Source organism: Salmo salar, chromosome 03 (assembly GCF_965601325.2).
Source record: "Salmo salar chromosome 03, fSalSal1, whole genome shotgun sequence".
In the NCBI taxonomy this organism is placed as follows: Eukaryota; Metazoa; Chordata; class Actinopteri; order Salmoniformes; family Salmonidae; genus Salmo; species Salmo salar.
This window is the reverse complement of record NC_138293.1, coordinates 79,448,914-79,593,092: the sequence shown is the minus strand read 5'-3', so window position 1 is coordinate 79,593,092 and position 144,179 is coordinate 79,448,914. Positions and strand designations below refer to the sequence as shown.

The following is a 144,179-nucleotide window of genomic DNA, read 5'->3' as shown; positions in this document are numbered from 1 at the left end:
CAAAGCCTGTCAACCTGACACTGGCGGGGTGTGTGTGAGAGAGGGTGAGTGTGTGTGGTGTGTACAGTATGGGTGTCACACCTCTGACATGCATCTATCTTGCAACCCCTTCTGAAGGACACACAGGTAACTGCCCAAATAAAGGAAACAATAACATAAATGTATTAATTAATAGAGCGTTGAACCACTCCGAGCTGCCAGAACAGCTTCAATGCGCCTTGGAATAGATTCTACAAGTGTCTGGAACTAAATTGGAGGGATGGAACACCATTCTTCCATGAGAAATTCCATATTTTGGTGTTTTGTTGATGGTGGTGGAAAACACTTGCCTGACTCAAACTGAATTCTTCCTCTGCTCTCGTTCACTACATACTTCAGTCTGAGACTGCCATCAAAACAGCTCTGCATTTTTATACGTGACCCTAAGCATGATGTGACGTTAATAGCTTAATTAACTCAGGAACCACACCTGTGTGGAAGCACCTGCTTTAAATATACTTTGTATCCCTAATTTACTCAAGTGTTTCCTTTATTCTGGCAGTTACCTGTACTTTCCTCAGCAGTAGCAGTAACAATGAATAGATCCTCTGATGGCTATGTCTTAGGAAATAATAAAACGCATGGATTGATATGAATAGATATGATGCGTTCTGTCCCAGCACATAGACCACTACTCCAGGACCAAATCTATCTCTGACCAGATGGTCCTAACAGCCAATGGACGCTCACTCAAAGGTAAGAGACACCCTAGAAATAGAATGAAGATATACCGTATTAGATGTATTATTATAATTCTGTGTCTATGGCAGAGACACTGTGACTTTGTCTGGCATGATCTTGAGGTGATAGGATGGGGGTTACTTACAGCATCAAGACACTGATGATATCCTCAAATGGAAATGGTGAGTTCAGGTCATTGACATTGTCTTATGATTCTCAGTGTGTATGAATGGATGCTGTATGTATCCACAGCCTGTGTGTGTGTGTGTGTGTGTGTGTGTGTGTGTGTGTGTGTGTGTGTGTGTGTGTGTGTGTGTGTGTGTGTGGCGCACGTGTGCTTGTGTGTATTTGTGAGTGAGTGAGGTTGGCATGGAAACCAAGCTATCCATGTGTGCAACCTAATCCAACTGGACCTGCTGACACCAGTTCAATTTAGAGCTGGAAAGCACAATGCCACTTGAGACTGGAGAGCAGTGTTCACCCGACACCGTTTTGTCTCAAGCAACACACACACAGGGATGTACTTACACACACAGAGACACACAGTTAGTAGCAGTAGTACCAGACATGCAGTACAGACTCTCGTCACAGGCAGATGTCACGTACATACTTACTGTAAAACTGACAGTCAGAATCACAGGAGACATTGATACACACACACAATGTATTCATCATTAACATAAACCCCTGTACAGTTTGTCTCTCTCAAAGGTGTGTAGGAATTCACGTACTGCATTAGTGTGATTCCAGTGAGAGCTTGGTTAAATAGGTGTGATGCCTTCAGCCCCTCCTTGGGGGAAACCTAACCCCCTATCAATGACCACTTATTTCTATATTGAACTAAGCTAGGAGCATGGCGTTATGTCATTATATACTCTACTGGACCATTCATGCATTTATTAAGACGGGATGTAGAGGAAATATATTAACACTGGAAGATGAGTTCAGGTTGAAGCAAAGGTTAGCATATTATACAGTGAGGGAAAAAAGTATTTGATCCCCTGCTGATTTTGTACATTTGCCCACTGTCAAAGAAATGATCAGTCTATAATTTTAATGGTAGGTTTATTTGAACAGTGAGAGACAGAATCACAACAACAAAAAATCCTGAAAAACGCATGTCAAAAATGTTATAAATTGATTTTAATTTTAATGAGGGAAATAAGTATTTGACCCCCTCTCAATCAGAAAGATTTCTGGCTCCCAGGTGTCTTTTATACAGGTAACGAGCTTAGATTAGGAGCAGACTCTTAAAGGGAGTTCTCCTAATCTCAGTTTGTTACCTGTATAAAAGACACCTGTCCACAGAAGCAATCAATCAATCAGATTCCAAACTCTCCACCATGGCCAAGACCAAAGAGCTCTCCAAGGATGTCAGGGACAAGATTGTAGACCTACACAAGGCTGGAATGGGCTACAAGACCATCGCCAAGCAGCTTGGTTAGAAGGTGACAACAGTTGGTGCTCATTATTCACAAATAGAAGAAACACAAAAGAACTTTCAATCTCCCTCGGCCTGGGGCTCCATGCAAGATCTCACCTCGTGGAGTTGCAATGATCATGAGAACGGTGAGGAATCAGCCCAGAACTACACGGGAGGATCTTGTCAATGATCTCAAGGCAGCTGGGACCATAGTCACCAAGAAAACAATTGGTAACACACTACGCCGTGAAGGACTGAAATCCTGCAGCGCCCGCAAGGTCCCCCTGCTCAAGAAAGCACATATACGTGCCCGTATGAAGTTTGCCAATGAACATCTGAATGATTCAGAGGACAACTGGGTGAAAGTGTTGTGGTCAGATGAGACCAAAATGGAGCTCTTTGGCATCAACTCAACTCGCCGTGTTTGGAGGAGGAGGAATGCTGCCTATGACCCCAAGAACACCATTCCCACCGTCAAACATGGAGGTGGAAACATTATGCTTTGGGGGTGTTTTTCTGCTATGGGGACAGGACAACTTCACCGCATCAAAGGGACGATGGACGGGGCCATGTACCGTCAAATCTTGGGTGAGAACCTCCTTACCTCAGCCAGGGCATTGAAAATGGGTGGTGGATGGGTATTCCAGCATGACAATGACCCAAAACACACGGCCAAGGCAACAAAGGAGTGGCTCAAGAAGAAGCACATTAAGGTCCTGGAGTGGCCTAGCCAGTCTTCAGACCTTAATCCCATAGAAAATCTGTGGAGTGAGCTGAAGGTTCAAGTTGCAAAACGTCAGCCTCGAAACCTTAATGACTTGGAGAAGATCTGCAAAGAGGAGTGGGACACAATCCCTCCTGAGATGTGTGCAAACCTGGTGGCCAACTACAAGAAACGTCTGACCTCTGTGATTGCCAACAAGGGTTTTGCCACCAAGTACTAAGTCATGTTTTGCAGAGGGGTCAAATACTTATTTCCCTCATTAAAATGCAAATCAATTTATAACATTTTTGACATGCGTTTTTCTGGATGTTTTTGTTGTTATTCTGTCTCTCACTGTTCAAATAAACCTACCATTAAAATTATAGACTGATCATTTCGTACATTTCTGGACTCAGTTACAAGTAATTACACGGTGGAGTAACTCATTTGTAACAGACTTTCACTGTTGCCAGATTTAGTTCATTATTCAATGAAATTCTCTTCTGTAAAGGTGGGGGTCTGTTGCGGACCTGTGTCCTGAGACCCTCAGGCATCTATGGGCCAGAAGAGAGACGACACCTACACAGGGTTATGGTGCGTGTCCGCACACCTACCTACCACATAGAATCACAATGAAAAGAACTGACACATCTCTACATTCCATCTGATTTGTCACTTTCCATCCAAGACGGCAGCACCATAGGGATAAATGTCTGTGTACGATTTAATTGTGTGGGTGGCACAATAAAATGACAGCCCATTCTCATTGCCCTTCTATCAGGTATAGAGGTTCTCTTAGGGTTTAGATCCTTGGCTGGCAGAATGTGTACCTGGTGAGGATATATTATTAATGGACCCTCTTAAGGTATCCTGTTTCACCCCTCTCTCTCTCTCCCCTGGGGAGAATGAAGGGAAGGAATACTCTATGCTGGGCTGGGTAGAACAGGGCTGGGATGCTGCAGTTCCCAGTTCACTATGGGGAAAGATGCTTAGAGGCTTTTTAATCTTTCTTCCCCTAATACAGTTTACCTCTCCCCTCACTCAATGTCAGACCATTGTACACACACGAACCCATGCATGCCTTGACACATGTACACAACCCCAAACACACTCACATGAGAACAGACATACTCTCAGCACAACAATACAGTCTAACCTGAATTCAGTTGAATTATCAACCCGCTCTCTCTCTCACTCTCTCCACTTCTCCTTCTCTCTCTCTCTCTCTCTCTCCCCAGGTGAATGTGGAGCGCCGGTTGTTCAGTTTTAGCTTTGGAAACCGCCAGGCCAAGATGAACTGGGTCCATGTGGACAACCTGGTGTTGGCCCACGTCCTGGCTGCTGAAAGCCTCACACCCAAGAGGAACTGTGTGGCTGTGAGTTTACTACTACTCACCATCTCCATGGATACCAATGATCGTTTCAGCACTTGTTTGTTCTACCTTCAAGTGGCATTTGTACACATTGTACATATTTATGCCTGTGTGTGTTTGGGATGGGGGTGTATACATAGTAATATCAACCTTTCTCCCTCAGAGTGGACAGGCCTACTTCATCAACGACGGGGAATCTGTCAACCTGTTTGAATGGTTAACACCACTGGTGACTAACTCTATATATTCTTTGGGTGATTAACACATATAGTTTATCTTGTCTTGGTCTTTGATATCCTCTCTGTCTTTCCCCTCCTCTCTAGTTTGAGAAGCTGGGGTACAGCCGACCGTTGATACACTTGCCTGTCTCACTGGTCTATTCAGCAGGTAGGAGACACAAACGGACATGCATTCACACACACACACACACATACACGCACACACACAAATACCCACACTGCTGTAACAGGACGCTGATCATGCCCAACACCAGCCGCAATCTGTCAGGATACACACTAGATTCATACTTGCCAAACTGTTGTAATAGTACGTTGCTCGTAGCTCAGACCTGCCACGCTGCTGTCTTCCTTCCTCATCTGAGGTGTGTATTTCACAGCCATTCTGATGGAATGTTTACACCTGGCTCTGAGGCCAATAGTGGAGATCCCTCTGCTCTTCACCAGAAATGAGGTAACCATACAGCTATGTATCTACAGTACCTATCTACTACTTACCTACCTATCTATATGTACCTACCTACCTACCTACCTACCTACCTACCTACCTACCTACCTACCTACCTACCTACCTGCCTACCTACCTACCTACCTACCTACCTACCTACCTACCTACCTACCTTCATAGTGCTTTCTACACCTAACCCCTCTTCTCACTTCCCATTTTTACTCTGCCTTTTTACCCATTCTTCTTCTTTCCTCCTTTCTCCCTTCTCAGTTTTACATTGCAGCCAAGCACTGATGTGAGGACCAACCTTCCTCACCACACTTGCAAGAAAACGTTGTTGAGAAATATGCCATGTTTTCCAGTGTTACATATTCAGTGTATTAATTAAGTGTAACAGTCTCTTTCCTGTCACATACTCGATACAAAGAGCAAACACACGGAAGGGAGAACATTTAGAATTTACTTAGACCTTTCACTCTGTTTGAGTTCTGTTTGAGTGACGTTATTGCATTCTGGGTCATGGTGACATGTTTCAGTCAGTGTAGAACCCTGCTGGGCCACGGTGGCAGGGTCGTTCCACAAAATGAGTCCCTTTGATATTTTAAGTAGAAATTGTGAACAAATTTGAAAGCCATGAAGTGCCCTTCAATATAGACCACGTGGAATATTCAATAAATCAGATTTCTGTTTTTGAATAAAGACTTACTAAAGTGCTACAATTCTGCACTTGGACATGTCCCTCTTTGCATCCTCTGTGACTTCTAGGAATATTTTAACACACTTAATCCCAACATTTATCCAAGTTTTCACCATCATTGTAAAGCCGTAGTTATTTTGTTGGTTTGACAAAGTCATTTCTGAAGATTATTATTTATTCATTTGATTATTGATACATTTTAAGGTAAAAAAAAATCCTGTCCCTAATTTTAAGGTCAACCCTGTTACGTGAACTGAACTCTCGTTTTAATATGATGAAACAATTCATTTTTAAAAAACTTTTTCAAAAGAAACATTGAACACCTAATAGTCAAATCATAGTGTAAAATCGGGTAAGCTGGTTCTACCCTTTTTATGACGACTCAGGATATGACCCAGATGCAGACACGGGGGGCGGATAGTACAGTTCTCAGATTATTTATTAGGAGCATGGGGCAGGCAAAGGGCAGGTCGAGGGCAGGCTGAGGTTCGTGATCAGGTCAGAGTCAGGCTGGTACAGGACGGCAGGCAGACTCCGGGTCAGGGCAGGCAGAATGGTCAGAACTGGGAAAAACTTGAAAATATAACTAGAGAAACAGGAAGGCTGGTAAGACCTGACAAGACAAGACGAACTGGCAACAGACAGACAAACCGATAACACAGGTATAAATACACAGGGGATAATGGAAGATGGGCAACATCTACACAGCAGTGGTAGGCCTGATCGCCGACAACGATGAGACGGCCTATAGGGAGGAGGTCAGAGACCTGACCTTGTGGTGCAAGGACAACAACCTCTCCCTCAATGTGATCAAGACAAAGAAGATGATTGTGGACTACAGGAAAAGGAGGACCGAGTACGCCCCCATTCTCATCGACGGGGCTGTAGTGGAGCAGGTTGAGAGCTTCAATTTCCTTGGTGTCCACATCATCAACAAACAAACATGGTCCAAGCACATCAAGACAGTCGTGAAGAGAGCATTACAAAACCTATTCCCCCTCAGGAGACTGAAGAAATTTGGCATGGGTCCTCAGATCCTTAAAAGGTTTTACAGCTGCACCATCGAGAGCATCCTGATGGGTTGCATCACTGGTATGGCAACTGCTCGGCCTCTGACCGCAAGGCACTACAGAGGGTAGTGCATACGGCCCAGTACATCACCAGGCCCAAGCTTTCTGCCATCCAGGACCTCTATACAAGGCGGTGTCAGAGAAAGGCCCTAAAAATTGTTAAAGACTCCAGCCACCCTAGTCATAGACTGTTCTCTCTGCTACCGCACGGCAAGTGGTACCGGAGCGCCAAGTCTAGGTACAAGAGACTTCTAAACAGCTTCTACCCCCAAGCCATAAGACTCCTGAACAGCTAATCAAATGGCTACCCAGACTCTTTGCATTGCCCCCCCCCTTATACGCTGCTGCTACTCTTTGTTATTATCTATGCATAGTCACTTTAATAACTCTACCTACATGTACAGATTACCTTAACACCGGTGCCCCCGCACATTGACTCTGTACCTGGTACCCCCTGTATATAGCCTCCACATTGACTCTGTACCGGTACCCCCTGTATATAACCTCCACATTGACTCTGTACCGGTACCCCTTGTATATAGCCTCCACATTGACTCTGTACCGGTACCCCCTGTATATAACCTCCACATTGACTCTGTACCGGTACCCCCTGTATATAGCCTCCACATTGACTCTGTACCGGTACCCCCTGTATATAGTCTCCACATTGACTCTGTACCGGCACCCCCTGTATATAGCCTCCACATTGACTCTGTACCGGTACCCCCTGTATATAACCTCCACATTGACTCTGTACCGGTACCCCCTGTATATAACCTCCACATTGACTCTGTACCGGTACCCCCTGTATATAGCCCCGCTATTGTTATTTACTGCTGCTCTTAGCTCTTACTTTTGGGGGGGGGGGGGATTTTCTTAAAACTGCATTGTTGGTTAAGGGCTTATAAGAAAGCATTTCACTGTTGTATTCTGCGCATGTGACTAATACAATTTGATTTGATCTGGAGGGGGGTGGAGACAAGCACAAAGACGGATGAAACAGATCAAGGTGTGATACTTTTTGGCCATTTTCTGGTGTTTTGTGGTGGAATACTGAGCGGGTTGAGCATTAATACGTCAACCTTGTTACCCATAGATAGACAGGCTAGAAATGTTTTAACAATAAATAAAAAATGGTGAAACTTGCATTCAATTGCCCCTCCCTGTTGCACACAACAAGTTTCCATTTCCCTTGTCACAAGTCGTCAACCCTGTTACTTTATTTAGCGCTTAATAGGCACTTACTATAGTCATTTTTTTATTGAACCTCTTGAGATGTGAAAACATTGTTATTTTATTAAGTTGAACATGTGCTCTTTATGACAGAATGCAAAAATCAGGTGATATACTGTATAATATAACTTAGTAAAAATATATATATATATATATTTGGTGGAATGACCCAGCACACTGACAGCGTAGTGTGTGTGTGTGTGTGTGTGTGCGTGCGTGCGTGCGTGCATGTTTGGGTTAAGGGGAGCTTGGGTTACTAGATACTTCATTCGATTATTTTTTGTCTCACGGAGGCTTCATTAGGGAAGTATTTTCCAGGCGCACCGACCCCCCTTCCTTCCTGATCCTATCTCTTATACATACCAGTATGAAAATGTATCCACTCACTACTGTAAATTGCTCTGGATAAGAGTGTCTGCTAAGTGACTAAAATGTAGATGTTCCCTCTCTTTCATGGATATGATTGGACTGGGAATGGCTTATGTCAAACAGACCTGGGGACAAATACATTTGTATTTGAATATCTGGTATGTAAAATACTTCTTCTGTGTATTTTTGTATTTTCAAATACACATCACAAAACAAGTACTTTTATTTGAGTATTTGAATGGTAATTTGTAAAAACCAAATAGTCAACCAAATTTGTAACTCCCTTTTCAGGACCCTGTCTTTCAAAGATAATTAGTAAAAATCCAAATAACTTCACAGATCTTCATTGTAAAGGGTTTAAACACTGTTTCCCATGCTTGTGCAATGAACCATAAACAATTAATGAACATGCACCTGTGGAATGGTCGTTAAGACACTAACATCTTACAGACGGTAGGCAATTAAGGTCGCAGTTATGAAAACTTAGGACACTAAAGAGGACTTTCTACTGACTCTGAAAAACACCAAAAGAAAGATGCCAAGGGTCCCTGCTCATCTGTGTGAACGTGTCTTAGGCATGCTGCAAGGAGGCATGAGGACTGCAGATGTGGCCCAGGGAAATAAATTGCAATGTCCGTACTGTGAGACGCCTAAGACAGCGCTACAGGGAGACAGGACGGACAGCTGATTGTCTTCGCAGTGACAGACCACGTGTAACAACACCTGCACACGATCGGTACATCCGAACATCACACCTGCGGGACAGGTACAGGATGGCAACAACAACTGCCCGAGTTACACCAGGAACGCACAATCCCTCCATCAGTGCTCAGACTGTCCGCAATAGGCTGAGAGGCTTGTAGGCCTGTTGTAAGACAGGTCCTCACCAGACATCACCGGCAACAACGTCGCCTTTGGGCACAAACCCACCATCGCTGGACCAGACAGGACTGGCAAAAAGTGCTCTTCACTGACGAGTCACGGTTTTGTCTCACCAGGGGTGATGGTCGGATTCGCGTTTATCGTCAAAGGAATGAGCATTACACTGAGGCCTGTACTCCGGAGCGAGATCGATTTGGAGATGGAGGGTCCATCATGGTCTGGGGCGGTGTGTCACAGCACAGACTGAGCTTGTCGTCATTGCAGGCAATCTCACCGCTGTGAGTTACAGGGAAGATATCCTCCTCCCTCATGTGGTACCCCTCCTGCAGGCTCATCCTGACATGACCCTCCAGCATGACAATGCCACCAGCCATACTGCTTGTTCTGTGTGTGATTTCCTGGAAGACAGGAATGTCAGTGCTCTGCCATGGCCAGCCAAGAGCCCGGATCTCAATCTCAATGCTGAGTTTATTTTAAAGGATTTTCAAATACTTATTTCAAATACTATTTTCAAATACCTGGGTTAAACGCATGGGAGTGTATTTCAGTCACTGAATTTAAATGTTTTGTATACTTTCCAAGTGTGCACTGAGTGTACAAAACATTAGGAACACCTGCTCTTTCCATGACATAGCTTTTCCATGAAATTCCCCTGGTCAGTCTATGACCTCTTATTGATGTCACAATCAGTGCTGATGAAGTGGAGGAGATAGGTTAAAGAAGGATTTTTATACCTTGAGATAAGTGAGACATGTATTGTGTATGTATGCCGTTCAGAGGGTGAATGGGCAAGACAAAAGAAGATTTGGGGTATAGTAGTAGGTGCCAGCCGCACCGATTTAAGTGTGTCAAGAACTGCAACACTGTTGGGTTTTTCACGCTCAACAGTTTCATGTGTGTACCAAGAATGGTCCATCACCCAAAGGACATCGAGCCAACTTGATACAGCTGTGGGAAGCATTGGAGTCAACATAGGCCAGCATTCCTGTGGAACGCTTTCGACACTTTTTAGAGTCCATGCCCTGATGATTTGAGGCTGTTCTGAGGGCAAAAGGGCAATAATTGTTTAATACACTTGTGAACTATCAAATGCATTAAAATACTGAATGACTTGTCTTTTCAAATGAAATGTATCTGAATACCTACTTCAAATGTATGTGAAAGTAATTGAGATAGTTGAAATAGTATTTAAACCCAGGTGTGATGTCACACATCTCCGACGTTTCAAGGTCTGTAAAAGGAGGTAGAAAAATATGTTTTTGGAATGGAAAGCAGCCATACTGATGACAGTAGTATTGCATACATCCTGCCCTGGCACTGAGAAGGGCCCGAGGAGCTGTTTGTAGTAGGAGCTGCTATCTGTCGTACCCAGGAAGGCATTACTTCATGAATGTGTGATGAGACAGAAACCAAAGCCATGCCCACAGGGCTGCTGGTCCAGGAGCTGCTTCAGTCAGACATTCTGGCGGCTGCCACCGGGAGATCGATAATTGTCCTGTCAATAAAATATTAGCCTGTTGTGTGTATTTCTCCTGGAAGGGTGGGATGGAGTAGGGAGAAGTTTCCCCATAATCACTGATCCAGGGTCAGACATTATTTTACTCCTAGGATTGTCTGTGACTTACAGTAAGGTAATCCCAGATCTGTGGTTAGAGCCAACATCTACCTCGATTGACTGGGTCAGGAAGTTCAACACTGGGGACACAGGAACTGACCTCATTGCAGGCTCAACTCCAACTAGCTCCCTTGCTTTAGGGTTATCTCCTAACCTGAACCATTACTGGACAACATCACTACTCTGCTCAACGGTCCTGTGGCTGGGCTAACAAGAGACAGCAGTCAGTGGTCCGTCAGAGACAGACAGGTGTACAGAGAGACATACATACACAAGTCTCTAAAGGGTAAATCCATTTGAATTCAATCACTGTTGTTTTAAACACAACTTTCCATACATGTTTGCCCATGGAAGAAGTGGTCAGAAAGTGACTTTTTAGACATGAATATCAAAACATTCAAAAGATACACTACATGACCAAAAGTAACATTCCAAAGGTGTTCAATGGGGTTGAGGTCAGAGCTCTGTGCAGGCCAGTCAAGTTCTTCCACACCGATCTTGACAAACAATTTCTGTATGGACCTCGCTTTGTGCATGGGGCATTGTCATGCTGAAACAGGAAAGGGCCTTCCCCAAACTCTTGCCACAAAGTTGGAAGCTGTAGTTTTAAGATTTCCCTTCACTGGAACTAAGTGGCCTAGCCCAAACCATGAAAAACAGCCCCAGACCATTATTCCTCCTCCACCAAACATTACAGTTGGCACTATGCATTGGGGCAGGTAGCGTTCTCCTGGCATTCGTCAAACACAGATTTGTCCTTTGGACTGCCAGATGGTGAAGTGTGATTCATCACTCCAGAGAACACGTTTCCACTGCTCCAGAGTCCAATGGCAGGGAGCTTTACACCACTCCAGCCGTCGCTTGGCATTGTGCATGGTGATGTTAGGCTTGTGTGTGGCTGCTTGGGCCATGGATACCCATTTCATGAAGCTCCAGATGAATAGTTATTGTGCTGACATTGTTTCCAGAGATAGTTTGGAACTCGGTAGTGAGTGTTGCAACCGAGGACAGAAGATTTATATGCGCTACACGCTTCAGCACTCGGCGGTACCGTTCGGTGAGCTTTTGTGGCCTACCACTTCGTGGCTGAGCTGTTGCTCCTAGATGTTTCCACTTCACAATAACAGCACTTACAGTTCTAGCAGGGAAGAAATTTGACGAACTGACTTATTGGAAAGGTGTCATCCTATGACGGTGCAATGTTGAAAGTCACTGAGCTCTTCAGTAAGGCCATTCTACTGCCAATGTTTGTCTATGGAGAATGTATGGCTGTATGCTGAATTTTATACACCTGTCAGCAACGGGTGTGGCTGAAATAGCCAAATCCACTAATTTGAAGGGGTGTCCACATACTTTTGTATATATAGTGTAAAAGTGTTAAAAGTTAAGTCCTTTTGCATACCCCACCATACCATGAGACATCCATGTCTTCATCACAGGAAAATATAAACAGTTGAGATTGATATTATTTAAAAGCTTATGAACAGGGTTGTCAAACTATTTCATAATTTCTTTCAAAAGTATAGTTTTTAATGGTGGGCACGACACAAAAATCTCAGATTATGTTAATAGGGTCTAAGCCGCAACATATGCAAATATTTAGACAATTGACATTAATGGTTAAGAAATTCAAAATGTTATTATAAAAAAAAAAACATTTTTTTCAAGAAATTATTAAATAGTTTGAAATCCTGTTCATGAGCTTTTAAATGATATCAATCTCAACCGTTTATATTTTTCAGTGACGAAGACATTGATGTCTCATGGTATGGTTGGGTATGCAAAAGGAGGCAACTTGGAGCACTTTTATATCTTGAATGTTTTGACATTCAGGTTCAAAAAGTCCCTTTCTGAGAACTTGTATGGAAGGCAAATACGTATGGAAGGTTTCGTTCACATCAAAGGGGTGCTGTCAAAAAGTGAATTCAAATGGATTTACCCCAACGAGACAATAGTATACTTGCTGAATCTCTGTGTTACACTGAGCCACCGGGTTTGTCTGAGAGCTTCTGTCACTACTTGTATTTTCCATGCAGACATCGTATCCTCCGTGCAGTAAGGGGATATAGGGACCAGAGAGACATCCTTCACACAGGGTGTCAGGATGTTGGTAAACTGAGGTTATTCAAAGACATTAGCATGGAGTCAAACTCCCTTGAAGCTCCAGTGTTCCTAATCCGCCTCCCAGGTTGTACTGAGCACTATGCCCATCTCAGTGCACCCTGATTGGACATGAGTGAAGGAGTACTGTTGAGTTTGTTAAGCTGCCTTCTTGGCAAAGAGGCGGGGGCAAGAGACAGGGGCACAGTACAGACCACTAACACTCTTCTCCTTAACAGCTTGTTTAACTCTATTTCCTTTAACTGGGTGTTGGGTGCCAGTCTGTTTCTGCTTTAACCAATGGGTCAAGTCTTAACAACCAAGACAGTTAACTTTGTTGAATGCAGAGACAGTCAGGTACCTGGCTACCATTTCCCTGAATCTTTTCTGCATCCTCCTAGGTGAGGAACATTGCAGTGAGCCACACCTTCAAGATCGAGAAGGCCCGTCGAGATCTGGGCTACTGCCCCAGACGCTACAGCCTGGGGGACTCAGTGGACCAGTACATACGGTCCCGACCATCCCGCTCCAGGCCCTCCCCCCTAGGCCCCTCTCGGACTGTTCCCCTGCTCCTGGTCCTCCTGCTGGTGTTGGGGTTCAGCCTGGCTGTCCTCCTGCTTTGCTCCTGGCTCTGGGAACACTAGGTAGCTACTGTGGCTAAAACTTAAGTAACAGCCCACTAAGACCCAACCTAAATCTTAACTCAGCTAATACACTCACTAATAAGTTTTATTTGTTAGCCGCCTTTCTGGACACCTATGGTCTTGGCCTTACGTCAAGCTAAAAGCAATGATAGAAAGCATGCATAGTGTACATCTAGATACACATAGAAGACCACATGAATATACCACATACTGTTGACCTAATGCTAGCAACTCCGCCCTTCTATAATGTTTACCATGTTATCGTACAGTTGACTAAGGCTGTAGATGGATGATGATCAAATGTGTAGTATGTAGAATATTTGAAATAATATGGCGCTTTGTTCAAACCCTATTGCCTTTCATAGGGTGGAGTGTATCATATATTTGGGTTTATTTTCTTGAGAAAGAAGTTCTTATATTGAACCAGAGAATCATAATGTGAATACAGTACAGGGCTTTAATATGGTCATAAACCTATTGACCATTCCTTAAACGTATTTTGATTCTATAGCAGTTTTGTGTAGGTGCGTGTAGGTGTCAGTCTATATGCAAGTACGTCATACCAGACTTGCAAAGTATTAGGTATGACTATGACTTTGGTATGACTTTCTGTGAAATTAGAAATTAAACATTTTATTGGACTGAAGTGAAAACTGAAGTTTTAGTAAAAAGGATTCCTCTTTGCATTGATGTTTATATACTGTATATATATATATATATACAGTACCAGTCAAACACTTAGACACACCTACTCATTCAAGGGTTTTTCTTTATTTTTACTATTTTCTACATTGTAGAATAACAGTGAAGACATCAAAACTATGAAATAGCACATATGGAGATCAACCAAATTGAGAAGAACGCTGTGTCTTTGTGAAACACAGAGAAGGTGAACGGATTATCTCCGCATGTGTGGTTCCCACCATGAAGCATGGAGGAGGAGGTGTGATGGTGTGGGGGTGCTTTGCTGGTGACACTGTCTGTGATTTATTTAGAATTTAAGGCACACTTAACCAGCATGGCTACCACAGCATTCTGCAGCGATACGCTATCCCATCTGGTTTGTGTGTAGTGGGACTATCATTTGTTTTTCAACAGGACAATGATCTAACACACTTCCAGGCTGAGTAAGGGCTATTTAACCAATAAGGAGAGTGATGGAGTGCGGCATCAGATGACCTGGCCTCCACAATCCCCCGACCTCAACCAAATTGAGATGGTTTGAGTAGAACTGCAGAGTGTAGGAAAAGCATCCAACAAGTGCTCAGCTGTTGGAAAAGCATTCCAGGTGAAGCTGATTGAGAGAATGCCAGGAGTGTGCAAAGCTGTCATCAAGGCAAAGGGTGGTTACTTTGAAGAATCTATAATCTAAAATGTATTTTGATTTGTTTAACACTTTTTTGGTTACTACGTGATTCCATATGTGTTATTTCATAGTTTTGATGTCTTCACTATTATTCTACAATGTAGAAAATAATAAAAATAAAGAAAAACACTTGAATAAGTAGGTGTGTCCAAACTTTTGACTGGTGCTGTAATATATATATATATATATATATATATTGATTGTCATTCATAATAATGCATTCTTCCCACCTCATCTTCTTTGGTGAGGGATTTGTTGTCATTCACATTTAGTCTGTAGGATTTAATCAACCAGTCATAGTCATTTTATAAGCTTTTGGAAAAAAAGAGAAAGCCTTTCTATGTTGAATGCCAATTACTATTTTTGTATTAAGAATAGTTTTTATGTTTATGGTGTGTATCTGAGAAATATTTAATTGCTCCCAGTGCTCTTCCATTTTTCTTCAATTCAAATATTGCAATATGAAACAGTTATTAAATAATATGTTTTGCTGAATGACATGAATGGAGTAAAGCCTTACTAAACACAACTGTTTGTCGTTTTGTGACAATGGGACAGAAAGTCATAAAATCTGATTTTAAACCTAACCTTAACCCGTACCGTAACCACACTGCTAACCCTAATGCCTAAACCTAACCTTAAATTAAGACCAAAAATATATATTTGTTTAATGAATTTTTTACAATGTAGCCAATGTTGACTTTGCAGCTGGCCTATATCCAGTGGTGGAAAAATACTCAATTCTCATACTTGAGTAAAAGTAAAGATACCTTAATAGAAAATTACTCAAGTAAAAGTGAAAGTCGCCCAGTAAAATACTACTTGAGTAAAAGTCTAAAGGTGTTTGGTTTTAAATATAGTTAAGTATCAAAAGTACATTTAATTGCTAAAATGTACTTAAGTATCAAAAGTAAAAGTATAAACCATTTCTAATTCCTTATATTAATTAAAGCAGATGGCACCATTTTCTTTTTTTTATTTTCTTTTTTTTTATTTCACCTTTATTTAACCAGGTAAGCTAGTTGAGAACAAGTTCTCATTTACAACTGCGACCTGGCCAAGATAAAGCAAAGCAGTGCGACAGAAACAACAACACATGGAATAAACAAGCGTACAGTCAATAACACAATAGAAAAAAATAAAGTCTATATACAGTGTGTGCAAATGGCATGAGGAGGTAAGGCAATAAATAGGCCATAGTAGCAAAGTAATTACAATTTAGCAGATTAACACTGGAGTGAAAAATTAGCAGATGATGATGTGTAAGTAGAGATACTGGTGTGCAAAAGAACAGCAAAGTAAATAAAAAACAATATGGGGATGAGGTAGGTACATTGGGTGGGCTATTTACAGATGGACTATGTACAACTGCAGCGATCAGTTAGCTGCTCAGATAGCTGATGTTTAAAGTTAGTGAGGGAAATGTAAGTCTCCAGCTTCAGCGATTTTTGCAATTCGTTCCAGTCACTGGCAGCAGAGAACTGGAATGAAAGGCGGCCAAATGAGGTGTTGGCTTTGGGGATGATCAGTGAGATATACCTGCTGGAGCGCATGCTACGGGTGGGTGTTGTTATCATGACCAGTGAGCTGAGATAAGGCGGAGCTTTACCTAACAAAGACAAATAGATGACCTGGAGCAAGTGGGTCGAAAATGTAGCGAGGGCCAGCCGACTAGAGCATACAGGTCGCAGTGGTGGGTGGTATAAGGGGCTTTGGTAACAAAACGGATGGCACTGTGATAGACTGCATCCAATTTGCTGAGTAGAGTATTGGAAGCTATTTTGTAGATGACATCGCCGAAGTCGAGGATCGGTAGGATAGTCAGTTTTACTAGGGTAAGTTTGGCGGCGTGAGTGAAGGAGGCTTTGTTGCAAAATAGAAAGCCGATTCTAGATTTGATTTTGGATTGGAGACGTTTGATATGAGTCTGGAAGGAGAGTTTACAGTCTAGCCAGACACCTAGGTATTTGTAGTTGTCCACATATTCTAGGTCAGAACCGTCCAGAGTAGTGATGCTAGTCGGGCGGGCGGGTGCGGGCAGCGAACGGTTGAAAAGCATGCATTTGGTTTTACTAGCGTTTAAGAGCAGTTGGAGGCCACGGAAGGAGTGTTGTATGGCATTGAAGCTCGTTTGGAGGTTAGTTAACACAGTGTCCAAAGAAGGGCCAGATGCATACAGAATGGTGTCGTCTGCGTAGAGGTGGATCAGGGAATCACCCGCAGCAAGAGCGACATCGTTGATATATACAGAGAAAAGAGTCGGCCCGAGAATTGAACCCTGTGGCACCCCCATAGAGACTGCCAGAGGTCCGAACAACAGGCCCTCCGATTTGACACACTGAACTCTGTCTGAGAAGTAGTTGGTGAACCAGGCGAGGCAGTCATTTGAGAAACCAAGGCTATTGAGTCTGCCGATAAGAATACGGTGATTGACAGAGTCAAAAGCCTTGGCCAGGTCGATGAAGACAGCTGCACAGTACTGTCTTTTATCGATGGCGGTTATGATATTGTTTAGTACCTTGAGCATGGCTGAGGTTCACCCATGACCAGCTCGGAAACCAGATTGCACAGCAGAGAAGGTACGGTGGGATTTGAAATGGTCAGTGATCTGTTTATTAACTTGGCTTTCGAAGACGTTAGAAAGGTAGGGCAGGATGGATATAGGTCTATAACAGTTTGGGTCTAGAGTGTCACCCCCTTTGAAGATGGGGATGACCGCGGCAGCTTTTCAATCTTTAGGGATCTCGGACGATACGAAAGAGAGGTTGAACAGACTTGTAATAGGGGTTGCAACAATGGCGGCGGATAATTTTAGAAAGAGAGATTCCAGATTGTCTAGCCCAGCTGATTTGTACGGGTCTAGGTTTTGCAGCTCTTTCAGAACATCTGCTATTTGGATTTGGGTGAAGGAGAAGCTGGTGATGCTCGGGCAAGTAGCTGCGGGGGGTGCAGAGCTGTTGGCCGGGGTTGGGTAGCCAGGTGGAAAGCATGGCCAGCCATAGAGAAATGCTTATTGAAATGTTCGATTATCATGGATTTATCGGTGGTGACCGTGTTACCTAGCCTCAGTGTAGTGGGCAGCTGGGAGGAGGTGCTCTTGTTCTCCATGGACTTTACAGTGTCCCAAAACTTTTTGGAGTTAGAGCTACAGGATGCAAATTTCTGTTTGAAAAAGCTAGCCTTAGCTTTCCTGACTGACTGTGTGTATTGGTTCCTGACTTCCCTGAACAGTTGCATATCGCGGGGACTATTCGATGCCATTGCAGTCCACCACAGGATGTTTTTGTGCTGGTCAAGGGCAGTCAGGTCTGGAGTGAACCAAGGGCTATATCTGTTCTTAGTTGTACATTTTTTGAAAGGGGCATGCTCATTTATGACGGTGAGGAAATTACTTTTAAAGAACGACCAAGCATCCTCGACTGATGGGATGAGGTCAATATCCTTCCAGGATACCCAGGCCAGGTCGATTAGAAAGGCCTGCTCGCAGAAGTGTTTTAGGGATTGTTTTACAGTGATGAGGGGTGGTCGTTTGACCGCGGACCCATAGCGGATGCAGACAATGATCCAGTGATCGCTGAGATCCAGATTGAAAACAGCAGAGGTATATTTGGAGGGTAAGTTGGTTAGGATGATATCTATGAGGGTGCCCATGTTTACGGATTTAGTGTTGTACCTGGTGGTTTCATTGATAATTTGTGTGAGATTGAGGGCATCTAGCTTAGATTCTAGGACTGCTGGGGTGTTAAGCATATCCCAGTTTAGGTCACCTAACAGAACGAACTCTGAAGACAGATGGGGGGGTAATCAATTCACATATGGTGTCCAGGGCACAGCTGGGAGCTGAGGGGGGTCTATAACAGGCGGCAACTTTGAGAGACTTATTTCTGGAGAGATGAATTTTTTTAATTACAAGCTCGAACTGTTTGGTCATAGACCTGGAAAGTATGACAGAACTTTGCAAGCTATCTCTGCAGTAGATGGCAACTCCTCCCCCTTTGGCAGTTATATCTTGACGGAAAATGTGGTAGTTGGGTATGGAAATCTCAGCCAGGATTCAGACAAGGCAAGGACATCAGGGTTGGCGGAGTGTGCTAAAGCAGTGAGTAAAACAAACTTAGGTAGGAGGCTTCTGATGTTAACATGCATGAAACCGAGGCTTTTTCAATTACAAAAGTCAACAAATGAGAGTGCCTGGGGACACTCAGGGCCTGGGTTAACCTCCACATCACCCGAGGAACAGAGGAGGAGTAGGATGAGGGTGCGGCTAAAGGATAGCAAAACTGGTCGTCTAGTGCGTTGGGGACAGAGAATTAAAGGAGCAGATTTCTGGGTGTGGTAGAATAGATTCAGGGCATAATGTGCAGACAGGGGTATGGTGGGGTGTGGGTACAGTGGAGGTAAGCCCAGGCACTGAGTGATGATAAGAGAGGTTGCATCTCTGGACACGCTGGTTATACTGGGTGAGGTCACCGCATGTGTGGGAGGTGGGACAAAGGAGGTATCTAAGGCATGTACAGTGGGACTAGGGGCTCTGCAGTAAACTAAAACAATTATTGACGGATAGCAAGGGGCACACTTTAACCTCAGACATAATTACAAACATAGCATTTGTGTTTAGCGAGTCAGATCAGAGGCAGTAGAGATGACCAGGGAAGTTCTCTTGATGTGTGTGATTTGGTCCATTTTTCTGTCAAAATGTAACGAGTACTTTTGTGTGTCAGGGAAAATGTATGGAGTAAAAAGTACATTGTTTTCTTTAGGAATGTAGTAAAGTAAAAGTAGGCAAGAATATAAATAGTAAAGTAAAGTACAGATACCCCAAAAAACGACTTAAGTAGTATTTTAAGTATTTTTACTTAAGTATTTTACACCACTGCCTATATCAGGGGACATCGCTCAGTTCTGCCTCCAGAAAAAGACTCATGACAATAAACGACAAGAAGCGTTAACCTTTTTCAAATGCCAGACTGTACTATGATACATGCACTACATGAGGGAGCAATTGCATAATCCACAAATCATACAGCAACACCATAAAAGGTTGCAGTTGAAATGACATCAATGTCAAGTAGTCTATAATGTACGTTTTGCATAGATTTCTCAAAATGAAAAAATTCTGGCAGCGGTGGGATTCGAACCCACGCCATCGAAATGACTGGAGCCTAAATCCAGCGCCTTAGACCACTCGGCCACGCTACCTCAACGAACACAACTAAAATATCATAGCCTATAAATTTAGCATATTGCGTGATCAGCGAACTTTTGTACATTTCATGCGATATTAAATGATATTCAAATCTATAAAATATTCGAAAAATGTATTAACGTATCTCTTCAATTGTAATGACCATAGATGGCTACCACAGCATTCTGCAGTAATACGTCCTCCTATCTGGTTTGCGCTTAGTGGGACTATCATTTGTTTTACAACAGCACAATGACCCAACACACCTCCAGGCTGTGTAACGGCTAATTGAAGAGTGATGGAGTGCTGCATCTGATTGAGATGGTTTGGGATGAGTCGGACCGCAGAGTGAAGGAAAAGCAGCCAACAAGTGCTCAGCATATGTGGGAACTCCTTTAAGACTGTTGGAAAAGCATTCCAGGTGAAGCTGGTTGAGAGAATGCCCCCTAACGCACGTGCTATATGGCATCTGAAGGACGCACTGTGGTCCTCCCCCAACCTGCTGGTAGGAAAACGGGTAGAGACCACACCACAGGCATTGGCTTTGGTTGCCACGGATGCCCTGGGGTGGTACGGAAGAAAGGATCCACCACAACACCTAAGGTCCCGGCGGCCACGGCCTGACAGCACTGCAGTGAGATGGAATAGGGGCTTGCCCCGTCTTCTCCGCATCGACCTGGTATTGCAGTACCTCCAGGAACAGTGCACCCCCTAAGGTTGTCAAAAGAGAATAATCGTGTGAGCAAAGTGATCTCAAACTTGGATGTTCATGTTTATAGCCTACTTTCATGTTATTTACTGTCATTTTCCTGTTTGAGCACGTCACTGCTAAAATTGATAATATGATACAATAATACATAACCAGGCAATTGTTGAACATAGAATGAATTATGAAACATTAGAATTTGTTAGAAGTCAAGTACTTATATTGCCCACTAGTTTAAAAAGACGCAAATAGCCTACATGTACTGTAAATGTAAGCAAAATGAACCTACATCATCTGTATGTGTTACATGGCTACTTCTAACTATACCTGGCCCACTTATACTTTTTCCAAATAAAAAAATGGACAGCTGAAACCAGCAGAAGAATACCAGTTGTACGCTTTTTGCTCCAATAGTGGACTCTTGTACCATTTCGTAATGGAACAACAGCCATTTTATTTATGAAGTATTTCTATTTGACTAAATGCAGTTTGTATGCGCTTCCCCTCCCCTCCCTGCACTGATCAAATCAAATCATGGACAGTGCATTTCCCTCAAAATGTAGGCAGTACATTGAGCATTTGTTTTTAGTCTAGGAGACTGTCAATGTCTGTAGTCCATTAGGGCCCTGTAAAATCCCTTCAGTGTTTTCCCCCTCTCCCAAATTCCCCATTTTCTCCACTTAACATTTCCCCGTTGAACGTTTGTCCGCACGAAAGCGCACAGAAATTGGGCAGTCCTGTGCCGTTTCTGAAAGTTGCATGGAAAAAGGAATCGCTGATGCATTTTGTTCATGTCTTATGATTCACTTGGGCAAATGAATGCATTTTCTAACAAGTTGAAGGTATTTAGTTTGAGCTTTTTCAGTGTGTGTCACAACGTGGACATTTCTCTCCCTCCCTATGAGTTAGCGACACCTTGACTTTATATAGTGTAACAAGAATTGGCCCTTCGCTTACGGCCATACCAGCCTGAATACGCCCGATCTCGTCCGATCTCGGAAGCTAAGCAGGGTCGGGCCTGGTTAGTACTTGGATGGGAGACCGCCTGGGAATACCAGGTGCTGTAAGCTTTTTGCTCCAGTAGAGGGTTCTCTTGTGTCATGCATGGAGCAACTGCCTTTTATTTATCGCCCTAATAATATTGTGTCTTTTTATTGGACTAAATGCAGTTTGTTAGTGCTGCCCTGATCAAATCAAATCAAATCATGGACAGTGCGTTTCCCTCAAAATGTAGGCAGTACATTCAGCATTTGTTTTTAGTCTAGGAGACTGTCAATGTCTGAAGTCCATTAGGGCCCTGTAAAATCCCTTCAAAGTTTTGCCTGATCCCCACCTCCAAATTCCCCCTTTACATTTCCCCGTTGACCGTTTGTCCCTGTTTCTGCAGGTTTTCGCTCTCAAAAGTACACCTTTGTAATAGAAATATAACACGATTGGATGTTCTATGTCCACGACAATGTTTAAACCCTATCAGGAGGCCACTTTTGAGGTCTGGGAAAAATTGAAGACATTTCGATTTGGGGGTGTTAAACGCAAGTGTGCTGCCACCTTTGCTTGGTTACGCGGTGTTTGTGTAACGCTCATGTGATTGCGGAGTTTGCACAAGAAATGGATTGATGCAAATAATCATGATATAATTCTGCCAGGCTGGCATAGGCTACTTTGCAGTTAACATTTATCTGAGAAGGTTTTGGGGGAAGCCCTTCCTTCTCTACCAGAAGAAGGTTATCATTAGCCTCATCGCTAACGGCCACGCAAAGTGTAGACATGCGCGCGCACTCCGCACGAAAGCGCACAGAAATTGGGCAGTCCTGTGCCGTTTCTGAAAGTTGCATGGAAAAACGAATCGCTGATGCAATTTGTTCATGTCTTATGATTCACTTGTGCAAATTAATGCATTTTCTAACAAGTTGAACCGATTTAGTTGATTTCCTTCTTAGTTCAACACATTTTTGAATATTGTTGAATTTCGGTTTAGGGTGATTCTGCAACTACGAGCACTTCTATCTCCTCGAGTCAATTTTGGGGATTTTATAAAAAATAAAACAAATATTTGTATGTAAAGTTCACACTGGATCACCCCATTATTTTTTGAACACCTCTCTATCAAGTATTTTAGCTACTTTTCAGATGCATTTTATACCTCAATTTCACTATTTTGCCCTTGTCCCTGACCCAGACTTTTATGCTTCTACTATTTTATTTTATTTTTTTATTTAACCTTTATTTAACCAGGTAAGCTAGTTGAGAACAAGTTCTCATATACAACTGCGACCTGGCCAAGATAAAGCAAAGCAGTGCGACACAAACAACAACACAGAGTTACACATGGAATAAACAAACATACAGTCAATAACATATTAGAAAAAAAAAGAAGGCAAATATACAGTGTGTGCAAATGGCGTGAGGAGGTAAGGCAATAAATAGGCCATAGTAGCGAGGTAGTAACAATTTAGCAAACTAACACTGAAGTGATAGATGAGCAGATGATGGTATGCAAGTAGAAATACTGGTGTGCAAAAGAGCAGAAAAGTAAATAGAAACAATATGGGGATGAAGTAGGTAGATTGGGTGGGCTATTTACAGATGGGCATTGTACAGCTGCAGCGATTGGTTAGCTGCTCAGATAGCTGATGTTTAAAGTTAAAGCTGAAGTCTCCAGCTTCAGCGACTGTTGCAATTCGTTCCAGTCATTGGCAGCAGAGAACTGGAAGGAAAGGCGGCCAAAGGACATGTTGGCTTTGGGGATGACCAATAAAATATACCTGCTGGAGTGCGTGCTACGGGTGGGTGTTGTTATCGTGACCAGTGAGCTGAGATAAGGCGGAGCTTTACCTAGCATCGACTTATAGATGACCTGGAGCCAGTGGGTCTGGCGACGAATATGTAGCGAGGGCCAGCCGACTACAGCATACAGGTCACAGTGGTGGGTGTTATAAGGGGCTTTGGTAACAAAACGGATGGCACTGTGATAGACTGAATCCAGTTTGCTGAGTAGAGTATTTGAAGCTATTTTGTAAATGACATCGCCGAAGTCGAGGATCGGTAGGATAGTCAGTTTTACGAGGGTATGTTTGGTTGCGTGAGGGAAGGAGGCTATGTTGCGAAATAGGAAGCTGAGTCTAGATTTAATTTTGGATTGGAGATGTTTAATATGAGTCTGGAAGGAGAGTTTACAGTCTAGCCAGACACCTAGGTATTTGTAGTTGTCCGCATATTCTAAGTTAGAACCGTCCAGAGTAGTGATGCTAGTCGGGCGGGCGGGTGTGGGCAGCGAACGGTTGAAAAGCATGCATTTTTGTTTTTACTAACGTTTAAGAGCAGTTGGAGACCACGGAAGGAGTGTTGTATGGCATTGAAGCTCATTTGGAGGTTAGTTAACACAGTGTCCAAGGAAGGGCCAGATGTATACAGAATGGTGTCGTCTGCGTAGAGGTGGATCAGGGAATCACCCGCAGCAAGAGCGACATCGTTGATACATACAGAGAAAAGAGTGGAATTGAACCCTGTGGTACGCCCATAGAGACTGCCAGAGGTCCGCACAACAGGCCCTCCGATTTGACACACTGAACTCTGTCTGAGAAGTAGTTGGTGAACCAGGCAAGGCAGTCAATGAGAAACCAAGGTTATAGAGTCTGCCGATAAGAATACGGTGATTCACAGAGTCGAAAGCCTTGGTCAGGTCGATGAAGACGGCTGCACAGTCCTGTCTTTTACCAATGGCGGTTATGATATCATTTAGTTTCTTGAGCGTGGCCGAGGTGCACCCGTGACCAGCTCGGAAACCGGATTGCACAGCGGAGAAGGTACGGTGGGATTCGAAATGGTCAGTGATCTGTTTGTTGACTTGGCTTTCGAAGACTTTAGAAAGGCATGGCAGGATGGATATCGGTTTATAAGAGTTTGGGTCTAGAGTGTCACCCCCTTTGAAGAGGGGGATGACCGCGGCAGCTTTCCAATCTTTAGGGCTCTCTGACGATACGAAAGAAAGGTTGAACAGACTGGTAATAGGGGTTGCAACAATGGCGGCGGATAATTTTAGAAAGAGAGGGTCCAGATTGTCTAGCCCAGCTGATTTGTACGGGTCCAGGTTTTGCAGCTCTCTGCAGCTACTATGTTTTTCTATGAGAAAACATGAATAATTACACATTATATAATGTTATGTACTACAGAAAGAGTCAATTAAATAAAATCTACATCAATATTTATTGTGAGTATGCCCTTTATATTGTTTTTTACACAAAATATACCTGTCCTTTGGGAGTGGTGTCATTTCCACCACTGTGGACAAAATCCTCATTAATAAAGTTTTTTCAAGAGAGTGTTAATTTAGTTACCATGGAAACATATTGTGACACTGAAGCACATAGCTGCAGTGGACAGTTGTTCCAGATGTGATGTCCAGAAGTTGCAGAAAAATCGAGGTAAATATTGCTTGTGTAGAGAATATTTGAATTGTCAGTCATTTCCAAACTGTAACGCCCTGGCCATAGAGAGGGGTTTTTGTTCTCTATTTTGGTTAGGCTAGGGTGTTACATGGGTGGGCGTTCTATGTTTATTTTTCTATGTTGGTTTGTTTCTTTGGTTGGCCGTGTGTGGCTCCCAATCAGGAAGAGCTGTAGTTCGTTGTTGCTGATTGGGAGTCATACATAGGCAGCCTGTTTTTCCTTTGGGGTTTGTGGGTGATTATTTTCTGTTGAGAGTTTTTCCTGACAGGACTGTTTTGCTGTCGTCTTTGGTTTATTTTTGTAAAGTGTTCTCTTTTTCAATTAAATTTCTAAGATGAACACACATCCTCCGCTGCACCTTGGGCTCATTACGACGATAGCCGTTACAGATCTAACCACCAAAAACGGACCAAGCAGCGTGGAGCGGAGCAGCACCAGGAGTGGAGGAAGCAGCGTGCTCGGGAGGTGATGGCATCCTGGCCACTGGAAGTATTGGAGGCAAGAATAGACTGGACTTGGGAACAGCAATTTGACCATTGCAGCAACCTGCCGGGGAAGCAGGTGGGGGTGAAGAGGCAGCCCCAAAAATTCTTTGGGGGGGGCACACGGGGAGAATGGCGGAGTCAGGCGTTAGACCTGAGCCAACTCCCCGTGCTTACAGGAGGCAGCGCAGTACTGGTCAGGCACCGTGTTATGCGGTAAAGCGCACGGTGTCCCCAGTACGCGTTGATAGCCCGGAGCGCTACATGCCAGCCCCCCGTAAGTGCCATGCGAGAGTGGGCATCGAGCCAGGTCGGAGTGTTCCAGCTTAGCGTATCTGGTCTCCGGTGCGCTGTCTCGGTCCAGGCTATCCTGCACCGGCGCTGCGCATTGTGTCTCCGGGGCGCTGGGAGGGCTCAGTTCGGCCTATGCCTGTGCTCCGCCCGTGCCGGGCAAAAGTGGGCATTCAGCCTGGAGTTTGGGTGGCAAGCCTACGCACCAGAACTCCAGTGCTCCCCCACAGCCCGGTTTATCCTGTGCCTCCTCCTCGGACCAGGCCTCCAGTGGGCGTTGCTCCAACCTGGTTTATCCTGTGCCTCCTCCCAGGACCATGCCTCCAGTGGGTCTCTCCAGCCTGGTCTATCTTGTGCCTCCTCTCAGGACCAGGCCTCCAGGGGGTCTCTCCAGCCTGGTTTATCCTGTGCCTCCTCCCAGGACCAGGCCTCCAGGGGGTCTCTCCAGCCTGGTGAGTCCTGTGCCTGCGCCCAGAGCCAGGCCTCCTGCATGTCTCCCCAGCCTGGTGAATCCTGGGCCAGAGCCACCAGAGCCACCTGCCAGTCCGGAGCCGCCAGAGCCGCCCGCCAGTCCGGAGCCGCCAGAGCCGCCCGCCAGTCCGGAGCCGCCAGAGCCGCCCGCCAGTCCGGAGCCGCCAGAGCCGCCCGCCAGCCCGGAGCCGCCAGAGTCGCCCGCCAGCCCGGAGCCGCCAGAGTCGCCCGCCAGCCGGGCGCAGCCAGAGTCTCCCGCCAGCCGGGCGCAGCAAGAGTCGCCCGCAGCAAGAGTCGCCCGCCAGCCAGAGACGCCAGCCGGGCGCAGCCAGGGACACCAGCCAGCGGGGCGCAGCCAGGGACGCCCACCAGTCGGGCGCAGCCAGGGTCGCCCGCCAGCCGGGCGCAGCCAGGGTCGCCCGCCAGTCCTCCGGCGCAGCTAGGGGCGCCACCTAAGTGGGCTAAGCCAAGGGTGGAGCGGGGTCCACGTCCCGCACCAGAGCCGCCGCCGTAGGAGGGCCCACCCAGACCCTCCCCTTCAGAGTCAGGTTTTGCGGCCGGAGTCCGCACCTTTGGGGGGGGGGGGGTACTGTAACGCACTGGCCATAGAGAGGGGTTTTTGTTCTCTATTTTGGTTAGGCCAAGGTGTTACATGGGTGGGCGTTCTATGTTTATTTTTCTATGTTGGTTTGTTTCTTTGGTTGGCCGTGTGTGGCTCCCAATCAGGAACAGCTGTAGTTCGTTGTTGCTGATTGGGAGTCATACATAGGCAGCCTGTTTTTCCTTTGGGGTTTGTGGGTGATTATTTTCTGTTTAGTGTTTTGCACCTGACAGAACTGTTTTGCTGTCGGTTTCTTGCTTTTTGTGTTTAAAGTGTTCGATCTTTTAATAAATTCATGATGAGCACTAACCACGCTGCATCTTGGTCCCCTCTTCCAGACGATCGTTACACAAACAGGCTATAATTTCTTTAATTTGTGGTAGAACTTTTACATTTTTTTTTTACATTTGATGTATTTAGTGTAAACAATATGCTAGCTGTAATACTAACTAAATCATGCTAAGCAGTCTGTCAATTTTCTCCAGAAACTGTAGAAGTGTCATTTCCATCATAGTCATTTCCATCACAAACTTAAATGTGGTGGAAATGACAGATAGTGGTGGAAATGACACAAATCCATTATCTTATTCGTTTTTACTTTACTTTTTTTACTTTAAGCTTATTTAATAATGTTTTAAATTTATTGAATCTAGAAAATGCTCCAAGTTGTGCACAAGTTGAAAACTAAGTAGTATTTGCCTTTATTTTTTAGAAGATGACACATAAAACAGCACAGAGGTCACAGACATACAGAAACAAAATCAAAAAGTATCCTATACGATACCAGGAACATCTGCAAAAAGACAGGGAGAGATACTGGAAGAAAAAAGAGAAGGGAAATCTATCTCTGAGCTCACAAAGCGAGAACAAAGAAACAAGAGAAGGCAAAGGAAATTCCACCAATGGAATAGAAGACAGACTTTAAAGTTGCAATGGAGACCTACCTATCAGGCAACACACAACCTCAGTCACCAGATGGCTTGCAGCCAGAACACGAGGATAACATACCTGCCCCTAACTTACCTGCCCTGATGCACACCCTGATACCCCTTCCTCGTCGTCTGCAACAGCAATGAGAAGTCGAATACTTGCTGGAAGGAAAAAGGTTGGAAGAGGTCGCTCAAAAGCATACAGAGATCTTAGTATGACAAATGTCAAACTTGATAATGCTTTACGGAAAGCTGCGAAATACTATAAAAGGTATGATCGACTGATGAACAAAATGGAGAGACAAGATTCCCCAAAGACAAAGACAAAACAGCAAATGAAGGGAACTCCGAAGAACTTGAGAAGGATTTTATTGTTTCAAAATGCCATCATTGCAGAGTTAAAACAAAAGTATAAAAAAAAATGTGCAGTGCCAAGGACAAACAAGTGGCTTCAAAAATGCTCAGAGGCAACATCCTGAGAAAGTATGGCCTGGTCAAAGCCGCAAACAGAGAATCTGGATTTTCAGCAAAAGCAATGAGGGCAAATAAAAACAGGCCATCAAGTCTTCAATACTCCAGGAAAAATCATTGTAACAGAATTAGCACAGCCACAGAAGAGAAAATCACTAGATTCTATGAACGTGATGACAACAGCAGAGCAACAACAGGGAGAAAGGACACACTAACGAGGAACAAGAAGAAAAAACAGAAGCGCTTCTTGAATGGCACAATTCAGATCATTTATCAGAAGTTTAAGAGGGAATATTGAGAAATTCAAATTTCCTACTGTGAATTCTGCAAAAGACGTCCTTTTTGGCTTGTCAAGCCAGCAGTCCAAGATAGGGACACATGTCTCTGCAAAACCCACGCCAATCTCCAGTTCATGGCGGACAAACTACAGTATCACAAAGTGATCAGCTGCAGCAACATTGCGAAACTCATTGAGTCTTTGTGCTGTGAGAACCTGAAGAAAGAGTGCAGGTATAGAGAGTGCTCCCTTTGCCAAGCAAAAGAGCTTAAAACATCTGACTTTGATGCTGGTGAGCAGACATGGTGGTTTGAGTGGAAAAACAAAGCTGGAGAGAGAGAGAAGAAAAACAAAGAGGGAAACATGGAGAAGTTTACTACATTTGACAGTAAAAGAAAAGGTATGTGGCACACTGCAGATTCTATTGGAAGACTTCCTTCTCCAAAGGATTGAAAGAGAAGTTGGGGAAACACATGTACAACATTCGACACCAATACTCCAAACTGAAAGAATTAAAAGAGAATCTGGGGAAAGAGGAGATCATTGTGCATATTGACTTTGCAGAGAACTACCTGTGTAAATGTCCAATGAGAGACGACATCATATGGTACAGACCACAGCATGTGCTTGGACTTGTCCCTGAGCCCCATCCAGGGACCAAAAGGCACATGGAGCTGGATGCCTTGGTCTGGGAGGAACTTAGCTCTCTTTCTAATCCTTAGATACACTTGGAAACTCACTATACAGTACATACAAAGCAGGGCATAAAATCATAAATTAAAATAAACATGTGTAGCTCTCAGTTAACTCTTCCCTCTATATATGTGCTAGAATTTCTATTTGTAGCATCTAAGTGTAGTCAAGGACAACACATTGTTCTCATGTTGAAAAGGTGTTAGATCCAGTGTTTTGGAATCTTACTTTGTCTTATATTAAATGTTTAACAATGGTTGTTGTTCAAAATGTTTGGAATAAAATATTTTCATACGTTTTTTTTTTTACATAGATGTAATTTCCACCACACCTTGTCATTTCCATTACAACCCATATTTTTGAGGTAAATTAGTATATTATGTGTAATTTACATACATTTATTTGTTTTAGATATGGAAATCATATGGTTGTTATCATAATCTCACAAAAAGGTTGGGTGGAAATATCTTATTTTTCATGATGAATAAATGTTTTCAGCTATCACCAAGGCAAGTTTATACATTCAGGCGTTGTGTTGAATTATTAATATTAGGAAAACCTTGAAAATCACTTAAAATAATATGCAATACAAGTTCATGTCCAAATGTATAAGAAATCCGTTATAAATCAATTGTATGATATTTCATTTTCAACTAAAATGGATGTTTAATGACGTGATGGAAATGACATTTGTCTATTTTCTGTCTGGGAAAAATGACAAAATATATAAACTCCTGAATAGTACGATCCTGGAGGGGAGCCAGGACCTTTTTGTGGAAGCTGATGTATCACCGCGAGTAGAAGAAGAGGACGTGGAGGAAGGTGGAGAAAGGAAGAGGGGAGAAGATGGAGCAGAAGACGGATGAAATAGGGAGCAGCATGGATTCAGAGATGAGAAGAGGGAGTTTTCAGGAGGAGGGGGGGAGTGGGCTGGGTGGAGGCACTGGGGACGCACAGATTTTGGGGGGACGCTCGGCCCATGTGGGTGCTTCGGGGGGAGGTGAAGTGGAGGGGAGTGGGACGCTGACAACAATACAGGAGACGGAAATGGATACAGGCAGCATAACAGGCACGGGAAAGAAGAATTTGAGTTGGTTGGATGAGATGGATTTAGAGTTGATTTCGGATACAGACGACACTGAAAAGATAGACAGAATAAGGGGAGGCTACAGGAAGAGGAAAGCTGCGGCGGGGGACGTGAAAAACAGGTAGAAGATAATGACTATATATATTTGTTTTATTATTTATTGGAATGGTTAATATCATGTCAATAAATTCGAATGGTTTGAGAACACTGGAAAAAAATTCTAAGAATAGTAAAAATGAAGAATTCTGATATTTTATGCATTCAAGAGACACATTGGGATAATGTTTGTATTTTAGAAGTGAAAAGAATATGGAGAGATTTTATTTTTGTAAACAATGGTAAGGGGAATTCAAGTGGTGTTGCTACTTTATTGAGGAAGGATGTGGTAGATAATGTGAAACATATATATATAATGATAATAATGGGAGGATTTTAATTTTAGATTTTGAATATACGAGTGTGGTTTTTAGGATTATAAATATTTATGCGCCTGATACTGAAATAGAGCGCAAGGATTTATTTTTAGAATTAGGGAAATGGGGTGAGGGAAACTGTATTGTGGTTGGGGATTTTAATGTTAAAATGGATAGACTGGATATGACAAGAGGAGCTATTTTTAGAAGTGATGTATCTAGGAGGGTTTTAAAGAAGATTATGTTAGAAAAAGGAATGATTGATATATGGAGGGATGAAAATCCAGATAAAATATCATTTTCTAGAAGGTAGGTGGTTTTAGGGGTTTTGAAACAAACAAGGATAGATCTGGTTTTAGTAAAAGAAGGTTTAAGGAATTTTATGAAAGATATTAAGTATGTTTTTACAACTTTTAGTGATCATGCAGGTTTAACATTTTTGGTGGGTTTAGATAAGGAAAGAACAGGGGGTGGAGTATGAATGCAGGGTATTTAGGAGATGAGGAATATGGGAAACAACTTAAATCATTTATAGAATATGAAATGGAAGATAAACATAAAGGGAATGATAAGTGTCAATGGTGGGAAAATGTTAAAGAAAAAATAAGTCTTTAGTATTAGATATGCAAGGAATAAGAGATTTAGGATGTGAAGAAAATGAGTTAAGAGCTAAATTGAATGAAGAAATGAAGAAATGTGATAGTGAACCTAATTATAATATTGAAAAGTTTTTGGAATTTAAAAGCACAATTGAGTAAATATGAAATAGATAAGTGTAAGGGTGCAATTATAAGAAGTAAGGCAAAGTATGTTTTGGAGGGGGAGAAATGTACTTCCTTTTTTCTTGGTTTAGAGAAGAATAAACAGAGGAGAACATATATTAGAGAGAAATATAAACTCAGATGGTATTGCGCTGTCGCTACCTTCGCTCTCTCTCTCCCTCTCTCCCGCTACTTTCTCCTCTTCCATCCTATCATCTCTTCCCTCTGCTCAATCCTTCTCCAACCAATCTCCTGATTCTGCCTCCTCAACCCTCCTCTCCTCCCGTTCTGCATCCTTTGACTCTCTATGTCCCCTATCCTCACGACCGGCTCGGTCCTCCCCTCCTGCTCCGTGGCTTGACGACTCATTGCAAGCTCACAGAACAGGACTCCGGGCAGCCGAGCGGAAATGGAGGAAAACTCGCCTCCCTGCGGATCTGGCATCTTTTCACTCCCTCCTCTCTACATTTTCTTCCTCTGTTTCTGCTGCTAAAGCCACTTTCTACCACTCTAAATTCCAAGCATCTGCCTCTAACCCTAGGAAGCTCTTTGCCACCTTCTCCTCCCTCCTGAATCCTCCTCCCCCTCCCCCCTCCTCGCTCTCTGCGGATGACTTCGTCTACCATTTTCAAAAGAATGTTGACGACATCCGATCCTTGTTTGTTAAGTCAAACGCCACTGCTGGTCCTGCTCATATTGCCCTACCATATGCTTTGACCTCTTTCTCCCCTCTCTCTTCAGATGAAATCTTGTGACTTGTGACGGCCAGCCGCCCAACAACCTGCCCGCTTGACCCTATCCCCTCCTCTCTTCTCCAGACCATTTCCGGAGACCTTCTCCCTTACCTCACCTCGCTCATCAACTCATCCTTGACTGCTGGCTATGTCCCTTCCGTCTTCAAGAGAGCGTGAGTTGCACCCCTTCTCAAAAAACCTACACTCGATCCCTCCGATGTCAACAACTACAGACCAGTATCCCTTCTTTCTTTTCTCTCCAAAACTCTTGAACGTGCCGTCCTTGGCCAGCTCTCTTGTTATCTCTCTCAGAATGACCTTCTTGATCCAAATCAGTCAGGTTTCAAGACTGGTCATTCAACTGAGACTGCTCTTCTCTGTGTCACGGAGGCTCTCCGCACTGCTAAAGCTAACTCTCTCTCCTCTGCTCTCATCCTTCTAGACCTATCTGCTGCCTTTGATACTGTGAACCATCAGATCCTCCTCTCCACCCTCTCCGAGTTGTGCATCTCCGGCGCGGCTCACTCTTGGATTGCATCCTACCTGACAGGTCGCTCCTACCAGGTGGCGTGGCGAGAATCTGTCTCCGCACCACATGCTCTCACCACTGGTGTCCCCCATGGCTCAGTTCTAGGCCCTCTCCTATTCTCACTATACACCAAGTCACTTGGCTCTGTCATATCCTCACATGGTCTCTCCTATCATTGCTACGCAGACGACACACAATTCATCTTCTCCTTTCCTCCTTCTGATAACCAGGCGGCGAATCGCATCTCTGCATGTCTGGCAGACATATCAGTGTGGATGACCGATCACCACCTCAAGCTGAACCTCGGCAAGACGGAGCTGCTCTTCCTCCCGGGGAAGGACTGCCCGTTCCATGATCTCGTCATCACAGTTGACAACTCCATTGTGTCCTCCTCCCAGAGTGCTAAGAGCCTTGGCGTGACCCTGGACAACACCCTGTCGTTCTCTGCTAACATCAAGGTGGTGACTCGATCCTGTAGGTTCATGCTCTACAACATTCGCAGAGTACGACCCTGCCTTACACAGGAAGCGGCGCAGGTCCTAATCCAGGCACGTGTCATCTCCCGTCTGGATTACTGCAACTCGCTGTTGGCTGGGCTCCCTGCCTGTGCCATTAAACCCCTACAACTCATCCAGAACGCCGCAGCCCGTCTGGTGTTCAACCTTCCCAAGTTCTCTCACGTCACCCCGCTCCTCCGCACACTCCACTGGCTTCCAGTTGAAGCTCGCATCTGCTACAAGACCATGCTGCTTGCCTACGGAGCTGTGAGGGGAACGGCACCTCCGTACCTTCAGGCTCTGATCAGTCCCTACACCCAAACAAGGGCACTGCGTTCATCCACCTCTGGCCTGCTGGTCCCCCTACCTCTGCGGAAGCACAGTTCCCGCTCAGCTCAGTCAAAACTGTTCGCTGCTCTGGCACCCTAATGGTGGAACAAGCTCCCTCACGACGCCAGGACAGCGGAGTCAATCACCACCTTCCGGAGACACCTGAAACACCACCTCTTTAAGGAATACTTGGGATAGGATAAAGTAATCCTTCTAACCCACCCCCCCCCTCCCCCCCATAAAAAAGATATAGATGTACTATTGTAAAGTGGATGTTCCACTGGATATAAGGTGAATGCACCAATTTGTAAGTTGCTCTGGATAAGAGTGTCTGCTAAATTACGTAAATATAAATGTAATATTAGAAACAGTGCAGAATTTTTACAAGGATTTATTCAAGAAAGGGGAGGTTGTTGAGGGGTGTGTAAAGGAGATTTTGGATAGTTTGGATGTGCAAATTGATGTAGAGGACAAAGACATGTGTGATGGGAAAATAACAGTGAATGAAGTTAAAGATGCGATTTAAAGGTTTACAAGTAAATAAGAGCCCGGGAGTAGATGGAATAATTGCAGAGTTTTATAAAATATATGAACGTTTTTTAGCACCTATTTTATTGGAAGTTTATCAATATATGGAGGATAATAATAGTGTTTCAGAATCTATGGTGACAGGGCTGATAACAATTTTATATAAAAATAAGGGGAGCAAATTTAAACTGTAGAATTATAGGCCAATTAGTTTATTAAATTCGGATTATAAGATTCTAGCTAAGATACTGGCAAATAGAATGAAGAAAGTTTTCAATTATATTATAGCACCTACACAGAATTATAGTGTGCCTGGTAGAGATATTGCTGATACAATTAATACAATTAGAGATGTGATAAATAAATGAATCAGGATAAGATGGGGGGAATTGTTTTAAGCATAGATTTAAATAAAGCTTTTGATAGGGTGGAACATGATTTTATGTTTAGGGTAATGAAAAAATATGGTTTTGGTAATAGGATGGATAAAATTATTATATAAGAAGGCTGTCACGGGTGTCGTTGGTAATGGAGGACCAAAACGCAGCAGGTATGTGTAAGCTCATCTTGACGTTTATTAACTCAGAATGAACGTACAAAAATAACAAACAAGAGAACGAACGATCAACAGACAGTCTGGCAAGGCACAAGGCTAAACACAGAACAATCTCTCACAAATACACAGACAAACACAACCAACTAATATAGGACTTCCAATCAAAGGCAACACAACACAGCTGCCTTCAATTGGAAGTCCAACCCAATTAACTCAACATAGAAATAGATCAACCAGACTACACATAGAAATACATCAACATAGACCATAATTCAAAACCCGGAAATAATAAATCAAACGCCCTCCTAACTAACACACCACCCTGAACCACATAAAACAAATACCCTCTGCCACGTCCTGGCCAAACTAAAATGACAATTAACCCTTATACTGGCCAGGACGTGACAAAGGCAAAAAGTAGGGTGAAGTGTAATGGGGTTTTAACTGATTCTTGTATTCTTGAGAGATCTGTGAGACAGGGGTGTCCTTTATCAGCTTTATTGTTTGTTTTATCAGTAGAACCTTTAGCAGCATTCCTGAAAAAAGATACATTGAATAATTGTGTACAGACTCCGCAAGGAGGTTTTAGTATGATTCATCAATATGTAAATGATACCACTATAACAGTTAGAGATGAGGGAAGTGTAAAAAGGGTGATGGAGTGTTTTAAAGTATATGGACAAGCCTCAGGTGCAAAGGTTAATATGGAGAAATCGGTAGTGATGTATATTGGAAATAGGAATGAGAGGAATTTTACTTTTAAGGTGGTAAAATATTATTTTAAGGTGTTAGGAGTGTTTTTAGGGGTGAAGGAAATGGAAGCTAGGGATCTGACATGGAGTGGAGTAATAAGCAAAGTTAGAAAGGTGGTAAATATGTGGAGGGGGAGGTCTTTGAAATTAAAGGGAAAGTAATTGTAATAAATTCATTATTGATGTCAGTTTTTATTTATGTAATGAATGTTTTAGATATGCCAGAATGGGTATTATCTGAAATGAACAAGATTTTAACAGATTTTTTATGGGATGGGAAGAGTGCTTCCACTACAGAGAAAATAGCTTTTAAAACGTTGATTGCTGGTTATGAGGGGTTTTGAATTTGGTGGACTTAAGTGTCAGGAAAACAGCAATTAGAGTTAAAATGGTATGGAAATATTTATATGGTGAATTGGATTATGGGCGGAAAAGGTTTTTTAAAGAGTATTTGCAGGAGGTTGGGAGGATGGGGGATAATGGTGTATTTATGAGTATAAAAAAGGAAATGTTTGGAAATATACCATTGTTTTATAGAGAAGTGTTTGAGACTTGGGGACAGTTTCTACCAAGTATTTGTTATGAATGTACCATTTCAGAAAATATTTTAAATCAGCCAATATTCCTGAATCCAAAGATAAAGAATAAGAATATGATGTTGTTTTGTAAATATTTTATGAGGGCTGGGATGAGGCAGATTGGAGATATTTTATGAGGTAATTCCAGGGTTTCTTCCAACACAGGCTATTTATGATAATGTGGTGGAAGTGGATGATGAAATAAGTAAAACTATAGTGGAGAATATGTATAAGAGAATATTAGGAAGTATTCCGGGGGAGTGGGTTGTTTTAATAAATAAAGAGGTGGTTAATAGAGCTACCGGTATTATATTACGAGAGTACTGGGGAGAAACATGAGTTGTCAGGTTTAAAAGTTAAAATGGTTTATAGACAATGTATTTTAAAAGAGATAAAAGTTCCTGCTTCGGAAAAAGTGTGGTCTAGGGTGTTTGTAAATATGGATGTGAAATCAATATGGAAGAATGCAAATGTAAAATATAACACTGGAATGTGAAGATAATGATTTTAAATTGAAACATAATAGGATTTTTACAAATGTGGTATTGCATCAGATAAATAAGGGTAGAAAAAGAGTTTGATATTTGTGATGTGGGGCTGGAAAATGTTATGCATTTTTTTATTGAATGTAGAAGGTTAAAGGAGTTTCATGAGTTTTTGAAGAGGCTGTTAGAAAAGCATTGGGGGGAAAATATTTGTGAAGGGTTGGAGTGGAGGAGGTTTTTTCTTTTTGGGGTAAAAAGGAAAAGTAAAGTTTTAAATATTAATCTGTTAAATTATGTTTTGATTCATGCAAGATATGCTATAAGATTAAGGAGGGATTTGGGGCATTATGAAGGAAAAATTGTGAGTGTAGAAGCAATTTTATGAACATTTTGGAGAAAGATGTGAAGCTGGTACATTAATATGGCGGAGGAGACTTTGAAAAAACGTTTGTGAGGTGAAGTACTTTGATTGGAACATTGCCTAATGGTAAACTTGTGTTCAATTATTAAGTGGTTTCATTGTTTAATTGGAGGATGTTTGGAGATTTAATTTATTTTCACTTTTTTGGAAGGGGGTGAATTCTTCACCCTAATTTGTGTTATTCATTAAATGTTGTAATAATTGATTGTTTTTCATAATAAAAGATACAAAATAAAAAAAAATATGACCAATCTCAGAAGCTAAGCAGGGTAGGGCCTGGTTTGTTCTTGGATGGGAGACCGCCTGGGAATACCAGGTGCTGTAAGCTTTTGCTCCAGTAGAGGGTTCTCTTGTGTCATGCATGGAGCAACTGCCTTGTATTTATCGCCCTAATAATATCATGTATTTTTATTGGACTAAATGCAGTTTGTAAGTGCTTCCCTGCCCTGCCCTGATCAAATCAAATCATGGACAGGGCGTTTCCCTCAAAGTAGGCAGTACATTCGGCATTTGTTTTTAGTCTAGGAGACTGTCAATGTCTGAAGTCCATTAGGGCCCTGTAAAATCCATTCAATGATTGTTTTTCCTGCCCAAGTTTACATTTCCAGTTGACCGTTGGTCCCTGTTTCTGCAGGTTTTCGCTCTCAAAAGTACACCTTTTTAATAGAAAAACAACACGATTGGATGTTCTATGTCCACGACAACGTTTCAACCCTATCAGGAGACCACTTTTGTAGTTACCCTTAAATGCAAGTGTGCGCCAGGAAGAGACTTTTGTTTGGTTAAGCGGTGTTTCTGTAGCGCTCATGTGATTGCAGAGTTTGCAAAACAAATGGCCACTGGATTGATGCAAATAATCATGATATAATTCTGCCAGGCTGGCATAGGCTACTTTGTAGTTAACATTTAATTGGGAAGGTTTTGGGGGAAGCCTTTCCTTCTCTACCAGAAGGTTATCATTAGCCTCATCGCTAACAGCTACACAAGTGTAGACATGTGCGCGCTCCACTGGTATGCTCACAGACAGGCATGCACAAAGACTTGGCAGTCCTGTGCTGTTTCAGAAAGTTGCATGTAAATACGAATCACTGAATCGTTTTGTTAATGTGTTATGATTCACTTGGACAAATGAATGCCTAAATGATTACTGACCCGTAGCACTCACGTTTGTAGCCATGAAATGCTTTGAAAGGCTGGTCATGGCACACATCATCACATCCCAGAAACCCTACACCCACTCCAATTTGCAAACCACACCAACAGATCCACAGATGATGCAATCTCTATTGCACTCCACACTGCCCTTTCACACTTAGACATAAGGAACACCTATGTGAGAATGCTATTACATTTACATTTAAGTCATTTAGCAGACGCTCTTATCCAGAGCGACTTACAAAATGGTGCATTCACCTTATGATATCCAGTGGAACAACCACTTTACAATAGTGCATCTAAATCTTTTAAGGGGGGGGGGGGGGGGGGGGGGGTTAGAAGGATTACTTTATCCTATCCTAGGTATTCCTTAAAGAGGTGGGGTTTCAGGTGTCTCCGGAAGGTGGTGATTGACTCCGCTGTCCTGGCGTCGTGAGGGAGCTTGTTCATTCATTGACTATTCATTGACGACAGGTCAGCTTTCAACACCATAGTGCCCTCAATGCTCATCACTAAGCTAAGGACCCTGGGACTTAACACCTCCCTCTGCACCTGGATCCTGGACTTCCTGACGGGCCACCCCCAGGTCGTAAGGGTAGGTAACAACACATCCACCATGCTGATCCTCAACACGAGGGCCCCTCAGGGGTGCATGCTCAGTTCCTTCCTGTGCTCCCTGTTCACTCATGACAGCACGGCTAGGCACGACTCCAACACCATCATTAAGTTTTCTGATAGACCACTGCGCCACTCGGGAGGCCCTAAGGCACTGCCGGCCGCGATTGGGAGACCCATGGGGCGGTGCACAATTGGCCCAGCGTCGTCCGGGTTAGGGGAGGGTTTGTCCGGCAGGGATGTCCTTGTCCCATCATACACTAGCGACTCCTGTGGCGGGCCGGGCGCAGTGCTCGCTGACACGGTCGCCAGGTGCACGGTGTTTCCCCCGACACATTGGTGCAGCTGGCTTCTGGGTTAGGTGGGCATTGTGTCAAGAAGCAGTGCGGCTTGGTTGGGATGCGTTTTGGAGGACGCACGGCTCTCGACCTTCGCCTCTCCCGAGTCCATACGGGAGTTGTAGCAATGAGACAAGACTGTTACTACCAATTGGATACCATGAACAAAAAGGGGGAAAAAAATAAATAAATAGAAAAATTAAATAAATGTTTGCTCATGAAACAACAGTGTTAGGCCTGAACACCAACAACGATGAGATAGACTATAGGGAGGAGGTCAGAGACCTGACTGTGTGGTGCAAGGACAACAACCTCTCCCTCCATGTGATCAAGACAAAGGAGATGATCGTGAACTACAGGAAAAGGTGGACCGTGCACGCCCCCCATTCTCATTGACAGGGCTGTAGTGGAGCAGGTTGAGAGCTTCAAGTTCCTTGGCGTCCACATCACTGTCATGACGTTGCCCTCTCTCTGGGTACAGAGAACACAGTTGAACCCCCTCCCTCTGCACCAGTCCTTTTCTATGCACCATCCCCCGACCTCTATACTTCTGACACTGCTGTGGTGAGAGGGGTCGTAAAATTCCAAAGGAGAATGTCCTGCCTCACGGCCCAGTTTTGAGACAGAGAGGGGTTTCATAGAGAGACAAAGGAATTCTTCCAATTCACAGAATTGGGGAACCGAACAACATTTATGTTCTGGAGAAGGTATAAAAGATCGGTGAAGAATCCAGCTACGAACTGGTCCACTTGGTACAATTTTGTGATACTCATTAGAGACAATATTGCCATATTACCATAATAATGTTTATATAATAGCCTCAGCTATGAGACTTACATCTAAATGGCTGCATACAATGATTTAATAAGATTAAAGCTATTTGGAATATGTTGAGAGGCTATGTACTGATGTTAACGTGATAGAATTGTATTTCTGTATAAAGCTTAACTCAGTCATCGGCACGCCCCCAGGGACACAGACAGGACAAGGCGTCATGTGACAGCTTGTCTATGTTCGGTATAAAACCCCCACCCAGAATTTATTTCACAAGACCAGCTTACCTCAGAAGAGAGAGCCAAGGTTTGACCATGCATTCCTCTACTGAAGTTTAACCATACCACATGGTTAAACTTTTAGGCTATCGATACCGACAGAATAATAACAAGTCTTTGATATTAATTAATAGTCTGCAGCTAGAAATTCGATATCATTGAATGCGAAGACCGACAAAACATCCTTTCTATAACGACATGAACGAATGTCGCTTTGAAAGATCCATTCTAACCGAGGGAGAGAGAATGCGGACAAAAACTCTCCAACAGGACAAAAACTCTCCAACAAGGATCCCGACGACACACTGAGCGTAAATATATATTGATTGCAATTGTTCCCGAATGAGTGAGCGTTCATGTGCAAAGGATTAGCATATCAATTGTTAATATTTATCAACTCTGTTGTGCCTTCTCCGCTGCCCCCAACCCCTTGTTTGTTTAACAAGCCGCCATGCCGGTTTAGCCCACTAGGGCACATTACTCTACCAATTCTTTGTGACGATAACTACTGTTTGTATGCTTTCTGTGAATTACTTTGTTTAGTAAATAAATGATGTTAAGACAGTTGATGTATGGATGACTTAGTGAAGACTGGGTTCGTGCAGATACAACAATTTACGACGTTTGGAATGAGACTGGACGAGGTAAAATACACCATTTAAACCAGAAGATAATCGGCCAGATACTATAATATAATATATAATGTTATAATATAGGAAAGTTATATTAGGAAAATTATAACTTTGTAATCTGAATATTTTCCTTGGTGCCCCGATCTCCTAGTTAATTACAGTTAAACGATTAATCAATTTAATCGCGTAATAACAATTACAGGGTGTTATTTTGATAAACATGTCTTCAGTTTAATGGTGCCCAAAGACACGACATCACCAACAAACTAACACTGTCCAAGCACACCAAGAGAGTCGTGAAGAGGACACGACAAAACCTATTCACCCTCAGGAGAAAATATTTGGCATGGGTTCTCAGATCCTCAAAAGGTTTTACAGCTGCACCATTCCTTCGCTTATGGCCATACCAGTCTGAATTCGCCTGATCTCGGAAGCTAAGCAGGTTTGGGCTCGGGCCTGGTTAGTACGTGTATGGAAGACTACCTGGGAATACCAGGTGTTATAAGCGTTTTGTCCAATGAAATGCACTGCATGCAAATAGTGTAGTTTGTGTAGGCAATAGCAGCAGGAAATAAATTATACATTTTTCCCATTCTATATTGTTTTATTTTCAATACAAATGGACTGAAATTAAAGCGCTCTCATATGCTTCTGAAATGGGCCACATGATAGAACTTGAGATGAAATTCAGTTCTTGCAAGATGAGATTACTGTTCCACCATTGTTCCTGCCAATGTGAGTGGCCTTATTGTTGATAGTGGATGAGAATAGACAAACACCAATACCTCAATCAAATCCAAACAATAGGCTATGTCCATAATGTCATGCTGATCAATAATATATTCTCCCTATCCCAGTCTGCTGTCCCCACATGTTTCAAGATTGCCACTATTGTTCCTGTGCCCAAGAAGGAAAAGGTAACTGAACTAAATGACTATCGCCCCGTAGCACTCACTTCTGTCATCATGAAGTGCTTTGAGAGACAAGTCAAGAATTGTATCACCTCCACCTTACCTGTAACCCTAGACCCACTTCAATTTGCTTACCGTCCCAATAGGTCCACAGATGATGCAATCGCAAACACAGCCCTATCCCATCTGGACAAGAGGAATACCTATGTAAGAATGCTGTTCATTGACTATAGCGCAGTATTCAACACCATAATACCCTCCAAGCTCATCATTAAGCTTGAGGCCCTGGGTCTCAACCCCACCCTGTACAATTGGGTCCTGGACTTACTGACGGACCACCCCCAGGTGGTGAAGGTAGGAAACAACATCTCCACTTTGTTGATCCTCAACACTGGGGTCCCACAAGGGTGCGTGCTCAGCCCCCTCCGGTACTCCCTGTTCACCCATGACTGTGTGGCCATGCACTCCTCCAACTCATTCATCAAGTTTGCAGACAACACAACAGTAGTAGGCTTGATTACCAACAATGACGAGACAGCCTACAGGGAGGAGGTGAGGTGTCAGGAAAACAACCTATCACTCAATGTCAACAAAACAAAGGAGATGATTGTGGACTTCAGGAAACAGCAGAGGGAGCACCCCCCATCCAAATCGACGGGACAGCAGGGGAGAAGGTGGAAAGTTAAGTTCCTTTGCGTACACATCACAGATAAACTTAAATGGTCCACACAGACAGTGTGGTGAAGAAGGCGCAACAGTGCCTTTTCAACCTCAGGAGGCTTAAGAAATGTGTCTTGTCACCTAAAACCCTAAAACTTTTACAGATGCACAATTGAGAGCATCCTGTCCGGCTGTATCACCGCCTGGTACGGCAACTGCACCGCCCACAACCACAGGGCTCTCCAGAGGGTGGTGCGGTCTGCACAACGCATCACCAGGGGCAAACTACCTGCCCTCCAGGACATCTACAGCACCCGATGTCACAGGAAGGCCAAAAAGATCATCAAGGATAACAACCACTCAAGCCACTGCCTGTTCACCCCGCTGCCTTACAGAAGGCAAGGTCAGTACAGGTGCATCAAAGATGGGACCGAGAGACTGAAAAACATCTCAAAGCCATCAGACTGTTAAACAGCCATCACTAACACAGAGAGGCTGCTGCCTACATACAGACTTGAAATCATTGGCCATTTTAATAGATGGATCCCTGGTCACTTTAATAATGCCACTTTAATAATGTTTACATATCTTGCATTACTCATCTCATATGTATATACTGTATTTTATACCATCTATTGCATCTTGCCTATGCCGCTCTGTCATTGCCCATCCATATATTCATATGTACATTGTGGCGGATGAATCAGAATTAGTTGGGTAACATAGATAATTATTATGTTTTATTAGCATAATATGCTTATGTGAGATACTTGTCATTAGAATGTATCCCTTTGGACTCTGGTGTCTTTTAGTTGCACTTTTCCCTTAGCTGGGGCTCAGTCACTTGGGGCCCAGAGAGGGGAAGAGGTCAGACTTGTCTTTGACATATCTCTGTTGCTATGCAGAATATCAGACAGGGAGGAGGACAAAATGGAACATTGTCTTCATATGTGAATGTGTCTTTACCTATTCTTAAACCATGTGAAGAGATGGCGTGATTAATGGGGAACCAATTATTTGTCTCCACAATGTCTGTGCGGAAGTCACTCCCCTCAGTGAGCTTGTCCAGGAGTGGGATCAAGAGGGGGTTTACTTGAGATGGGAGTATCTAGAGTTGACAATTGATATGCCATTGGATGAGATGGTGTTTTTGTACTATGAAGTACCAGGAACGAGATTAGAACCTCGTCATTAGGGACCAAACTGAACGATAATATATAGGGAATGTTATCTGGTTAAGGGATACTCCTTTCTCAAGTATAAGGTCCCTTTGTGAACAGTTCCTAAGATCTGTTGTTCATCATGTACATTGAGAGGGGTGGATCTTGGGTATAAAAGCTCTTTGTACTTATGTGTAGTCACTTTTCAATGGTTCATTAGAGATAGCGCATCATTGAAAGTCACGTGCTTTTGCAAATGCATCTTAATTATTAAAGATGTAGTTTTAAGTATAACTCTGACTGGTGTGTGAAGTTTGTAACTCTCCTCATTTGGTAATGCAGAAATTAGCCACCACAACATATTCATTCCTTTATACTTGTGTAAGGTAGTTGTTGTGGAATTGTTAGATATTACTGCACTGTCAGAACTAGAAGCACAAACATTTCGCTACACTCGCAATAACATCTGCTAACCATGTGTATGTGACCAATCAAATTTGATCTGATCTCTATAGATAATTAGAATAGGTAAGCCTACGGTAATGTTATAGGGCTGTCACACAGTGCAGAATGCATTAGAAATTGAATCATGAATCACAAAAACATGTTCTTTACATTTTCCACAGTGGTGTAAATCTTGAGGACAGGACAACCTCTGGGTGTTGTTGAGTTCCACCTGGCATACGTTCTCTGCTGAGTTCACAGAGCTGAGGAATGCAGTGTGGTGTCTATACAATGAACTGAGACATATGCATTTGGGACAGAGGCATGAGGGCGTGCATAACATTGACTCCCACACCTCAGTCCAGCTAGCCAAAATATTTGAATGGAGTTCTGGCTCCAAGCTGGAATCTAATAAGAAGACATTTTTCATGTATATAGGAGCGCCATTGATAGGCTATAGCCTAGCCTACATTTCACTTTCTTTGTGTTGCATTGAAGTTGTTACAGGCCTGAAGAAAACATGTCACTTTTCCATTACAATCTTTTATCAGAAATCAATTTCATACGGTCTCCCAACCAAATGTAGGTCTCAATTGCAGGTTGATTTGAAAGCCAAAACAAAGTTCTCTCAGTGTCCACAGAGTCCAGAGCCTTTGCAAGACAGTCTCTTTATGGCCGAGATTAGCATGTAATCCCCTTTTGTGGAGGGTTAGTGGATTTTGGGGTTGTTGGGAGTAGGGCAGGAAACTAGCTGTTATGTAAAAGCTATTAGCGGTCTGGAAGATAATACCCTATTATTGGCCCGAGAGGCGATCCCCAAGGACATTTGGGGACTGAGGTGCTCATTCAGAATGAGGGGGTGGGGGACGAGATTTGTCCCTTGATCAGAAATACTAATTGGTTCTATAATACATGTAAAGTAGGATATGTAATATACTGTATGACACAAGTCGTCATACCGGCTGTATTTCTGCCTGCTTGAACGGCGAATAGCTCAGATACACATGAAAACATTAAAATGCCCCGGGAAGCGATAGAACATCGCTCAGAGATGCACAAATACGATATAACATCAAAAATGGGTTTCCTTTAAGAGGCCATTTTAAGAGTACTGTAGATCTACATGTGTGATGGTTGTCTACCTTGTACCCTTTAGGATTGATTCGCTCACCCTTTTCTCACTATAGTTCGTCCAGTTTGTCAGTTCACATGAATATTGAGAGAGATTAACGTGCCCTATTTAATACTACAGACATTAAAACATGGAAGGAGGGCTGGCTGAGACAGCCCTCCAAGTAACTATGCAGGGACACGATGGTATCAATCTATGAAGCCTATTTTATCTAGCCAATATATATCCCACGTTTGCTTGGGCATGTTCTCCATGAGGCTCTTGTGTGGGAAAGAATCATAACACCTCTTGCACAATTATTTTTTAATGGTTCACTGTAAGCATGTGTTAGTCATCATGGAGAAAACTTGTTATGCTGATCCAATCACCTTCAGCTGTTATCAGTTGAGATGGGTGCTGGTGATCTATGACATCTTACTATAGGCTGCATCAATATATTAATTACAGTTGTATATTACTATGAAATTATTGCCATTTGTAATATTTCTCATATCAAGTATAGCATTAATAAATAGTTCAGACAAATAATATAATTGCAAGTTCTAATTTGATGTAAAACACAAAATGGAAGTCAAGTTTGAGTCTCGGTCCAGGATAAGTAACGTCACAACGGACTCTGGTCGTAGAGGGAGAAAGGGCGACTTGAAGTTCACCATTGTTGATGTACAGCTGCAATTTGAGCCCAGAGACTGTTTTGGGGTTTATTCAAAACAGAACAGTCATGGAGGTAATGTGAATCTACACAACAGAGAACAGACAGAAAATGTTAGCTAGCTTCCACTGTTCTGAATAAGCTCCTGAAACAAAGGAGTAGGCTATAACAGGTAATTCCTCAGCTGACCATTTGGCTACTGATCATCTAATCCAGATTGTATAATTCATCTAATACACACAACTCTAGTCCTTGAAGACTGCAGCCCGGCTGCTTTTATGCATCTCCTTGTCAAAATAGAAATGTATTTATATTCCTTATGTCTGCCCTGATACACTAAGTAGCCAAGTATTTTGAAAGGAGCAAAAAAGGAAGTCAATATTGACAGGCTTTGTGTTCCTACTTTTCAGTCCATCACAAGTAAGAAACAGTAAACCCATCCGGAAAACCAGACACTGAGAAGCATTGGACTTGAGATGGAAAAGATGTCAATGTATTGATCTGACCTCTTGTTCATCTGAAGTGTCTCAGTGTCTGTTTGACCGACTCCACTGCTCCTACCCTCATTTGTTGTGGTCTAAAGGCAGGATATTGCTGAGCACAGAACCACCAGTCTACCATTCTTAGGGCTTTGAGATTAAGCACCTTTTGTTGAGGGATCCACAAATGAAAAGACAACGTGCTGCAACCTTATAACTTTTTCCTGTTGTGTTAACACTTCCGCTTATAAAACGTAAGTTTCACATATTCAATTAAGAAGCACCTTAACATACTTTGAACCTCAGTGTCAGTCAAACTCAAAATCACTGAACTCCTCTGAATCAGCATTAGCTACAGCAACAATCACATTATAGATCTGGAATACAGTGACAAATATTAGCATAGGGAAATAAATATCATCGTCTCTAAATAATTGTTAAATAAATACATTTTAAAAATGTCCATCGGTCAGTGGTAGCTATAGGCCTAGAAATAGGGACACACATTACACAAACGTAGAAACAGTGAGAACAGACTGGGCCTTTTCCAGTGTTCACTTATGGTTCTCTAGTATTACAGACCATTCTCTCTATAAATCAATGTTGACTACCATAGGCCTAACCTCCATAAATACACTACATGACCAAAAGTACATGGACACCTGCTTGTCAAACATCTCATTCCAAAATCATGGGCATTATATGGAGTTGGTCCCCCCTTTGTTGCTATAACAGCTTCCACTCTTCTGTGAAGGGTTTCCACTAGATGTTAGAACATTGCTGTGGGGACTTGTTTCTAGTCAGCCACAAGAGCATTAGTGAGGTCACGCACTGACGTTGGGCCTGGCTGTCAGTCGGCGTTCCAATTCATCCCAAAGGCGTTCGATGGGGTTGAGTTCAGGGCTCGGTGTAGGCCAGTCGAGTTCTTCTACACTAATCGACAAACCCTTTCTGTATGGACCTCACTTTGTGCACTAGGGCATTGTCATGCCGAAACAAGGGCCTTCCCCAAACTGTTGCCACAAAGTTGGAAGCACAGAATCGTCTAAAATGTAATTGTATGCTGTAGCGTTTAGATGTCCCTTCACTGAAACTAAAGGGCCTAGCCGGAACCTTGAAAAACAACCCCAGACCATTATTCCTCTTCCACCAAACTTTACAGTTGGCACTATGCATTGGGGCAGGTAGTGTTCTCCTGGCATCCGCCAAACCCAGATTCGTCCGTCGGACTGCCAGATGGTGAAGAGTGATTCATCACACCATAGAACGCGTTTCCACTGCTCCAGAGTCCAATGGCGGCGAGCTTTACACCACTCCAGCCAACGCTTGGCAATCTTCAGCTCCCGTCATGGAAACCCACGCTCGGTCATGGAAATTTCATGAAGCTCCCGACGAACAGTTCTTGTGCTGACGTTGCTTCAAGGCAGTTTGGAACTCGGTAGTTAAGCATTCGGCAATGCCGTTCTGTGAGCTTGTGTGGCCTACCACTTCGCGGCTGAACCGTTGTTGCTCTTAGACGTTTCCACTTCACAATAACAGCACTTACAGTTGACCTGGGCAGCTCTGCCAGGGAAGAAATTTGACAAACTGACCTGTTGTAAAGGTGGCATCCTATGACGGTGCCACGTTGAAAGTCAGTCCTCTTCAGTAAGGCCATTCTACTGCCAATGTTTGTCTATGGAGATTGCATGGCTGTGTGTTCGATTTTATACACCTGTCAGCAACAGGTGTGGCTGAAATAACCAAATCCACTAATTTGAAGGGATAGAGAGATATATATATATAGCATCTATAAAGTACTTATTGAGTCTATAAAGTACTCCATCTAGTCCAGTACTCTTTAGTTGGCATAATAAAAAAAAAGGTACACAAATGTAGTTAAATCTATAATCTGGCAATATGTACAGTATGCACAAAAAGTATGGCTCCCCCGACAGACTTAACACTAAGCAGATTGAACACAGACTGCTAGATAGTCTAAGCAAGTTCAAGATCTGTACAATGGTGGTTCTGTACGTGGTATCAGAATACAAAAACACTTTCAAACACAGCGTAGGCCTACTCATTAAGCTGCAAGACCAAATCTATGGTACATACACATACCATTCTAATTGCTATGATTACTTGAATTTAGTAGAAAACAAAAGAACAGAAAAACCCTGGTTGTTAATATTATTGCACCCATTGACTTCAAGCGAAAAGGTGGTGCCATCTAATCGAGCTAAATGAGGCATAAGAGCAGTCGGATGCTAAGAGGTGATAGCATCAGGACTCAAACAATCCATTTATCAATGTTTGTGCCAAAAACAAACATGTAGATAAGGATGGAAAGTAGTCCAAGGGATGGATGGTAGATAAGAATAGTGCTTATTGATGAAACCATCGGAGCGTGTCGAGGTGATAGTGTTGACAGGATTGAAGGAGACAACAGGGTACATGTTATGTAAGAGGTACAGGTGTTAGTGCACACACACACACGCAAAACACCCTTTGGGATCTGCCATTTGAGGCCCTCTCCTAAAGCAATATCCTCTTGAGCAGTCCATTCAAAGGTGCAGAAAGAACAAATACTGCCATCACTGTCCCCTGAGTCAATGACCCTGACTCGGCCACTTGTTCTCACTTAGGTCCTCTTTGGTCTTCTGGATGCAGGTGAAGATCTCCTGGAAAAGGGCCTTGTACTCCGGCTGAGGCCCATTGTCTTCAGGGACAGCTGGGAGCCCGATGGAGGTGGCCGAGCTTGAGAGGCGCCGTCGGGGGTAACTGACAGCACCGTGGGAACTGTGGGGTGTCTGCACGGCCTTGTGACTGAGCCCGTCTGCCCCCAACTGGCAGCGCCGCAGAAGCTCCTCATATTTGATCTGCAGGAGGCAAACCTTCAGTCACTCATTGGCAACTTTCCACACTGTATAACAAACTCAAATGACTGCATAAAAATGTAATTGGCTTCACCTCCTAGACCCTTTGTTTGTCATTCTTATTCATAGGGCACATCGTAAACAAATGGAAATAGTTACACCCTCTGTCTTTGTGTTGATTATGCAATAATGATAAATGAAAACCTTTACCTGCAGTGCACTATACTGGGCGTCCACCTCATTGAGCAGGGAGATTCCTCTCTGCTTCACCGCCTCTGCTCTTCTGATACATGTACGCTCATGCCCCCGCCGGATGTCGTCTGCTAGTGTCCCCTTCAGAACACTTTCGCTGTTGCACCTCTGCAGGCTGCGCCTCCCCTGCTCCCCCACCTCCTTCTCCTCCCTTTGTACCAGACTGGGCTTCTCCTCTGGGGCGAAGAAGACCATGTCGGGCAGCAGTAGCCGGTCAGGTCTCCTGACACTGGTGGAGTAGAGTATTGTCTTTATTATGCTGAATATACAAACATGTACCAAGTATGAATAGAAAGTGTCATGATCGTACCTGTTGGCGTAGTCGGCCTGCCACAGCTGCCGTAGCTCCTCCACCTCTGCCTCCAGCTCCCTCTGCCTAGCCCGGCAGCCCTCCAGCAGGGCCAGCCGCTGCTCCAGAGCCCCGTTCTCCCTGGCAGTCAGCTCAGTCTCCTGTTCCGCTGCCTCCCGCTTCCCCCGCTCAGAGGCCAGAACAGCCTGCAGGGTCTGGATGGAGCGCTGGAGCACAGAGTTCTCCTCCTCTGGGTCTGGGTCCTGACAGGACTCCTTCCTTGCTGGCCAGGAACGCTCCACACGCAGGCTCTCATAGGCCATGTACCTGGGACAGGGAAAGGACTAAGGGTCAACAAGATGGTGAAAGTGGTTATAGAGACCTGTTTTTTTTATCATGTACAGTACCAGTCAAAAGTTTGGACACCTACTCATTCAAGGGTTTTTCTTTATTATGACGATTTCCTACATTGTAGAATAGTGAAGACATCAAATCTATGAAATAACACATCTGGAATCATGTATTAACCAACAAATATGTGTTAAACAAATATATACAGTGGGGGAAAAAAGTATTTGATTCCCTGTTGATTTTGTACGTTTGCCCACTGACAAAGAAATGATCAGTCTATAATTTTAAAGGTAGGTTTATTTGAACAGTGAGAGACAGAATAACAACAAATAAATCCTGAAAAACACGTCAAAAATTATTTGCATTTTAATGAGGGAAATAAGTATTTGACCCCTCTGCAAAACATGACTTAGTACTTGTTGGCAAAACCCTTGTTGGCAATCACAGAGGTCAGACGTTTCTTGTAGTTGGCCACCAGGTTTGCACACATCTCAGGAGGGATTTTGTCCCACTCCTCTTTGCAGATCTTCTCCAAGTCATTAAGGTTGCGAGGCTGACGTTTGGCAACTCGAACCTTCAGCTCCCTCCACAGATTTTCTATGGGATTAAGGTCTGGAGACTGGCAAGGCCACTCCAGGACCTTAATGTGCTTCTTCTTGAGCCACTCCTTTGTTGCCTTGGCAGTGTGTTTTGGGTCATTGTCATACTGGAATACCCATCCACGACCCATTTTCAATGCCCTGGCTGAGGGAAGGAGGTTCTCACCCAAGATTTGACGGCACATGGCCCCGTCCATCGTCCCTTTGATGCGATGAAGTTGTCCTGTCCCCTTAGCAGAAAAACACCCCCAAAGCGTAATGTTTCCACCTCCATGTTTGACGGTGGAGATGGTGTTCTTGGGGTTATAGGCAGCATTCCTCCTCCTCCAAACACGTTGAGTTGATGCCAAAGAGCTCCATTCTGGTCTCATCTGACCACAACACTTTCACCAGTTGTCCTCTGAGTCATTCAGATGTTCATTGGCAAACTTCAGACGGGAATGTATATGTATTCTTGAGCAGGGGGACCTTGCGGGCGCTGCAGGATTTCAGTCCTTCACGGCGTAGTGCGTTACCAATTGTTTTCTTGGTGACTATGGTCCCAGCTGCCTTGAGATCATTGACAAGATCCTCCCGTATAGTTCTGGGCTGATTCCTCACCGTTCTCATGATCATTGCAACTCCACGAGGTGAGATCTTGCATGGAGCCCCAGGCCAAGGGATATTGACAGTTCTTTTGTGTTTCTTCCATTTGCGAATAATCGCACCAACTGCTGTCACCTTCTCCCCAAGCTGCTTGGCGATGGTCTTGTAGCCCATTCCAGCCTTGTGTAGGTCTACAATCTTGTCCCTGACATCCTTGGAGAGCTCTTTGGTCTTGGCCATGGTGGAGAGTTTGGAATCTGATTGATTGCTTCTGTGGACAGGTGTCTTTTATACAGGTAACAAGCTGCGGTTAGGAGCACTCCCTTTAAGAGTGTGCTCCTAATCTCAGCTCGTTACCTGTATAAAAGACACCTGGGAGCCAGAAATCTTTCTGATTGAGAGGGGGTCAAATACTTTTTCCCCCCACTGTATTATATTTGAGATTCTTCAAAGTAGCAACCGTTTGCTTTGACAGCTTTGCACACTCATTCTCTCAACCAGCTTCATGAGGTAGTCACCTGGAATGCATTTCAAATAACAGGTGTGCCTTGTTAAAAGTTAATTTGTGGAATTTCTTAATTAATGTGTTTGAGACAATCAGTTGTGTTGTGACAAGGTAGGGGTGGTATACAGAAGATAGCCCTATTTGGTAAAAGACCAAGTCCATATTATGGAAAGAATAGCTCAAATAAGCAAAGAGAAACGACAGTCCATCATTACTTTAAGACATCAGTCAATGTGGAAGGCCAGTCAATGTAGAAAATTAAGAACTTTGAAAGATTCTTCAAGTGCAGTCTCAAAAACTATCAAGGGCTATGATGAAACTGGCTCTCATGAGGACCGCCACAGGAAAGACCCAGAGCTACCTCTACTGCAGAGGATAAGTTCATTCAAGTTAACAGCCTCAGAAATTGCAGCCCAAATAAATGCTTCAGTGCTCAGGTAACAGACATCTCAACATCAACTGTTCAAAGGAGACTGTGTGAATCAGGCCTTCATGGTCCAATTGCTGCTAAGAAACCACTACTAAAGGACACTACTAAGAAGAGACTTGCTTGGGCCAAGAAACACGAGCAATGGACATTAGACTGGTGGAAATATGTCTTTAGGTCTGATGAGTCCATATTTGAGATTTTTGGTTCCAACCGCCTTGTCTTTGAGATGCAGAATAGGTTAACAGATGATCTCTGCATGTGTGGTTCCCACCGTGAAGCATGGAGGTGGTGTGATGCTGCTTTGCTTGTGACACCGTCAGTGATTTATTCAGAATTCAAGGCACACTTAACCAGCATGACTACCACAGCATTCTGCAGTGATATGCCATCCCATCTGGTTTGAGCCTAGTGGGACTATCATTTCTTTTTCAACAGGACAATGACCCAACACACCTCCAGGCTGTGTAAGGGCTATTTGACCAAGAAGGAGAGGGATGGAGTGCTGCATCAGATGACCTGGCCTCCAATCACCCAAACTCAATCCAATTGAGATGGTTTGGGATGAGCTGGACCGCGGAGTGAAGAAAAAGCAGTCAACAACTGCTCAGCATGTGGGAACTCCTTCAAGACTGTTGGAAAAGCATTCCAGGTGAAGCTGGTTGAGAAAATGCCAAGAGTGTGCAAAGCTGTCAAGGCAAAGGGTGGCTACTTTGCAGAATGACAAATATATACTGCTCAAAAAAATAAAGGGAACACTTAAACAACACATCCTAGATCTGAATGAAAGAAATAATCTTCTTAAATACTTTTTTCTTTACATAGTTGAATGTGCTGACAACAAAATCACACAAAAATAAATCAATGGAAATCCAATTTATCAACCCATGGATGTCTGGATTTGGAGTCACACTCAAAATTAAAAGTGGAAAACCACACTACAGGCTGATCCAACTTTGATGTAATGTCCTTAAAACAAGTCAAAATGAGGCTCAGTAGTGTGTGTGGCCCTAACCCTAACCTCCCTACGCCTGGGCATGCTCCTGATGAGGTGGCGGATGGTCTCCTGAGGGATCTCCTCCCAGATCTGGACTAAAGCATCCGCCAACTCCTGGACAGTCTGTGGTGCAACGTGGCGTTGGTGGATGGAGCGAGACATGATGTCCCAGATGTGCTTAATTGGATTCAGGTCTGGGGAACGGGCGGGCCAGTCCATAGCATCAATGCCTTCCTCTTGCAGGAACTGCTGACACACTCCAGCCACATGAGGTCAAGCATTGTCTTGCATTAGGAGGAACCCAGGGCCAACCGCACCAGCATATGGTCTCACAAGGGGTCTGAGGATCTCATCTCGGTACCTAATTGGCAGTCAGGCTACCTCTGGCGAGCACATGGAGGGCTGTGCGGCCCCCCAAAGAAATGCCACCCCACACCATGACTGACCCACCGCCAAACCGGTCATGCTGGAGGATGTTGCAGGCAGCAGAACGTTCTCCACAGCATCTCCAGACTCTGTCACGTCTGTCACGTGCTCAGTGTGAACCTGCTTTCATCTGTGAAGAGCACAGGGCGCCAGTGGCGAATTTGCCAATCTTGGTGTTCTCTGGCAAATGCCAAACGTCCTGCACGGTGTTGGGCTGTAAGCACAACCCCCACCTGTGGACGTCGGGCCCTCATAGAGTCTGTTTCTGACCATTTGAGCAGACACATGCACATTTGTGGCCTGCTGGAGGTCATTTTGCAGGGCTCTGGCATTGCTTCTCCTGCTCCTCCTTGCACAAAGGTGGAGGAAGCGGTCCTGCTGCTGGGTTGTTGCCCTCCTACGGCCTCCTCCACGTCTCCTGATGTACTGGCCTGTCTCCTGGTAGCGCCTCCATGCTCTGGACACTACGCTGACAGACACAGCAAACCTTCTTGCCACAGCTCGCATTGATGTGCCATCCTGGATGAGCTGCACTACCTGAGCCACTTGTGTGGGTTGTAGACTCCGTCTCATGCTACCACTAGAGTGAAAGCACCGCCAGCATTCAAAAGTGACCAAAACATCAGCCAGGAAGCATAGGAACTGAGAAGTGGTCTGTGGTCCCCACCTCCAGAACCACTCCTTTATTGGGGGTGTCTTGCTAATTGCCTGTAATTTCCACCTGTTGTCTATTCCATTTGCACAACAGCAGGTGAAATGTATTGTCAATCAGTGTTGCTTCTTAAGTGGACCATTTGATTTCACAGAAGTGTGATTGACTTGGAGTTACATTGTGTTGTTTAAGTGTTCCCTTTATTTTTTTGAGCAGTGTATTTTGATTTGTTTAACACTTTTTTGGTTACTACATGATTCCATGTGTTATTTCATTGTTTTGATGTTCACTATTATTCTACAATGTAGAAAATAGTACAAATAAAGAAAAACCCTTGAATAGTAGGTGTGTCCAAACTTTTGACTGGTACTGTATGTGCTTTATCAGTGGTTTTGTATTGCATGCTAAAACAGGCTACTAAACTATGTGTGTATGTATACAGGCTAGACTTAACCCCATCTGAAAGATTTATCTGCAGGGGATTATGTCCGAAAAGCCTTGGCCCAGATTAGGTGGTCTGGGTCTGTGTGACCTGGGGACGCCCAGTCAGCACACGGCTGATAATGGCGATAATACGGGGGGGGGGGGGGGGGGGGGTCGTAGTGGCCCGGCTTAACAGGTCATTAGACTATGGACCCATCTCAATAGTCAAAAGTGTGTCTCTGCCTGTCTCCTTTACTTAATATGTACTGAAAGGGAATACACAGATCTCTATAAGGGGAAGAGATGAGAAGAGGCTCTATGACTGCTGGTTTGACACCAGTGATGATTGGTAGTGCAGTTTCTATAAACTTTCAGAAAGACATGTAACTTGGCTACACACACAGTTCCTGGAATGATGTACTTTAACTTGGCCAGTGACAAACATTCAGGCTAGCTGAAGTAAAACATTCCTCTCAAGGCACATGCTTGTTACTGTACTTTAAAATAACATTTAAGGTAACTTCCTCTGTTTATTGTTTGTTATTGTGTTCCTCTGTTAGCATGCACATAATCTCCAAATTGTTTAGTTACTATAATCCGAGTGCAGGAAATTAGTGTTGTGACACAAAGTTCACAGTGACCACTGCAGAATAAGGCCAGATCATTTGGTCTCTTCTCAGCCTAGTCTTGGTTTGCATGGTTGAGATGACAATTAAAATTTATCAACATTGATTTGAGCTGAATAAATCTGGTTCTGTGGTGGAATGGCTATGTTTTAGAGTAACAATAACATTAGCGGTTTGTTGGCACCAGGTTCAATTGCACAGCTGCAGGACACATACATGCACACACTCACTTGTCTTTCTGCAGGTCATACAACTCCTTGAGGCAGGACACACTCTGTGCGCCGAGGTTGTGTCTCTGTTCGGCCAGTTCTCTCCTGCTCCGGTCAGACTGGGCTGTCCTCAGCTCCTCCACCTGGGTCTGCAAGTCCTCCATGTGGGTCTCAAGACTGTTGATCGTTTCTGTCAGGCTGAGAGAGGACAAGCATTTGAAGTGGTTCGAATTACTGAGCTTTGTGGTGAAAATTTAGCCAAAACCTTGCCACTTAGTTAATTTGGGGCAAGTATTTATACTGGGGGGGGGGGGGGAAATGTTTGCAGTTAGTATTTTCAGAAAGGAATCAAAGTCCTGAGTCTCACCAGTTGATCCTCTGCTGGGCGACACGGTTGTCCAGAATCAGCCTGTGGTTGCCCTGCTCCAGGTCTCTGGCCGCCACATCTAGCTGCTCGTATACCTTAGCATGCTGGTCATTCATGTGCCTCAGCAAATCCACCTGCTTAGTCAGGTACTGGGAGGAGGTCAAAGGTAATTGCCATTGAAATGGGATGGAACAGTTTTTGGCTCCACTAATAGGGTCCAGCATTTGTCAGGTGATAGAGTTCTGTATGTAAGTATTGATCAAGCATTTAATTATGGTTACATTATGACTGCTACAGTATGCGAGTTCTCTCATTCTTGCAATTCGATTCTCAGAACAATGATCCATTACAAAACAGGTCAGTGCATCTTCTGAAGAGGACCAGAAGCACCAAACACACTTTTGGACTGGCAAAAAAACACTGCGGCTTTGTGACCAGAATACTTTATGCAAGCATGGAGCTGAGACATATACCACTTAGCATTATCAGGATGGGTCACTGCCACTTGTTAAAGGACTCCTAAGTGATCCCCGCGTGCCCTCGAATTTAGGCTTAACCATCATTACTCATTCAAATCATTAGAGTTTGATATTAACTGACTGGCAGACGAGGCATAGGAGGATAAAGCCCTAAGTGAAAAAAAGATAGCAGTGTCACAATACTGACAGATGAGTAACACTGTCACAGTAGTTGCATAGGTGACAATAGTACCTTGAACTTTACATATCTATCTACCCATTACCTGAAAATAAAAAGCCTATATTCCTCTGTTCAAGGATCCAACCCTTTTTTCAATTTTCACCTAAAATGACATACCCAAATCTAACTGCCTATAGCTCAGGAACTGAAGCAAGGCTATGCATATTCTTGATACCATTTGAAAGGAAACACTTTAAAGTTTATGGAAATGTGAAATGAATGTAGGAGAAAAATAACATTAGATCTGGTAAAAAAAATAATACAAATAACCATTTTTGTTCCATCATCTTTGAAATGCAAGAATAAGGCCATTACATGACTTAGGACTCTAAGCGCAATTTAGATTTTGGCCACTAGATGGCAGCAGTATATGTGCAAAGTTTTAGACTGATCCAATGAACCGTTGCATCACTGTTCAAAATGTTGTATCAAGTCTACCCAAATGTGCCTAAATCGGTTAATTGAAACATTTAAGTTCATAACTGTGCACTCTCAAACAATAGCATGGTATTATTTCACTGTATTAGCTACTGTAATATGGACAGTGCAGTAGGATTATCATAATTTAAGCTTTCTGCCCATATAAGACATAGCTATGTCCTGGAAAATGATCTTGTTACTTACAATGTCATGCTAATCACATTAGCGCATGTTAGCTCAACCGTCCCGCGGGGGGGGGGGGACAGCGATCCTGTAGAGGTTTTAACATTAACGAAAAATGGCAATTCCACAGTAACAGAATGATGCTGAGACTCCCGATTTTCCACTTTCAAATGTACTTAAAATAAAAACCAATGATAGCAAAGTCCAAAAATAAAAACACAACTTCATGTACAAGGACAACTTCTAACAATTTCCACAGAAAATTTTACCAAAACACATTTACTTGAAGAACAGTGCAGAGGCAATGTTTGATAACAGAATGACAGCACAAACAGCACAGACCATCATTCTGTTACCAAACTTTGCATCATTCTGTTACCGTGGAATAGCCAAAGAGTAGCCTAAGACCAGGTACAGACACCACATATAGAGATGGTCAGTTACATGGGATTACAACTCTAAGCACTGAAGGCATTGGCCTCATAATAAGCACTGTAAAGAATTTTAAAGGTCCCTTGTTGACCTGCTGTCAATTAGATGGTCTCTCCAGTAATTGAAATAGAACGGGACAGTTGGTACAGTCAGTAATAGTAGGACATCCTGGGGTTAAACGAGACTGCTCACCGAACACATACTGCTTGTTCCACCATGGTCGCCCAAAGCTAGCACCTGCGCAGTGCACATATTTGCTCATCTTGTACAGATCTGTTGTTCATGTTTATGTTTGGAAATTAAGTGATTTACTGTACAAATCAGACCTGCGCCGCATGCCCGGCACCCATAGCTCAAGTCGACCCTTGTGAACAAGCAAGGAGTTCATACTTAAGAAGTGGTCACTAGTCAGGAAGATGGAGGAAAGGCAGAAAGGTCTGATACGAAAATGTCATGTCGTTTGTACCGCCACCCTAACTGAGAACGTGTGTGTGAGTACTCAGCAGGATACATTCCATGAATATAGTGAGGGTACTATTAGGCTACCCCAACATTTTGGTCGTTAAACACACCATCATATATCATGAGGTGTGAGGCAGGAAAGAGTATTTGCACACCAAGTTCTCTTAGGCTATGCTGTCTAAACTCAGCCCTGTGTTGAGAGGCAGGATAACATCAGTAGTAACTATGTGAAAGTTCACTACCTTGACTAAGCCTTTGGCTACTGAAGGAAGCATAAAGCCGTTGGCCACTGCTCTCCTTTCAGAGGAGGTGAAAGGTATCCTAAAGGGTGCCTTAAAGATAGTAAGACAAATACCTGTCCATGATACGTAGACCTTGCCAAGAACCGATTAAGTCATGAGCTAATCCAGACAGGCTTTCACTTGATCCCATTTAACGAGAGGAAACTAATGATCGGAAGAGCCTCACAAGAAAAGAGGTTTGGGGGAGAGATTTGTTAACGTGGACTTTCGGCTCCCATTGACGGACTTGTTGGTCTGTGCGTATGGTTGTTTCCTAATGATGTCATACAGTTGAGCTAAGCTTCTTATTGCTTTTGAACACCGGAAGTCCTGTTTTTGTTTACATACAGGACAGGTGCAGTTCCTTCGGAAAGTATTCAGACCCCTTGACCTTTTCCACATTTTGTTACGTTACAGCCTTATTCTAAAACGGATTAAATACACATTTTAAATTCCTCAGCAATCTACACAGAATACCTCATAACGACAAAGTGAACAGGTTTAGAAATTTTTGCAAATTGATTCAAATAAAAAACAGAAATACCTTAATTACATAAGTATTCAGACCCTTTGCTATGAGACTTGAAATTGAGCTCAGGTGCATCCTGTTTCCATTGATCATGCTTGAGTTGTTTCTAAAACTTGATTGGAGTCCACCTGTGGTAAATTAAATTGATTGGACATGACTTGAAAAAGGCACACATCTGTCTATATAAAAAGGTCCCACAATTGACAGGGCATGTTCGAGGCACAGATCTGGGGAAGGGTACCAAAACTAATTCTGCAGCATTGAAGGTCCCCAAGAAAACAGTGGCTTCCATCCTTAAATGGAAGAAGTTTGGAACCACCAAGACTCTTCCTAGAGCTGGCCGCCCGGCCAAACTGAGCAATCGGGGGAGAAGGGCCTTGGTCAGGGAGGTGACCAAGAACCCGATGGTCACCGACAGTAAAAGGCACATGACAGCCTGCCAAAATGCACCTAAAGGACTCAGACCATGAGAAACAATATTCTCTGGTCTGATGAAACCAAGATTCAACTCTTTGACCTGAATTCCAAGCGTCATGTCTGGAGGAAACCTGGCACCATCCCTACGGTGAAGCATGGTGGTGGCAGCATCATGCTGTGGGGGTGTTTTTCAGCAGCAGAGACTGGGAGACTAGTCAGGATCAAGGGAAAGATGAACGGAGCAAAGTACAGAAAGATCTTTGATGAAACCCTGCTCCAGAGTGCTCAGGACCTCAGACTGGGTCGAAGGTTCACCTTCCAACAGGACAATGACCCTATGCACACAGCCAAGACAACGCAGGAGTGGCTTCAGGACAAGTCTCTGAATGTCCTTGAGTGGCCCAGCCAGAGCCCGGACTTGAACATCTCTGAAGTGACCTGAAAATAGCTGTGCAGCAGCGCTCCCAATCCAACCTGACAGAGCTTGAGAGGAAGAATGGGAGAAACTCCCCAAATACAGGTGTGCCAAGCTTGTAGCATTATACCAAAGAAGACTCAAGGCTGTAATTGCTGCCAAAGGTGATTCAACAAAGTACTGTAATGAAACAGGCAGTGAGCAGGTCTCGAACCCTCAACCTTCTAGCCCGAAGTCCAGCGCGCTATCGACTGTGAGTCGATATCCTCGCTTATAAACCCAGGGTCGTTACACTACTCCCTCCTTTCAAAGAGCGCGTCCTCGCGCTAGCTTGCGACTCTACGTCTTACAGGAACACGCTCACTGGCCAAGCACACGCACTGCCGTGGATGCAAGGTCTGATCACTTCTGACACCAATGTAATGAAACAGGCAGGGAGCAGGTCTTGAACCCTCGACCTTCTAGCCCGAGGTCCAGTGCGCTATCGACTGTGCAGTAAAAGCATGCTCGTGCGGAAGAGTCGATATCAGTGCTTATAAAGCCAGGGTCGCTACACTACTGTGAAAAGAGTCTGAATACTTATGTAAATGTGATTTTTTTTATTTTTAATAAATTAGCCAAAATTGAAAAAAAAATAAAACACTGTTTTTGCTGTCATTATGGGGTATTGTGTATAGATTGATGAGGGGGAAAAAGAAATGTAATACATTTTAGAATAAGGCTGTAACCAAACAAAATTTGTAAAAAGTTGAGGGGTCTGAATACTTTCCGAAGGACAGGTTAGCTAAGACTATGTCAATTTGGTGAATGAATGTACAGTATCTGGTACAGTATCTGCAAAATGATAATTTATTAACAAGCAATATTCCAGCCATATTGACCTTCAGAGCAAGGTTTAAAAAGTGATTCATTCATATTACACATCTTGCAGCCGTTCAATATGTTGCGGACTGATTCAAAATCAGTGGGAAAAATGTAACCTACAATGTGGTGTGCGTGTTTGTATTTGCTCTCAGTGGCTTAGTATGATCATATTTAGACTAGCTACCTCAATCTCCTGAAGCTGCTCCTGGTTGGTGGAGTACATCTGCTGCAGCCCCTGCTCCAACTCATGGTTCCGGTCCAGCAGGGTCTTACCCAGCTGAGCCGCCAAATGGAGATCTGTAAATACACACACGCAAACAAAACACATTCATTGTATATATAACAGGGTTGGTTATGTTTCCAACTTGCCTCTAAAGAAAAGTGTATTTAATGTTCAAGCATTCTTTTTGGTTGGTTCAATTCCGATGACAATAAGGCGTGTTGTTATTGGCCCCGCTTGAATTTCAGGTCTCCCCAGTATGAAATGTGACGCAAGGGGTAGGTCACGTTCTGAATACTGTTTTCCATTTTACAATGTGTACATTGCTGATTTATACATGTGTGGGTATATGGTACCTGTTAGGGATTGAGGGGCTTTCTGGGATGTGCTTTGGTATATGATTGCTGTAAGTGTGTTAGCTAGCATGCCCCGATGTAATGGTCACATAAGCCCACTGTTAACAGTTGTTTTCATGCTACAGATTTTACCATCGACAGCCATCAACATCATTAATAAGCCCTGCACAATGAACATGCTGCTTCCTATTTAACAACAGATAATACATAATGCTCAACTGGGACCACTGGCTGGGGTGATTTTTTGGGACAAAACACACACAACTCAAGGAGAGTACGATTATCATTTGTTACATATACACACTAAACATGGATCAGTTCACACTTTCACAAATGTGTACACACACAGCATGTTAGGCTCCTTTAGTCCAATATTGGGCTAACATTACTCCTTTTAGTCCAAGGACCTTACACGTTCTGTTTAAAGGTGAATTGGCTCTGGAAGCCAAAACCTCAATCTAAATCGATTCTCAATTGCGGTATGGTTCTAGAAACATAAATCCCTCTACTTTCACATCAATATAATTTCCAAATGCAAAATACACACTTACTGTACACAGATTTAAGCGGTTTAACACAGTTGCAGCCTACAGTATTTTTCAGTGACAACACGTTTGTGGCGTCTGACTTCCGTTTACACACGCATATTGCAAAGTTGTAACATATTGTACACTTTGTAAATTCCTAACATTCCAAATTATAATTCAGAACATATTATACAAAATGGGTGACGGACATCCACAAATTAATTCATAATATACGAAACGTATCATACTAAATGGAGTGTATTGGATTTACATACAGAATAATACAAAATGCTCTGAGACCAGGTTGCAGCCAGCCACCTAATGTAATGGAACTGAGTGTCATGATCAACTACATACAGGTGCACAATAATAACGCAGTACACATATACATGCAAATAGTGCCCAAACAAACTACAAAAACCGTAGCCTACACACAGACTACACAAGACACAATATCAACGCATGCGAAGTGACAAAGAGGCTGGTGATTGTCCTCTCTCAGCTTCGGCTGTTTAGGGCGCAACGCCGGCAACACAAGTCTCTTACCGTGCTCAAGGTCCTGTTTGCCATACCATGGCTCCTCATCCTTGAGCTCAAACTCTTCCTCCACTATCATATCGGCATTTTCCACTGACAATTAGAGAGTGCGCGCTCTACCCGGCAGAATCCTAAAACACCGGTGTGATAAACAGCCTGGAGTGACCAGACAAAATCCTCTGATGTCGTAGTCCGGTGTCTTTCTGCGGCAACGTGGCAATCTGTGTAGCCGGAGAACGAACTCAGCCCCTAAGTAAAAAGCAACACTACTTTTTTAATGACAGTTCATTGACCAATAATTAGAAAGTAGGTGGGACCAGAGCACCTTTCTGTCCAATGTTTGTTTGTTATGGTTCGGTCACATGGGTTATTGCCCCGCCTATTTCCGCATTTACAGAAACGGGTTTGATAGCTGCAAGAGAGGAGCATAATGTTATTATTTTATATTAACACATAGTTGTGATTGTGCATTCATCAGTGAGGTTATCTTAATTAGTATTTGTAAAGTCTGTTTGCTGACCAAGCCGAAATAGTAGAAATCCTGCGCGCGACTACAGCACTTTTGCCATGGAATATGAATAGCTGTGAACTCCGTTTCTATAAACTCACCTGCTTGTGTGGTCATAGAGACTTTTCAGTCAAGTGACACTCGACTGACTTTGCAAATCTGTGGTAATTAGATCAAAGTGAGTAGCCTGGAGAAATTAAACCACCACCAGGCATGACTGTGGAGAAACCAGCCGCAGGTGTTCGCACCTACGGCGGCCTGAACATCCTGAGGCACCTGGCGAGTCTGGGGGCTCACCCCGCCGCCGTGGCTTACTCCATGACCACCCTGGGAGCAGGCATGATGAACAGCATATTCAGCTTCTACTATGTCAAGCTTTTCCTCAACAAGTACAAGATATCAGAGGGAGCTTTCCATCAGTCACAAGTGAGTACTGTACTACAGTAACAGTAAACTTTGAGAGGCAGGTAGCCCAGGGGTTAGAGTGTTGGGCCAGTAACTGAACCAAATGATTATTTATTGAACAGCAACTGTAGCCTTTGGGCCCTAAGACTATGGTGCACTTGTATAATAATAGGCCTACATTATGCACTGCCCAGTAATAGTATGTCAATACAAAATGGGAATAACTGGCTTGACATGTCAATGCTCAATGGTAGTGAGGAATGTACGTACAATGGTATTATTGGCCATGCAGCTTGCTCACACTTTATTAAGTGGAACGAACAACACATGACAGCATATACAGTCCTTAGACATGTGTAATTTGGGCAATTGTGCAATATTAGCAACTTTGAGATGCACATTTATATGCAAACAAGACAATAATTATGTCGTCCCTCTGTCATCTCTTCATCCTGACAGGTGGTGTACATGGTGTGGAATGCAGTGAACGACCCTCTGTTCGGCTACCTGCAGGATAACTCCCGCGTACCGTGCTGCTCTCAACGTCGTCTCTCCATCCTGTATGGTGCTCCCTTCTACGCAATTGCCTTCCTGCTTGCCTGGTTTCCATGGCGAGAGTACGCCCCCGGCGACTGGATGAGCGGCGTCCACCTGATGGTGGCGTTGTGTGCGTTCGACGGGATGCTGACGTTTGTGTTGCTGGCGCAGTGCGCCCTCTTTGCAGAGATATCAGGCCACCACCAGAGCAGGCTGAGACTCATCAAATACAACCAGGTAGGAAAGGGAGGTGTTTTGTGTATTGTTTTTTTTGTTTTTTACACGTTTCATTTTAGCCTGTATATGGTATTTATTTTGTTGTCTGAAGTCAGTAAAAAGTGTTCTCACGTTTGTCTCCTCTTCCCCCTCCTCTCCCCAGGTGGCGTCACTTATAGGTTCCTCCAGTGTTCTATTCTGCGGCCTCCTCTCCCAGAACATGGATGACTTCCCATCCTTCCAGGGCTTCACTGTCCTGGTGGCTGGTCTGGCTTGTGGCTGCATGATCTACACAGGCCTACACAGCAAGAGCCGCTTTGACACCAAAGGGTCAGCACCGGGGTCAAACTACCAAGGTTCTGGCCAATCAACTCTTTCCTTCTCCTTGGTGACCTCTATGACCTTGCAGATCCTGACCAATAGGGACTTCCAGCTCTTCGTGCTCATGAACTTCTTTCAGGTCAGAAAATAGACTGGGATACAGCCACTCAATGGGGCCACAGAATGTGGTTTGATCTGTTAATGGGGACATGTGTGTATATGAGTGTGTACCACAGCTGACCATTACATTTATATTTCCTATCCATTGCACTTTTTCCAGGTGTTCATGGTGGCATTCTGTAATAACTTCACTATGATCTTCGCCGAGCATCTGATACCCCCCAACGTGCTTCCGTCACTGGCCAAGAGCTTCATGTATGGAGCTGGCTTCATCTGTCCTCAGGTAACATACCGCAGCTCAAAACACTTTATACTGACTGGAGGGAGTCACTAACCTCACTCAGCATCACCAATGTATTGCATTGAGTGCCTTGCCAAGTGCTGACCACACACTAGACCACCTATTTTATAACATTGCCTCATTGATTTATTTCCCAGTGTTACTTACTGTATCTTATTGTCATCTCTCTGTGGTGCGTCTCTCTCAGTTGGTTGTGCTGAGCAGTCAGAGCCTGCTCCACGGCCTAGGTTACTACAAGATCATCCTGCTCACCTTCTACGTGGAGGCTGGCATGGCTGCCGTCATGCTGGTGCTGGGGCCACATCACTACTACATCCTGGCATTCTTCCTGACCGCTAACATGTAAGAAGTTATGTTGTGGTAGTGTCATTGTAATGTTATTATATCATCTATTTCTATGTTATTGTAGCCACTGGCATTAATGACAGTGAATTTCCACATATATCAGTGTCAGTTATGTAATTCAGTAACATGATTTGCTCCATGAGTTGGATATACAACTGTGCCATTTTACAACTGTTTGCTTTATCATACAAACACTATTTAATTGTAAAAAAAATATATATTCTCTTTGTCACCATTAAGGGTCCTTGTCCAGGCAGCCTTCAGTCTGTTTAACCTGCCTCTGGCTGACATTATCGACTCAGACTTTCAGAGACACAAGCGCAGGTAAACCCAGGTCTGCTGTGTGACAGCACAGTTATAAAAGTGCCACATCAGCACACAGTGACCTCCACACGCCCAGCCATCCATTACAGATAGACAGAAATAGAACACTACTCTCTCAGGTGTGTTCTATAGGTTAACACTGAGCTTCATTGGCAGTGCTACAGTACCTAACAACCTCCCTTAGAAGGGCACCTACCTAACACTACAAAAGTAACAGAGGCTGTATGTACTTTGTAGGGCACATTATGTATGTATTGATATTAACTCACCAAAGTAAGTGCGGAAGAGGTTAAGTTATTTGGACTTCAAATGCAAAAGGTTACAATCACTGTGCATCTCTGTAAGTCACGTACAGTACACAGACAGGAATGTAAACACAGTGACGGAGGTAAACACTAGCAAGGGTATGACTAAAAGCGCTTGAGCCCTTGATGGAAAATATAAATCCAATCATTCCAATCCATGATTATTATTGTCATTGTTATATCCTTATGACGTCCAAGTAAGTGGATCAAGTATTAAAGCCTTGTTGTGTCCTTTCCCTCTGTGTCCCCTACAGCTCCCCCCTCTCCTCCATGGTGTTTGGGACCAATGCTCTGTTCACTAAACCAGCCCAGTCTCTGGCTCCTATGCTGGTGGTCTCCATCCTAAACCAGTTTGGCTATGAGAACCTGAAGGACGCTGGGAGGGATGCAAACCCCAGGTAAGGGCTGCTGGGAAGGATGCAAACCCCAGGTAAGGGCTGCTGGGTCGAATGCAAACCCCAGGTAAGGGCTGCTGGGAAGGATGCAAACCCCAGGTAAGGGCTGCTGGGCGGGATGCAAACCCCCAGGTAAGGGCTGCTGGGAAGGATGCAAACCCCAGGTAAGGGCTGCTGGGAAGGATGCAAACCCCAGGTAAGGGCTGTGTCTCAACAGTCTTAAATGGCCTCTCCTTATCGCTAATTGTATTATTGTGGTGAGAACTGAACAGTTGAAAGTGAATTCCCTGTAGACATCCATTTTGCTTGTGTCTGTGTCTTCAGATAAGTGAGGCGAGGAAGGCACTTTAGACTATCAAGGACGACCATTTAAGATCCTGTTCTGTGTTTTGCATTATTAGCTATAATCCATGTTTGCTCTGCCAGCATGCAAATTACCTTTAGCCTGACCAAACCAGTCTTACTGTTACGGCCTGGTGTATTTTGGGGCTGTTGGAATGATCTAGGATTGGTTCACTGCCAGCGAGTCACCTGCTGAATTAAAGTAGCATTTGATTCATTTCAGGTGCCGATATCACACATTGTTATCTGTAGATGTAGTGTTTGACAACTTTCTGGGGTTATAGCTTGAACTCTGTTACACTTACTAAGACTGCTTACTCCCCCTAGTGGTGGAATAGCTGCATTGACCTGTTACATTAATTGTGTCAGTGAACCCATGGAAAGCAACTGCATTTATTCTATGACATGGTAGTTAATTATATGTTACTTTAATGTATCTCTATCATAGCATTATTAGATGTAATTTTTATGAATTGTCTTGATACACAGACATACTGGTTGAATTCATGACAACACATTTCCAGTAGCTCCTCTATATCTTGTAACATATCCTGTACTGTCTGAATAATGTCCTACTCCTTCCCTGCAGTGACTTGGAGGCCCTCCACACCACCATGTTCTACCTGGTGTGTGTGGTGCCCATGTGTGTCGCCGCCCTGCAAGTCTTCGCCTGGAAGCCCTTCTCAATACGCAACAGTCACACCGTGGACCCCATGTATATCGACGGCTGAGTCACTCAATTTATGCTGTTTATGAGTCACTGTCTATGCTGTCTTTTAAGACTTGATAGGTTGCTGCAGCACTCCTAAAGGGAACATGGTGGTGTAATGGCCGGAGGGTACTGCAGAAGAAAACACTCCATCTGTATGTGTTTATGTTTGTCGGTGAACTTGGCTGGTGGTGATGAAGGTTATGGTACTGACCCTAACTCTGGTAGCAGGAGCACAGTACCTGAGTCTGCTATTACTCTATGCAAAAATATTATGTTAGTTACTGTGAACTTTTTGACTTAACCAAGTTTGAGGGATATTGTAGCATCAGGTTACTTTCACATAGTTTATTAGTTTGCAGATTTTGTTCTCCAAAAAAATTGAATGTAAAACAGATATTGTCTTTGACATTGTGTATACATTGTCTATACTACATACTGTTATCATGGGACCTGAACCATTGTGATGCTGTGCCTTTGTCTAAATAGTTAATACCAATCAAATATTCTATTACTTTTCATTCAAATGATTTGCATTAATTTGTTGGGGAATGTTTTCTACAAGTCTTTTTACAATGATTCCATTTTAATTAAAAACAATAAGCCTTCATTCAAATAACTTGCACGTGTTATTTACGCTGACTTTTGAAACTGAAACATGGACAAAATAAATTGGATATTCAACTTCAGATTCAGTACAGAGACTTCTGTTTTTCTTTCTGATTCATTTGAAGTTCATCAAATCTGGATTATTTTTGTCTTGTTACTCTCTCCATATAGCATGTTTTCCATTTTAAACTGACTGAAGAGGAAAAGGCTATACGGACACTCCTGACCTGCAAACTGATATTCCGAATTTGTTAAATTTAGGTCAGGGTTACTGGTTTGGTTAAGGTCAGGGTCAGTTTTAGATTTTGGTTAGTCGTTTTGCAAGTCAGCAGTGTCCTTATAGTTTATACTCTCCCCTGCCTGAAGATCAGTCTGTGTAGGGAAGTAGCTGTCATTAGTGGTTATCCTTTTTGTTGAGTCACTGGTTTTGGTAAATGTCCTCTGGATGGTTGGAGTGGGGGCTTTCAACCTGCAAGACGATTCAGTTGAGTTTATCAGCTGTCGAGTCAACATGGTGTAGATTAGATGTGTTGATGGAGAAGAGTTTGCTTAAGAACAAGGTGTGATAATTTAGTCAATTGAAAACAGGTTGATATAACTAAGTCATAACATAAACATAACATAAAATCTAAGCACTTTCCTAGCCTCTCTCATACTTATTAGGAAAGCCAATAAGCCATATTAGGAAAATGCAATGTGACCATCCCGTACCTTGTTTTGAGCAGGGCCACTGTGGTTGGGGTTTTTCTTGTTACTTTGTAACTTCCTCTTGCCGTACAGCTCTTGCACAACAGCACCAAACTGTACTCGAACTTTATTCTTCTGTAAGAGAATGAACAGCAAACAAATCGGTTACATCGCAGTGGTAAATAACAACTCAAAAGTGTTGTATTTCCTTGTCTTTCTGCAATGTAAACATACATTAAATTCTCAACATTGTGAGACTGAGGGTTGTACTAGGAATTTACAAAACAATAGCAAGGGCTTAGAAATAGAACTGTTCCTTGTTTAGGACATTGGGCTTTCCACAACATGGTGAAACGAAATATTGTGAACACATTGCAGATTGTGGTGGCATCAAGTATTCTTTAAGACATCATGAACAACTTCAGTGAGGCAGTAGAAAAGAGAAGACTGCACCTGGAAGTCACTCTTCTCTGTGCCTCTGCAAACGGCAATGTCTTTCCCAGTCTAGTGTAGAATGAGCGGGTTAGAATCCAATGTAGACTAGATGATTATGATGGTTGCATGATTGGTCAATATATTTTATGCACTGTTATGTCTCAAACAACAACCAATTCACAATGATCATTATATCTATGTATCTAGAGTAATACAATAGCTTACCTTCTTACGAATGATCAGAATCAGTATTGCCAGACTGTACAAGACCAACACGACAAACAGCAGCCACAGCAAAACATGCCAGGCCATCTGCATGCCCCTCTCTGAAAGCACACAGGAGAACTGTCACTTGGTTTTCATATGGTTGTAAATGCAAAACTTGAGTAGAACTGAAAAGTCCCCCTTGCTACCCCAAACACTCTAACCCATAGAGATACATTAAATGATGAGTAATCATTTCAAATGACACGTGTTCTATTTAATTCTATGCTCTTACCTCTCACCACCAGCGTGGTGCCCTGCCCTATCTCCTGTGCCCGGCTGCATACCACGTCTCTAAACACGGCAGCACAGTGGTACACCCCGCTGTCATTGGCCTGGAGTGAGTTGATATTTAGGCTGTTTCTCTCCAGGCTGTATTTGTGTTGCTGGGTCATCAGATTGACCGAGTGGTGAGCGTCCTGCTTGAAGACGAACCAGAGGACATCAATTTTCCTATTAATATCATATGCGATGTTACAGGGGAGAGTGGCTGACTGACCCCCTATCCGCCAAATGATCTCGTCTGGCTGGTGTAACGATAACCCTGCGGGGCAGTTTTCCTTGTTCCCCATGATGTCTGGAGTAAAAAGAGATACAGGTACAATCATAAACTTGTACTCTCAATCGTTATAAGTGAAGCCAATATGGAATCAAAACAGTTTTAATCTGATATTTTATTATACTGACATAAAGATACATTTAATTTAGCTGATATGTCCTTACCGGCTGTCGAGATTAATAGAGGAGATAGAGGAGAACACTGATAGAGGAGAACACAGATAAATCCGTTCTGATGAAAACATCATGTTGACACCATATGTGCGCGTGCGCTGTGATCTCATGACTAAGTGTGCAATAGACAGAACAGGAAGATGGAAGTTTTCACTTCTCTCACTTTTCCATCCTGTTTACCAAGTATCTCAAAATTATGTGTTTGGTGTTGTAATTCCAAACAAATTTTCTCACAGTTGTCAGTCAAAGCTGTCTTCTCGTAGTAATGTTGCAGCATCAGCGAGATGTGAGAATCAATCTGTCCGCCTTTCTTCAAATTCAAGGCCCTGGCATGACTGTCACATTGCGTATTATTAAACTAGAAATTCTTACCGATGGATGCTGGTAGGCGTGTTTTGCACAGGTGTCACTCAAACCACTGTATCCAATCCGAACCCAACTTGTTTTGTAATTTACGTTTTTCTTACGCCCCCTTCCACGTCGACTTGCCCTATCGCCATATTTCAACTCGGTGCATCAAAAAAGGGATAGTGAAACCGGTTAAATAAGTTAGCTAGAAAGCTAGTTTAAACCAGAAAAAGTTGTCAACAGTGGACTTTAAGTCATTTTCACCGGTGTCAAAAGAAGGCATCAGCTCCAGCAATGAACATCTTCAGGTTAACGGGAGACCTCTCTCACTTGGCAGCTATCATCATTCTCCTGCTCAAAATATGGAAAACCAGGTCGTGTGCTGGTGAGTATATTAGCTACTAAAATGTATATTTCTTCAAATGACTTATTGGCTATGTGCTGTCTACTTATGTATTTAGTTAGCCGTCTGCCCATATTCCAACCAATCTAGTTAGCTGTAGTTTAGATCCCTGTAGACAGCTAGCTAACATGGATAGTTAGCGTTATATTCCGAACCCACTGATATTTACCTGCTAGCCACAGAACAAACGAGCAACGAATGGCATTTTAAGTGCTGATCAGTGTATATATAATGCATCATGAAACAATTAAATGCAGATCATGTTGTGTTCGCTAGCTAGTGAGTTTGAATTGGTTGAACGTTAGCTACTTCATCACACTGTAGCATGTCAACTTGCTAGCTGTCTATTCTAGCGCGGCAACTTGGATTGCTCAGATTTTTTAAAAGTTAACTACTAGCTAAACGGATTACTGTTTAATCAAAGCCTTCATTGAATATCTGATTTGCCACCTATGTAACTGGTAGCTCGCTAACTTGCTATACAAAACATGTTAACTACGGTATCTTATTAGCTAGCTACGTGTAACAGACAAAATAGTCGATGATTTAAAAAAAAAATCGATTGCTCATAAAGTGATGCAAGTTTGGACACTGTACCGTGCTTTCAGATGAGGTATTTATTAATAACTTATGTTTAAACATCCCGTCTAGTGTCACCTTGTTTTCTGCAACAGTCTGGCATGCGAGTTCACTCAATGTCCCGGCGTTTGATTGTTAGATCTGGACTCTGACGTGGCATTCTTGAAAGGATCACGAAATTAAATTAGGTGGCAAGGAATCAATGCATTATCACTCAAAAGTAGTCGACACTTCTACATTTGTCTCAAATTAGCTGAACACATCCTATATTCTAAACACTCGCACACGTTTCTCTCATCGACCTTGTTTGCATCGGATTAATTTGTCTTTGAGGCATTAGGATCTGCTGTCTTTTTCTAATACCAGTCACTGTAATATATGGAATAAATAAGATTTATTGTGCACATTACGATTAGGCCTACATGGAGATGCATTAGTTCCTGGGTGATCACCCTGGTCTTGAGATGCTGCTGCATTTCTTGACGTAGTTTCAGCAAACAGATACAGTTCATTTACCCTCTAGTCAGACATGGGTTTGTCTCATTCACATTTCCAACTGCTGTTGATAAGATACTATCACAGTTGCAGCTCTGACTGGGCAGGGGCTTGCAAAGGAAAATACTATTTTGGAAGTTGTGAAGCACTTGCCATTCTTCCAGAACTTGTTCTTGAAGTGATGTAAAACTATTTTATTTATTTTTTAAACTAGAATAATCATTTCTTATTTCATATTATCTGTCCTACTGTTATAAAACTGGTTGTCCCTTCCAGGTATCTCCGGGAAGAGCCAGATCCTATTTGCTTTTGTCTTCACTACTCGCTACCTGGACCTCCTCACCTCCTTCATTTCCCTCTACAACACCACCATGAAGGTAAGAGGATGGCAGGACCTTATTACTGAGCCTTCCTTTATTTCTCTCCATACCTCCAAACCACTGATAGTATTGATTAAGTGTTATGAGTTGGGCCAGGCAGAATCTGTGGAATTCCTTAGAGTTGTCAATGTCCTCACCAAATCTATCTGAGGCTTCAGATAAGTTCTATCTGTAGATTTCTTCTGGCCCTAGTCCTTATGAGAGACGGTCTGGACTGTGCTATTATTTTCTTCTCAGCACCATTAACGTGGGATACGCTGATTTTTCTCCCTCTTCCCTGCAGGTGATCTACATTGGTTGTGCCTACGCCACTGTCTACCTGATCTACATGAAGTTCAAGGCCACCTACGATGGGAACCATGACAGCTTCCGAATGGAGTTTCTGGTGGTTCCTGTAGGGGGCCTTGCCTGCCTGGTCAACCATGACTTCTCTTTCCTAGAGGTTAGAGACATTTACATTACATATGAAGGAGAAACCCCTAGTTGATGGCTACTTAACCTATTCCGCATGATCAGTTGTTAGCGGGCGGGTGGATGAGCTTAATGGCTAATATACATTGTTGTGTTTGTCTTTCTATCAGATCCTGTGGACATTCTCCATCTACCTGGAGTCGGTGGCCATCCTGCCCCAGCTCTTCATGATCAGTAAGACGGGCGAGGCGGAGACCATTACCACCCACTACCTGTTCTTCCTGGGTCTCTACCGGGCCCTGTACCTCTTCAATTGGATCTGGCGCTTTTACTTCGAGGGTTTCTTTGACATGATCGCCATCGTGGCCGGCATGGTGCAGACCATCCTCTACTGTGACTTCTTCTACCTTTATGTCACCAAAGGTGAGTGTCCACCTCTGATTCCTGTTCTGCCATCTGTGTATTCGCTGTTTGACCTGGTATTTTATGTATGCGTAAGTAAGCTTTGTTGGAGTAATTGATGGTTGAATTTGTAGGACTACATCATATCCTAAATGAGTTATAATCTATCTAGATGCACTTTGAATGTTGTAGTACACAGGAGTCAGCACACTGCAAGGGAAATAAATAAAAAAATTGGACCCTCTGACATATCTCAATAATCCTCAGTGCTGAAAGGAAAGAAGTTGAGCCTTCCAGCATGAGAGGTTCAGACGGAGACCCCGTGTCTCCCAGCAGACTCAGGGTGCGTAGAGATGACATCACGGAACCCCGCCGAGCGAGCACAAGATGCCTGAGAGAGAGAGCAACTCAAGGGGAAAAACACTAGTCTTCTTCATGAGTAACTTTGAACTGGTAAACAACAAACAGCTCCAAAACTGAATGAGAGGTCATCCCAGGTCTTCACGCAGTCTTCAGATATCTGTTTTTAGCATCTTGCCTTACCTTTTCTCATTGCTGTTCAGAAAAGAAAGAAAGAACATGGTTTTTTTTCGAAATGTGAGGTGTGCTCTTTGATGGCTCAACATGCATTGTCGATTAGGGTTGACTCAATGCAAAGTACTATGCCGAACTTCAAAATGAAATGCAAAAATGTAGTCTTTAAGATTAAGAGCGTCTGCTAAATGACTAAAATGTAAGATGGAAACGATGTGTCTAGGAGTGTTATGTAATGATTTGTCTTGATATTTTTTTCATACATTGTTTTTTACATTTAACCCCTTGGCCAATTTATTATTCACAACTACATTTACTTATCTGTTTTGTAGGTGCTCTTTCCTTTGGATATCCCAGTTTGCACTCCTCTTTAAAAAAAGTTATCCTGCAAAGCCCACTTTCAGGTTCTTGTGTTTTATAGAACCCTTTGCCCAATATTTTTTTCCCCAGTTGCCCTTTTGACATTTTTGGTAAAATTTACTTCCAATGCAGTTGTCAAATTGGAAAAAGCTCCCATCTTAACATGATAAATATCACCTTTCACATCACCAACCAAAATAAGAGTTTATTGCATTATGTAGGCCCAGCCTCAGCTTGTTCAACATTGGATGATTGTAAGTAATTTAGGGGTCCGTGTCAGTAAATGTGCTTTCCGATAGGGCTATTTGGTTTGTTTTCAATGCAGTCATAGACTAAGGTTAATTTGGTATTGATTGAATACTGTAATCGCCTTACATGGTCAGTTTGTTGTTTAGCTGTTTAAATAAAGATGCAGTCATTTGTCACAGGTAAAACACCCATTGAAATGTAAATGATATTCTAGAACAGGGTTGAGGAGGAATGCGTGTGAGATATGGTGTTTGTTATGTATGCATTTGGGTCAAATCTCAACATTTAACTCATTTTCCCAGCTAAGTAAACCCCATACTCTTTTCATTTGAGTCATTCCTATAGCTTTTGTTTTAAGTTGCATGATACCACTTCACCTCCAATAAACTTTTTATGAAAAAACAATTTTACCTTGTTACTGTGAAAAAACACAACCTATGTACAGACGGCTAGAAAAAGATCAGCCCAAAAAATGGTAAGTACTTAGAATTACTTGTATTTTATTAGAATCCCCATTAGCTGTTGTGAAAGCAGCAGCTACTATCCCTGGGGTCTACATTAAACATGACATATCAGAACATTTAACAAGAACTACAAATCTGGTGAAGGGTCAATCATTACAAATGGGCACACTTTTGTATATTTATTAGAAAATGTCTTACAATACTGAGACGCTGGCCTTTCTAGAGCAAATACATTTTGTGCAGTTGAAGTGATTTACTTAACATTCCATCAAAGTAACATCTCACTACTAATCTTCAGAGAAAAGGTACATTAAATTGAATACATAAAACAATTTATTTTAGATGATACAAATCATCAGTCACTATCTGTTAGTGCATACTTTACATTCTGTATATCTGGAGTGTTTCTGGTTCACACAAACTGACATGACCTTAGTCACAGAAACTAGCTCCCACTGTTCAAATGGACCACAGATTTTAAACTTAATCAAAAGACTGACCTGTTAATCCTATGTGGATCAAAACTAGAGGAACACATACAATCTTTGGCAAATGTACAATATGGATTATAGCATACTGCACACATTGTTTACAAAATAAACAGATTGTCAAATACAATGTAGCAGTAACATGTATACTATTTGGACTGCTACCTGGTCATCTGTCATGTTCTAAATGGGCTTTGTTTAACAACAAATAATTTCTACCATTACAGGTGCTTAGTCCCCTCTCCATGGCAAATGAGGACAAATAAAAACCAAGGTACATTCACTGCATGTAACATCTGACATGCAGACTAGCAACCGATAGCAGCTTGAATTTCTACGGTTTATCATGTATAAAATATACATCTTTGTTCTCTTAATCCTTAGAAAGATCAAGGAAATAGAGATATTAGTGTAAATGCTATAGTGCAATACAATAAGAAATCAACAATCAATGTGTCTACAATTATACAACCTCCAGAATCATATAAAGAAATATTAATACTTGTATCAATGGTGATGATTCCATTGGACTGTATGGATAATAGATTTTTCTTGTTAAAGGCCCAAGGCAGTCAAAGACATGATTTTTCTTTGTTTTATAAATATTTCCACACTATGAGGTTGGAATAATACTGTGCAATTGTGAAAATGATGCCCTTTCAGTGTAAGAGCTGTTTGAAAAGACCACCGATACACCATTTCAGCCTGTTTTGGTTGGCTGAAAATGTGGCCTGCCTGTTGACATCGCCTGGCTGTAAATTAGTTAATAAGAAGAAGAGTTCCAAACGTCTCAGACAATAACAGCTAGTTTTCAGTTTTTCCCTCCTCACTTAGACCTAAACAATTATTGCTTGAGAATATGCTCTTTCCTAAAAAGCAATTTTTGCTTGTTTTAATTTATAAAAAATAAAAGGTACTTAATTATTAGCCCGAAATTATTTGATATTGAGATAAAAACAGCTGCATTGGGCCTTTAATAAAAAGTCAACCTGAGGTTTTACTCTAGTTCTCGAGTCTAGAGGAACCCCTATCTGCCAGTGTGAGGACTGCAGTGCAGTGATCAGTATACGATTGTGTCTGTAGAAGGCCATCTCCATCACTGACGCTACAGCTCCTTAAACCTCGAGCTTCCCATAGGATTCTTCATCTTCTTCTCTGTCAGATTTTAAAGTAGGGGAAAGAACAAACAACTTGAGTATTAAATTAAAGGGACACTTTAAACTTATGAGAAACAACATTGTATGATATCAAATGATGTGTTAAGTTGAACACACCTATCTTGTCCCATGACTGTTTTATTTGTCGCAGGCTACAACCTAGTGACTTGGTACGTACTGACACTGGGTGAAAGAAAAAGAAAGTGGAAGAGAATGAGAATCTCAAATGAAGGGCCTCTGTGTGTGTGTTTTCACTCTAGGCTGTGTTTTGATACCACTGGCTGTAGTAGAAGTTGAGCATGTTGGAAAAGGTAATGTAACAGGCACCGAAGACCAAGGAGACCAGGATGGCGAGGATGGCCAGAGCAGAGAGCACACACAGCAGACTGATCCCTCCCAGGGACAGCAGTAACACTGGAGGGAGAGGAAGTAGGAAGAATGAGAAAAACAAGAGCGCAAGAAAGGGTTTCAGTATTATCCACCTTCATTGTCCCTGATAGACACATTCAGGCTAGTTGTTATACTACAATGCTGGGAAAAGTATTGGTACTGTAGTAGTGGACAGTAGGTATTGTATCGGTAGTGTAGGGACTTACCCTCCAATAAAATGAAACCCACTGTGACAGCAATGAATGTAACAGTGGCAAAAGTCAGGAAAATCCCAATGGGTACAGTGGCCATGGCACCGAATACCAACACAGCCAGGGCTAAGAATGGGTGGCCATTGAGGTACTGCCCCATTGATGTGTTCATCAGCTCTGCCACCTAGTGAGAAGAGAGAGAAGTGTCGTGAACATGCTTCACATTACCTATTGTCCTATTAAGAAGTAATACATGCCTATTACTGTTAGACCAAGAGTTTGTAACAGTGTTGCTGAAGAGGAGACAGGGTGCACTGTTACCTTGGGGTCATAGTACAGGCTGTCCATCATGCTACTCAAACTGCCCTGAAGCTGCAGTAGCCCTTTGGGGATAGTTGTCACATTGCTGCACTGCATTGTTTGATTTCTGTCATGCACAGAAGTGGAAGAAGGGAGATAATGGGAGGGGGTGGGGTTTACATTTGAAAATAATTGTTTTTTTGCTGTCACATAGTTTGGCTACCTCTCATGGATACAAACATAGAAATATCTAGCTAGCTCACTTCTAAGTCTATTTCAGCAAAGCGCCCAAATGATGACACCTTAGCTACGAAGGTTTCTTGGTTTGTTTACTTTCACTAACGTTAGCCTAGCTGTCTCGCTAAAACTATTTCCAACGACTTGCTAGCTAAAAAGCAAGCAACACATCGAGTTACTCCTCGATTCCACTCGGTCTTAATTTTATCACAGCAACTCATGAAGTTCGCTAATAATCCAAACGTTTTGCTAAACTGTCCGTTACCTCCTGCAGCTACTTCTTCTATACTATTATGGCGGTCCGCAAACACACGTTATCAGTACATGCCGCCACCTACTGTACTGGAGTGTCTAGTCCAGGTGTGTCAAACTCATTTTAGCGCAGGGGCCACATGGAGGAAAATCTATTCCCAAGTGGGCCGGACTGGTAAAATCATGGTATATATAACTTAAAAACAACAACTTCAGATTGTTTTCTTTGTTTTAATACGATCAACATAAAACATAAAGCTGGAGCCTGAGGACAGTGTGTCCACAATAGTACAAGCACAACATCACTATTAATCATAAAACACCTCAAGTTTATTGGAAAATTCTAAAGAAAAAGAACACACAAACACAATGCCTCAGTGATTCACAGAAGTATATCACAGATCACAGAACTATATCAGGGTGTCTCATGCAGCACTTTATGTGGGGTTGCATAGTTTATTTGACTCCTGATACCTGGCATCTTTTAGCTTTCACCAGCGCATCAATATCAGGCGTCACATCCTGAGTGGCAGCCAACTTCAGGATGTGATTCAAGTGCTTGTGCGTGAGCCTTGAGCGCAGCTTTCTTTTATTTATGCTCATTACAGAGAAAACTTGCTCACAAAGATATGTGGTTCCAAACATGCACAACAGTTTTGCAGCGAGGGCTGTCAAGTTGAGGTAACCTGGCAAGAGATTCTGATAAAATGTGTCCAAGCCAGCTGCGGCAAATTTGCCCTTCATATCCGAGTCACACTGCAAGTCTATTATTTCAAGTTGGATGCTGACGGGCAGATCAGAGGGATTCACGGTGAATGGCGAGCAAAAAACGTTGAAGTCTTTCTCCAGTTCACCAAAAATCTGAAAGCGTTGCTCAAACTCCCGTAACAGTCCCGTTATTTTATCTTTGAACCGCATCATGTCTGCCACATGTTGGGTCGCGCACACATTTTTCAGACAGGGGAAGTGAGCTGCATCACCACCGGCAAGTTGCGTCTCCCACAATGACAGCTTCAACTTGAAAGAATGTATGCTGTCATAATACTGCGTGACGACTTTGTTGCGCCATTGCAGCTGTTTGTTCAAGTTATTCAGGTGCTCTGTAACATCCACCATAAATGCAAGGTCCTGCATCCATTCTGCGGAATGAAATTCTAACACTGGTTTGCCCTTTTCTTCCATGAACTGTTCAATTTCTTCTCGTAAATCAAAGAAACGCCTAAGCACAGCACCTCGGCTTAACCATCTTACCTCAGTGTGGTATGGCAGGCCATAGATGTGGTCTTTCTCTCTGAGAAGGCTGTCAAACTGACGGTGATTCAGGCTTCTGGATCGGATGAAATTAACAGTTTGGATGACTACTTTCATGACGTTATCCATCTTTAATGACTTGCAACACAAAGCCTCCTGGTGCAAAATACAGTGAAAAGTCCAAAAATCACGTCCTCCATTTGCAGATTGCACTTTCTCTCTGAACTTTGTCACAACGCCTGCTTTTTTCCCGATCATTGAGGGCGCACAATCTGTAGCCAGGCTGACAGCGCGGGACCAGTCCACTCCGACCCTGTCCAGCGCGCCGACGAGTGAGGTGAAAATATCAGCTGCTGTCGTTGTATCTGTCATCTGCACCAACTCCACGAACTCCTCGTGACGGTCAATGTGTCATCAACTCCGCGGATGAAAATGGCCAGTTGTGCAACATCTGTAATGTCCGTGCTTTCATCAATTGCAACTGAAAACCCAATAAATGACTTTACTTTTTGCTTCAACTGGCTGTCCAAATCCACTGAAAGATCGGAAATCCTGTCTGCAACTGTGTTTCTTGTCAGGCTGATATTTGCAAAAGCCTGGCGCTTTTCAGGGCACACAATCTCCGCTGCCTTCATCATGCATGTTTTTACTAATTCACCCTCACTAAATGGTTTTGAAGCCACTGCGATTTCATTAGCAATGAGGTAGCTAGCTTTCACTGCAGCGTCACTGATGTCTCGGCTGTGAGTAAACACAGACTGCTGTTTCTTCAGACCCGCCAACAGTTCATTCACCTTCTCTCTTCTCCGCTGTCCTTGAAAGTTGTCATATTTGTCGGCATGAAGACTCACATAGTGGCGACAAAGGTTATACTCTTTCAGCACTGCAACATGCTGTGAACACACCAAACATACAGCTTTCCCATTCAATTCCGTGAATAAATAGGAGGATGAACATTTTTCTTGGAACACTCTGCACTCTGCGTCCACTTTTCTCTTTTTTGACAGAGACATATTGGGGCAATGAGGGTGCCAAAGCACATAATGTTAAAAGTAGAAGCCGTAATAAATATCGCGGGCAAAACAAAGTAGCTCATCCGGACTGGCTGCACTTGCTTGACCTACTTGCTCTGCTCCGGTATAAACAGTTTGCTTGCTTAACACAATTGCTATTGCGCCATCCAGTGGACACAATTGGAACAGCAGTTTCTTTAATTGAAAAATTGCAGCTCATTTTTATACTTTACAAAATCATCTCGCGGGCCGGATTAAACCCATTTGCGGGACGTTTGACACCCCTGGTCTAGTCAATCACAATTTACAGACTAAATGAATAAAGAACCAAACATTAAAATTAACGTAACCCTCCTATCTTGTACTACTCTGTTCGTTATCTACTTGTCAGTAAGAGTGCCGACTGGTTTGAAGCTGCTTCTTCTTCTACGATATCTGCAAACAAATATTTGGGACAAATTCTCTGACATTGAAACTAAGGAATCCTATTTGTGCTTCTCCAGGAAAAATCTTCTCAAACCTCAGCAGCACTGATAAGCTTTCACTTCTTTGACCCTCTTTCCTACTGATCAACCTTTTTGGCCTCAATCACTCTGCCTCCCTTCATATTTTCTTTAATATCATCTATGTGTAGCAGTGTGATGTTGTTCCCCTAGATTATGCACCAAATTGCACACAATGACCAATTCAAATTGGCCAGGTCAAGAGGGGATGCTAATAATTTGATAATAATAATTCCGTGTTTTTTTAAAATTTAATTACAGCTGCATAGCTAATGTTATTTTTTGGTGTACAAACACTTTTTCATATCAACATTGTACATACACGTTATTGTAAAAGTTTTGTATATTTTGGTTTGGCCCATCGCGGGTTATCTGTATTTCCTTACCCCCTTATTGTTCTCTTTTTGCCTGACCTTCGGCTAGCAAGATACCTGAGAGCTGTGACTGCACCAAGTGCTAAAGTATTGTGTGTTGTCTCTTTGTGTGCAGGGCAAATAAAAAGAATCCAACCAGCAGACCTCCAGTTGTGGCAGTATCCTAATTAAAAGTACACAACGCAGAACGAACCACGCCACAAACTGGTGCCGCGACCTGCCGTCTGGTCAGCTCAAGCCGTCCACCGGGGCTGTGCATGTGGATGAGATGCGCGATATGCGCATGCGCACTTGTTGATTGTTTGCTATAAGTGAATATATATACTGTAAATAGTGAAGGTGAATGTAGCATATTCACTAGATAAGGGTATTTGTGTTTATTTGCATGTTTTGAAGGAATTTGTTTATTGCAATTTTTTTGTATTTGAATGCAGTAAATTACATTGTATTTTAGTGCTCTATTGAGCCATGAAGACTCTCAAGTCCATAAAAGCTCCTGGGAGTAGAGTATTTGCTAATCCTGAGTTTACAAGCACTGGGAGGGGAGCTGTTTATTCCACCTGACCAGGGTATCCCACCTCTGTCTTCTGATGTACCATCATCCCCAGTCCTCAGTAATAATGGGACACCTCCGAGTCAGCTTAGTGACCTTATTAAGCAGATTGGTTTAGAGATAGGAGAATCTATCAGAGCGAGTTTACTGCAGCCTGGGGCTTCAAGTCTTTCTCCTGCCCATTCCCCTCATCAACCCCAGCAGTTTACCCTGCCTGAGCAATGTGGGTTAACTTTTATTGATGCGTCCAAGCTGAATCTGGTTGTGAAGTCAGAAGTTAGTGGTCCACCTTTCTTTAGGGGTGATGGCTCAAATAAGTACTCTGTCCTGGAGTGGGAGGAGTTAATGGGAGTCTACTTAGAGAAGAGGGGTTACACTGGGTCTGAGCATGTTGGGGAGGTGATGTCTAGGCTCATGGGGAGGGCACGGGACGTGACCAAAGTCTGGATGCGTAACAACCCTGTTGTCACAGATGTTAAGGCAGTGTTCAGTGTTCTCAGGCAACACTTTGGGGATACTGTCTGCTCAGGTATGTCATTAGCTGATTTCTACTCAATCAAACCATATGCTAATGAGGGTCCAATAGATTTCTGGATTAGGCTTAACAAAGGTGCAGAGGCAGCTGAACAGTACCTTGTAAGTGAGGGTAGAACCTTGCCCAATCAGTGCTCAGAGTTGGCAGTCAAGTTTGTACGCAACTGTCCTGATAAAGAGTTGGCCCAAGTGTTCAAATGCAAACCCCTTGGAGACTGGACAGCCAGTGAGGCACAGGATCGTTTGGATGAACTGATAAGGGAGCGTAAAGCATGTAAAACACAACTTTCACAGCAGGTGGCTGCCGTCTTTGACTCCCCCCAGGAGGGAGTGGGTCCTGTGAACAGACCTAATGTGTCATCTTTTTCTGGATGCGGCCGTGAACCAGAACAGGCCCCATCTGTATCTGAGGGTGGGACATTAGAGAAAGTTTTGAGTATGTTAAAGAAGGCTCTTGTCAGCAATACTCCGTCTGTGAACAGAGGGCCCGTAAACAGTTCCCTAAACGTCAGCGTGAGTGCACTGTCTGTGGAAACACTAATCACTGGACCAAAGCTCACTGTCAGATGCACCAGCTGTGTTTCAAGTGCTTCTCTCCTGGCCACATGAGATTTGACTGTAGTGAGGCTGGGCAGCGACACAGCCCTGGATGTGGACAGACTGGCAGGTCTCAGGAAAACTAGAAAGCCTCCATTCTGAGGAGGGCAATGTGGGGCAGTCTAATTTTACCTCCACTGATGATGATATCCAATCTGTTTATTCTTACTTTTGTGAGTCAGTACCCAAGAACAACACAGTAATTTTTCAGAACACAATGAGAATTACTCAGAATGACAGTTTGTTTTACACCACCGTGCTAGTACAGGATAAAGTTGAGCTGAAGGGGATGTTAGATAGTGGGTCCATGGCTACTACTCTGCGTGCAGATGTTGTACCTCGTTGAGGGAGGCAGGAGTGGTAGAGGGGAACTTTCTAGCTCCTTCAGACATCATCCTGGTGGGTTGTGGTGGGACACAAACTAGCCCAGTGGGCATGTGTGACTTAAAAATACAGCTTTATGGCTTCAGTTATGTAGTCCCAGTGCTTATTGTAGATGGGCAGGTTGATGAACTCATTGTGGGCACTAACGTGTTGAAGTCTCTGATTAGGCAGTTCAAATCAAATGACGGCCACTGGTGGTGGGTACACCAGGTCCATCTGGCCAGTGTGATGACAGCCAGTTCCTGCGTCTCCTATCAAATCTGGAGAGATGGAGTGGAGACTCCATCAGTTTTGTTGGTGCGTTTAGTTCAGTAATCCAAAGGCACAAAGCGCGCTCTCAACATCCAGATGAAAAGTCAAAAAAGTACAATAGAATTTCGTAGAAACATGTCAAATGATGTTTAAAATCAATCCTCAGGTTGTTTTTGTCATAAATAATCAATAATATTTCAACCGGACAAAAGCTTCGTCAATAGAAAAGGAGAAACAAGAAAGGCGCACCCCCGATCACGCGCTGGACTCATGTCTGGAAATTTCCACTGTCCACTCATTGAAAGTGCTGTATCTCCCTCATTTTTCTGAGTAAAAGCCTGAAACAATGCCTAAAGACTGGCCACGTGTAGAAGAAGCCATAGAGATCGTGAACTGGGTCCTAAGTCTTTGTATGGTGGATAGGATTTCAATGGAAAAACAGCCTTTCAAAATAATAGTACTTCCTGGATGGATTTTCCTCAGGTTTTCACCTGCCATATCAGTTCTGTTATACTCACAGACATTATTCTAACAGTTTAGGAAACTTTAGAGTGTTTTCTATCCAAATCTACCAATTATATGCATATCCTAGCTTCTGGGCCTGAGTAGCAGGCAGTTTAATTTGGGCACGCTTTTCATCCAAAAATCCGAATGCTGCCCCCTACCTTAGTGCAGTTAAATGCCCGCACAGTAAAGGATGCTCATCCCCTGCCTCATCAGGCTGATGTACTTGCTGCGCTGGGAGGTAATGCCTTCTTCAGCACAATGGACTTTACGTCAGGGTACTACAATGTTCCACTGCATGAAGAGGATAAGAAATACACTGCCTTTTCCTCTCCTTTAGGTCTGCACGAGTACAATCGTTTACCTCAAGGCCTTTGCAACAGCCCAGCTACTTTTATGAGAATGATGCTGACCATCTTTGGTGAACAAAACTTTCTAAGTCTCCTTTGCTATTTGGATGATCTGATCGTTTTTGCTAAGACGGAGGAAGAGAGTCTGCAGAGACTTGAGATGGTTTTTCAGCGGTTGCAGGAGCACAATCTTAAACTGTCTCCGTCTAAGTGCAAGTTTTTGAGGAGGTCTGTTACGTTTTTGGGCCACATCATTTCTCAGGAGGGTGTAGCCACTGACCCTGCTAAGGTTCAAATGTGACTGAGAGTGAGATGATGGAAACTGATGGTGTCACTCCGTGTCCTAGCAAAATCCGTTCTTTCCTTGGTATGGTAGTATACTATCAACACTACATTGAGAATTGTTCCATGGTTGCCAGGCCATTGTTTCAGCTGACTACAGGTCAGAAGAAGCCTAGGAGAGGCAAGGGCAGAAAGAGGCCTGGTCCCTCTCGCAGGCTCACTGCTGTGGACTGGACTGCTGAATGTCAACTCGCTTTTGAAGATTTGAAAGCAGCAGTAGTTGACCAGGCACTGCTGGCTCATCCAGATTTTTCTCAGCCATTTTTACTTTCTGTTGATGCATCTACTAGTGGTTTGGGAGCTGTACTATCCCAAGTGCAAGATGGGAAGGCCATAGCCAGGCCAATAGCTTTTGCTGGTAAATCTCTTAATCATGCACAATCCAAGTATCCTGCTCACCGGCTGGAATTTCTAGCCATGAAATGGGCCATTCATGATAAATTCAGCCATTGGCTGCAAGGGCATAAGTTTACTGTGTGGACCGACAACAATCCACTCAAATATATTCTTACAAAGCCGAGACTTGATGCATGCGAGCAGAGATGGGTTGCAAAGCTGGCACCCTTTGATTTTGATATCAGTACATACCAGGGCCGAAGAATGTCGTTGTTGATGCTTTGAGCAGAGAGCCATTTGTCCGCTCCAAAGTTCTGCACCGACTGACAAGAATTCCATATGATGTCCTGCTGGAGGAAGCCAGAGGTCTTCGAGTGGATGATGTACAAGACATGTTCCGCCTCTCCTGTGAGCAGCCCGAGGCTGGCTGTAGAACGTCTATGGCTCCTGGGAGTGAGTTGAGTAGAGCTGGAGACGATGTTAGTGGGTTGGTTTCCTGTGAAGAGGTGTCTGCTGTCCTCCATGCTCACCGCCGATGGGATGATGGTGCGACAGTGAGGGACGTTTCACATGTGCAGCATCTTGAGAAGTTGATGTCCATGGGTCAGGGCCCTTTTCCTGTCCTTACACACAAGGAGCTGTATGATAACCAGTCACTGGATCCTATCATCAGCAGAGTCATGTTCTTTGTAGATAGAGGCCGGCGCCCATCTAGGAGAGAGTGAGTCTTTGAAGCTAAAGAAACAGTTTATACTCTAAGACAGTGGGGAAAACTCATCACGCGGTTAGGGATTCTGTATCATGTCTCAAAACACCCAGTGAGTAAGAAGAAAATATTCCAGTATGTCGTACCTGTGTCTTTGAGATGCCTTGTGCTGAAGGGAGTTCATGATGATGCTGGTCATCAGGGTCAGCAGCGCACATTGTGGCTTACGAGACAGCGGTTTTACTGGGAATCTATGGAAAAGGATGTGTAAGAGATGTGTGTTGAGTAAAGCACCTGAGCCTGAAACAAGAGCTCCACTTGTCTCCATTGTGACAACGGCACCTTTAGAACTCGTGTGTATTGATTTCTGGACTGCAGAAGATTCTAACAACAAGTCTATTGATGTGTTAGTAGTGACTGATCACTTTACTGAGCTGGCCTGTGCATATCCATGTCCAAACCAGTCTGCTAAGACTGTTGCTCGTATTCTCTGGAATAATTTCTTCTGCATTTATGGGTTCGCTGATTGTATCCATTCTGACAGGGGTGCTAACTTTGAGAGTTCACTTATTGCAGAATTACTTCAGTTATCTGGTGTTGAAAAGTCCCACACCACACCTTATCATCCCATGGGTAATGGTCAAGCAGAACGTCTGAATCGCACACTGGGTTGAATGATTAGAGCTCTGCCAACTAGGTCCAAGGCTAAATGGCCTCAGATGTTGAACACATTGGCATTCTCCTATAACTGCACTGTTCACAAGACTACTGGGTTTCCGCCCTTCTTCTTGATGTTTGGACGCACCCCTAGGTTGCCGGTAGATGTTATGTTTGAAAGTGTGCTGTTGGATGGGGACACAGTAGATGTGGATAAGTATGTCCAGTCTCTGGGTGAGGATCTGAGAGAGTCCATAACATTGGCCTAGCAGCATGCCAGTAAGCAACAAAAGAGACCAAGCCGAGGTCTACAACAGATGGTCTAAGGGTCACTCGGTGCAGAAGGGAGACAGAGTTCTACTTGCTAACAAGGGGGAGAGGGGCAAGAAGAAACTGGCTGATCGCTGGGAGAGTGTGGTGTACATAGTTGTTGCGAAGAACAGCTCACTGAACACATATTGTATCCAACACCCTACCACTGGACGCATCAAAAATGTGCATAGGAATCTGATTATGCCAGTCAACTTTCTGCCTTTGCCTTCGTGGGAGGAACCTGAGGGTCACGGATCTCTATTGAGTGGTGACGTGATCTCTGAAATGTCGGCAGAGTCCAGCCAAATGGATGGGAGTGACTCCAGGACTGTCCACTGGGTAGCAGGCCTTCCTGAGTATTCTGGGAGGATACTCCAAGAGGATGGTGAAGTCCCAGCTGATGGAAGTGAGGTGGAACAACCGTATGAAGTCCCCTTAAGTGAGGTGTGCTCAGCAGAAGTGGACCAGAGAGATATCCCTGAAGCCTACAAGAGTTCTGATTGTGAAACTCCATTCCGTGTGGATGATGCTGTGACAGATAATGTTACCTTGGTTGAAGATGCTTCGTCAGTGTGGTCTGTGACAATCTACCAGGATTCTGATCAGTCGTCTGACACTACTAGCGTTGAGTCTTTAACTGAAAGTGTGCTGGCTCCAGATATGCCGATCTGTAATACTCCCCATTCTGAGGTTAGACCTCTGAGCACGGTTAGTGCTGTCCGTGACATTCCTGCTAGGTTTTTGGGTGAGGGTGTTTGGACTAGACTAGGTAGACTTATTAAGCCAGTGAATAGGCTAATCCAAACTATGTCTACACAGGAAATTAAAGAGTTCTTGGTTTCTCAGTGACGGTAGGATATTGCCTACCTTTTCTTTTTTTATATATGTAGTAATCTAAGCGTGTCTTAGAATGATTTGTGGGTTTGTCTAATATATTTGACAATTCATCTAACTTTGTGTGTAGTCCATCAGCATAAAATGTATATGGCATTTTTCGTATACGGTTGAATAAGGGATTAGCTACCCCTTATTTTTCCTAATCCTTCGCGGGATAGCTTTTCAGCTGATCGACCATTTGTGGGTCTAGAATTAATTGACTACACTGGGTTACTCTGTCGCCCTGTGGGTGTGAATTAATTTTATTTTCTTTCTTTGCTTTGTTACCTTCGAGGTAATGTGTTTTGTTTTGTGCCTATAATCTAGTGTAAAACAGTGGGGGTGAATGTAGCAGTGTGATGTTGTTCCCCTAGATTATGCACCAAATTGCACACAAGGACCAATTCAAATAGGCCAGATCAAGAGGGGATGTTAATAATTTGATAATAATAATAATAATTCAGTGTGTTTTTTAAATTTAATTACAGCTGCATAGCTATTTTTTGGTGTACAAACACTTTTTCATATCAATATTGTACATACACGTGATTGTAAAAGTTTTATATATTTTGGTTTGGCCCATCGCGGGTTACCTGTATTTCCCTTATTGTTCTCTTTTGCCAGACCTTCGGCTAGCAAGATGCCTGAGAGCTGTGACTGCGCCAAGGGCTAAAGTATTGTGTGTTGTCTCTTCGTGTGCAGCGCAAACAAAAAGAATCCAACCAGCAGACCTCCAGTTGTGGCAGTGTCCTAATTAAAAGTACACAACGCAGAGTGAACCACGCTACATATGGACATAGATATTGGGACCCCAGTGATGACTCCACTCAACCTAGCATAAGCACCAGGTACATGACTTTTAATCTTACATTTACATTTACGTCATTTAGCAGACGCTCTTATCCAGAGCGACTTACAAATTGGTGCATTCACCTTATGATATCCAGTGGAACAACCACTTTACAATAGTACATCTGTCACGTCCTGACCAGTATAGGGGTTATTTGTTATTGTAGTTTGGTCAGGATGTGGCAGGGGGTGTTTGTTTTATGTGGTTCAGGGTGTTTTGTGTATGTGTTTAGGTAGAGGGGTATTTGATTTATTAGTCCGGGGTTTGTTAGTCATTGTTCTATGTTAGTATATTTCTATGTTCTATCTAGTCTTTTGTATTTCTATGTTTAGTTAATTGGGGTTGGACTCTCAATTGGAGGCAGCTGGTTATTGTTGCCTCTGATTGAAGGTCCTATAATTAGGAGTTTGTTTTTCATGGGTTTTTGTGGGAGATTGTTGCTGTGTATAGCTTTGTGCCTTACCGGCCTGTTCTTTGTCGTCGTTTGTTTTGTATACGTTGTTAGTGTTTTTTCCTTCTTTGTCCTTTAATAAAAGAAGATGAGTATACATTTTCCTGCTGCGTCTTGGTCTAAACCCTACGACAACCGTGACAACATCTATATCTTTTTTCTTTTTTGGGGGGGGGTTAGAAGGATTACTTTATCCTATCCCAGGTATTCCTTAAAGAGGTGGGGTTTCAGGTGTCTCCGGAAGGTAGTGATTGACTCCGCTGCCCTGGCGTCGTGAGGGAGCTTGTTCCACCATTGGGGTGCCAGAGCAGCGAACAGTTTTGACTGGGCTGAGCGGGAACTGTGCTTCTGCAGAGGTAGGGGGGCCAGCAGGCCGGAGGTGGATGAACGCAGTGCCCTTGTTTGGGTGTAGGGCCTGATCAGAGCCTGAAGGTACGGAGGTGCCGTTCCCCTCACAGCTCCGTAGGCAAGCACCATGGTCTTGTAGCAGATGCGAGCTTCAACTGGAAGCCAGTGGAGTGTGCGGAGGAGCGGGGTGACGTGAGAGAACTTGGGAAGGTTGAACACCAGACGGGCTGCGGCGTTCTGGATGAGTTGTAGGGGTTTAATGGCACAGGCAGGGAGCCCCGCCAACAGCGAGTTGCAGTAATCCAGACGGGAGATGACAAGTGCCTGGATTAGGACCTGCGCCGCTTCCTGTGTAAGGAAGGGTCGTACTCTGCGAATGTTGTAGAGCATGAACCTACAGGATCGGGTCACCGCCTTGATGTTAGCGGAGAACGGCAGGGTGTTGTCCAGGGTCACGCCAAGGCTCTTAGCACTCTGGGAGGAGGACACAATGGAGTTGTCAACCGTGATGGCGAGATCATGGAAAGGGCAGTCCTTCCCCAGGAGGAAGAGCAGCTCCGTCTTGCCGAGGTTCAGCTTGAGGGGGTGATCCGTCATCCACACTGATATGTCTGCCAGACATGCAGAGATGCGATTTGCCACCTGGTTATCAGAAGGGGGAAAGGAGAAGATTAATTGTGTGTCGTCTGCGTAGCAATGATAGGAGAGACCATGTGAGGATATGACAGAGCCAAGTGACTTGGTGTATAGCGAGAATAGGAGAGGGCCTAGAACTGAGCCCTGGGGGACACCAGTGGTGAGAGCACGTGGTGCGGAGACGGATTCTCACCACGTAGGAGCGACCTGTCAGGTAGGACGCAATCCAAGAGTGAGCCGCGCCGGAGATGCCCAACTCGGAGAGGGTGGAGAGGAGGATCTGATGGTTCACAGTATCAAAGGCAGCAGATAGGTCTAGAAGGATGAGAGCAGAGGAGAGAGAGTTAGCTTTAGCAGTGCGGAGAGCCTCCGTGACACAGAGAAGAGCAGTCTCAGTTGAATCACCAGTCTTGAAACCTGACTGATTTGGATCAAGAAGGTCATTCTGAGAGAAATAGCAAGAGAGCTGGCCAAGGACGGCACGCTCAAGAGTTTTGGAGAGAAATGAAAGAAGGGATACTGCTCTGTAGTTGTTGACATCGGAGGGATCGAGTGTAGGTTTTTTGAGAAGGGGTGCAACTCTCGCTCTGTTGAAGACGGAAAGGACGTAGCCAGCGGTCAAGGGTGAGTTGATGAGCGAGGTGAGGTAAGGGAGAAGGTCTCCGGAAATGGTCTGGAGAAGAGAGGAGGGGATAGGGTCAAGCGGGCAGGTTGTTGGGCGGCCGGCCGTCACAAGACGCAAGATTTCATCTGGAGAGAGAGGGGAGAAAGAGGTCAAAGCATAGGGTAGGGCAATGTGAGCAGGACCAGCGGTGTCGTTTGACTTAACATACGAGGATTGGATGTCGTCGACCTTCTTTTCAAAATGGTTGGAAGTCATCCGCAGAGAGGGAGGAGGGGGGGAGGAGGGGGGGAGGAGGATTCAGGAAGGAGGAGAAGGTGGCAAAGAGCTTCCTAGTGTTAGAGGCAGATGCTTGGAAGTTAGAGTGGTAGAAAGTGGCTTTAGCAGCAGATACAGAGGAGACAAATGTAGAGAGGAGGGAGTGAAAAGATGCCAGGTCTGCAGGGAGGCTAGTTTTCCTCCATTTCCGCTCGGCTGCCCGGAGTCCTGTTCTGTGAGCTCGCAATGAGTCGCCAAGTCACGGAGCAGGAGGGGAGGACCGAGCCAGCCGGGAGGATAGGGGACATAGAGACTCAAAGGATGCAGAAAGGGAGGAGAGGAGGGTTGAGGAGGCAGAATCAGGAGATTGGTTGGAGAAGGATTGAGCAGAGTGAAGAGATGATAGGATGGAAGAGGATGCAAGAGGAGAGAGTAGCAGGAGTGAGAGCGAAGGTTGCGACGGCGCAATACCATCTGAGTAGGGTCAGAGTGAGTAGTGTTGGAGGAGAGCGAGAGGGAAAAGGATACTAGGTAGTGATCGGAGACTTGGAGGGGAGTTGCAGTGAGATTATTAGAAGAACAGCATCTAGTAAAAATGAGGTCAAGCGTATTGCCTGCCTTGTGAGTAGGGGGGGACGGTGAGAGGGTGAGGTCAAAAGAGGAGAGGAGTGGAAAGAAGGAGGCAGAGAGAAATGAGTCAAAGGTAGACATAGGGAGGTTAAAGTCACCCAGATCTGTGAGGGGTGAGCCATCCTCAGGAAAGGAATTTATCAAGGCATCAAGCTCATTGATGAACTCTCCAAGGGAACCTGGAGGGCGATAAATGGTAAGGATGTTAAGGATGTTAAGCTTGAATGGGCTAGTGACTGTGACAGCATGTAATTCAAAGGAGGAGATAGACAGATGGGTCATTAAACTTTTAAATTTGCAGAATCTTCCATTGCTGAGCCTGGCTGCCACAAAATATGAGCAATCTACCATTTCCAATGAACCGGGCTAATTTGACTTCACCCATCTCTTTCTCTACGGCATTGGTTAGTTGGATAAGGTGGCAGAGACCATACACCAGGTAATAGCATTAAAGATCAAAGTGCATGGTGTCACAGATCAAGTTACATAACTGCTGATGAGGCACCTGTTTCTGGGAAATCAGATAGCACAGTAAAATGATTGTAAAATATCTAGATTATGTAAGAGCAAAGGCACCCAATCGATAACAACAAGGAAGATATCTATTCTGAGTGTGTTAACAGTGTGGGATGTGTCCCTTCAGTGAGAATGAGGGTTGTCTGGAAACAAAATGTATTTGTGTAGTAGAATGTATTGTTTGAGAGTTTGAGTTACTAATGTACTCAAGGTTTTGTTTAATTCATTTGTTTGTTCATTCATTCATTCAATATTACAGTTTAGGAGAAACAAGACATAGCCTAGTTTGATGTCAGTACAATATGTGAGACACACATTGAAATATAATTAATAGAACAGAAAAAGCAACAAGACACATAGAATTAGAATTTATGTAACTGACAACCCCATTCAAGAAGGTTTCATCCAAATTCTCTACCCTTCCCCCCTAGTGTATACAGAGATTAATAGGCAGTGGTCAGTCTAAATGTTATTGCTTACTGGTCATAAAAACTAAAACTAAAAGCAACAAAACAAGATATGATACAAAACAACTTGTCCGTATTTAATGAAAGAGAAATAAACAGAAAGTTATGCTTTTATAGCTGATCTTGTTTAATAAATAGAAATAGAACAATAGTCAAGGATGGTGAAAGCAGTCAGGGTTGGTCCAATGAAAATGCTTTATAAGTTTAAAAATAAGTGCTGATGTCAAATACAGCCATATTTCTTGCCAGTAAACTGTCTCGATCTTGGAGAGGTCAACTGAATACATGGCATAGGTGCAGTACAATAGTGCCATATTTTACCTATAAAACAATCAAAGGCTACATTACTGCCATATAAACACACTCAGCAGGTGTACCTATGCTGAAATGAGAATCGTTTTTTATCGTAAGCATAAAACTTCCATCACCACGAAGTAAAATATAAGGATGTGATAATATTGTGTTACCACATCATATTGTGAATATGTTACATTACCACATCTATAACATAATTGTTCTTTTGACATGTTTCCATTTACTTTTACCATTTGAACATAGAGTATAGTTTTTTGTGTTCTTTTTTCTGGGTAAGAATTATTGATGTATTTGATTATGTACGATTAGTATGGCTATTTGATGATACTTTACTGTTGCGTGTGATTTGACCTCCACTAATGATAAACCATGGAGGACCATAACCTGGGAGTAAGTTCTGCATTAGCAAACACTTTTTAAAATGATATTTTTTTGAGAAATTAAAATAAATAAAACACTAAACAATACATTAATTGAACTATAACGGGTACAAACGGTACTAGGGCCTACATAAAGCTGTCCCAACAGCAGAGTCCCGACAGCAGTCCCAAGTCCCAACACCTTACCACTGTTACACCTGGCAATCAGCGGAGCCTTGTCTGGAAGCAAAACAGTAAATTTACTGTCTTTAAAAAAAAACATACCTGATATGGCTGACTTGCTTAAATGAATGTGGTTTCTACTAACAATTGAGATTGAGAGTCGGGCACCTGTCGGGCGTTTCTCGCTCAGTGTTCCCTCATCATCGAGTTGCAGCCCTCCTTCTTCCCCCTCAGACCTCTCTAAGATAGCATACATCATCACGCTGATGTCCGAGAGGGCTCTCACCTGGCCTATGGCAGTATGGGAACAGCAGTCAACCATATGTGTCAGACTGGAGGAGTTCGTGGCAGAGGTAAAGAAAGTTTTTGATGCTCCATTGTTCGGGAGAGAGACTACCCAGAAGTTTCTCCAGCTTAAACAAGACTCCCGCAGTGTGACTGACTATGCTGTGGATTTCCTCATGTTGGTAGCTGATAGTGCCTGGAACCCGGAAGTGCTGTTCGACATGTTTCTGCACGGAGTATCGGAGGAAGTAAAGGACGAGCTTGCAGCCCGGGAACTAGCCCGGGATCTCGACTCGCTCATCGACTTGACCATTCGGATCGATGGGCGACTACGGAACGAAGGAAGGAGAGAAGATTTGATTTCACTTGCCCGCCCAAGGAGTCCACCTCGCCTCCGAGGCATCCCGAAAGTCACCGACGGCTCCGTTGCCAAGAGAACCCGAGGCCACCCGAGTTCCCCCGAGAGTCTCCGAAGGCTGCCGATCACCTCTTCCCGAGTCAATGCAACTAGGCAGAGCTAGGCTGTCTCCAGCTGAACGGCTATACAGGATTCAGTTAACTGTATAGCGGAACTACTGGTCATTTCGTCTCCACCTGTCCACTAAAAGACCAGACTCACCGGTAGGAGCGAATACTTTGGTGGGCCATACAGATTACTTTTCCTCTCCCCTTACTCGTACCCCTTTTCATGCCATTTTGCTGTGGGGAAACCAGTCGAAATCTCTCCGGGTACTCATCGACTCTGGGGCCGATGAGAGCTTTATGGACACTACCCTGGCGTCCGAGCTAGGCATCCCCACTCAGCCCGTCTCCATTCCAATGGATGTTAGAGCGCAGGACGGGCGCTCTATAGGCCGGGTCACTCACAATACCACCCCCATCAACCTACGGGTGCCAGGGAACCACAGTGACACGATCCAATTCTTGCTCATTAAGTCTCCTCAGGTTCCCGTGGTATTGGGATTCTCTTGGCCCCAGCGACAAAAATCCCTTATTGACTGGTCTGCTGGTGCCATCATGGGTTGGAGCCCGTTCTGCTACACTCAGTGCCTGAAGGCAGCGCGGCCTGCCCCGGGACGTCTTCCTGGGGGCTCGGAAGTTGCCCTGGACCTCTCCGTCATTCCCACAGTGTACCAGGACCTCCAAGGAGGTGTTCAGTAAGGCCCGGGCCACTTCGCTTCCGCCGCACCTACCCTATGACTGCGGGATTGACCTTCTCCCTGGCACCACTTTGCCCCGGGGACAACTGTGTTCTCTGTCAGGTCTGGAGAGACCAAGGCTATGGAGACCTACATTGAGGACTCCTTATCTGCAGGGTTCATCTAGCCTTCTGCCTCCCTGCCGGCTCAAGGTTCTTCTTTGTGGAGAAGAAGGACAAAACCCTGCGCCCATGCATCGACTACTGAGGTCTCAACGACATCAAGGTCAAGAACCGCAACCAGCTACCACTCATCTCCTCGGCCTTTGAACCGCTTCAGGGGGCCACTGTGTTCTCCAAGCTGGATCTATGGAACGCCTTCCACCTGGTGCGGATATGGGAAGGGGACGAGGGGAAGACTGCCTTCAACATGGCCAGCAGTCACTACGAGTATCTGGTCATGCCATTTGGCCTTACCAGGCTCTGGTTAATGATGTTCTCCGTGACATGTTGAACCAGTTTGTCTTCGTCTACCTCAACGACATCCTCGTCTTCTCCCGCTCCGCCCAAGAACACATGCTCCACGTCCAACAGGTTCTCCAATGCCTCATGGAGACCCAGCTTTTTGTGAAAGCGGAGAAGTGCGAATTCCATCACTTCACCATCCCGTTCCTGGGTTACATCATCACTGCAGGAAGTGTACAGATGGATCCCAGGAAGGTAAAAGCGGTGGTGGATTGGCCCCAGATTACGTCCAGGGTGCAGCTACAACGTTTCCTGGGATTCGACAACTTTTATCGGCACTTTATCCGGGGTTACAGCACCCTGGCTTCCCCCTGTCTGCACTCACCTCTCCCAAGGTTCCGTTCATGTGGTCCCCAGCTGCTGACCAGGCATTCCGGGATCTCAAACACCGTTTCACCACAGCTCCCATCTTGGTTCATCCTGACCCGTCCCGGCAGTTCGTGGCGGAGACCGACATTTCGCATGTCGGAGTGAGGGCTGTCCTGTCCCAGCGTTCTGCCCTGGACCTCAGTTTACATCCCTGCGTCTTCTTCTCCCATCGCCTCAACGCCACGGAGAGGAACTATGATGTGGGGAATCGTGAGCATCTCGCAGTGAAGATGGTGTTGGAGGAGTGGAGGCACTGGCTGGAGGGGGCGGAAAATCCATTAATTGTGTGGACTGACCACAAGAACCTGGAATATCTCCTCACTGCCAAGCATCTCAATTCCAGGCAAGCTAGATGGGCCCTGCTTTTCATCCGATTCAACCTCTCACTCTCATACTGACCGGGATCCAAGAATGTCAAGCCTGATGCGCTGTCGCACCGCTATAGCCCCACGGCTACAACACCGGAACCCAAGACCATCCTCATGCCTGGTGACGGCACTCAGCTGGGGGATAGGGAAGCAGGTTCGTGAGGCGCAGTGTTCCCAGCCGAACCCCGGGGGGGTCCCAGATAACCAGATGTTTGTTCCTGATGCGGTCCGCTCCTTGGTCCTGGAGTGGCCCCACTCCTCCAGGCTTGCCTGCCACCTGGGCTCCCATCGGCTCCCGTCGGACAACGCTTTTGGGGGCCTACCATGATTTCTGATGTCTCCGTGTTCGTCGCCGCATGCACGGTCTGTGCACAGAACAAGACTCCTTGGCAAGCTGCGGCTGGTCTCCTTCAACCTCTGCCTGTCCCTCACCGTCCCTGGTCTCACATAGCCCTGGACTTTGTCACGGGTCTCCCCCCATCTGATGCAAACACCGCCATCCTGACGGCAGTGGATGGGTTTTTCATTCCTCTCTCCAAGCTACCCTCTACCAAAGAGACAGCCCAGCTCATGGTGCAGCACGTCTTCCGGATCCATGGACTTCCAGTAGACATGGTTTCTGACCGGGGTCCTCAGTTCTCATCCCAGTTCTGGAAGGCATTCTGCAAACTCATTGGGTCGTCGGCCAGCATGTCCTCCGGGTTCCACCCTCAGTCCAACGGCCAGTCGGAGCAAGCCGACCAAGACTTGGAAACGACTCTTCGTTGCCTGATCTTTTCCAACCCCACCACCTGGAGCCAGCAACTAGTGTGGGTCGAATACGCCCGCAAAACACCCTTCCTTGCTCTGCCACAGGTCTCTCGCCCTTTGAGTGTTCCCTGGGCTATTAGCCCCCTCTCTTCCCTGAGAAAGAGGGAGAGGTCGACATACCTTCGGCCCAGATTTTTCTCCGTTGCTGTCGTCGTACCTGGAAGAGAGCCCGGTCGGCCCTTCTCAAGACCACCTCCAGGTATCGATGACAAGCGGGCCACCACCAAACCCCGGTATCGTCTCGGGCAGAAGGTATGGCTGTCCACCCAGGATATGCCCCTCCAGGTGGAGTCCCGCAAACTTTCCCACCAGTTTAACGGCCCTTTCCCCATCTCCAAGGTCATTAGCCACTCTGCTGTTCGTCTTTTCATGTGTCTAAAATCAAACTCATGTCTCACAGCCCTTTGTCTCCTGTTTCCAGGTCCACCCCTCTCCCCGTCTCATCGACGACCAGCCGGCGTATACGGTGAGGCGTCTTCTGAAGGTTCGACCTCGGGGCAGGGGATTCCAGTACCTGGTTGACTGGGAGGGTTATGGCCCGGAGGAGAGGTGCTGGGTCCCTGCTAGGGACATCCTCATCGCTGATATCCAACGCCGGAACCCCCGTCAACAAGGTATGCGCCCCTAAGGGGGGGGGGGGGGGGGGGGTGTACTGTCACACCCTGATCTGTTTCACCTGTCTTTGTGCTTGTCTTCACCCCCCTCCAGGTGCCACCCATCTCCCCCATTATCCCCAGTGTATTTATACCTGTGTTATCTGTTTGTCTGTTGCCAGTTGGTTTGGTCCGTCTAGCCAACCAGTGGTTTTCCCCTTGCTCTTGTCTTTTTCTATAGTTCCTGTTTTCAAGTTTTCCCGGTTTCGACCATTCTGCCTGCCCTGACCCTGAGCCTGCCTGCCATTCCGTACATTGTCACACCAACACATAATAGAAGCACACCAACACATAATTTCGAGGTATAACTGATCATATTTCAGAGTAAAATATTTTTTACTTGCGATTACATTTTTGTATATACAGTTGAAGTCAGAAGTTAACATACACCTTAGCCAAATACATTTAAACTCAGTTATTCACAATTCCTGACATTTAATCCTAGTAACAATTCCCTGTCTTACGTCAGTAAGGATCACCATTTTATTTTAAGAATGTGTAATGTCAGAATAATAGTAGAGAGAATGATTTATTTCAGCTTTTATTTCTGTCATCACATTCCCAGTGGGTCAGAAGTTTACGTACACTCAATTAGTATTTGGTAGCATTGTCTTTAAATTGTTTAACTTGGGTCAAACATTTCGGGTAGCCTTCCACAGCGTCCCACAATAAGTTGGGTGAATTTTGGCCCATTCCTCCTGACAGAGCTGGTGTAACTGAGTCAGGTTTGTAGGCCTCCTTGCTTGCACACACTTTTTCAGTTCTGCCTACAAATTCTCTATAGGATTGAGGTCAGGGCTTTGTGATGGCCACTCCAATACCTTGACTTTGTTGTCCTTATGCCCATTTGCCACAAGTTTGGAGGTATGTTTGGGGTCATTGTCCATTTGGAAGACCCTTTTGTGACCAAGCTTTAACTTCCTGACTGATGTCTTGAAAATTGCTTCAATATATCCACATAATTTTCCTCCCTCATGCTGCCATCTATTTTGTGAAGTGCACCAGTCCCTCCTGCAGCAAAGCACCCCCACAACATGATGCTGCCACCGCCGTGCTTCACGGTTGGGATGGTGTTCTTCGGATTGCAAGCCTATCCCTTTTTCCTCCAAACATAACGATGGTCATTATGGCCAAACAGTTCTATTTTTGTTTCATCGGACCAGAGGGCATTACTCCAAAAAGTACGATCTTTATCCCCATGTGCAGTTGCAAACCGTAGTCTGGCTTTTTTATGGCGGTTCATCCCTAGGAGACAGAAGGCGTCTCCTTCCTGAGCGGTATGATGGCTGCGTGGTCCCATGGTGTTTATACTTGCTTAATATTGTTTGTACAGATGAACATGGTACCTTCAGGCGTTTGGAAATTGCTCCTAAGGATGAACCAGACTTGTGGGGGTCTACAATTTCTTTTCTGAGGTCTTGGCTGATTTCTTTTGATTTCCGCATGATGTCAAGCAAAGAGACACTGCGTTTGAAGGTAGGCCTTTATTTCATCTGTATCAAATGATCCATTTGTCTTCAATGATGTCATGGGTTTTGAGAAAGACAAAGGCAAAGGATTGCATGAATTTGAAATCATCAAAGCACTGAAGGGACGTGTGAAAGATGGTCACAAGGTAACAAGTTCCGTGATATTGTACTTTATAGCATACCCCTTCCTATGAGAAACTCCTTCTGTAAAAAGAAAAACAAGTGACTTAGGCCATGAGACAATAAACTATCCTCAGCAAATTGAGTAGAGAACAATTCTGTATAATTGTATTTTGGCTGTGTTTAGTCCAACGAGAGTCGTCCATTGACAGAGGAGGATTTGGGCTACAACAAGTCACCCAGTTCTAGTGACAGAGCCCACTGCTTGGTCAGTCTGACTGGAGCAGATAATATTACTCTCATGGTGAACAATGTCATCAAGAATATGAGGACCATCAAATTAGCAGCTAGCGAATAGGGTGAGTGGAGACAGACTTTATTGATCAGTTTCTGTTAAACCTCCAGTGTTCTTCGCTTCTGCTTTCAATGGTGTTGCATCATTGAATTGCTAAAACAATGGGGACTTTTTTCAGGGATTCCAAAGATGTTGTTCTCACAAGGGTTAGGTTTGGATTGCCCACTGGTGAGCAAACACCGGAGGGAGGTGTACACAAGCAAGTACAATGCATTCTGAAAGTATTCAAACCCCTTGACTTTTTCCACATTTTGTTACGCTACAGCCTTATTCTAAAATTGATTAAAAAAAAATGTTCCTCATCAATCTACACACAATACCCCATAATGACAAAGCGAAAACAGATTTTTAGAAAAAACAGAAATACCTTATTTACATAAGTATTCAGACCCTTTGCTATGATACACAAAATTGAGCTCAGTTTCATCCTGTTTACATGGATCATCCTACATCCTACCAGTTTCTACAACTGGATTGGAGTCCACCTGTGGTAAATTAAATTGATTGAACATGATTTGGAAAAGCACACACCTGTGCAGGATTGTGTCGAGGCACAGATCTGGGGAAGGGTACCAAAAATTGTATGCTGCATTGAAGGTCCCCAAGAACACAGTGGCCTCCATCATTCTTAAATGGAAGAAGTTTGGAACCACCAAGACTGTTCCTAGAGCTGGCCACCCGGCCAAACTGAACAATCGGGGGAGAAGGGCCTTGGTCAGGGAAGTGACCAAGAACCCGATGGTCACTCTGACAGAGCTCCAGAGTTCCTCTGTGGAGATGGGAGAACCTTCCAGAAGAACAACCATCTCTGCAGCACTCCACCAATCAGGCCTTTATGGTAGAGTGGCCAGACGGAAGCCACTCCTCAGTTAAAGGCACATGATAGCCAGCTTGGAGTTTGCCAAAAGGCACCTAAAGGACACAGACCATGAGAAACAAGATTCTCTGGTCTGATGAAACCAAGATTGAACTCTTTGGGCTGAATGCCAAGCATCACGTCTGGAGGAAACCTGGCACCATCTCTACGGTGAAGCATGGTGGTGGCAGCATCATGCTGTGGGGATGTTTTTCAGCGGCAGGGACTGGGAGACTAGTCAGGATCGAGGGAAAGATGAACGGAGCATAGTACAGAGAAATCCTTGATAAAAACCTGCTCCAGAGCACGTGGCCCAGTCAGAGCCCTTGAACCCGATCAAACATCTCTGGAGAGACCTGAAAATAGCTGTTCAGCGATGCTCCCTATCTGCAGAGAAGAATGGGAGAAACTCCCCAAATACAGATGTGCCAAGAAGACTTGAGGCTATTTAATCCATTTTAAAATAAGGCTGTAAAATATCAAAATATGAAAAAGGTCAAGGGGTCTGAATAGTTTACAAATGCAATGTATATGAAGCAGAAGATGAGATTTGACCCAAAAATATTTATATAGCCTGTCTTGGCTGATTCTGTTGTTGTTAATGCTTGTGTGCAAGAAGTCTACGCTAACGGTTTTCCTGGCTGTGCCATACACTTTGGACAGACCGGATATACAATAGGAAACTGTATAACATTTAAATGTGGTGGAGTGCAATGCTGGGTGTACCAATGAACTGCATCCTGCCTCTGAAGAACTACCATGGGGAAACTGACATGAATGATGGCAGTGATGTTTTGGTTTTGAGAGCAGTGAGACACACTGGGGGTTTTGCAAATTTATTTTCGAAAGACATCCCATTAACCGATGCTATGGCTGTGCTGTTCCCTCTATGGTTTCCGGGTTCTCAGGGGAGGTAATCAGGGGAGCCTACGGGCTACTGAGAGATTGGAACTCTGAACCAAACCTTGAGTCTGCACAAAAACATGCTGCAAGCCAATATAATCAAACTCAATTTTACAGTGATCCTGAGCATTGTTTGGATTGTTATGCAGAGCTGATCCCAAGTAGTTCAAAGTATGACTTTGAAGGCATTTAAAACTGAGATGTGAGCTTTTATGTGCAGTTTCCCATTGTTTTAGGTCTCCCCTGGTTGAGTTGGCATAACTCTGTTATTTCCTGGTCTGAGAGGAGACTGCTGGGTTGGTCACAGGAGTGTCAGGGGAGGTGTCTCGTGGTCTGTCAACACCACTATGGTGGAAAGTCCGGACCAAGCCCCTCAAGTGGATTTATAGGATGAGTACCAGGATCTGCACTGGGTTTTCTTGAAGACCCAAGCTACACGCCTGCCTCCTCATCGCCTCTGGGACTGTGCCATTGACCTGCTGTCTGACCCAGCCCTAGCGAGATGACACGTCTATACCCTCTCCTATGCGGAGACCAAGGCCATGGAGACCTACGTACAGGAGAGCCTCCAGCAGGGTTTTATCCACCCCTCCACATCACCAGCCTCCTCAAGCTTCTTTTTTGTTAAGAAGAAAGATGGGGGACTGCGCCCCTGCATTGATTATCAAACTCTGAATAAAGCCACCGTTAAGTTCAGCTATCCTTTACCCCTCATTCCAACCATCATCAAACAAATGCACGAGGCGCAGTACTTCACGAAACTGGACTTGAGGAGATGAGATGTAGTGGTTTATATAGACGACATTTTGATCTATTCTGCTGATCGCGCCCAGCATGTCTCGTTAGTCAGGTCTGTGCTGGGAAGACTGTTGGAACATAATCTATATGCTAAACAAGATAAATGTTTGTCTTTCTAGCGGTCCGTGTCCTTTTTGGGCTACCTCATATCCACGGAGGGAGTGGAGATGGAGAAGCAACGCGTCAGGTCATGGCCCATCCCCAACTCCGTGAAAGCAGTGCAGCCATTCCTGGGGTTCCCCCACTATTTCCGGAGGTTTATCCGGGGCTTAGGCACGGTGGTCGCGTCTCTTACCTCCCTGCTGAGAGGAGGTCCCCAGCGGCTTCGTTGGACGGCGGAGGCGTGAAGGGCGTTTGAGATGCTGAAGGCACGCATCACCACTGCTCCCGTACTGGCACATTCCGACCCCTCACTCCCCTTCATCGTCGAGGTGGATGCCTCAGAAGTAGGAGTCAGGGCAGTGCTTTCCCAGCGTACCAGAACCCCTCCAAAAGCTGCAGCCCTGCGCTTTTTACTCCAAGCAGCTGAGCCCCATGCAGAGGAACTACGACGTAGGGAACTGGGAACTCTTGGCAGTCAAGAAGGCTCTGAAGGCGTGGAGGCACTGGTTGGAGGGGTCCAAACACCCTTTCCTGGTGTGGACGGACCACTGCAACCTGGAGTACATCAGGGCAGCGAAGAGGCTAAACCCGAGACAGGTGGGCTCTGTTCTTCACCAGGTTCCAATTCACGCTTTCCTATAGGCCAGGCTTGAAGAACATGAAGGCGGACGCCCTGTCTCGCCTCTATGACGCAAAGGGGAGGTAGGGAGAGGAGACCCCCATCATCCATACATTCCATATCATCCCACGGTGATGTGAATGCCGACATACGGCAGGCCCTGCGTACGGAACCCGCACCTGCACAGTGCCCAGAGAACCGCGCCTACGTGCCCATGGGGGTGCGGGACCGCCTCCTTAACTGGGTGCACACGGCGCCTGTGTCGGGCCATCCTGGGATAGGCCGTACCATCGCCTGCCATACTGAGAAGTACTGGTGGCCCACCTTGGCTAGGGACGTTCGGATTTACGTCTATTCCTGCTCCAGTTGTGCCCAGTCTAAGACACCCAGACACATCCCTTATGGAAAGATCCTTCCCCTGACGGTTCCACAACGAGTATTTAGTTGGACAGTGAAGCTAAAACTGTTAATTTGGCTCTATACTCCAGCATTTTGGATCAAATGTTAAATGAGGCAACAGTACAGCATGTCACTTTTTATTTTAGGGTACTTTCATACATTTACCATTTAGAAATTAAAGCACTTTATATATCTAGTCCCCCCATTTGAACGTGTCATAAGTATTTGGATATTCACTTTGGTCCCATGTTCCTAACACACAATCACTGTTGCCTCATATAAAACATTTGATCTCAATGCTGGAGTATAGAGCCAAATAAAAAAATTGCTTCACGGTCTAAATATGTATGTAGGGGAGTGTATATTAAGTTTCACTCCAAAATGCTATATCCATAGATTTTTCACCTTTGTGTTTTTTCATCAGAAATGATCTCTTATGTGTACCATCATGTGTTTGTAAAATATTACTGTTCTCAAATGTTTTATTCATAGATTTTAAATGTGTATTAAAATGGGTTTTGTTGCAAAACGATATATATTGATTGTTTAGCTGGAATGGAATGTTCGTATCCTGTATGACTGTGATATGCAGTGCTGATTTTAGTATGTAAATCTTGGTGGGGCAAACACCCCCACTTTCTTTTAGATGTGTGCCAGCAAAGTCACAACACAACACTAAACAATACATTAATTGCACTATAACAGTGACAATCGGTGCCCACAAACTGTTAGGGCCTACATAAAGCTGTCCCTACATCAGAGTCCCAACATCAGTCCCAACACCTTACCACTGCTACACCTGGCAATCAGCGGAGCCTTGTCTGCCAGCAAAACAGTTCATTTACTGTCTTTTAAAAAAACATAGCTGATATGGCTGACTTGCTTAAACAAATGTGGTTTCTACTGACAATTGAGATGTACAAACGATGGCATAAGGGGACGACGAGAGAATAATAGGCAATCCGTAATTCCGATTAAGACATTAATGAGCGAGCTAGGACAGACGTAGTCAATATAACTATTTGTTCAGCACTTTGAAATGTACAGCAACAGAATACGGGCTGTTCTTACAGTATTCTCCCTGTACACCAAGTCAGAACCGTAGTATAAATAAAGGGGGTATATAATGTGGCAGACCAGGGGGTTGGGTCAAAACATTTACACAGATCAGACATGGACAGAGTAGGATTAGCTCAGTTTCAAAGGTGTTTATTAAAATAATAGTCCAAAAGAAAAGGTCTCCCCCAAGAGACCCTCTCCAGGATACCGTCTTCTGGGCTCCGGGTCTTACTGTATCCTGTGGGGATCAAAAACTGAACTCCCTCCTGTTACCTCTGGTATCGTCCCCAACTATACGGGAGTCAGCTTTATGGGACTTGTACAGCTGGTGAGCAATCAGCCCTTGATTACTCACAAATCCCCAATCAGCTCCAATTAGTTCTGGCCGGAGAGCCCGTCGAGACCTGGCACGTCTACTCCGTCTGTCACTATACTCCGTCTGTCACTAGGCCTCGACGAGTCTCCCCCTGGTGGCTGACCTGCTGTACGCCACAATAAGCAGACAATGAAAGTTCTTACAATATATTCGATGATGACATTTCTCCAAAACAGGCTATAGGCTACATGTGCACCACCAAGTTATTAGGGGAAAAGGGACCAAATTATTAGGGTGAGGCACATGGGTTACTAACAGCTTACTGCACAACATACACTTAGTATTACTTTCTTAGCTACAGTATACATATCTCCCTGGCATATTGTAGCATACAATACATTTTTGGACTCAGCTTGTTGTGCTCTACTCACTTGAACATGAAGGTGGCGTGGGAAAAGTGTGTCATCAAAGTTTGTCATTCTATGGATTTATGGCGCTTTCAAGATAACTGGGAACTCTGAAAAAACAAAGTAGAATCATGATGACGTCAGTGAGGTCGGAGCTCTAGAAAAAGGCCCGAGTTCCCAACATGCAATTCCGAGTTGGATGACCGTTCAAAACGTATTTTCCCAATTGGAGCTAGTTTTTTCAGAGTTCCCAGTTGTCTTGGACTCACTGAAGTCTGAGATCTCCCAGTTCCGAGTTTCCAGTTGTTTTGAGAATGGCAGAAGTCATGCTGGATTGACAGCATGGCCAATGTTGAATGTTTATAATTTTAAGCTTGGAAAAAGAGACCCTTAACCCCAGACTTGGAACACACTCCCACTCCACTGAATAGCAGGCTTGTGATTTCTTTGCTTGCAGTTAGCCACTGATTCCTACCAAACCACTCATTGTTTAATTAGCAATTTCCATCTTGTTGTGTAATATATATATGTACAATGGCTGATGAGCACCGATACGTTTTATGTATAATTTCTCTTCATATTTCAAGGATTGAAAAGGATTTGCCAGTAGATTGTTGACTTGGTTCATGATGATGACTGCTAGCTAAGATTTTGAAAGCATGATGTTGACATGATCAGTCCAATCAAAGCTACGGTAGATATAATGTGATTTGACGTCATTTTATCTGTGGCCAATGACCTTGAGCCTTCTTGGATGGGCACTTCTATGTAATTTTATGATATCACCTACTGTAAGGGGCTTGAATTTTCTAGCTCTACCGGTAGATATTGCGGTGACGTAGTGTCCCCATGAGTGACAGAACACTGAGCCAATCACGGCGTAACTCGAGAATATTACCAACCCCTACTCTCCATATTTTCCACTGGGTGCCACACCACCACCACTGAGCTAGGCTGAAACACCTGCATTTTGGAGCTGCCTTGATAAAGAAAGCAAAAAGGAGACAAAGTTGGTATGCAGCTTCATTAACTCAATGATATATTGTATATATATATTTTTTTTACATTGTTTGCAAACTGATATGTGACACGTATTAATGCCAAAATAACATGCAAAACAGGCCCTACCTGTCCTGAATGACGGGTCGCCATTGGTAATATGTGATTTTCTCACATATCTATCTTAAGATGAATACACTAACTGTAAGTCACTCTGGATAGGAGCATCTGCTAAATGACAAAAATGTTAAATGTTCATTTTGTACATACATTCCAGCTGAGCTGTAGAATTTGATGTGACTGTGTTAGCTTTAGCGGCTAGTTAGCAAGGGAGAAGAACGTTAACCAGCCTGCATAGCAACCATTTTTGTTAGAACTAGTAATGGCAGTGTTTCTGTCCAGCAACACTGCAAATACAATTAGTGACTGGGTTTTGGTCCAGACTATATTGTCTGGTGGAAGGATGAAATAAAATAAATGTACTAATTCAAATAATGTTTTCAATGAAAACATGTCATTAATCTTTTTTTAAATACACTATATATACAAAGGTATGTGGACACCCCTTCAAATTAGTGCATTCGGCTATTTCAGCCACACCCGTTGCTGACAGGTGTATAAAATTGAGCATACAGCCATGCAATCTCCATAGACAAACATTGGCAGTGGAATGGCCTTACTGAAGAGCTCAGTGACCTTCAACGTGGCACCGTCATAGGATGCCAACTGTAGCTCAGTTGAGCTACAGCCTTCCCTGTAGCTCAGTTGGTAGAGCATGGTGTTTGCAACGCCAGGGTTGTGGGTTCGATTCCCACGGGGGGCCAAGTACGAAAAAAAAAATGTATGAAATGAAAAAAATGAAATGTATGCATTCACTACTGTAAGTCGCTCTGGATAAGAGTGTCTGCTAAATGACTAAAATGTAAATGTAAATGCCACCTTTCAACAAGTCAGTTCATCAAATTTCTGCCCTGCTAGAGCTTCCCCGGTCAACTGTTATTGTGAAGTGGAAAGTCTAGGAGCAACAAGGGCTCAGCCGAGAAGTAGAAGGCCACACAAGCTCACACAAAAGGACCGCCGAGTACCGAAGCGCGTAGCATGTAAGAATCGTCTGTCCTCGATTGCTACACTCTCTACAGAGTTCCAAACTGCCTCTGGAACCAACGTCAGCACAAGAACTGTTTGCCGGGAGCTTCATGAACTTAGTTTCCATTATCAAGCAGCTGCACACAAGTGTCAGATCACCATGTGTAATGCCCAATGTCAGCTGGTGTGGTAAAGCTTGCCGCCATTGGAGTCTGGAGCAGTGGAAACGCGTTCTCTGGAGTGATGAATCACGCTTCACTATCTGGCAGTCCGACAAATTAATCTGTATTTGGCAGATGCCAGGAGAATGCTACCTGCCCCAATGCATTGTGCCAACTGTAAAGTTTGGTGGAGGAAGAATAATGGTCTGGGACTTTTTCTGGTTCAGGTTAGGCCTTTTAATTCCAGTGAAGGGAAATCTTAATGCTACAGCATACAATGACATTCTAGACAATTCTGTGCTTACAACTTTGTGGCAACAATTTGGGCAAGCCCCTTTCCTGTTTCAGCATGACAATGCCGCCGTGCACAAAGCGAGGTCCATACAGAAATGGTTTGTCGAGTTCAGTGTACAAGAACTTGACTAGCCTGCACAGAGCCCTGACCTCAACCCCATCGAACACCTTTGGGATGAATTGGAACGCCAACTGCGAGCCAGGCCTAATCGCCCCCAACATCAGTGCCCGACCTCACTAACGCTCTTGTGCCTGAATGGAAGCAAAACAATGTTCCAACATCTAGTGGAAAGCCTTCCCAGAAGAGTGGAAGCTGTTATAGCAGCAAGGGGAGACCAACCCCACAATAATGGAATGAGATGTTCGATTAGCAGGTGTCCACATACTTTTGGTAATGTAGTGTGTGTTGATATAAAAGCATTAAGGCACTCTAATCCATGGGTTCACATGCCTTATTGCTTAAAGTTAGACACAGCATTATGACATTGCCACTAGCAGCACACAACAGATATTGAGATGGGTGCGATCCAAGACTTCCCTCTCACACAGTCATACAGAGTATCTGCGCATGTGCATGGGTGCGCTTCACGTTGCTACAACGTGGAGAAGTTTAACATTCTTAGTTGTGGCGGAAATGTACTCGATATTGCTGTTATTAACTTTGTGCATCGCTGAGTCTTAAAATAAATCACGTTTGGAATGCAGTTTCAACCAATCAGCATCCAGTATCAGACCCACACGTTGTATAAAGTACAACAAAGTTATTTATGTATGTAGTACAGCCATAGGTTACTTACTGGCAAGAGTTGGCTATCTGATCTAACAAAGGTCGGTTGAATTGCAGATATAATTTAATTATGTTGGCTTATTGCGAAAGAATATTGTTGCTAATATAAAGTAACCAAACATTTATACCTGTGCTCATTTGATAATCAGGTTGGCAAGGTAGGTGTCAAAATATGTGTTGTTTTAATTTCAATTAAAATTGACGGAGTATAGAATACCGTACACATAATGACTAAAACCAATGGTAATAAAACTGGGCTCTAAATTGTGTTTGGATTGTGCTAGCAGACTTTATGCTGTATAGAAGTTTCGCTATTTTACAGTGTCAAATATAAACATGTATTGCATATACTGAACATATTCTGAGATAGCAATTTCTGGTGCAGTGATATAGAATGAATATAACTGAATTGTAAAGATTGCAATGACAATACTCACTTTTTCAGTTTGATGTTAACACACTCTTTAATTTTGCATATGTTATTCACACTATTTACATTGTATTTAATATTTGAACAGACTTCTGAATCACTGGACAAAGACATGGGGACGGTTGAATCAAGACAAAGCCTTTCACAACCCATTTCAGCTCTAACCAAATCTAAAGGTAAGATGTGTGTATGTGTTCAATGTATATACTGTATGTTAAATTGTGACTATTAAAGGTGCAATCTGCAATTCACACAATAACAAAGCAGATACCCGCTGTTGTCTTGGTAAACAGCTGAGGAATGAGGCATAGAGAAATATAACCACTCTCAAATTCATAGACAGAGCTATGGATGCAAGGACAAAATTATAGTTTTAACCATGGTTTGAGGCTATACAGTGTTTGTTTACAATTGTATTATTATTTTTTAAACAAGGGAGTAAAACAAGCTTATGTTTTTGGTTCTTATGGGGTGCTACAGTTCATGAGGTTCATGAGGCTAAGTTCATAAGGCATTTATAAGTAATATTCATCAAGAATGGGTATGGGTATATGTGTCATTCCACGAATAAAGGGCATTTTTAGGTAGTGTACTTTTATCAAAAATAAATGTTTTATTTTCACACATTTTTTATGTTCTGTCATAAAGAGCACATAATAATTTAATATGGTCAATTTCAGAAAATGTTATATAACATAATCATACTGTTAACAAGTAGGCTATGGTGTAATGGAATGTTCTTCCTTGTCTAGTTGGTTTTGTGGGTTTTGACACTCTTATGTAGGTGTCATAACCAGCCATAAAATAACTACCGTGGTAGGTTTTGACACTCTTAGGTAGGTATCATAACCAGCCATGGAATCAGGGGTGCAACTTTCACTGGGGACGGGGCCCCCACATTCTGAAATTGCATTTTTGGCCCCCCCAGTTTTATCATTGGAATGTGATACAAAACGAGACAACGGTGTGCTTTAGGAACATACGAACGCCTCCGAGTGGTCAGGTAGGCTGTTTGGAGTGTTTCTCCAACTGGATAAAACAAATAAAAATAATTATGTCCCCCCTACTTCTAAAACCAAAGTTGCGCCCCTGCATAAAATAATGCAATATATGTCACAACAGGTCTAAATATATGTGTCATGACAGTGTTATGAAAATCAAATCACATTTTATTGGTCACATGCACATATTTAGTAGATGTTATTGCAGGTGTAGCAAAATGCTTGTATTCCTAGCTCCAACAGTGCAGTAATATCTAATAATAGACAACAATATACATTAAAAAAGTAAAAAGAATTTATATCCAAATATTAGGACAAGCAATGTCGGAGTGGTCATGATAAGTTATGTCAGCTTTTATGACATATTATGACATGGTTATGACCGTGTCATAACTTATGAGACTGGGTGTCAAGTATACTGTTACCGATATATATCATATGATATGATATATATGATATTTCAAGTTGATGAAATTGAAATTATATAAACAACAATGCAGAAAATATAAACACTGTATATGTGACAATTATGTACAGTTGAAGTTGGAAGTTTACATACACTTAGGTTGGAGTCATTAAAACTCGTTTTTCAACTACTTCACAATTTTCTTGTTAACAAACTATAGTTTTGGCAAGTCGGTTAGGACATCTACTTTGTGCATGACACAAGTGATTTTTCCAAAAATTGTTTACAGACAGATTATTTCACTTATAATTCACTGTATCACAATTCCAGTGGGTCAGAAGTTTACATACATTAAGTTGATTGTGCCTTTAAACAGCTTGGAAAATTCCAGAAAATGATGTCATGGCTTTAGAAGCTTCTGATAGGCTAATTGACATAATTTGAGTCAATTGGAGGTGTACCTGTGGATGTATTTCAAGGCCTACCTTCAAACTCAGTGCCTCTTTGCTTGACATCACGGGAAAATCAAAAGAAATCAGCCAAGACCTCAGATAAAAAATTGTAGACCTCCACAAGTCTGGTTCATCCATGGGAGCAATTTCCAAATGCCTGAAGGTACCACGTTAATCTGTACAAACAATAATACGCAAGTATAAACACCATGGGACCACGCAGCCGCCATACCGCTCAGGAAAGAGACGCGTTTTGTCTCCTAGAGATGAACGTACTTTGGTGTGAAAAGTGCAAATCAATCCCAGAACAACAGCAAAGGACCTTGTGAAGATGCTGGAGGAAACAGGTACAAAAGTATCTATATCCACAGTAAAACGAGTCCTATATCGACAAAACCTGAAAGGCCGCTCAGCAAGGAAGACGCCACTGCTCCAAAACCACCATAAAAAAGCCAGACTACGGTTTGCAACTGCACATGGGGATAAAGATTGTACTTTTTGGAGAAATATCCTCTGGTCTGATGAAACAAAAATGGAACTGTTTTGCCATAATGACCATCGTTATGTTTGGAGGAAAAGGGGGGAGCCTTGTAACCCGAAGAACACTATCCCAACCGTGAAGCACAGCATCATGTTGTGTGGGTGCTTTGCTGCAGGAGGGCATGGTGCACTTCACAAAATAGATGGCATCATGAGGGAGGAAAATTATGTGGATATATTGAAGTAACATCACAGGACGAAGATGGTCTGTCCGAGAAGTGGTAAACGGTAGGCATGCTCTCTGCTATCCACTTTATGTTTTAATAATTATTTTTGATATAAGGGAGGGTCACTTTTTTTAAGCATTTAGGGAGGGTTTAAGTAAAATATATTTTGCTGAAGGGAGGGCAATCCATTTTCATATCGGAGAGGTGTGATTTTCTCCATGACGTTCACTCCCTTGAATCCGCCTGCTCGAGACAAATTCAGCGATTGCTTTGCCATGTCTGTGTCATGAGTCAAACTGAGGAAATGTTTTTCCAAGGACCGCCCCTTTGACGTGATGTCCAAGGGAAGTGAAATAAACCAATTTAATGACGCACCTGACCACCAGAGGGAGGCAATTCCATTAAAATAAAATACAATATAATTGTATTTGTCACATGCTTCGTAGACAACAGGTGTAGGTCAACAGTGAAATGCTTACGGGTCCTTTTCCAACAATGCAGAAAAGGTAAGATAAAATCAAATACACAATATAAATAGCGACATGAGGAATAAATTCACAGTGAATAATGAAAACAAATAAAGACTAAAAAATACATTGCAAAATATAGGGAGTTGAAAATAACATGGCTATATACAGGGAGTACCAATACCGAGTCGATGTGGTAGCTATGTACTCTACATATAGGTAGAGGTAAAGTGACTAGGCAACAGGATAGATAATAGACAGTAACAGCAGCATATGTGGTGAGTGTAAAAGTGTGTGTGAGTGTGTGTCGCGTCAGTATGCATGCGTGTGCACATTGTGTGTGTGTGTGTGTGTTGTGTGTTTTGGGGTTTCAGTGTAAGTATGTGTGAGTTTGTGGGTAGAGTCCAGTGTCTGTGCATAGAGTCAGTGCAAGAGGCGTCTGAGTGGGGCTCCTGAGTAGGGCTTCCGAATGGCGCAGTGGTCTAAGGCACTGAATCACAGTGCTAGAGGCATCACTACAGATCCTGGTTTGATCCCGGGCTGTATGACAACCGACCGTGATCGGGAGTCCCATAGAGCGGGGGCCCAGTGTCGTCGGGGTAGGCCGTCATTGTAAATAAGAATTTGTTCTTAACTGACTTGCCTAGTTAAATTAAGGTTAAATAAAAAAAGAGTTAAGTGCAAAAAATATTCAATGCAGGTAGTCTGGGAAGCCATTTGATTAGAAATCTAGCAGTCTTGTAAAGACGTTTATTCGACAGAGAACCTTTACATGGTCCTAGGAAGGGCTGGATTTTTATATTCTGACCAGTGGAGGCTGCTGAGGGGAGGACGGCTCATAATAATGGCCAGAATGGATTGAATGGAATCAAACACATAGTTGTCATGTGTTTGATACCATTCGTTCACGCCATTTCAGCCATTACACGCTATTCCAGTCATTATTATGAGCCTCCACTGATTCTGATTTATAAAACGGTGGGAAATCAATAAAATAAGTGATGTAAACATATTAATATATTTTTTCAGTAATTCTTGTGCCCAATTTCTGTTGCATCTTTTTCATTATACTATATGTTCTCAATGTATTTAGCAGCTTATAAAGAACCATGGAGGAAAACACCTTGGGGGTAAGTTTTTAATAATCAAACTCTTTTTGATGTAGTGGCAAATTAAGGACATGGTGGATTTCCGCTTTCGTACTGTGATAGCCAAGTCTTGCCCGTAATCTATCTGATCTGATCTGACAATGGTCGGTGGAATTGCAGATATTATTTAATGAGTGTTTTGCTTATCTCGGAAGCCTACAGTCTGTCACAAAGGACTATCCTGATGACAATATAATTTAACTAAACAGGTATACTGTTTTTCGTGTCAAAATGTTTTATTTTTTATTTTTGAAAAATTCTAATTGACAGAGTATAGAATAACTTACACATTATAGGATAGTCTAGGATGAACTTTAATGTTACCAAGGGGGAAATTATATTAGACACACAGTACTGCTGTATCCTGACACATTCTGTTAGTGGCGTACTAACACAGCTCAGCTTTATTGGTGTGTAGGTATTTGATAGACATGAAAATTACTAATGATACCAATGGTAATAAAACTGGGCTCTAAATTGTGGATTGGGCTAGCAGACTTGATGCTGTATAGATGTTCTGCTATTTTCAATGCAATATCCCCGAACCAAAGACATTTGCATCAAATATAATGCATGCATAAAGCATTGCATATACTCTGTTATGTATCTTGATATAGCCATTTCTGGTGCTAGTCAATTATTCTATCAATTTATTGTAATTTTGCAACATTACCTTGCAATCAGGACACTGAACTTGCTTTTCACCAACAGTGGGAGAGAAGAGTTGTTGACAGGACTGAAGGCATATGTTCCACGTAACGCTGACATTGAACATGTTAGAATTCTGCTCGATGGACCAGTTGGAGCTGGCAAATCTAGCTTCATCAACTCTATCAATAACATCTTTCAGAATAAAACTACGTCGAAAGCTCTGGCTGATTCTGCTATGGCTGATCAAAGCTTCACCATAACAGTGAGTTATTTTGCACACATTATATACATTCAGCGTAGCAACCAGAGATACAATAAATAATAGCAACCAGGGTTAGGGTAAATTAATTTACATAAATTCAGGGAATAACTAATTCTGCATCACAATTCAAGTGGATAACAGCACAATCAAGTGAGTTGACTGTGGAAAATAAAACGTAGACCGTAGTTTACGAACATTAGTGTAATATGAGTTGGATTGCCGTTTTATGTAAACCGTTGGAAAATAACCAGCTAAACAATTTAAAAACAACAATGAAACATCAACACAGGTAAGTTGAAAACAGCTCAAAGTACAAAAAATCATCCCTTTGGAATATGGAAATAACAATACAATTGTTCTATTTATTTTAAAGGCAAATTACAATATTGACTGATGATTTCAATGGAAAAAATGAATCCACTGTCATTTCAGTACAAAACCCACAAAATTGAAAATCGACAAACTGGACTATATTACCCATTTGTCTTCAACGATGTCATGGGCTTTGAGAAAGCGAGTGGAAAAGGAGTGCATGGAGATGACCTCAGCAAAGCACTGACGGGACATGTGAAAGAGAATCACAAGGTATCTCGAGTCCAACACCTCGGACAAGCTCACATTTGACGTGAATGCCATTGAGGGCATTGCAAGAATGGAGAGTTGTCATCCAAAAAACTATTCGTTGAAATGTCTAAATCATTCAAAAGTGCACCAGGGGTACTTGCTACTGTGATTCCTGAAATGCAGAGCCTGTTGGAGTATTTTTGGAATCATAAATAACACTTGTTACATCAAATCATGGTTTGCTAGCTCAGCTGGTTAGCTAGCTCAGTCTCATTGACCACCTAATGTAGCTAGCCAGTTAATATAAAATGTTCTTACTAAATGTATGATAGCTAGCTAATTCTCATCTGCTGTGTATATCAGGATACAATTTGAGCGCACTAGTTAGCTCCAAATGGGGTTAGTAACTTTGGCTGCATGCTGAAAGTACATTCAGTGCCATCCGGTGGCTAGTCACACTAAGACGTACATTTTCCTGTGTTACTGTGAAGCAATTGTAATGACAGTCTACCATAACATACCAGAGTCTCCTGATTAGCAAGGGGTAGTCTGTGTTTAATTTCATTGTGTATTAAAAACACAGTTTGAGATCATTGTGAGGGGATTTCGCCAGTGGTTAGAAGGGGGAATTGGGCTTCCCAGGAAAATGTTGTCCGAGGTTACAGCAGTAAATCGGAGTTTAGCGAAGAGTCAATTATGCTATTGTTCAAATGCTGGAAGTTGATTTGAACTCTCTATGTATTGTTGTTCTTTGTCTATGTCTAGTTCAATCCGATAAGTCCATTGACAGAGGGTGATAGGGGCTACAATGATAATCCCAGTTCTAGTGACAGAGCCCACTGCCTGGTCAGTCTGATGCCTGCAGATAAGATTTCTCTAATCGATGATGACGTCGTCAAGAAGATGAGGACCATCAGATTAGTTGCTAGAGACTTGGGTAAGTGGAGACAGACACAATTACTGCTATTCTGAAAGATGTGTTGCTTTAAATGCAAAGTGCTTGAAAATCCTTCACATAAATTGTATTTTGACTTTTTTTGGTTTAAAATAGCCCACTTATTTGTAAGTGTTACTTTTTATGTACGTGACATTACGCTCAATGTATTTTTGTTCATATTTCTTCTTTGTTATACTGAATAAAGGGGGGTGCTGAGAATTTTTTCTCCTTGTGCTGCTGACTACTGTTTTGGTCCGCTCATACAGGATTAATAAATGCCCAGTGCACTACTTTTGTAAAAAAAATAACCAAAAAATATTGTGATTTATTAGGGAGTGCTGCAGCACCCTCAGCAGCCTTACTTCCCATGGCTATGGTCATAAGTAACATTTATACAAATTATTTTTCATAATTTAGTGACTATCTTGCAGGAGGATGTTTTCAAAGAATTCCATACACTCTCTAAACTTCATAATACCTGCCCCAATGTTATCTACTTTATGTGTACTTAACATATACTCAAATCTATACCGTTCTACTTATACCCAATGCCTTGATATACAGGATTGGATGGAGTATATTTCTTTAAATGTCACAACTATTTCATTATGTCAACTCCTGTATGGTAAAATGTACTTTTTGCTGGCTGGCTTTTGAAAATGGTAATTGTTCAAGTAAGGTTCACTTCTGTTACTATGGTTCACTTCTGTTACTATGGTTAACTTCTGTTACTATGGTTAACTTCTGTTACTATGGTTAACTTCTGTTACTATGGTTCACTTCTGTTACCATGGTTCACTTCTGTTACCATGGTTCACTTCTGTTACCATGGTTCACTTCTGTTACTATGGTTCACTTCTGTTACTATGGTTAACTTCTGTAACTAGGGTTTGCATCTGTTACTATGGTTTGCTTCTGTTACTATGTTTACTTCTGTTATTTGTGTTGGAACTTTTAAATTACCTATACTCCAAGTAAACTTTTTGAGAGTGTAGTATTAGCATTATAAAAGTGCAATGTGTGGATGAGTATACAGTAAATATGTACAAAACATACTTTTATAGAAACAATTGTTATATTTTAATTCATTATATAAACTCAGCAAAAAAAGAAACGTCCTCTCACTGTCAACTGCGTTTATTTTCAGCAAACTTAACGTGTAAATACAGTGCGGCAAAAAAGTATTTAGTCAGCCACCAATTGTGCAAGTTCTCCCACTTAAAAAGATGAGAGGCCTGTAATTTTCATCATAGGTACACTTCAACTATGACAGATAAAATGAGAAAAACAAATCCAGAAAATCACATTGTAGGACTTTTAATGAATTTATTTGCAAATTATGGTGGAAAATAAGTATTTGGTCAATAACAAAAGTTTATCTCAATACTTTGTTATATACCCTTTGTTGACAATGACACAGGTCAAACGTTTTCTGTAAGTCTTCACAAGGTTTTCACACACTGTTGCTGGTATTTTGGCCAATTCCTCCATGCAGATCTCCTCTAGAGCAGTGATGTTTTGGGGCTGTCGCTGGGCAACACGGACTTTCAACTCCCTCCAAAGATTTTCTATGGGGTTGAGATCTGGAGACTGGCTAGGCCACTCCAGGACCTTGAAATGCTTCTTACGAAGCCACTCCTTCGTTGCCCGGGTGGTGTGTTTGGGATCATTGTCATGCTGAAAGACCCAGCCACGTTTCATCTTCAATGCCCTTGCTGATGGAAGGAGGTTTACACTCAAAATCTCACGATACATGGCCCCATTCATTCTTTCCTTTACACGGATCAGTTGTCCTGGTCCCTTTGCAGAAAAACAGCCCCAAAGCATGATGTTTCCACCCCCATGCTTCACAGTAGGTATGGTGTTCTTTGGATGCAACTCAGCATTCTTTGCCCTCCAAACACGACGAGTTGAGTTTTTACCAAAAAGTTATATTTTGGTTTCATCTGACCATATGACATTCTCCCAATCCTCTTCTGGATCATCCAAATGCTCTCTAGCAAACTTCAGACGGGCCTGGACATGTACTGGCTTAAGCAGGGGGACACGTCTGGCACTGCAGGATTTGAGTCCCTGGCGGCGTAGTGTGTTACTGATGGTAGGCTTTGTTACTTTGGTCCCAGCTCTCTGCAAGTCATTCACTATGTCCCCCCGTGTGGTTCTGGGATTTTTGCTCACCATTCTTGTGATCATTTTGACCCCACGGGGTGAGATCTTGCGTGGAGCCCCAGATCGAGGGAGATTATCAGTGGTCTTGTATGTCTTCCATTTTGTAATAATTGCTCCCACAGTTGATTTCTTCAAACCAAGCTGCTTACCTATTGCAGATTCAGTCTTCCCAGACTGGTGCAGGTCTACAATTTTGTTTCTGGTGTCCTTTGACAGCTCTTTGGTCTTGGCCATAGTGGAGTTTGGAGTGTGACTGTTTGAGGTTGTGGACAGGTGTCTTTTATACTGATAACAAGTTCAAACAGGTGCCATTAATACAGGTAACGAGTGGAGGACAGAGGAGCCTCTTAAAGAAGAAGTTACAGGTCTGTGAGAGCCAGAAATCTTGCTTGTTTGTAGGTGACCAAATACTTATTTTCCATCATAATTTGCAAATAAATTCATAAAAAATCCTACAATGTGATTTTCTGGATTTTTTTTCTCATTTTGTCTGTCATAGTTGACGTGTACCTATGATGAAAATTACAGGCCTCTCTCATCTTTTTAAGTGGGAGAACTTGCAAAATTGGTGGCTGACTAAATACTTTTTTGCCCCACTGTATTTGTATGAACATAACAAGATTCAACAACTGAGACATAAACTGAACAAGTTCCACAGACATGGGACTAACAGAAATGAAATAATGTGTCCCTGAACAAAGTGGGGGTCAAAATCAAAAGTAACAGTCAGCATCTAGTGTGGCCACCAGCTGCATTAAGTACTGCAGTGCATCTCCTCCTCATGGACTGCACCAGATTTGCCAGTTCTTGCTGTGAGCTGTTACCCCACTTTTCCACCAAGGCACCTGCAAGTTCCCAGACATTTCTGGGGGGGAATGGCCCTAGCCCTCACCCTCCGATCCAACAGGTCCCAGACGTGCTCAATGGGATTGAGATCTGTGCTCTTCGCTGGCCATGGCAGAACACTGACATTCCTGTCTTGCAGGAAATCACACACAGAACGAGCAGTATGGCTGGTGGCATTGTCATGATGGAGGGTCATGTCAGGATGAGCCTGCAGGAAGGGTACCACATGAGGGAAGAGGATGTCTTCCCTGTAATGCATAGCGTTGAGATTGCCTGCAATGACAACAAGCTCAGTCCGATGCTGCTGTGACACACCACCCCAGACCATGACGAACCCTCCACCTCCAAATCGATCCCGCTCCAGAGTACAGGCCTCGGTGTGACGCTCGTTCCTTCGACGATAAACGCAAATCCGACCATCACCCCTGGTGAGATAAAACCGTGACTCGTCAGTGAAGAGCACTTTTTGCCAGTCCTGTCTGGTCCAGCCCACTGTGGGTTTGTGCCCATAGGCGATGTTGTTGCCGGTGATGTCTGGTGAGGAACTGCCTTACAACAGGCCTACAAGCCCTCAGTCCAGCCTCTCTCAGCCTATTGAGGACAGTCAGAACTGATGGGGGATTGTGCGTTCCTGGTGTAACTCGGGCACCTGTCCCGGTGTGATGTTCGGATGTACCGATCCTGTGCAGGTGTTTTTACACGTGGTCTGCCACTGCGAGGATGAACGGCTGTCTGTCCTGTCTCCCTGTAGAGCTGTATTAGGCGTCTCACAGTACGGACATTGCAATTTATTGCCCTGGCCAAATCTGCAGTCCTCATGCCTTCTTGCAGCATGCCAAAGGCACGTTCACGCAGATGAGCAGGGACCCTGGGCATCTGTCTTTTGGTGTTTTTCAGAGTCAGTAGAAAGGCCTCTTTAGTGTCCTAGATTTTCATACCTGTGGCCTTAATTGCCTATCGTCTGTAAGCTGCTAGTGTCTTAACGACCGTTCCACAGGTGCATGTTCATTAATTGTTTAAGGTTCATTGAACAAGCATGGGAAACTGTGTTTAAACTCTTTGCAATGAAGATCTGTGAAGTTATTTGGATTTTTATGAATTAGCTTTGAAAGACAGGGTCGTGAAAAAGGGACGTTCCTTGTTTTGCTGAGTTTAAATATATAAACATTCATACATATACACATACACTACTGGTCAAAAGTTTTAGAACACCTACTCAGATGTTTCTTTATTTTTGCTATTTTTTACATTATAATAGTGAAGACATCAAAACTATTAAATAACACACAGGGAATCATGTAGTAACCAAAAAAAAGTGTTAAACAAATCTAAATATATTTAGTATTTGAGATACTTCAAATAGCCTTCCTTTGCCTTGATAACAGGTTTGCACACTCTTGGCATTCTCTCAACCAGCTTCACCTGGAATGTTTTCCAACAGTCTTGAAGGAGTTCCCACATATGCTGAGCACTTGTTGGCTGCTTTTCCTGCTTTTCCTCCACTCTGCGGTCCGACTCATCCCAAACCATCTCAATTTGGTTGAGGTCAGGGGATTGTGGAGGCACTCCATCTCTCTCCTTCTTGGTAAAATAGTCCTTACACAGCCTGGAGGTGTGTTGGGTCATTGTCCTGTTGAAAAACAAATGATAGTCCCACTAAGTGCAAACCAGATGGGATGGCGAATCACTGCAGAATGCTGTGGTAGCCATTCTGGTTAAGTGTGCCTTGATTTTTAAATAAATCACAGACAGTGTCACCAGAAAAGCACCTCCACACCATACCACCTCCTCCTCCATGCTTTACGGTGGGAAATACACATGCGGAGATCATCCATTCACCCACACTGCGTCTCACAAAGACACGGCGGTTGGAACCAAAAATCTCCAATTTGGACTCCAGACCAAAGGACAGATTTCTACCAGTCTAATGTCGTGCTCGTGTTTCTTGGCCCAAGCAAGTCTCTTCTTCTTATTGGTGTCCTTTAGTAGTGGTTTCTTTGCAGCAATTCGACCATGAAGGCCTGATTCACGCAGTCTCTTCTGAACAGTTGATGTTGAGATGTGTCTGTTACATGAACTCTGTGAAGCATTTATTTGGGCTGCAATTTCTGAGGCTGGTAACTCTAATGTACTTATCCTCTGGAGCAGAGGTAACTCTGGGTCTTCCATTCCTGTGGTGGACCTCATGAGAGCCAGTTTAATCATAGCGCTTGATGGTTTTTGCGACTGCACTTGAAGAAACTTACAAAGTTCTTGAAATTTTCCGTATTGACTGACCTTCATGTCTTAAAGTAATGATGGACTGTCGTTTCTCTTTGCTTATTGGAGTTGTTCTTGCCATAATATGGACTTGGTCTTTTACCAAATAGGGCTATCTTCTGTATACCCCCCGACCTTGTCACAACACAACTGATTGGCTCAAACGCATTAAGAAGGAAAGAAATTCAACAAATTAACTTAAGGTGGCACACCTGTTAATTGAAATGCATTCCAGGTGACTACCTCATGAAGCTGGTTGAGAGAATGCTAAGAGTGTGCAAAGCTGTCATCAAGGCAAAGGATGGCTATTTGAAGAATCTCACATGTAAAATATATTTTGATTTGTTTAACACTTTTTTTGGTGACTAGATGTTTCCATGCGTGTTATTTCAGTGTTGATGTCTTCACTATTACTCTACAATGTAGAAAAAAGTAAAAATAAAGACAAACCCGTGAATGAGTAGTATATATATACTGCTCAAAAAAATAAAGGGAACACTAAAATAACACATCCTAGATCTGAATGAATGAAATAATCTTATTAAATACTTTTTTCTTTACATATTTGAATGTGCTGACAACAAAATCACAAAAATAATCAATGGAAATCCAATTTATCAACCCATGGAGGTCTGGATTTGGAGTCACACTCAAAATTAAAGTGGAAAACCACACTACAGGCTGATCCAACTTTGATGTAATGTCCTTAAAACAAGTCAAAATGAGGCGCAGTAGTGTGTGTGGCCTCCACGTGCCTGTATGACCGCCCTACAACGCCTGGGCATGCTCCTGATGAGGTGGCGGATGGTCTCCTGAGGGATCTCCTCCCAGACCTGGACTAAAGCATCCACCAACTCCTGGACAGTCTGTGGTGCCACCTGGCGTTGGTGGATGGAGCGAGACATGATGTCCCAGATGTGCTCAATTGGATTCAGGTCTGGGGAACGGGCGGTCCATAGCATCAATGCCTTCCTCTTGCAGGAACTGCTGACACACTCCAGCCACATGAGGTCTAGCATTGTCTTGCATTAGGAGGAACCCAGGGCCAACCGCACCAGCATATGGTCTCACAAGGGGTCTGAGGATCTCATCTCGGTACCTAATGGCAGTCAGGCTACCTCTGGCGAGCACATGGAGGGCTGTGCGGCCCCCCAAAGAAATGCCACCCCACACCATGACTGACCCACCGCCAAACCGGTCATGCTGGAGGATGTTGCAGGCAGCAGAACGTTCTCCACGGCGTCTCCAGACTCTGTCACATCTGTCATGTGCTCAGTGTGAACCTGCTTTCATCTGTGAAGAGCACAGGGCGCCAGTGGCGAATTTGCCAATCTTGGTGTTCTCTGGCAAATGCCAAACGTCCTGCACGGTGTTGGGCTGTAAGCACAACCCCCACCTCTGGACGTCGGTCCCTCATACCACCCTCATGGAGTCTGTTTCTGACCGTTTGAGCAGACACATGCACTTTGTGGCCTGCTGGAGGTCATTTTGCAGGGCTCTGGCAGTGCTCCTCCTGCTCCTCCTTGCACAAAGGTGGAGGTAGCGGTCCTGCTGCTGGGTTGTTGCCCTCCTACGGCCTCCTCCACGTCTCCTGATGTACTGGCCTGTCTCCTGGTAGCGCCTCCATGCTCTGGACACTACGCTGACAGACACAGCAAACCTTCTTGCCACAGCTCGCATTGATGTGCCATCCTGGATGAGCTGCACTACCTGAGCCACTTGTGTGGGTTGTAGACTCCGTCTCATGCTACCACTAGAGTGAAAGCACCGCCAGCATTCAAAAGTGACCAAAACATCAGCCAGGAAGCATAGGAACTGAGAAGTGGTCTGTGGTCCCCACCTGCAGAACCACTCCTTTATTGGGGGTGTCTTGCTAATTGCCTATCATTTCCACCTGTTGTCTATTCCATTTGCACAACAGCATGTGAAATTTATTGTCAATCAGTGTTGCTTCCTAAGTGGACAGTTTGATTTCACAGAAGTGTGATTGACTTGGAGTTACATTGTGTTGTTTAAGTGTTCCCTTTATTTTTTTGAGCAGTGTATATATGTATACACATACACATACACATACACATACACACACACACACACACACACACACACACACACTTTTTTAGAATATACCTTCATTTATGATTCCCCGCAAACCCCACCATCACTCCCCCAGTTGGAGTATACTCATGAATAATAACACTTAGACTTCTACTTCCAGGTTATTCGTACTATACACATTTTACAGACACAATCTATTTTACAATAGTTTTATTTAGTTTGTTTTTAATCCTGGCCTTCCTCTATTTCTGATGTCCATCCAGTTCGATTTCTGTTTGCCATATATTTGTAAGTGTGCTATTTCAAAAGTTCTGAACCTATTTACATTTTATAGAAACAATTGATATACTTCCTAAATTCACAAATAATACATGTTATTTTTTTTTGCTTTTAGTTATAACTGACCATATAATGTATATTGTAAAGGTGTAGTTAATCTCGTTCCCAGCCACTTCTGCTTTTGTGTGATAGCCTGGGAACGAGAATAGGGTGTAGTTACCATTTTATGCACAAAATCACTGGAGACTCTTTTTCAGGAATCCCCCAAGTGGTCATCCTCACCAGGGTGGATCTGGCTTGTCCGTTGGTGAAAAAAAACTTGAAAGAAGTGTATCAAAGCAAGTATATCAAGAATATGGTGAGACTCTCAAATTTAAGGTATATAGGGTCATATACTGTATAGTGGCGCAGTGGTCTAAGGCACTGCATCGCAGTGCCAGAGGCGTCACTACAGTTCCTGGTTCGGATCCAGGCTGTATCACATCCGGCCGTGATAGGGAGTCTCATAGGGTGGCGCATAATTGGCCCAGCGTCGTCCGGGTTTGGCCGGGGTAGGCCATCATTGTAAATAAGAATTTGTTCTTATTTAAAAATGTAAAATAAATAACACTTCCCATAATGGATTCAAACTACACATTGAACTGGAATTTAGATTTTTCAAATTGATGGAGTATAGATCCCAGATAAAATGTGTTTATATCACTAACCAAATATTTTTGGAGGGCACTGTGTATTTGTGTGTATATAAAGCTTATTTTATGTTTTTGTTGAAGATGAAGACATGCAGTATAAGGCTCGGCGTCCCAGTGAACTGCATCCTTCCTGTGAAGAACTACCATGAGGAAATCGACTTGGACAAAGACATGGATGTGCTGCTATTGAGAGCACTGAAGCAGATAATTGACTTTGGAGACGATTTCCTGAAGGAGATGGCTGTGCCTGTGTTAACTATAACATCTGTGTGCACCATGTCAGTTACAGTATAACATGTAATGTGATGCTAGCCATGCTCTATATTTGTCAAAGCGTTTGTAATGTGTTATGTCATTATTTGTCTTTGCAGTTTACCAAACACCCTTGTTCAGGGAAATTACCTTCTCAGTTTTTCCCCAACAAAAATTTGCTAAAATAAATATGCATTCAATAAAGATGAGATCAAAACTTCCGCTAGTTAATCTTTAACACTATGGAAGTATACCTCTCCAAAGTGTCTCTCCAAAGAATTAGAAGGAATTCAGAGATGATGCTGCCGCATCATTGGCACTCCCTACAACTCACATCCCAGGAGAGCAAGCGGGGCAAAGCCACAGTCAAAACTTATCAAAGCGCTCCTTCACAACCACACAAATCCTCTGTACAAGTTTCTAATCCCTGCATAGAGACAGTATGATCTGAGGATAGTCCACTGTGACAAGCCTTACTATCAGACACCAGAGGTGTGCCCCTTTCTGTCCAATGAAGTAATTGTGTACAATCCATTACAGGGCATCATAAAAAAAGGTCACATACAAAAGATAACACAAGTCATAACACTAAATCAATACATAGGCATTATTGCTCATGAGTATGAGGAGGTCTGTCCCTTCCTGTCCAAGGAAGTCATTGTGGACAGTCCATAATAAGGGGTCCCTTTTGTTTCAAGAGCACTTCCAGAGGAAAAAGTTATGTAGAGTATCTAAAACCTTAAAACTCAACCCTGGACCTTGAAGCCAGTTCCACTACATTTTTTCATTGTTCCCCTCTAATCAGGGACTGATTTATACCTGGGACACCAGGTTTGTGCAATTAATTATTAGGTTGAACAGAAAAGCAGCAGGCTCCGGACCTCATAGGTTAAGAGTTGAATGCCCTTGATCTATAGGATACATTTGTGATGTGTTAAAACAGTATTTATTTTCCCTTAAAACCTCTTACATCTAGATGTTCCGCTAGCGGAACGCCTCGCCAATATCCAATGATAGAGCGTGGCGCGAATTACAAACACCTAAAAAATCCAAAAACGTCAATTTTTCTAAAATATGACTATTTTACACCATTTTAAAGACAAGACTCTCCTTTATCTAACCACGTCCGATTTCAAAAAGGCTTTACAACGAAAGCAAAACATTAGATTATGTCAGGAGAGTACCCAGCCAGAAATAATCACACACCCATTTTTCAAGCTAGCATATAATGTCACAAAAACCAAAACCACAGCTAAATGCAGCACTAACCTTTGATGATCTTCATCAGATGACACTCCTAGGACATTATGTTATACAATACATGCATGTTTTGTTCAATCAAGTTCATATTTATATCAAAAACCAGCTTTTTACATTAGCATGTGACGTTCAGAACTAGCATACCCACCGAAAACTTCTGGTGAATTTACTAAATTACTCACGATAAACGTTCACAAAAAACAAAACAATTATTTAAAGAATTAAAGATACAGAACTCCTTTATGCAATCGCGGTGTCCGATTTTAAAATAGCTTTTCGGTGAAAGCACATTTTGCAATATTCTGAGTAGATAGCCTGGCCATCATGACTAGCTATTTTGACACCCACCAAGTTTGGCATTCACCAAACTCAGATTTACTATAAGAAAAATTGGATTACCTTTGCTGTTCTTCGTCAGAATGCACTCCCAGGACTTCTACTTCAACACCCAATGTTGTTTTTGTTCCAAATAATTCATAGCTATATCCAAATAGCTGCGTTTTGTTCTTGCGTTCAAGACACTATCCGAAGGGTGACGCGCCGGCGCGTATCGTGACAAATAATTTCAAAATATTCCATTACCGTACTTCAAAGCATGTCAAACGCTGTTTAAAATCAATTATTATGCGATTTTTCTCGTGAAATAGCGATAATATTCCGACCGGGAGACCTTGTTTTCGTTCAAACACTGAAAATAGAAAATGGAGTCTTCACATGCACGCGCGCACCCATGTCATTGTTCTCAGAACGACCACTTTCCAAAACCCCTACTGTTTTTCGGCCAGGGACTGCAGAGTCATCATTCCCCGTTCTGGCGCCTTCTGAGAGCCTATGGGAGCCTTAGAAAATGTCACGTTACAGCAGAGATCCTCTATTTTTGATAAAGAGGCTATAGAAGGACAAGAAATGGTCAGACAGGGCACTTCCTGTATGGAATCTTCTCAGGTTTTGGCCTGCCATATGAGTTCTGTTATACTCACAGACACCATTCAAACAGTTTTAGAAACTTTAGGGTGTTTTCTATCCAAATCAAATAATTATATGCATATTCTAGTTTCTGGGCCGGAGTAATAACCAGATTAAATCGGGTACGTTTTTTATCCGGCTGTGAAAATACTGCCCCCTACCCTAAACAGGTTAAAATGAGCACCACTTCTCAGCAAGAGAGGACTTGGTCTCCATCTTCTGGACAAGTTCTGTACTTATATAAACCATCCACCTCAACTCTACCCAACATCTCAATGCAGAAACGGACTGGCCTTAGGGCAGTTCAAGTGAATGTCTATCTTTAGCACAGTGGGCCTGAGTAGTTTAATTGAGTTCGGTTTAAGAACATTGATAACTTAATTCACTTAACAATTGGTCCTTTGAGCCGGGATCCAAAATCTGTCCCTGTCTTCCTAAGGTAACATGCCAAAAACCGTGCATGGGCGGGTCATTGACTCGTAAATGAAAGACCTGTCCCCTGAAATTGGGGTTCCATAACAGGCCGGTAAATATCTAAGGTTGACAGGGATGGTGACGGAATCCAACCTACATCCAACCTACATTGCTTTACCCAGCCTACAAGACAAAGATCAGTAAATCTTTATTTATGCGGATTTGGGGAATAACACCTGTATGATTGCATGGAGTGGAGAAGGAAGTTAGTGTAGTCTAGGTGTTAAACGCCAAAATATCCGTTCCCGGTAGGGCATACTAACCTGGTGACCTGTCTTCAGAATATGGTATAGAGAACCCTGATATAGGCAGTATTCTATACAATTGGAAGAGAGGAATTGGGTGTAGAGCCATCCTAGTCAACGTGGGGTCCGTAATGACCCCAGGTATCTGTGGTCACTACCAAAGTAAACTATCTAATGTTGAGGCCTAACTGTTAAACTGGTCAAGATGCATTGGACGGGCTAATGTTGAGGCCTAACTGTTAAACTGGTCAAGATACATTGGACGGGCTAATGTTGGGGCCTAACTGTTAAACTGGTCAAGATACATTGGATGGGCTAATGCTCTGAGATCTAACGGATAACTGATCTAGAGTATATTAGCGGGAGGGGGGTAGTCAAGATCTGCGCAAAAAACAGGTCTGACTATTCCATGGAAGGAGGAAGCACACACACATAGATAGAGGAGTGACAAAAACACAGATTGTGATACACACAGAAGTTTTAAATTCAATTCTAGGTTAAGTTTTAAAAGCACACACATAGAATAAGAAGATAATTATTTGCGTGTGAGATAGATATATTGATCAGTCAAGAAAGGAGGGGGGCCAGCAGGAGTAGATAGGAAGAGAATTTGGTTCACTTAGCTTTAGAATATTAATTAATGGAGAGACTATCGGCTCCGTTGGCAGGCATGTATTTTAATTTTGATTTTAAGTTTGTGTTTGGTAAATTCGCTAGGAGGAGATATGATCATTTTGTTGAAAGTAATTGTTACCCTAACTAAAAGGGCAATGAAAGCTTAGTTGGTTTCAGGTGTTAGACACTGAACCATTGCCCAGACACTATTCTGCACAGTAGGCCGAAATAGTAGCATTGACTAGAACCGGTGAAACAAGAAAGGAGAGAAAAGTTACTATTTACACAGACAAGCACATAGACATTTAAAACCATACAAAGCAGCACAGATAAATCTTAAAGAAGATCAAACACTTGACAGAGAATTGTCACAGAGTAGCTAAGGATGAATGCCCAAGGGAGAATTGGACATGTGGAAAATGAAAGGGGGCAATCCTACAAGAGATGGGCTGACATAAGGATAATTTACTAACCTTACCAAAGACATTGTTTAGAAATGCAGCAATACTGATACATGGCTTGAGCCATGTATAAATAGGGGGAGTATGGTAGAGCAGGCGATAGAACAGATTAGGATAATTACTTAAACAAAAACATTTTTTGTAGAATATCCATTCCAACATTTGGAAATGGACATTTGGAAATGGACAATAACAGATAAGTATAGCAAATGGGTAGAAGTGTTCCCAACTTACTTGGTGGACATGATTATGGTAGCTAGAATATTAGGTCAAGATATTATCCCTAGAGTTGGTTTACTAGGATCTATCTCTTTAAATAATGGATTACATTTTAGCTGATCAGGTAAACCATATAGAATGCCAGAGTTAGGGAGGCCAGAACAGGTAGACATAGAAGTTGAAGATATACTAACAGAACACATGAGAAGACTGTTTGTTAACCAAACCCGTATGTCCGAAACTTTGTGTCCAACAGGTGAATTACAGGAGAAGGTGATCCACTCAATCCAACCAGGAGACTGGGTGTTGATCCAGTCCCAGAGGAGAAAAGAACTGGAAGCACCCACGGTGGGAGGGGCCATACCAAGTGCTCCTGGTAACTGCCTTCGCGGTGGGAATAGTTGAAAGAGCTACCTGGGTTCATATCACACATTGAGGGAGGGTAAGACACACTGACACTGTCGAACAATCACAGAGTTAGGAGAAGAACCGAATACCAATAAGGTTCGGGGGTTACCTCTCTAACGAAGATTCCTTAACCCGCCCGATCCTCACTGTGTGCGTTCATAGAAGTGAAAGTGTGGGTTGGCCTCTAGCCAGTGATATGTTCTCCGGGAGGGGGTGGGGCGTTACAGGGGTACTGGTCAGTCTGAGCTGTCTGATTGTGGGAGCCATATTCCTAATACACCATGAACCACTCGAGAAGTCAGAAAGTGGTAACTTGACCCATAGTGTAGAAGATGAGGAGTTTTTATGCCCTAGGTACAAAAGGTCACTCGATCTGGATAAAAAGGAAGTGAGAGTAGAGTTAGGGAAGGATGTCTCAATAGAGTTCTATGCAGACCAAATGGGGTCCCTAACCACCTGGCAGTCTAGGACTGACTTCATGGGGAAGATATCTGTGTAGATCCCTGTGTAACTCATGGAATCAGGTCATAGCTCACACAGGGAGAGAAGGCTATGTCAATCCACACACCCAATATAGAAACAGATGGAGTATAGTGAAGGCCAGGGTTTTTGACTGCAATCCAGAGCAAGGGAAGTATTGCTTAAAGGTATGAATTACCATTAAAAGCGTAAAGAAAGAGGATTTAGGGTTATGGTATGTTGGCCTTGACCAGACCAGTGTCGACACTACGGTACCATTCCGAATAGTAGAGGTTAGGACAGGAGATAGTTCTACCGCCAGCCAGAATACCAGTTATACCCCTGATAAAACGGACATTACTCGTGTAGTCATCCAGAGCCAAGGACCGGTGAGGATAGTTCAGACGAAAGATCTTAAGGAAGTGACTGAGGTGGAGACTTGGTTTGGGGATTCCAACCTATGGCTGGAATGGATTCAGTATACAGCTACATCAGTAGCTAAAGAAGAATGTTATGCCTGCGCAACAGCCAAACCTCAGTTGACAACCATCCCCTTTCCACTCGATGGAATTAATTTACCAAGGGGAATGGCCTGTATGGTAAAGCTGGTCATGAAGGCAGGAAAGCCAGACAATAACAGTTGCACTGATCTGCATTATCTGTATCCTATGTGCCCATTAGATCCAGACTTCCTCCTTTCACAGTCGCAGGAGGAGACTATTATTGTATGGCTCGAGACAATATACACGGACGGGATGTAGGGGAAGTGAGAACACACAATAGAACCGAGAGAGAGGAGTGTTCCGTCTGGGTCCTTTGACAATAGAGTTTACATTGATAGCATCGGGGTTCCAAGGGGGGTGCCTAATGAGTTTAAAGCTAGGAATCAGATATTGGCTGGATTGGAATCAAGCATCTTCTGGTGGTCAACCCTCAATAAAAATGTAGATTGGATAAATTATATTTATTATAACCAACAGCAGTTCATCAACTATACTAGAGATGCGATAAAAGGATTAGCAGAATAGACAGAGGCAACTAGTTTGATGGCTTGGTAGAATAGAATAGCATTGGATATGTTATTGGCGGAGAAGGGTGATGTGTGTGTGATATTCGGATCAATGTGCTGTACTTTCATCCCAAATAACACAGCTCCAGATGGATCAGTGGCCAAGGCCCTGACAGGTTTAACCACATTGGCTAGCGAGTTAGTAGAGAACTCTGGGGTGGATACCTCACTGACTGGGTGATTCGATAGTATGTTTGGAAAAATGGATTTTTTTTATAATCACTGTGTTGTGGGCTTCTTTCACCTGTATGAGTGTGTTGATATTGTGTGATTGATGAGTATATGCCAAGTATGAAAGGTTTAATCACCAGAATTCTGGAGAGATTGATAACGGAGCAGATGGTGAGGTACGGACCGAGTCCAAGTTCAGACCAGTGGGACGGCTGCCTGTATAATCCCTTGCTTAAGAAAGTCTCTTACAGATGTTGTTAAAACAACCGGAATGATGCCCTTGATGGAAGTGACCCCAGAGGACACTGAATCCAGCTCTGGGCAAAAGATGGGTCTGTCTGAGGATGATCCTTGGTTTGCTGTTGAGGAAGTGGTTGAATGAAGCCTATCCGAAATGTTCTCAATGTGTCGAATGGAGCGGCAGGTGGATGTGAAGGTTTTAAGTTCTGGGACAAAGAGTCTGTCCCACACATGTTAGGTGTAGCCACTGACGCAAGAAGGTCTTCTTTTTATACGTTTTTAAATAATAATGTTCTGAATTTATCCTGTGTACTATTTGTCTTTCCTTATGTGAAGGTTTGAAGTTCCTGGGTGGCTGGTAGACAACCAAGTACAAGTTAGGTGTAGCTGGAGGACTGAAGGTTTTTTGTTATCGTTATTGCCTATTAATAAAAGTGTTTGTATTGTATTTTAGTGAGTGACACCCTAGTGGGTGTCAAAAGGGGGAATCCTAAATTTCTCTGAAATTTCTTACTGGGAAATGTTCACACACAGAGGGTGTGAAAAGGGGGATTGTTGGGTTATATTTTCTTAAACTAATTGTGGTGCATAACTTATGAATACTAATGCTAAACATAAGAGGTTTATATTGTATTAACATAGATTGAGCAACATATAATAGACATGACTAACTGGAGGGTTGTTGGCAAGTAGTGTAGGCTGAGTAGACTCGTGACACACACACACAATGCCTGGTTGTGGGGCCGCTCAAGGACAGGTGTATGTGAGGAACTGATAGAGGGGAGAATGGAACAGGCACTGTCCTTGGGTGTCTGACTCTTGGGTACACACACGAAGATAAGCTAGAAGACAACTATGCTTGGCAACAAAGATGCGTCTAGAGGCTGGGACCAGCCTGCACGCCAACGATAGGCTGGAGTAAGTCTAAACCACACCCAAGCCTCTACTATGACAGGCCCTCAGGGAGAGGGAACTAAGTCTGTCAAGAAGTATTTAAAGAAAATCTTGTGATGTCATTCCAGTTCTCTGTCTGCCCTGCGTGGTGTTACAGGGAGCCCGTATATACGAACATCATATTTACCATTCAAGTGTTTGCATTAATTAAAGTACAAAGAAATCAGAAGTTACTCTGTGCTGACTATTTTTGTTCTGATACCAGATTCGAATTGACGCGACCCAACAATATAAATATGAACTTGATAGAACAAAAAATGCATGTATTGTCTAACATAATGTCCTAGGAGTGTCATCTGATGAAGATTGTCAAAGGTTAGTGCATAATTTTAGCTGGTTTTCTGCTTTTGGTGACGCCTGTCTTTGCATTGAAAATGGCTGTATGTAATGTTTTGTCAATTTACTGTCCTAACATAATCTAACTTTATGCTTTCGCCGTAAAGCCTTTTTGAAATCGGACAACGAGGTTCAATTAAGGAGATGTTTAGAGGTTAAAGTGACTGTGCATATATGATAAACAGAGAGTAGCAGTAGCGTAAAAGAGGGGTTGGCGGGTGGTGGGTGGCGGGACACAATGCAGATAGCCCTGGTAGCCAATGTGCGGGGGCGCCGGTTAGTCCGGCTAATTGAGGTAATATGTACATGAATGTATAGTTAAAGTGACTATGCATATATGATAACAGAGAGTAGCAGCAGCGTACACAATGCAAATCATCCGGGTAGCCATTTGATTACCTGTTCAGGAGTCTTATGGCTTGGGGGTAAAAGCTGTTGAGAAGCCTTTTGATCCTAGACTGGGCTGGCTGGTGTCTTTGACAAAATGTAAGGCCTTCCTCTGACACCGCCGGGTATAGAGGTCCTGGATGGCAGGCAGCTTATCCCCAGTGATGTACTGGGCCGTACGCCCTACCCTCCGTAGTGCCTTGCGGTCAGAGGCCGAGCAGTTGCCGTACCAGGCAGTGATGCAACCAGTCAGGATGCTCTCGATGTTGCAGCTGTAGAACCTTTTGAGGATCTGAGGACCCATGCCAAATCTTTTTAGTTTCCTGAGGGGGAATAGGTTTTGTCATGCCTTCTTCACGACTGTCTTGGTGTGTTTGGACCATTCTGGTTTGTTGGTGATGTGGACACCAAGGAACTTGAAGCTCTCAACCTGCTCCACCACAGCCCCGTCGATGAGAATGGGGGCATGCTCGGTCCTCCTTTTCCTGTAGTCCACAATCATCTCCTTAGTCTTGCTTACGTTGAGGGATAGGTTGTTATTCTGGCACCACCCGGCCAGGTCTCTGACCTCCTCCCTATTGGCTGTCTCGTCGTTGTCGGTGATCAGGCCTACCACTGTTGTGTCGTCTGCAAACTTAATGATGGTGTTGGAGTTGTGCCTGGTCACGCAGTCGTGGGTGAACAGGGAGTACAGGAGGGGACTGAGCACGCACCCCCTGAGGGGCTCCAGTGTTGAGGATCAGTGTGGCAGATGTGTTGCTACCTACCCTCACCACCTGGGAGCGGAAGTCCAGGATCCAGTTGCAGAGGGAGGTGTTTAGTCCCAGGATCCTTAGCTTAATGATGATAATTGAGGGTACTATGGTGTTGAACACTGAGCTGTAGTCAATGAATACCATTCTCACGTGGGTGTTCCTTTTGTCCAGGTGGGAAAGGGCAGTGTGGAGTGCAATAGAGATTGCATCATCTGTGGATCTGTTATGGCGGTATGCAAATTGGAGTGGGTCTAGGGTTTCTGGGATAATGGTGTTGATGTGAGCCATTACCAGCCTTTCAACGCACTTCATGGCTATGGACGTGAGTGCTACGCGTCTGTAGTCATTTAGGCAGGTTGCCTTACTCATCTCATATGTATATACTGTACTCTATACCATCTACTGCATCTTGCCTATGCTGTTCGGCCATCGCTCATCCATATATTTATATGTACATATTCTTAATCATTCCTTTACACTTATGTGTATAAGGTAGTTGTTGTGAAATTGTTAGATTACTTGTTAGATATTACTGCACGGTCGGAACTAGAAGCACAAGCGTTTCGCTACACTCGCATTAACATCTGCTAACCATGTGTATGTGACCAATAAAATTTGATTTGATTTAGTGTTCTTGGGCACAGGGACTATGGTGGTCTGCTTGAAACATGTTGGTATTACAGACTCAATCAGGGACATGTTGAAAATGTCAGTGAAGACACCTGCCAGTTGGTCAGCACATGCCCGGAGCACACGTCCTGGTAATCGGTCTGGCTCCGCGGCCTTGTGAATGTTGACCTGTTTAAAGGTCTTACTCACGTGGGCTACGGAGAGTGTGATTACACAGTCGTCGGGAACAGCTGATGCTCTCATGCATGCCTCAGTGTTGCTTGCATCGAAGCGAGCATAGAAGTGATTTAGCTTGTTTGGTAGGCTCGTGTCACTGGGCATCTCACGGCTGTGCTTCCCTTTGTAGTCTGTAATAGTTTGCAAGCCCTGCCATATTGTAACGACGGTTGTCAGGAATGGACCAAGGCGCAGCGGGTTGAGTGCTCATAATTAACTTTAATGAAAACACTTCTACAAACAAAACAAAACGATGGACGACGAAGACAGACTTGAAGGCACAAGACAGCAATTCAAATGACACCCTCCCACAAACCACAAACACACCCTAATATATAGGACTCTCAATCAAAGGCAACTAGACAACACCTGCCTTCAATTGAGAGTCCACACCCCAATGAACTAAACATAGAAACATACTAACTAGAAAGAACATAGACTAACAGAACAGTGACCAAAAAACCCCGGAAACATAAATCAACTACCCTCTGAGACATAATACACACACCCCGAACCACATAAACCAAATACCCTCTACCATGTCCTGACCAGCCTACACTAACAAAATAACCCTCATACTGGTCAGAACGTGACATTACCCCCCCCCCAAAGGTGCAGACCCCGGATGCACCTCACACACAAAAAAACCCAACAACAAATAACCCCCAAAACACTAATAAATCCAAAAGTACATGGGAGGGAAGGGACGGTGCTCCTGCAACACCCCCCCCCCCCCAACCCCAATACTCCCCCCTCAGGAGGTGGCTCAGGAGCCGGACGCAGACCCCACTCCACCCCTGGCTCACTCCCCTCATAAACTGTCTCTACAGTGATGTCCCTCTCTGTCGACCCCGGACTGTAGGGTGACTCTAGGAGCTCTGGACTGTAGGGTGACTCTCGGAGCTCTGGACTGTAGGACGACTCTAGGAGCTCTGGACTGTAGGAAGACTCTAGGAGCTCTGGACTGTAGACTGACTCACTTGGTTCTGGACTGTAGCCAGACTCACTCGGCTCTGAACAGTGGGCCGTCTCACCTGGGTCCGAACAGTGGGCCGTCTCTTCGAGGCACTGTCGCCGGAAGCTCTGGACGAGGCACTGTTGCCGGAAGTTCTGGATGAGGCCCTGTTGCCGGAAGTTCTGGACAAGGCCCTGTTGCCGGAAGTTCTGGACGAGGCACTGTTGCCGAAAGTTCTGGACGAGGCACTGTTGCCGGAAGTTCTGGACGAGGCACTGTTGCCGGAAGTTCTGGACTGTAGCCAGACTCACTCGGCTCTGAACAGTGGGCCGTCTCACCTGGTTCCGAACAGTGGGCCGTCTCTCTCCGGGGCACTGTCGCCGGAAGCTCTGGACGAGGCACTGTTGCCGGAAGTTCTGGACGAGGCACTGTTGCCGGAAGGCCTGGTGCGTGGGGCTGGCTTAGGACGTGCCAGACTAAGGACACGCACCACATGGCTAGTACGAGGAACATGGACAGAACGTGCTGGACTGGGCTGACGCACTGAAGCCTGGTGCGTGGTGCTGGTAATGGAGGTACCATAGTGGAGACACGCACCTTAGGGCTAGTGCGTGGAGCGGGAACAGGACGTACTGGACTGGGCTGACGCACTGGAAGCCTGATGCGTGGTGCTGGTACTGGATATGCCAGACTGGAAACACACACCTTAGGGCTAGTGCGTGGAGCGGGAACAGGACGTACGGGACTGGGCTGACGCACTGGAAGCCTGGTGCGTGGTGCTGGTACTGGATATGCCAGCCTGGAAACACACACCTTAGGGCTAGTGCGTGGAGCGGGAACAGGATATATTGGACCGTGAAGGCGCACTGGCAGTCTCGAGCGCAGTACTGGGTCCACCCTTCCTGGCTGGATGCCCGCTTTCCCCAGACAAATGCCAGTGCGCTCGAGACCGGCCTGTGAATACTAGGCCTCAACGCCGTGCACCTCACTCCAACGCACGGAACCTGACTAATACTAGGCTGCCCCCAATAAGCACGGGGATTTGGCTTGCGGCTCAATCCTGGCCCTGCCAAACTACCCGTGTGCCCCCCCCCCAAAAAAAATATTGGGGCTGCCTCTCCGGTTTAATAGCCAGTCGTGTTCCCCTGTAGCGTTCCCGGTCTTCGCTCCATTTTTTCCATGGGCCCTCTCCGGCCATAATCTGTTCCCATGTCCATTTCTCCCGTTGGTCCAACTCAAATTCCCTTTTCTCCTCAACGTCCACCTGTTGCTCCTTCCTTCGCTGCTTGGTCCGGACTTGGTGGGCGGTTCTGTAACGACGGTCGTCAGGAATGGACCAAGGCGCAGCAGGTTGAGTGCTCATAATTAACTTTAATGAAAACACTTCTACAAACAAAACAAAACGATGGACGACGAAGACAGACTTGAAGGCACAAGACAGCAATTCAAGTGACACCCTCCCACAAACCACAAACACACCCTAATATATAGGACTCTCAATCAAAGGCAACTAGACAACACCTGCCTTCAATTGAGAGTCCACACCCCAATTAACTAAACATAGAAACATACTAACTAGAAAGAACATAGACTAACAGAGCAGTGACCAAAAAACCCCGGAAACATAAATCAACTACCCTCTACATAATACACACACCCCGAACCACATAAACCAAATACCCTCTGCCACGTCCTGACCAGCCTACACTAACAAAATAACCCTCATACTGGTCAGAACGTGACACATATAAGACGAACGTCGGAGCCGGTGGAGTACGATTCAGTCTTAGCCCTGTATTGGTGCTTTGCCTGTTTGATGGTTTTTCAGAGGGCATTGCTGGATTTCTTATAAGCTTCCGGGTTAGAGTCCCGCTCCTTGAAAGCAGCAGCTCTACCCTTTAGCTCAGTGCGAATGTTGCCTGTAATTCATGGCTTCTGGTTGGGTTATGTACGTACAGTCACTGTGGGGACAACGTCCTCAATGCACTTATTGATAAAGCCAGTGACTGATGTGGTGTACTCCTCAATGCAATCAGAAGAATCCCGGAACATGTTCCAGTCTGTGATAGCAAAAGAGTTCTATAGTTTAGCATCTGCTTCATCTGACCACTTTTTTTATAGACCGAGTCACATGTGCTTCCTGCTTTAATTTTTGCTTGTAAGCAGGAAACAGGAGGATAGAATTCTGGTCAGATTTACCAAATGGAGGGCAAGGGAGAGCTTTGTACGCGTCTCTGTGTGTGGAGTACAGGTGATCTACAATTTTTTTTTTACCTCTGGTTGCGCATTTAACATGTTGATAAGGATTAGGTAAAACTGATTTAAGTTTCCCTGCATTAAAGTCTCCGGCCACTAGGAGCGCCGCCTCTGGGTGAGCAGTTTCTTGTTTGCTTATTTCCTTATACAGCTGACTGAGTGCAGTCTTAATGCCCGCATCCGTCTGTGGTGGTAGATAAAACAGCCACGAAAAGTATAGATAAAAACTCTATTGGCATATCGTGTGGTCTACAGTTTATCATAAGATACTCTACTTAACCTGTTAGGGCTAGGGGGCAGTATTGACACGGCTGGATAAATAACGTACCCGATTTAATCTGGTTACTACTCCTGCCCAGTAACTAGAATATGCATATAATTATTGGCTTTGGATAGAAAACACTCCAACGTTTCTAAAACTGTTTGAATGGTGTCTGTGAGTATAACAGAACTCAAATGGCAGGTCAAAACCTGAGAAGATTCTGTACAGGAAGTACCCTGTCTGACCATTTCTTGGCCTTCTTTATCATCTCTATCCATTACAAAGGATCTCTGCTCTTACGTGACACTTCCTACGGCGGCCACAGGCTCTCAGAAGGCGACAAAAATCTGAATGACGTAATTCAAAGCCCTGGCTGAAACACATTATCGCGTTTGTCAAGTGACCGATCAGGGGACAGTGGGCTTAGGCGCGTGCACTGGCCACCCCCGTCTTTCTGTTTTTCCCTCTTTTTACCGAAACTCAGATTCCCGGTCGGAATATTATCGCTTTTTTACGAGAAAAATGGCATAAAAATGGATTTTAAACAGCGGTTGACATGCTTCGAAGTACGGTAATGGAATATTTAGAAATGTTTTGTCACGAATTGCGCCATGCTCGTGACCCTGATTTACCATTTCGGATAGTGTCTGGAACACACGAACAAAACGCCGCTATTTGGATATAACGATGGATTATTTTGGACCAAACCAACATTTGTTATTGAAGTAGCAGTCCTGGGAGTGCATTCTGACGAAGACAACAAAGGTAATCAAACTTTTGTAATAGTAAATCTGACTTTGGTCAGGGCTAAACTTGGTCGGTGTCTAAATAGCTAGCCGTGATGGCTGGGCTATCTACTGAGAATATTGTAAAATGTGCTTTCACCGAAAAGCTATTTTAAAATCGGACATATCGAGTGCATAGAGGAGTTCTGTATCTATAATTCTTAAAATAATTGTTATGTTTTTTGTGAACGTTTATCGTGAGTAATTTAGTAAATTCACCGGAAGTGTTCGGTGGGAATGCTAGTTCTGAACGTCACATGCTAATGTAAAAAGCTGGTTTTTGATATAAATATGAACTTGATTGAACAAAACATGCATGTATTGTATAACATAATGTCCTAGGCGTGTCATCTGATGAAGATCATCAAAGGTTAGTGCTGCATTTAGCTGTCTTCTGGGTTTTTGTGACATTATATGCTAGCTTGAGAAATGGGTGTCTGATTATTTCTGGCTGGGTACTCTGCTGACATAATCTAATGTTTTGCTTTCGTTGTAAAGCCTTTTTGAAATCGGACAGTGTGGTTAGATTAACGAGAGTCTTGTCTTTCAAATTGTGTAAAATAGTCATATGTTTGAGAAATTGAAGTAATAGCATTTCTAAGGTATTTGAATAACGCGCCACAGGATTCCACTGGCTGTTACGTAGGTGGGACGATTTCGTCCCGCCGGCCCTAGAGAAGTTAAGAGGCTCCTCTGTCCTCCACTCGTTACCTGTATTAATGGCACCTGTTTGAACTTGTTATCAGTATAAAAGACACCTGTCCACAACCTCAAACAGTCACACTCCAAACTCCACTATGGCCAAGACCAAAGAGCTGTCAAAGGACACCAGAAACAAAATTGTAGACCTGCACCAGGCTGGGAAGACTGAATCTGCAATAGGTAAGCAGCTTGGTTTGAAGAAATCAACTATGGGAGTGATAAGAGAATTATCTAATAAAGGTAAATGAATCAATAAACCATGATGAATTATTAGTCATACAGCATGGTTAATGAATAATCAATGTAATGATCAATGTAGGGATCGATTGGTCTGATTAGTTCCGGAAAGTCCAGGAACCACTGGAGAGGGAAAGAAATGTGTGTATGCAATTAGTATAGAGAGCTACAGAAGCAGATGGTCAAGGGAGTAAAACTTCAAAGAGTTCCTAACCTTGAAGGAAAGGAACAGGCTGAGCCAGAATGTGATAAACAGAGTGAGAAGTCAATGGGGGTTGCAGGTCACCAACAGATTGTGTGTAAATGCATGTGCGTAAGTAAGCAATAACTATATAATGACTGTTTTGTTATCCTGACGCCAGAACGTTCTCATGAATAAAGCTACAGAAACCTTTTGCAGAAAGCTGAGTCCTTGCCTAATTATTTTAACCCATTGTCTTACAAACCTTGGGCATTAGTCAAGGTGAATTGATTATTGATTATTATCATTAAGATATAAAATTCCTTTAACAGGGAGCAATTATTAGGAAATGGAAGACATACAAGACCACTGATAATCTCCCTCGATCTGGGGCTCCACGCAAGATCTCACCCCGTGGGGTCAAAATGATCACAAGAACGGTGAGCAAAAATCCCAGAAGCACATGGGGGGACCTAGTGAATGACCTGCAGAGAGCTGGGACCAAAGTAACAAAGCCTACCATCAGCAAGGGCATTGAAGATGAAACGTGGCTGGGTCTTTCAGCATGACAATGATCCCAAACACACCACCCGGGCAACGAAGGAGTGGCTTCGTAAGAAGCATTTCAAGGTCCTGGAGTGGCCTAGCCAGTCTCCAGATCTCAACCCCATAGAAAATCTTTGGAGGGAGTTGAAAGTCCGTGTTGCCCAGCGACAGCCCCAAAACATCACTGCTCTAGAGGAGATCTGCATGGAGGAATTGGCCAAAATACCAGCAACAGTGTGTGAAAACCTTGTGAAGACTTACAGAAAACGTTTGACCTGTGTCATTGCCAACAAAGGGTATATAAGAAAGTATTGAGATAAAGTTTTGTTATTGACCAAATACTTATTTTCCACCATAATTTGCAAATAAATTCATAAAAAATCCTACAATGTGATTTTCTGGATTTTTTTGTCTGTCATAGTTGAAGTGTACCTATGATGAAAATTACAGGCCTCTCTCATCTTTTTAAGTGGGAGAACTTGCACAATTGGTGGCTGACTAAATACTTTTTTGCCCCACTGTACATCTGGCCCTTCTTTGGACAATGTGTTAACAAACCTCCAAAGGAGCTTCAATGCCATACAACACTCCTTCCGTAGCTTCCAACTGCTCTTAAATGCAAGTAAAACTAAATGCATGCTTTTCAACCATTCGCTGCCCGCACCCACCCGCCTGATTAGCATCACTACTCTGGACGGTTGTGACTTAGAATATGTGGACAACTACAAATACCTAGGTGTCTGGCTAGACTGTAAACTCTCCTTCCAGACTCATATTAAATATCTCCAATCCAAAATTAAATCTAGGATGGGCTTTTTATTTCGCAATAAAGCCTCTTTCACTCTTTCACTTTAAGATTTAAAATACCCTCGTAAAACTGACTATCCTACCGATCCTCGACTTCGGCGATGTCATTTACAAAATAGCCTACCAACATTCTACACAGCAAACTGGATGCAGTCAATCACAGTGCCATTAGTTTTATCACCAAAGCTCCATATACTACCCACCACTGGGACCTGTACGCTCTCGTCGGCTGGCCCTCGCTACATATTCGTCGCCAGACCCACTGGCTCCAGGTCATCTATAAGTCGATGCTAGGTAAAGCTCTGCCTTATCTCAGCTCACTGGTCACGATAACAACACCCACCCGTAGCACACGCTCCAGCAGGTATATCTCACTGGTCATCTCCAAAACCAACACCTCCTTTGGTCGCCTTTCCTTCCAGTTTTCTGCTGCCAATGACTAGAACGAATTGCAAAAATCTCTGAAGTTGGAGACTTATATTTCCCTCACTAACTTTAAACATCAGCTATCTGAGCAGCTAATCGATCGCTGCAGCTGTGCATAGCCCATCTGTAAATAGCCCATTCAATCTACCTACCTCATCCCCATATTGTTTGTATTTACTTTCCTGCTCTTTTGCACACCAGTATTTCTACTTGCACATCATCATCTGCACATCTATCACTCCAGTGTTAATTTGCTAAATTGTAATTACTTCGCTACCATGGCCTATTTATTGCCTTACCTCCTCATGCCATTTGCACACACTGTATATAGACTTTCTTTTTTTCTATTGTGTTATTGACTGCACGCTCGTTTATTCCATGTGTAACTCTGTGTTGTTGTTTGTGTCACACTGCTTTGCTTCATCTTGGCCAGGTCGCAGTTGTAAATGAGAACTTGTTCTCAACTGGCCTACCTGGTTAAATAAAGGTGAAATATATATATATTTTAAATCTGAATCAGGGTTAGTTTGGCAGATGGGGTGAAAGAGGAGTGATTACAATAGAGGAAACCAAGTCTAGATGTATCCTTACCCTGCAGCTTGGATATGTGCTGAGAGAAGGACAGTGTACCATCTAACCATACTCCCAAGTACTTGTACGCTCTCATATTTTGTACACATATTTGTTTACATCCCTGTTAGTGAGCATTTGTCCTTTGCCAAGATAATCCATCTGCCTGACAGGTATGGCTTATCAAGAAGCTGATTAAACAGAATGATCATTACACAGGTACACCTTGCACTGGGGACAGTAAAAGACCACTCTAAAATGTGCAGTTTTGTCACACAACACAATGCAACAGATGTTTTAAGTTTTGAGGGAGCGTGCAGTTGGCATGCTGACTGCATGAATTTCCAACAGAGCTGTTGCCACATCATTTTATGTTCATTTCTCTACCAGTAGGTAAAGCCGCTTCCAACATCGTTTTAGAGAATTTGGCACAAGAGCAGACCATGTGTAACCATGCCAGCCCAGGACCTCCACATCCGGCTTATTCACCTGCAGGATCATCTGAGACCAGCCACCCGGACAGCTGAGGAAACTGTGGGTTTGCACAACCAAGGAATTTATGCACAAACTCACAGAAACCGTCTTCAGGGTCTTGACCTGACTGCAGTTCGGTGTTGTAACCCACTTCAGTGTGAAAATGCTCACCTTCGATGGCCACTGGCACGCTGGAGACGTGTGCTCTTCACTGATGAATCCCGGTTTCAACTGTACTGGGCAGATGGCAGACAGCGAGCATGGCTTCGTGTGGAAGAGCTGTTTGCTGATGTCAACGTTGTGAACAGAGTGCCCCATGGTGGCGATGGGGTTATGGTATGGGCAGGCATAAGCTACGGACAACGAACACAATTGCATTTTATCGATGGCAATTTGAATGCACAGAGATACTGTGACGAGATCCTGAGGCCCATTGTTGTGCCGTTCATCCGCCGTCATCACCTCATGTTTCAGGCCCCATATCGCAAGGATCTGTACACAATCCTGAAAATGTCCCAGTTCTTCCATGGCCTGCATAATCACCAGACATGTCACCCATTGAGCATGTTTGGGATGCTCTGGATCGACGTGTATGACAGCATGTTTCAGTTCCCGCCAATATCCAGCAAGTTTGCACAGCCATTGAAGAAGAGTGGAACAACATTCCACAGGCCACAATCAACAGCCTGATCAACTCTATGCGAAGGAGATGTGTCGCGCTGCGTAAGGCAAATAGTGGTCACACTAGATACTGACTGGTTTTCTGATCCACGCTCCTAACTTTTTTTTAAGGTATGTGTGACCAGATGTATATCTGTATTCCAGTCATGTGAAATCCATAGATTAGAGCCTAATTAATTTGTATATGTTGATTGATTTAATTATACGAACTGTAACTCAGTAAAATCTTTGAACTTGTTCCATGTTGCTTTTATGTTTTTGTTCAGTGTACATCATTGGTCTGAGCGGTATAAAAAGGAATGTCAGTCTTAACCGTGACACTTATTTAGGACCTCATCCTGAGTGTTACTGTAAGGGCTGTCTGAAGAGAGAGTGGACCAAAATGCAGCGGAGTTAGTGTTCATCATATTTAATTATAAAATGGAACACTATACAAATACAAAATAAGAAACTGACAGCCAACAGTCCTGTCAGGTGAAACACTGAACAGAAACAATTACCCACAAAACCCCAACGGAAAAACATGCACTTATGTGTGACTCCAATTCAACCACAACGAACTTCAGCTGTGCCTGATTGGGAGCCACACACGGCCCAAAACAAAGAAATACAAAAAAATAGAAAAAGAACATTGAACGCCCACCCAATGTAACACCCTGGCCTAACCAAAATAAAGAACAAAAAACCCCTCTCTATGGCCAGGGCGTTACAGTACCCCCCCAAGGTGCGGACTCTGGCCGCAAAACCTGACACTGAAGGGGAGGGTCTGGGTGGGCCTTCTTACGGTGGTGGCTCAGGTGCGGGACGTGGCCTCTGCCCCACCCTTGGCGTCGCCCTCTTAGGTGGCGCACCTGGCCGCGCCGAAGGTCTGGTGGGCGACCCTGACTTCGCCCGCCTGGCGGGCGACCCTTGTTGCGCCTGGCTGGCGGACGACCCTAGCTGCGCCCGGCTGGTGGGCGGCGATGGCTGCACCCGGCTGGCGGGTGTCCCTTGCTGCGCCCGGCTGGCGGGCGACGATGGCTGCGCCCGGCTGGCGGGCGACCCTTGCTGCGCCCGACTGGCGGATGACCCTGGCTGCGCCCGGCTGGCGGGCGACCCTTGTTGCGCCTGGCTGGCGGACGACCCTGGCTGCGCCCAGCTGGCGGGCGGCCCTTATTGCGCCTGGCTGGCGGACGACCCTGGCTGCGCTCAGCTGGCGGGCGGCGATGGCTGCGCCCAGCTGGCGGGTGTCCCTTGCTGCGCCTGGCTGGCGGGCGGCGATGGCTGCGCCCGGCTGGCGGGCGACCATGGCTGCGCCCAGCTGGCGGGCGGCGATGGCTGTGCCCGGCTGGCGGGTGTCCCTTGCTGCGCCCGGCTGGCGGACGACCCTGTCTGCACCCGGCTGGCGGGCCATTCTGGCAGATCCGGACAGGCGGCCACTCTGGCAGCTCCGGACAGGCGGGCCACTCTGGCAGCTCCGGACAGGCGGGCCACTCTGGCAGCTCCCGGACAGGCGGGCCACTCTGGCAGCTCCGGACAGGCGGGCCACTCTGGCAGCTCCGGACAGGCGGGCCACTCTGGCAGCTCCGGACAGGCGGGCCACTCTGGCAGCTCCGGACAGGCGGGCCACTCTGGCAGCTCCGAACAGGCGGGCCACTCTGGCAGCTCCGAACAGGCGGGCCACTCTGGCAGCTCTGAACAGGTGGGCCACTCTGGAGGCCTAGTCCTGGGAGGTGGCACCGGACGGACCAGGATGGGGAGACCCACTGGTGGCCTGGTCCTAGGAGGAGGCACAGGACTGACTAGGATGGGGAGACCCACTGGTGGCCTGGTCCTAGGAGGAGGCACAGGACTGACCAGGATGGGGAGACCCACTGGAGGCCTGGTCCGTGGAGCAGGCACAGGACTGACCAGGATGGGGAGACCCACTGGAGGCCTGGTCCGAGGAGGAGGCACAGGACAGACCAGGATGGGGAGACCCACTGGAGGCCTGGTCCGAGGAGGAGGCACAGGCTTAACCAGGATGGGGAGACCCACTGGTGGACTGGTCCGAGGAGGAGGCACAGGCTTAACCAGGATGGGGAGACCCACTGGCGGACTGGTCCGAGGAGGAGGCACGGGCTTGACCAGGATGGGAAGACATGTAGGAGGCCTGGTTCTGGGTGTAGGCACAGGACGTGCAGGGCTGGGAAGACATGCAGGAGGCCTGTTTCTGGGCGTAGGCACAGGACGTGCAGGGCTGGGAAGACATGCAGGAGGCCTGTTTCTGGGCGCAGGCACAGTCTTCAACAGACGGCCAGCACGCACCTCAGGACGAGTATGGAGAACTGACTCAGGTGACATCAATTCACTGACACGCTCCATAGAATGCCGTGCCTTATG

The 144,179-nt window shown here is 43.8% G+C and overlaps 7 protein-coding genes and 2 non-coding genes across 17 annotated transcripts in view; 5 read left to right on the top strand and 4 right to left on the bottom strand.

Annotated features, from left to right (window-relative positions):
- sdr42e2 (short chain dehydrogenase/reductase family 42E, member 2) overlaps positions 1 to 14,038 on the top strand; it is a 24,088-nt gene extending 10,050 nt beyond the window's left edge. Inside the window, exons 5-11 of the mRNA XM_014194086.3 lie at positions 660 to 735; positions 3,358 to 3,440; positions 4,085 to 4,222; positions 4,383 to 4,448; positions 4,543 to 4,606; positions 4,836 to 4,909; positions 13,271 to 14,038. Of these exons, the coding sequence (XP_014049561.1) occupies positions 660 to 735; positions 3,358 to 3,440; positions 4,085 to 4,222; positions 4,383 to 4,448; positions 4,543 to 4,606; positions 4,836 to 4,909; positions 13,271 to 13,513 (744 nt within the window). The 3' untranslated portion in view covers positions 13,514 to 14,038. The remainder of the gene's footprint in view (positions 1 to 659; positions 736 to 3,357; positions 3,441 to 4,084; positions 4,223 to 4,382; positions 4,449 to 4,542; positions 4,607 to 4,835; positions 4,910 to 13,270) is intronic.
- A 5,958-nt stretch (positions 14,039 to 19,996) lies between these two features.
- On the bottom strand, positions 19,997 to 20,078 carry trnal-uag (transfer RNA leucine (anticodon UAG)). Its single transcript has one exon. It is a non-coding gene; the product is annotated as a tRNA-Leu (tRNA).
- Positions 20,079 to 21,721: 1,643 nt separating this feature from the next.
- Positions 21,722 to 21,840, top strand: LOC123741915 (5S ribosomal RNA). Its single transcript, XR_006769441.1, has one exon. It is a non-coding gene; the product is annotated as a 5S ribosomal RNA (ribosomal RNA).
- Positions 21,841 to 45,491: 23,651 nt separating this feature from the next.
- Positions 45,492 to 62,503, bottom strand: LOC106601730 (cerebellar degeneration-related protein 2-like). Its single transcript, XM_014194076.3, has 7 exons — positions 62,252 to 62,503; positions 60,787 to 60,899; positions 55,901 to 56,049; positions 55,555 to 55,731; positions 49,755 to 50,060; positions 49,403 to 49,673; positions 45,492 to 49,195 (listed from the first exon to the last, which is right to left on the bottom strand). The coding sequence occupies exons 1-7, from the start codon at positions 62,319 to 62,321 to the stop codon at positions 48,926 to 48,928; spliced, it is 1,356 nt and encodes a 451-aa protein (XP_014049551.3). The 5' UTR covers positions 62,322 to 62,503; the 3' UTR covers positions 45,492 to 48,925.
- A 165-nt stretch (positions 62,504 to 62,668) lies between these two features.
- On the top strand, positions 62,669 to 67,768 carry mfsd13al (major facilitator superfamily domain containing 13a-like). The gene is given in 8 exon segments (NM_001140218.1): positions 62,669 to 63,176; positions 63,615 to 63,929; positions 64,072 to 64,368; positions 64,510 to 64,632; positions 64,838 to 64,992; positions 65,236 to 65,319; positions 65,879 to 66,022; positions 66,951 to 67,768. Coding segments are annotated over 8 exon segments (1,473 nt in total). The 5' UTR covers positions 62,669 to 62,963; the 3' UTR covers positions 67,093 to 67,768.
- On the bottom strand, positions 67,404 to 70,153 carry LOC106601731 (immunoglobulin superfamily member 6). Its single transcript, XM_014194077.3, has 6 exons — positions 69,789 to 70,153; positions 69,301 to 69,642; positions 69,027 to 69,127; positions 68,820 to 68,870; positions 68,391 to 68,501; positions 67,404 to 68,148 (listed from the first exon to the last, which is right to left on the bottom strand). The coding sequence occupies exons 2-6, from the start codon at positions 69,635 to 69,637 to the stop codon at positions 68,098 to 68,100; spliced, it is 651 nt and encodes a 216-aa protein (XP_014049552.3). The 5' UTR covers positions 69,638 to 69,642; positions 69,789 to 70,153; the 3' UTR covers positions 67,404 to 68,097.
- Positions 70,154 to 70,294: 141 nt separating this feature from the next.
- Positions 70,295 to 74,363, top strand: erd22 (ER lumen protein retaining receptor 2). Its single transcript, NM_001140122.1, is given in 5 exon segments — positions 70,295 to 70,530; positions 71,899 to 71,999; positions 72,286 to 72,444; positions 72,584 to 72,836; positions 73,083 to 74,363. Coding segments are annotated over 5 exon segments (639 nt in total). The 5' UTR covers positions 70,295 to 70,439; the 3' UTR covers positions 73,118 to 74,363.
- Positions 74,364 to 74,438: 75 nt separating this feature from the next.
- On the bottom strand, positions 74,439 to 79,844 carry LOC106601732 (lipid droplet assembly factor 1). Of its 5 annotated transcripts, none has more exons than XM_014194078.3 (6): positions 78,689 to 79,844; positions 76,970 to 77,075; positions 76,664 to 76,832; positions 76,395 to 76,481; positions 76,185 to 76,250; positions 74,439 to 76,065 (listed from the first exon to the last, which is right to left on the bottom strand). In XM_014194078.3, exons 1-6 carry the CDS (start codon positions 78,709 to 78,711, stop codon positions 76,016 to 76,018), a joined length of 501 nt encoding a protein of 166 aa, XP_014049553.1. In that variant the 5' UTR covers positions 78,712 to 79,844; the 3' UTR covers positions 74,439 to 76,015. The 5 variants fall into 5 exon arrangements, with proteins under 5 accessions (XP_014049553.1, XP_014049554.1, XP_014049555.1 ...); XM_014194079.3 differs by having other exon boundaries at positions 76,343 to 76,481; positions 78,689 to 79,843; XM_014194080.3 differs by lacking the exon at positions 78,689 to 79,844 and adding an exon at positions 77,451 to 77,555.
- Positions 79,845 to 107,391: 27,547 nt separating this feature from the next.
- Positions 107,392 to 123,292, top strand: LOC106601736 (interferon-induced protein 44). 5 transcript variants are annotated; one of them, XM_014194090.3, is made up of 8 exons: positions 107,392 to 107,535; positions 108,013 to 108,100; positions 112,051 to 112,087; positions 112,817 to 113,018; positions 113,451 to 113,603; positions 114,348 to 114,519; positions 122,385 to 122,485; positions 122,901 to 123,292. In XM_014194090.3, the coding sequence occupies exons 2-8, from the start codon at positions 108,037 to 108,039 to the stop codon at positions 123,111 to 123,113; spliced, it is 942 nt and encodes a 313-aa protein (XP_014049565.2). In that variant the 5' UTR covers positions 107,392 to 107,535; positions 108,013 to 108,036; the 3' UTR covers positions 123,114 to 123,292. The 5 variants fall into 5 exon arrangements, with proteins under 5 accessions (XP_014049565.2, XP_082828916.1, XP_082828915.1 ...); XM_082972789.1 differs by having other exon boundaries at positions 107,460 to 107,652; XM_045715493.2 differs by having other exon boundaries at positions 107,477 to 107,652; positions 112,054 to 112,087.
- Positions 123,293 to 144,179: the final 20,887 nt, after the last annotated feature.

Coding starts and splice junctions, on each gene's coding strand:
- LOC106601730 (XM_014194076.3), bottom strand. CDS start 62,321: ATGATAGTGGAGGAAGAGTTTGAGCTCAAGGATGAGGAGCCATGGTAT. Junction 55,732..55,900: donor GCCCAGCAGAGGATCAACTG/GTGAGACTCAGG, acceptor GTCCTCTCTCAG/CCTGACAGAAACGATCAACA. Junction 49,674..49,754: donor CAGGCCGACTACGCCAACAG/GTACGATCATGA, acceptor CTACTCCACCAG/TGTCAGGAGACCTGACCGGC.
- LOC106601731 (XM_014194077.3), bottom strand. CDS start 69,637: ATGGGGAACAAGGAAAACTGCCCCGCAGGGTTATCGTTACACCAGCCA. Junction 68,502..68,819: donor CAGAGAAGAGTGACTTCCAG/GTGCAGTCTTCT, acceptor ATTCTCTTACAG/AAGAATAAAGTTCGAGTACA. Junction 68,149..68,390: donor GTGGCCCTGCTCAAAACAAG/GTACGGGATGGT, acceptor ATCGTCTTGCAG/GTTGAAAGCCCCCACTCCAA.
- LOC106601732 (XM_014194078.3), bottom strand. CDS start 78,711: ATGGCCTGCCATACCACACTGAG. Junction 76,251..76,394: donor CCTGGTCTCCTTGGTCTTCG/GTGCCTGTTACA, acceptor TCTTTCACCCAG/TGTCAGTACGTACCAAGTCA. Junction 76,066..76,184: donor ACAGTCATGGGACAAGATAG/GTGTGTTCAACT, acceptor AAAATCTGACAG/AGAAGAAGATGAAGAATCCT.
- LOC106601736 (XM_014194090.3), top strand. CDS start 108,037: ATGGGGACGGTTGAATCAAGACAAAGCCTTTCACAACCCATTTCAGCT. Junction 108,101..112,050: donor AGCTCTAACCAAATCTAAAG/GTAAGATGTGTG, acceptor CAATGTATTTAG/CAGCTTATAAAGAACCATGG. Junction 113,604..114,347: donor ATGTGAAAGAGAATCACAAG/GTATCTCGAGTC, acceptor GTCTATGTCTAG/TTCAATCCGATAAGTCCATT.